This window comes from Pleurodeles waltl, chromosome 5, assembly GCF_031143425.1.
Source record: "Pleurodeles waltl isolate 20211129_DDA chromosome 5, aPleWal1.hap1.20221129, whole genome shotgun sequence".
Lineage (NCBI taxonomy): Eukaryota > Metazoa > Chordata > Amphibia > Caudata > Salamandridae > Pleurodeles > Pleurodeles waltl.
In genome coordinates, this window is record NC_090444.1 from 1407367975 (window position 1) to 1407512153 (window position 144179).

The following is a 144179-nucleotide window of genomic DNA, read 5'->3' on the forward strand; positions in this document are numbered from 1 at the left end:
AAGCATTTGTTGTACATACACATAGACAATAAATGAGGTACACACACTCAGAGACAAATCCAGCCAATAGGTTTTGTTATAGAAAAATATCTTTTCTTAGTTTATTTTAAGAACCACAGGTTCAAATTTTACATGTAATATCTCATTTGAAAGGTATTGCAGGTAAGTACTCTAGGAACTTTGAATCATTACTTTAGCATGTATACTTTTTACATAAAACACAATAAGCTGTTTTAAAAGTGGACACTGCAATTTTCACAGTTCCTGGGGGAGGTAAGTTATTGTTAATTTTCACAGGTAAGCAAGTCACTTACAGGTTTCAGTTTTTGGTCCAAGGTAGCCCACCGTTGCGGGTTCAGAGCAACCCCAAAGTTATCACACCAGCAGCTCAGGGCCGGTCAGGTGCAATGGTCAAAGAGGTGCCCAAAACACATAGGCTTCAATGGAGAGAAGGGGGTGCCCCGGTTCCAGTCTGCCAGCAGGTAAGTACCCGCGTCTTCGGAGGGCAGACCAGGGGGGTTTTGTAGGGCACCGGGGGGGACACAAATTAGCACAAAAGGTACACCCTCAGCAGCGCGGGGGCGGCCGGGTGCAGTGTGCAAACACGCGTCGGGTTTTCAATGGGAGTCAATGAGAGATCAAGGGATCTCTTCAGCGTCGCAGGCAGGCAAGGGGGGGGCTCCTCGGGGTAGCCACCACCTGGGCAAGGGAGAGGGCCTCCTGGGGGTCACTCCTGCACAGAAGTTCCGTTTCTTTAGGGGCTGGGGGCTGCGGGTGCAGGGTCTTTCCCAGCCATCGGGAAATGGAGTTCAGACAGTCGCGGTCAGGGGGAGCCTGGGGATTCCCTCTGCAGGCGTCGCTGTGGGGGCTCAGGGGGGACAACTTTGGTTACTCACAGTCGTAGAGTCGCCGGAGGGTCCTCCCTGAGTTGGTTGTTCTCCACCAGTCGAGTCGGGGGTCGCCGGGTGCAGTGTTGCAAGTCTCACGCTTCTTGCGGGGAGTTGCAGGGGTCTTTAAATCTGCTCCTTGTAACAAAGTTGCAGTTCTTTTGGAGCAGTGCCGCTGTCCTCTGGAGTTTCTTGTCTTTTTCGAAGCAGGGCAGTCCTCAGAGGATTCAGACGTCGCTGGTCCCTTGGAAAGCGTCGCTGGAGCAGGTTTCTTTGGAAGGCAGGAGACAGGCCGGTAAGTCTGGGGCCAAGGCAGTTGGTGTCTTCTGTTCTTCCTCTGCAGGGGTTTGTCAGCTCAGCAGTCCTTCTTCTTGTTAGTTGCATGAATCTAAATCTTTAGGTTCAGGGAAGCCCTTAAATACTAAATTTAAGGGCGTGTTTAGGTCTGGGGGGTAAGTAGCCAATGGCTACTAGCCCTGAGGGTGGGTACACCCTCTTTGTGCCTCCTCCCAAGGGGAGGGGGTCACATCCCTAATCCCATTGGGGGAATCCTCCATCTGCAAGATGGAGGATTTCTAAAAGTTTGAGTCACCTCAGCTCAGGACACCTTAGGGGCTGTCCTGACTGGCCAGTGACTCCTCCTTGTTATTCTCATTATTTCCTCCGGCCTTGCCGCCAAAAGTGGGGGCCGGGGCCGGAGGGGGCGGGCAACTCCACTAGCTGGAGTGTCCTGCGGTGCTGTGACAAAGGGGTGAGCCTTTGAGGCTCACCGCCAGGTGTTACAGCTTCCTGCCTGGGGGAGGTGTTAGCATCTCCACCCAGTGCAGGCTTTGTTACTGGCCTCAGAGTGACAAAGGCACTCTCCCCATGGGGCCAGCAACATGTCTCTAGTGTGGCAGGCTGCTGGAACCAGTCAGCCTACACAGATAGTCGGTTAGGTTTCAGGGGGCACCTCTAAGGTGCCCTCTGTGGTGTATTTTACAATAAAATGTACACTGGCATCAGTGTGCATTTATTGTGCTGAGAAGTTTGATACCAAACTTCCCAGTTTTCAGTGTAGCCATTATGGTGCTGTGGAGTTCGTATTTGACAGACTCCCAGACCATATACTCTTATGGCTACCCTGCACTTACAATGTCTAAGGTTTTGCTTAGACACTGTAGGGGCACAGTGCTCATGCACTGGTGCCCTCACCTATGGTATAGTGCACCCTGCCTTAGGGCTGTAAGGCCTGCTAGAGGGGTGTCTTACCTATACTGCATAGGCAGTGAGAGGCTGGCATGGCACCCTGAGGGGAGTGCCATGTCGATTTACTCATTTTGTTCTCACTAGCACACACAAGCTGGTAAGCAGTGTGTCTGTGCTGAGTGAGGGGTCTCTAGGGTGGCATAATACATGCTGCAGCCCTTAGAGACCTTCCCTGGCATCAGGGCCCTTGGTACCAGGGGTACCAGTTACAAGGGACTTATCTGGGTGCCAGGGTGTGCCAATTGTGGAATCAAAAGTACAGGTTAGGGAAAGAACACTGGTGCTGGGGCCTGGTTAGCAGGCCTCAGCACACTTTCAATTCAAAACATAGCATCAGCAAAGGCAAAAAGTCAGGGGGTAACCATGCCAAGGAGGCATTTCCTTACACATAGGTACCCAGGGTATTGGGGTTCCAGGAGATCCCTATGGGCTGCAGCATTTCTTTGCCTCCCATATGGAGCACAGACAATTCTTACACTTGACTGCCTCTGCAGCCTGAGTGAAATAATGTCCACGTTATTTCACAGCCATTTTACACTGCACTTAAGTAACTTATAAGTCACCTATATGTCTAACCCTCACTTAGTAAAGGTTAGGTGAAAAGTTACAAAGTGTGAGGGCACCCTGGCACTAGCCAAGGTGCCCCCACATTGTTCAGGGCAATTTCCCCGGACTTTGTGAGTGCGGGGGCACTATTACAAGTGTGCACTACATATAGGTCAATACCTATATGTAGCTTCACAATGGTAACTCCGAATATGGCCATGTAACATGTCTAAGACAATGGAATTGTCCCCACATGCCAAATCTGGCATTGGGGTGCCAATCCCATGCATCCCCCGGGCTCCAGCATGGACCCTGGGTACTACCAAACCAGCTCTCTGGGGTTTTCACTGCAGCTACCGCTGCTGCCAACCCACAGACAGGCTTCTGCCTTCCTAGGGTCTGGGCAGTCCAGTCCCAGGAAGGCAGAACAAAGAATTTCCTCTGAGAGAGGGTGTTACACCGTCACCCTTTGGAAATAGGTGTTAAGGGCTGGGGAGGGTTAGCCTCCCACCAGCCTCTGGAAATGCTTTGAAGGGCACAGACACCGGCTTTCACAACTGTTTCCAGGCGGTGCATGCTCTGAGGGCTGTCTGCCTTCACCCTGCACTGGAAGCCAAGAAGAAATCTCCTGTGGGTCGACGGAAACTTCCCCCTGCTAACGCAGGCACTAAACTTCTGCTTCACCGGTCCTGTGGGTCCCCTCGCATCTTGACGAGCCTGGTCCCTGGAACACAGGGGCTAGATCCAAGTGACCCCGGCAGTCCAGTGGTCCCTCTGTCCAAATTTGATGGAGGAAAGTTCTTGCCTCCCCACTCTAGACAGTAATCCTGTGTACTGCGTGAACTGCAGCTGCGAGGGCTTCTGTGCACTTTTGCAAGGAATCCTTCATGCACAGCATAGTCCAGGTCTCCAGCACTCCGTCCTGCATTGATCAACTCGCTGAGTTGACCACCGACTTCGTGTGACCCTCCTTTGTAGTGTTGAGATGACCACCATGCTCAGATTTCTTGAATGCCTATTCAAGTGCTTCTGTGGGTGCTGCCTGCTTCTGCGTGGGCTCTCTGCACTGATGGGTGCCTCCTCTGTCTCCTCCTTCAAGGGGCAACCTCCTGGTCCTTCCTGGGCCCGGGCAGCACCCATTGTCTTTATCCATTACCTTTGCAGATAGCAAGGCTTGTTTGTTGGTCTTTCTGCATGGAAAGAACTCTGCTTTCTCCAGCACACAGTGGGACATCTTCTGTGAAAAGGAGAAGTTCCTGGCATCTTCTGTTGTTGCAGAATCTTCAGCTTCTTCCACCCAGAGGCAGCCATTTTGTACCTTCATTTGGGGTTCAGTGGTCTCCTGCCCCACCTGGACAGTTCTGTGACTCTTGGACTTTGTCCCCTTCCTTTGCAGGTCCTCAGGTCCAGGAATCCATCTTCAGTGCTTTGCAGTCAGTTGTTGTCTTTGCAGAATCTCCTATCACAACTTTAGTGTGTGTCTGGGGAAGTAGGGTAACTTTACTCCTACTTTTCAGGGTCTTGGGGTGGGACACCCTTAGTGTTATCTTACACTCCTAGCGACCCTCTACACACTACACTAGGCCTGGTGTCCCTAAGTGGTTCACATTCCACTTTTTAAGTATATGGTTTGTGTTGCCCCTAGGCCTATTGCATTCTATTGTATTCTACAGTGTTTGCACTACTTTTCTAACTGTTTACTTACCTGATTTTGGTTTGTGTGTATATTTTGTTTATTTTACTTACCTCCTAAAGGAGTATATCCTCTAAGATATTTCTGACACTTTGTCACTAAAGTAAAGTACCTTTATTTTTAGTAACTCTGAGTATTGTGATTATTATGATATAGGGGGTCATTTCAACTCTGGCGGTACAGGACCGCCAGGGCTAAAATGACGGAAGCACCGCCAACAGGCTGGCGGTGCTTCCCTGGTCATTACGACCCCGCGGTCGCACCGTAATCCACCAGGGCAGCGCTGCTAGCAGCGCTGCCCAGGGGATTACGAGTCCCCCTACCGCCAGCCTTTTCCTGGTGGTTTGAACCACCAGGAAAAGGCTGGCGGTACGGGGAGTCCCAGGGCCCCTGGGGGCCCCTGCAATGCCCATGCCACTGGTATGGGCTGTGCAGGGGCCCCCTGACAGGGCCCCATGCGGCTTTTCACTGTCTGCTCTGCAGACAGTGAAAAACGCGACAGGTGCAACTGCACCCGTCGCACGGGCGCAACACCGCCGGCTCCATTTGGAGCCGGCTCCCATGTTGCGGCCCACATCCCTGCTGGGCCGGCGGGTGGAAACTCTGTTTCCGCCCACCGGCCCAGCAGGGATGTCATAATGGGCACCATGGGAGTGCGGCCGCATTGGCGGCCGCATGGCTGCCCGCCAATGTTGTAATGAGGGCCATAGTGTTATATAATGTAAGTAGTATGGTAGGAGCTTTGCATGTCTCCTGGTTCATCCTAAGCTGCTCTGCTATAGCTACCTCTATCGGCCTAAGCTGCTAGAACACTACTAATCTACTAATAAGGGATAACTGGACCTGGCACAAGGTGTAAGTACCATCAGGTACCCACTATAACCCAGGTCAGCCTCCTACAAGGCATGTCTAATTACTGTGCCTGTGGTTGTGTCATCACAACATCCCTTGAATATAGTTAAACATACTCTACCAACACAACTAGTACATCTGAGACTAGGAGGTAGGTCAATACCGTTCCTGGGGTTTCGTCATGGTGGTGTCTCTTGCAGAAACACTTCGTAACTGTCTTGTCCCATTGCCAAAACACGTGTGCTGCATCTTACAGCACACATTATAATGGCACTTTATCTAGCATTACTTAGACATGTGCAGGAAGCACCACGACCCTGCACATAAACAAAACAGCCTCATGAGGCAGCCACTTCTCCATCATACAGTAAGGATGCCTGTCTGGGTGCAGGGAAAATTTATCTGTGCAGCTGCTGGGGGAATTGCAGGGTGGTCCTGTATCACAGGAAACATGGCACTAACAAGTGTAACTAGCCTGGTGCAGTGTGGAGCCGCACATATTGACACCGATCAGAAGTGTGCCACTAGAGAAAATATGCACTACAGATTGCAATCTGTAGGTCACAACACATACAGGCTAAGCTCACAACAACTGTGACACAACCATGCGAGCCACACTGGAATGTGGAAACAATCGCGCAAACACAAAATTTGGTGTATGTCTGTGAACACCATGGTGCACAATTTCACATTGATGGGTGGGGGATGGTGCATGGGCAAGTTTGGCTTTGGCAAGACTACTAGTGCAGTTTATCCGCTGCGTTTGACAGGATGAGTAACACCTGGGATGGCGGGTAGGAATCTGTACCCTTATGTCAGCTCTGTGTAACGGTTACCACTACATTGTTGCTGAATCAAATAGAGCCAGCGCCAATCTTGGGTGCATTGGGTGTGACAGCACACGCTGCACTTATCACTGGAAAGCACAAAGGGCATGGGCATGGGGCCCCCTGCACTGCCTATGCCAGGTGCAATACTGGTCTGGTGTCACAAGACAGGTGGCATTGACAGTCTGTAAGCTGCTGGCAACGTGCCAGTGCCAGGCCATTGGCCCATGGGGCATTCCCCATGGCCAATACGTGCCACTTCCACCTGCGCGGTTGGCCGTGATCATATTGCCAATGGTAGTCTGGTGGTCATAGCACTGCCACACTTGTAATGAGGGTCCATGTATGCACCAGTACAACCACCTGCGAAATCTCCATCAAACTAGCTTGAGGCCTTGATCTAAGTTCAACATTAGTCAACTGGCTATGTCCATTATTTTGTGGCTTCTGGCACTGTCATGTAGAAAGTGATGTTCACATCAACAAATGATACCTACGCTGGCCATCCCTGGGTCCACCCCTGTGCCAGTGTCAAAATAGCTACACTGCCACAATGCTGTGTCTCTTGCCCCTTAGGGCACGGATGGCTGCATTGAGGGGGGATCATAGTTGTCTAGGAATGAGCACCTTCCAGCACAACCAGAAACTGAAATGGCAATCTGCTAGGTCCATGAGTGCTGTGCAATGTAGCACACATACACATACATCAACATGAGGAGCAATCAAAAGAAACTACAATATTGTGCCTTGGTAATGCCTTTCCTGGGGTGGTGTAAGGTTTTGGTGCCGCCCTGGTGTATAAAAAACATGTAAAACTGGGACGGGGCAAATTGCAATGTGTGTTGATGTGGCTTGACCACTGCATCAGCCTTTGCAAGGCCCTACCATGCAATGGACTGACTTTATTAAAACTTCAAAAAGTCATAACTAAAAAAGTACTTAACATATTCTAAATATTTTGGTCTTTAAATTTATATAAAAGTCTGAAGTATTTTTATAAAATCTGATCTTGAGTTATTCATTGAGTGTGTGAGGTGCCTGATTGGATTTGTGAGTAAAGCAAACACTTAGCACACCTCCTGGATTAGCCTTACTGCTCGACCAGCTACCATACAAATTGGAGTATTAGGTGGTCTAATTTTTACCTCTAGAAACCAGCGTGTGGATGCCTGGACCCTCTGCATAGTGTGCCTAGTTGTGCACACTACATACAGAGCCAGCCTCCTACAATTGGTGTATCAGTGGTGGGATAAAGACTTTGGCCCTCATTATGATATTGGTGGTAAATCCCACTTACCGCCACACTGACGGCTGCCGACTTACCGCCACGCTGGCCAATATCCGTTCACCATATTATGGCACACACACACCAATCCGACAGAATACGGCCACATACACAAATCCACCAGATCAAAGGTCAGTGAAACACTGGCAGTCCCAAAGCCCACACCGTTACGCTAACGCCCATCACATTATGACCCACGAATCACCACGACGGACATTCAACGGCGGTAAACCATTGGCTGTACACACAAGCCACACTCAGAATGGACACCCATATACAAAACAACACTACATTGGACCTGGCACACATAAACACACCACACGCACACACCCACACCACTATAAAACACATCCACATTATCCACAACCCCTTACGTACAATTGCCACCAGGAGAATGAGAAGAACAGCACAGAGACAACTAGACACACACACCACTCACACCTATACATCCCTCACACACTCAACATCACACACCCCACCACATTACACAAAACACTCTCACCAACACTTATCACACAACACCTACGGCACCACAAAGGCACCCCTGTTTCAGTAGGATTTAAGGGTCATGGTGGAGGAAATTGTCCGGGTAGAGCCACAGCTCTTTGGAGCACTGGGATAGCAATATCTATAGCACGGAAGATGGAGCTATGGCGGAAAATCGTGGACAGGGTCAATGCCGTGGGACAGCACCCAAGAACAAGGGATTACATCAGGAAGAGGTGGAACATACTACGGGAAAGTACGTTCCATTGCAGCAAGACACCAGCTCACCATACAGAGGACTGGCGGTGGACCCCCACCTCCTCCCCAACAGCTTCCAGCATGGGAGGAGAAAAGGTACATATCGTCTAAGGGCCAGGTTGTGCAACATGCAGCATGCCACTACTATCTGGCAGACCTTCTTGGGTGAGTAGCACAGGTATTCACCTGTCAGATGGAGGCACCTGAACCTGGCCTTCAGGAGGCTGAAGCTACTCTCAATAATCATTCTGGTTCGCCTATGTGCCTCATTATAATGTTCTTCTGCCCTTGTCCTGGCATTCCTCTCAAGGGTCAGCAGCCACAATAGTTTTGTGTAGCCAGAGTCACCTGCAAATATTGAGGGACAACATTTAGCCACACACTATCCTATATGGCCAACAGCACAGGCATACACCAACATAAACTGGGTGGGGACCAAGGCTCACCTATTAGCCACTACCTGTGCCTCTATAGTTGAGCCATCACATTTGGGATGCTGCTATTCCTCAGAACAAAGGCATCATGCACCGACCCAGGATACTTAGCAATGACATTGGAGATGTACTGGTCCGCCAGGCACACCATATGAAAATTCATGGAGTGGAAACTCTTACGATTCCTGAACACCTGTTCATTTTGCCGGGGGGGCAAATGCAATATGTGTTCTGTCAATCGCCCCATTTATATTGGGGATATGTCCCATTGCATAAAACCCTGCCTTCACAGTGGCCAAATCCTCCACCTGAGGGAAAGCAATGTAGCTGCACATGTGTTTTATCAGGGCAGACAAGACTCTTGCCAGCACTATTGAGAGCATTGGCTGTGACATTCCTGCTGCCAAGTCCACTGTCACTTGGAAAGAACCAGTTGCCAGGAAATGGAGCACTGATAGAACTTGCGCAAGAGTGGGGATCCCAGTGGGATGATGGATAGCTGAGATCAGGTCAGGTTCCAACTGGGCACACAGCTCTGTGATTGTTGCCCTGTCCAGTCTACAGGTGAGTATAATGTGCCTGTCTTCCAGCGTAGCCAAGTCCACCAGTGTTCTGTACAAGGGTGTATGTCTCCATCTCCTATTCATCCACAGCAGTAGGTATCTAAGGGAAACAAGAGTGAGCAGGTTGTTTCACTTTGAACAACTATAGCACAACAGTAGTCCACATCGTGCAATCATGTTTTGGGACAGTGAAATTTGAAAGTATGTGCCTATATATCCTGTGATGCAGAAATGATCGATAGGCCTGTTCACCGCCCCTGAACTGGCGACTGCCTGTCCTGTGTGGAGGGATAGGTGGAAGTGAGGTAATGCCGCTGACGTTGTGCTTCGTGGCGGTAGGCGGTCGTGTACCATCGTGCTATTCCTCATTGGTTTATGTTGGGCCCTATGGGGTACAGTGGCCAATGGGGATCTACGCCGATGGTGACTGCATGCACTGCCGTGGATGTGATTGCCATTTTATTTCACATTCCTCACTTGTTTCCTGACCTTCCATAGAAGAGGACCTACACTGCATATGCTGCTGTGGAACCTACAATGGCTAGTGGGACCGGGGAAAGGGCCCCAGCCTTCACTTCGGAGGAGTTGCAGCGACTGGTGGATGGGGTCCTAAACCAGAACGGACTGCTGTATGGGCCTCCAGACCAACAGGTGAGTACACTGTGGGCACGATGGATGTGGCATGAATACATGGAGTTGTGTGTGAAGGCATCATGTAAGGGGGATGGATGTCCTCTTGGTGGTGTACATGTTGAGCGCTGGACTCTGTGTGTGCCAATGGTGTTGCAAACGGGTATGGTGGGGCATTTTTGTGACAGGCTGATCTGTTTGTCTAATGGTGTTCTCCTGTTTGCATTGCCTCTGCAGGTCAGCACCCATCAAAAGAAGGGAATATGGTGTGCCATTGCCAAGGAGGTGCAGACCCTGGGGGTCTATGGCAGGCAGTGTCGGAAACGGTGGGAGGACCTGAGACGCTTGGCATGGAAGACCGCAGAGGCTGGGGATGGCCTCCCGATGAGGAAGGGCTGCCCGTCGGACCCTGACCCGCCTGATGGCCTGCATACTGGTGGTGGTCTACCCTGAGCTGGATGGGCGCTTGAGAGCATCACAGCAGCCACAATGGGGTGAGTACAGTGGCTATCATGACAACTTACGGCTGGTGGAGTGGTATCGGAGTGGTGGTTGTTTGTTAGTGGGCTCCCCTAGGCCAGGCCAGACATAGCAGCGTAGGTCCTCTGGAGGCTAAGGGTTGAATGGAAAATACTGGTTACCTAGCTTGTTAGCATTCACTTTCAGGCAGGGCTGCATGGGTCCCAGGTGTGCTGCAGTTGGCAGTGTGTGCACCTCCTCATGCCTTGGTGACTAGCCATTTCACTGGTAGTGAAATGTATAGTGTGTATGCCTGTTCCCTGTGTGTGAAGGTGCTGTTTACGCAACAGTGGTGTTGGTGCAGTAATTGATCCAGTGTATCCTTTGCCTCTCTCCCCTCTTTCTTGTTTTGTCATGCATTAGCATCATCTGGGGAAGGAGCAGAGGCAGCTGCGACAGAGGGAGCTGCACCCCACTGTCGCGTAGGCTCTCATTATCCTAATGAGACTACTGGTTTTTTGGGTGGCAGGATCGTTCACAGTGTGGGGGACTAAGTCTAACCCACGGCGAAGGACCCTTGTCACCCCCAATCCAGTTTTGCTCCGGCTAACTAGCAGTGCCTCATCCCTCCCAGAGGGAAGAGATAATTGGGCAGCCGAGCGCATGACATCTTAGTGCTTCCCAGGGAAGTCGTGGTCACTCAGATCCCAACCAGTTCTCTCATACACAGTGTGGTCTCATATGCAAATGACAAAGGCAGTTTGAGTTTTAAAGATTGGTTTAATAAAATGACTGCATTTTAGATAACAAGGCGTGAGCCGCAATAACCAGAACCATACAACACAGTAGGATTGAAATAGTAACGAGGAGAGTGAAACATAAGAACAACGCTATCATAGTGCTACAAGATTACGTTCTCTCTTCTAAGTTCTATTTTGAGCACAGCATGTTAAGCTCTAAGCCTGCCTTTCAGGTTCCCATGGGAGGACATCAACCCTCATACCTGAGCAAAGGCCTGTGATCTGGATCAGCATCTGCAACAGGGCAGTCAACGTCTAGTTGTGGTTCCCTGGTCGGAATCTCCCTCTTACGTGTACCAGGACTAGGAAGTGTTTTTATAATTAACACGCCGATGTTCCAGGAAACGTCCCTACGTAAGAATGTGCACTTTCTACGAACCCTAAAGACTAAACTCCTACCACGTCTATCGGCAATGTACCAGACTGTATCCTTGACTGAAGCACAGAGCGAGCAAGAATGTATTGTTTGAGAACTCCGGTGCTGAAGTAAGCTAAACAGTGTGATAGAAAAAATTAAACAAGACCGTAAAACTGGTTATTGAAAAATAACAGTGTGAGGCTGAATAAAATGCATCTAGGACAAAGTGCACAGAGGCCTAATGCTTTAAGCAAACGCGCAAAGGCTATATTAAAAATGGCTACACTACACCACAGAACTATGGAGGCAGAGTTCACTGACGCCGAGGGAACCAGTGGGAGGGTGAGAGGAGCTCCAAGGCGGAGACTGGATGGAACAACACAGACTCTGATACCTCCTCCAATCGGAGCTCCCTGGTGGTGGCGGACACATCTGTGACCACCCCAGCTGCAGGTACAGCTGCCACCCACCGTACCAGCACTGCCCCCCCAGTAGCCCCTCAGGGAGTTGCCCGTGCCCACTCACCCAGGAGGGTGGGCATCTCCTTTACCGCAGGCACCTCAGGCCCTGCCACAGTCAGCCCTGCTGCCCTGAGTGAGGAGGCTATTGATCTCCTGAGATCCATCTCTGTAGGGCAATCAACCACTGTGAATGCCACCCAGGGGCTAACATCCCAGATGCAGCAATGCAATGATTTGCTGGAGGTCATTCACGGTGGTTTGGCGGCCTAACAAAGATCGATTTATGCTCTGGCCTCCTCTCTGATGGCAGCCATTGTCCCTGTTTCAACCGCCCCCCCTCCAAATTCAAATTCCCAGTCCCATTCTCCTCAACCTCAACCAATACAAAGCACACAGGCAGACGAGCACGCACACAAGACAACACACAAGAGTGGTACAGGCAATCACAAGCACCACACTTCATCCCACAGGGACTCACACAAACACCATACAGTTGCAGACACAACAACATCCACTGCCTCCACTGTCTCCTCCTCCACCTCCCACCCAGTGACGTCCACACTCACATCTGCATGCACTACATCAATATCCACTACCAGCATCATCACCACACCAAACAGAACACACACCTCACTGGCAGACACCTCCACAACATCCATGCATGCGTCTCCTGTGTCCTCTCCCACTGTGTCTGTCACCCCTCCTAAAGTACATAAATGCAAGCGCTCAGACACCCAACAGCCATCCACCTCACAATAGCATACAGCCCATGCACCTGCACCCAAATCCAGCAGACATATACCTACAACACCACTCCCTCATCTTCCACTCCCATTACTCCTCCCTTCTCCCGACCCAAAGTCCCTAAAAAGCTTTTCCTTTCCCAGATTGACTTCTTCTCTACCCTTCCCCCCTGTCCTGCACGTATAGGCAGGGTACCAAGGACACAGCCCAGCAGCTCAACCAAACAGTCCAGGGGGACAGTGGTAGCACCACCTACTCGTGGTGGTAGGGATACCAGACCAACAACACTGAAGGGGGAGGAGGCAGCACCACCTGGGATGAAAGGGAAGAGTCCGGCACCAGCTGTGAGGAAGGGGAAGGAACCTGTACCATCAGGCAGAAAGGGGAAGAGCCCATCCACCCCTGCAGGAAGGGTAAGTGATCACCAACCCATGACCAGGAGGACAAGAAGCACTCTACACCAGCGGAAGCTGTCAGGCTAACACCGCCACCACCACCAGCTGTCACGGGGCCCCCACCGCCAGCAATGGATGTGCTGCCATCACTGAGTGCAGGGGCTGCCCAGGCACCTCCCCCAAGCACCATCAGCATGCAGCCATCACTGAGTGCAGGGGGTGCCCAGGAGCCTCCCCCAACCACCACCAGCATGCAGCCGTCACTGAGTGTAGGGGCTGCCCAGGAGCCTCCCCCAACCACCACCACCATGCAGCCATCACCGCTGGTGGAGGCCATGTAGTCCACCCTCCAGGAGCTACTGTGCGAGCAGCCCCCTCCAGAACTAGTGGACAAGACACACACTCTAGTGACTGTGGCCTTGCACTCCCCAGGAGAAAGAGCAATGGGCATGTTGCCCCCTCCAGAACTAGTGGACAAGATACCCAACTGAGAGACTGTGGCCTCTCAGTCTCCAGGACAAAGAGCAATGGGCATGTTGCGCCCTCCAGAACCATTGGGGAAGACACCCACTCCAGAGACTGTGGCCTTGCACTCCCCAGGACAAATAGCAATGGGATTGTTGCCCCCTCCAGAACCAGTGGGGAAGACACTGACTCCAGTGACTGTAGCCTTGCACTCCCCAGGACAAAGAGCAATGGGAATGTTGCCCACTCCAGAAACAGTGGGGAAGACACCCACTCCAGAGACTGTGGTCTTGCATTCCCCAGGACAAAGTGAAATGGGCATGTTGCCCCCTCTAGAACCAGTGGGAAAGACACCCACCTGAGAGACTGTGGCCTTGCACTCCTCAGGACAAAGAGCAATGGGCATGTTGCCCCCTCCAGAAGCAGTGGGCTTCTTCCCGCATCTAGCTGAAGTGCCCCCCTCCCCCTGAGGTGCCTGCCTTTTTGAAAACTGATTCCCCTGTAGTGTTCTATCCGGATGTGGTCAGGTATTGAGTTGGGCCTTAGACTGTGCCCTGTGCCCGTGGGCCATTTGAGCTTTAGACTGGGCAGTGTCCCTTTTTTATACAGGTGTACACATCTGTTTCATAGGCAAATCGGATTCTTAATTTTGGTGTTGAACTGATTACAATCACTTTCGTCAATTCCTGTTGTCCTTGCATTATTCTGCCAATTTTCGGGGTCAAAGTGTTTTTCTTGTGCAGCTGGTTGTGTGTATGGTGTGTGTGTGTGTGTCGGGTGTGTGTGGTGCATGTGTTTGGCACTGTCATTTTCCTCCCACCCTCCCTTGTGTGCTAGGTGGCTGTACTCTCCATTGTCGTCTTCGTCCGCATTGGTGTTTCAGGTGGAGCATAACGTAGAAGATCATGGGGAAAACTTGCAGTTTGGGTTCCATGGCGGTGTGGGTGTTCTCTGTGTCTCCAATGGTGGGTCCTTTCACTTCTGTGCTCTGTTTCCACCAGGCTTTTGTTGGCCTTGGTACCACCCTGGAAAAGGTGGCGGTTTGCAGGGTCTTAATATGGTGGGTGGAACTTTGACTTCCGCTTGGCTGTTGGCGACTACCACAGTGGTGGTTGTTGTTTCCGCTCTGGCAGTTGGTGTGGTACATTGGCTGTCCAGCGGAGATATCACAGCTATGGTCATAATTTGGCGGTACTTAACCCCAGCCTGCTGGTGATATTACCACCACTTTATCACCTACCGCCAGGGTCATAATGAGTGCCTTTGTGTTTGCTGATACCACTCTTACCATTATGTTAACAGACAAATAACTCCCCAAATTGTCTTTTAGTTAATTATATTTGACTTTTCCAATTGACTAACGATTTTGTACACATTTCTAAAATATCTGTCAGAACCCTAGTTAGGTCCCTACAAATTAGAAAAAGTTTTTTAAAGTCTTTGCTTTAGTTGGTGTGGGGGATTGGTGTGTGATCTGGGCTACATAGAACACAGACGCGGATTTATAACCCTTAACAGGGATTTTCTTGATTTATTTTTAAGTTCTAGGAGAGGTGGAACAAATAATAGAATGGTAGCTTTTCTTTTCCTTCTTTTGTTTCTCTTCCGCAAGTCTGTGGAACCTCCAAAGTCTTTAATGGTTTCCTTTTGTTTTCTCCCAGGTGGCGAGCTCCGGGTGTCCTCCCCTTGGTATCACGATTTCCCTCGGAAGAACAAAAGAGGATACAGCAGGTAAGTGGGATGGTATTTCTTGATCTCCTAATTTTGGGTTTAGTGCGGGGAGGGGAGGAGGTGTGAGGGGAATAGGAAGTGAACAGGCAAACAAACAACTAATACGGGTTGTGGTGTTTTTAATTTTAGTGGGGAGGTTAGGGGTTTGTGAGGGAAGGTGGTTCTGAGCTCTCTAGAGGTTAAAGGTCGAGTGGTAGGGTGCCCTGGGAGTTTCCCCAGTCCTTAACCTCCTTTATTTTACCACCCTCTCTCCCCCTCTCTCCTTCCCCTTCTCTCTCCGTATTGTGGCTGCCCTTAAAAAGGGCACGTACCTTGTGCAGCCACGACCCTCCTGGGCCGTGGCAGGCTATCTCGTGTCCTCTCCGTCTTTCTGCTCCAGCCGTCTTCTTCTGGTCGGGGTCTGTCTTCTTCTCCTGGTCTCCTCGCGCTGGGGATCTGTGGCGTTTCCCTTGCTCCGTCTTCCGCTCCTCGCTCCCGATCGCGGCGTCTTCTTTTTTTAAATCTCCGGCAACCTGGAAGTCCGGGGCCGATTGCCGTCTCCGCCCCCACGCGTCTCCATGACGACGTGGGCGGAAGCCGGGGAAGGCGTCTGGCGAACGCCAATATTGTTTATCAGTAGGCGAGGCGAGCGACGCCCGCCTACAGCTGGTTATCCAAAAAGGGGAACTCTAAATTCCAAATAGGTCCCAACTTTAGTAAGATAAAAATATCTGATTCAGAGTCCAGAAACCAGGAGCACAACCTGGAGCCTCATGAGGTATATACCCATGACCAATTAAGAGGACGCTGCAGACTATACAATATTCAAACTGCAAAAAGCCTCAAAACAGAGAAATGTAGTTTTCTGGTGGCCCAGTAAGAAAAAGATCATGCCCAGTTATTAATGATGATACATCTAAGGTGGATGAAGAACCTGTGGACAATGTGGATGGAGGTAGCTCACCCTTTCACACAAGCCCTAGAGCACCTACAGAGACAGACCTGGATATTGCCAGGCTGAGCAAAGGACTGGCTTTAGAAAGTCAGCTTTTGGAGTTACAAAAGCAAAGAAAAGAGTTGGGCTTGGCACCCGTCTCTGGTGTCAACATACAATTGTTGAAAGAAAAAGCTTTCAACATCAAACTCCCAAAAGGAGTTGTCCCTCTCTTCACTGAAGGGGATGATATAGTGAAATGGTTTTCTGCCTTTGAAAGAACATGTTGAATACTTGTTCCAGTGATAGACTACATCAACATCTGGTGGATCTGGGTCCACATTGCCCTCAAGAATTGGGGAGAAAGGCAGACCATTGGGTAAAAACAAGGGCGACCAAAACTACCACTGGTGGGGGAGAACAAAAGAAAGAGGCCAACCCCCCAAGGGAAAGATGCGAGCCAGGGTAAAAACAAAAAAGATTATTCTCAAGGCCCCCAAAAATCTGCTCATGAGGGTGGGTCCAGACACTACTCAGAGTCCAGAGGAGGGTATAAAGTGAGACACTTTGACCCCAGCAACGCTTGGTGCCAAGACTTTAAGACAAAAGGGCACCAAACTGTAGACTCCAGCTGTAAAAACAAAAAGAATGCCCCTATCAACCTGCAGTAAATACAGTTGCCAATATCCAGATGGGGTCAGAGGTGTAGCCTGACCATGTCAGTGTCCCCACAGAGGCAACAATAGTCACTGAGGGTAGGGTGGATTTATCCTGTGCTGCCTGGCCAAGTATTATGAATAAATACAGGCAGCACCCTTATGATTAATGGGGAAAACACAGAAGGATTGAGGGATACAGGGGCTAGCATCACTATGATGTGTCAGCACCTGATCCCCTCAACTCATTTCCTGGCAGGGAGGTCTCATCCTGTAACCAGTGCTGACAATGAGACCAAGGTCCACCCCAAGGCTATGATAAACTTTGAATGGGGAGGAGTAGCAGGGTGGAAGAAATGGCTGTGTCCTCATCCATCCATGTAGATTGCCTACTTGGTAGTGATCTGGAGCATTCCCCCTGGGATAAGGTAGAGCTAAAACCCCATGCAGCAATGCTTAGAATCCATGAGGGGGATATTGTCAAGACTAGGGCACAAAGCAAACTTTAGAGAGAAAAAGAAGAGCTGGATCCTGAAATAGTAGACCAGCCTTCCAAGAGAAAAAGCAAGAAGATTGGGGGGGGCAGCTTCAAAACAGATGCCATGACAGGACCCCTCTTTTCAGGAAGAGGAGTCACCCACTTTAAAGGGAACTGAGCCCGAAGAGCTTGGCTCATACCACCCAGAGCTCTTGGGCCCAGGGGGACCCTCTAGGGGAGATCTGTGCCAGGGACAAAGCAAGTGTCCCACTCTTGAAGGCCTGAGACATCAAGCTCCTCAGGAGGAGCTAGGAAATGTCAATGGTAACCACAGGGTCTACTGGGAGGAGGGGCGCCTGTTCACTGAGGCCGGAGACCTCATTTCTGGTGCAACAAGGAGGGTGGTAGTGCCACAACAGTTCAGGGACTTCCTTCTCACTTTAGCTTATGACATTCCCCCAGCACGAAATCTGAGCCATAACAAGACATGGAGTAGGTTGATTAACCACTTCTACTGGCCAGGTATGTCACAAAAAGTGATGGACTTTTGTCAGTCCTGTCCCTCTTGCCAAGCCATTGGCAAGGCAGGTGGGCCCATAAAGGTGCCCTTACTTCTACTGCCTGCGGTTGGGGTTCCCTTTGAAAGGGTAGGGGTTGACATTGTTGGCCCCCTTGCCTTTCCAAAAGCATCAGGACATAGGTACATCTTAGTGGTAGTGGATCATGCCATTAGGTACACTGAGGGTATTCCCCTTAGGACCTTTACTGCACCTGCTTGTTGTGGGTTTACGGTCGGGATATATGGGATGTAGGGGTTATGGGTGGGGACGTGTATTAATACTCAGGTATTAATTGAAGTACTTATGTTTTTTTATATCTTGTAATTTATGTTGTGGGTTTAGGGGTGGGATATATGGGATGTAGGGGTTATGGGTGGGGAAGTGCATTAATACTCAGGTATTATTTTAAGTAATTGTGTTTTTTTATATGTTGTAATTTATGTTGTAGGTTTAGGGGCGGGATATATGGGATGTAGGGGTTATGGGTGGGGAAGTGTATTAATACTGAGGTATTAATTTAAGTACTTGTGTTTTTTTATATCTTGTAATTTATGTTGTGGGTTTAGGGGCGGGATATGTGGGATGTAGGGGTTATGGGTGGGGAAGTGTATTAATACTCAGATATTAATTTAAGTACTTGTGTTTATTTATATGTTGTAATTTATGTTGTGGGTTTAGGGGTGGGATATGTGGCATGTAGGGGTTATGGGTGGGGAAGTGTCTTAATACTCAGGTTTTAATTTAGGTTATTGTATTTTATTTAAATTTGGCATTTATGTTGTGGGTTCAGGGGTGGGATATATGGGATCTAGGAGTTATGGGTGGGAAGTATATTAGTAGTGTGGTATTATTTATTGTATTTAGTTAATTGTTTATTTTTTTATTGAAAGTATATTTAGAATTAGGGGTGGGATATAGGGGATGTAGGGTTTATGGTTGGGGTTTTGTTTTTATGATTATTTTTTTTTTTCTATGTTTGAGTTTTTTTTTATTTATGTTTTTTTTGGGGGGATGGAATTTGGTTTATTGGTGGATTATGATTTTGACATGTTTATATTTTTTTATTATGGGTGAATTATTTTTTTGTGTTATATGTTTAGGTTTTGTATTTTTTTTTTCTGTTGTTATTGAAGGTGTAAAAATAATTTTGTTTAAAAATAGTTATGTTAAAGAATTTATATTTGATTTTTTAATAGTATAGTAGTTGGTATAGTAGATTTTGGAATATAATAATGTTATATTTTTTTATTTTAAATATTTATTAGATTTTTGTTTTTTTGTGATTTGTAAAATGTGTTAAACATTTGTATATATATTATTTTTGATGTGATGTAATTAATATTATTAATATTTTGTAATTATTTTTTTGGATGTATAATTTTATATATATATTAATTTGTTTTAATATTATTTCAAAAAATTAATTAATTACATAATTATTTGTAGATTATATATAGTTTTTTTTTTTTTTTTAGGTGTTAGAAATTTTTGAATGTGCAATAATGTTTTTTTTCATGCAAATTTAATTTTGTAAAAATAAAAATACCATTCATTTTTTTGTTATATTTTTTATTTTGAACATAATCAAGTTTAAAAAATGCAAAAAAATGTGTTTAATTATTATTTGATATTTACAGATTTATAGAATTTTTTTACTTATTTATTTATATTTTTTTATCTATTTTCTGTGGTATTTTCTTATTTTCCCTATTATAGTCTATGAGTGAAATAGTCCGTTTTCTATTTTTAATGCTCTTCCATGTTTACATTGTTTGACGTCTTCTGTATTCAGTCGGAGGAGCGTTGCGGTCAAGATAGGACGGAAGCGGAGACCTCGTTCAGGTAAGTGGGATTAAATTTTTTTTTACAGTATGTAGTAGGGTATTTTTATTACAGAAATAGTTGTTGGAGGTAGTTATAAGCTAGGTAGTAGATTTTCGGTGTTTGTTATGTTTCTTATGTTTAATTATTTGTTTTCGTATATTTTTGTATACGATAGTGGTTTCGTAAAAGTAAACACATTTGTTAAGCAGTGTCATATATTACAAATGATTATACTGCTTTTGTAGTAGTTGGAAAGAATTGTATATTTTTTGGATAAATTTAGTTTTGGGATTTTTGATGGAGTCAGTTGTTCGGTTTATGAAAAAAACATTTTGTTCATTGTAATAGGTTTTGTGATTATTTTTTTTTTTGTGTTAGTAGTATCCTTTATATCGTTTTCATGTCTTTTTCTTGATAGTTAATGTTTGAATTAATGATGTGGCTTTGGTTAGTATGTGATTATTTTTTTTTACTTTTTTTTGGTAAAAAAAAGTATATTTGGTATTTTACGTTTTTTAGATATTTTTTGAATTTCTGGTTTGGTAAAGTATTATATTTTATTTCTTTGATTGTTTGTATAGTATATAGAGTTGTTTTTTATCATCCATTTAATATGAATATTTTTTAATTGTTTTTGGATGATTAATGTTTTTTTTTTTTTTTCTAAGTATGAGATGCTGTTTTCTATATTAATGAAGAAGATTTATTCAGCATCATGTGTTTGGATGAAGACATGAAAACTTCAAAGGTAGGAACAATTTTTGTTGTGTACATTTAGTGTAAAAAAAAAAATGAAAAATGCCAATTTAATTGATGGTGTTTTTTTTTTTTTAGAACTGGCAAGTAATTTTTCAGTAGGTTAGTGGTTGTTAGTAATGTAGAATATATGCTAGACTGTTGAGGTAGTCTGATGGTGTTATTGTATCAAATTGTTGTATTTTTGCCAAAATTATTTTGGTCATTTCTTTGCTTTTTTTACTTGTGCGTGGGTTCAGGCTACCTGATAGTGATTGAGCAAGTCTCATTTCTTGGAAACTTTGTTCCTTTTTCAAAATTTCCATGAAATGATACAGGTTTGGGTGGGGTTTACCTATTACTTTATTGAAGGCGTTGTGCCATCCTTCTATGGCATTATTAGTCCTTGCACCACCTTCTAAACAGGTTTGGTAGCAGTTCCACCATTCTATTGGAAATCTTGGCTTTCGTCTGCGACCAGATCTGTTTAGGTGTCCAATCCAGGTTTCTTCGAAGTAATTTAGTAAGGGTTCTAATTTGTCTTCATTTTGTGTATAATAGTTATACTCTGTTATTGCGGTGTAATATTCATCTACTTTTGTAGGTGGTACAAAGCATAATGCTGTGAGATTTTTAATTCAAATTGTAGTATGCAATCTGAGAAATATTCTCTACTTAGGGATGATTTTTGTATTCTACGCCAATATGCTTGTGAAAAGTGGAAAAAGCATCCTTGAATTTGGGTTTGTGGATATATTTTTAGTATTGTATTTATCATTGATAATTCGAAATCTAGTATTACTTTTTTAGGTGTTTTATCTGATGTTTTGTTTTTGATTGTTGATAAAAATTCACTGTAAGTAGAGGAATGTTTATCAGGCAGTAATGCATACACTAGGGGGATTGTAGTGTTATTTTTTGTGGCATGTATGGTGTAAATTTGAGTGAATGGATGGGGTGTAGATTTAAAGGTTCCATCCATCATCCAAATTTCACTATTTTGTAGGATTAGTAAATTGCATGTTGTGCTGAATATTAAAATTCTTTTTTGAGGGTTTTCGTTGTCGTGAATGAGGAAAGTTTCTTTGGAGAAGGTAATTGTTATTTCTGGGGGGATGTTAATGTCTTCATAGGTTTGTGGTGTTATATGTTGGGGATTACTTGCCAGTCTTTGTCGTTGAAATTTTCTCCTAAGGTTTGGTACAGAAGGCATGCTACAGGAAATCTGTATTGGAATATTTTGTACTACCTCCCTTATAACCTGTCCGCAGGAGTCATTGGAGGTGTGTGCAATGTTTTTAATTTTTTGTATGTTTTCTCTTATCTCAATTTCTATTGCAGAGGCAGAGTGGTTGTGATCTGTTGTCTTAACAACGGTGTTTTCTAGAGTTACAGCTCTGCCTCTACAATGTGAAGAGTAGAATTGTACACACCTCCAATGGCTCCTGAGGTTGACAACCTTGTCTCTGCAATAAAGATAACCTTCATACTTTAGTAGCTGGTTTCCGGTTCTAGAGGTTATGTAACTTGCTTCTCCTTGCGATGCCATTTGTGAAATATCTGTAAATAGTATAAAAGAAATAGGTTAAAAGAAGTTTCCAGTTTTTATTATTATATTTGTGGTGGATTTAGTTTACCACTTAGTAAGTTAAAATAATATATAATGTGTCCTATTTGTAAGTGTTTGGTGTAGGTGGTTTGTTATTTTTTATATTTGGTGATTGTGTGTTATTTATTGAGGTAAGTAATTTTTGCTTTTAGATTTGAATTTGTGGGTCTATTGTGTTCCTAGTTTTTGTTATGAGGTAAGTAGTTAGTGGAGTTGTGATAGTATATTATTTGATAATTATTCTGCAGCACCTATGTTAATGTAAGTATCTAGTGAAGTTGCTTTGATTATTTTCTAATGTTTTGAGTATTTGTAATGTGATATGAGGTAAGTAGTTGGTGGAGTAGGAATAATGATTTTACTGCTATTTACTGTGTAGCAGCTGCTGTGACGTAAGTATGTGGTGGAGTTGTTATAGTAAATTTTGGGAAACATACTTTATTATGATGTTTTATTTATGAAGTTGTGGTTAATGAAAGTGTAACAATGCTTTTCTTAACCATGAATACATCATTTTGTGAATTAACTATGTATGTTCTGAATAATGAACATGTGTGGTTAAGGTATAAAGAAGGGAGTTGGTGAAGGAGGACGATGCAGCTGACAAGGGGTTTAATTAGGTTAGTGGGGGGTTTTAGGTTTTGGGGAGGGGGTGGGGGGTTAGGGTGTTTTAGGTTTGGGGGTGGGGTTGGGGGTGGGGCGTTTTTGGTTTTGGGGAGGGGGTTGGGGTTGGGGTGAGGGGGTTTTAGGTTTTGGGGTGGGTTTGGGCGGGTGGTATGTTTTTGGTTTTGGGGAGAGGGTGGAGGGTCAGGGGGTTTTATATTTTGGGGTGGGTTTGAAGGGGTGGGGCGTTTTTGGTTTTGGGGAAGTGGTGGAGTGTGAGGGGGTTTTAGGTTTTGGGGTGGGGTGTTTTTGGTTTTAGGGAAGTGGTGAAGGGTGAGGGGTATTTAGGTTTTGGGGTGGGGTTAGGGGGGTGGGGCGTTTTTGGTTTTGGGGAGTGGGTGTGGAGTCAGGGGGTTTTAGGTTTTGGGGTGGGGCGTTTTTGGTTTTGGGGAGGTGGTGGAGGGGTAGGTTTTAGGTTCTGGGGTGGGGTTGGGGGATGGGGCATTTTTGGTTTTGGGGAGGGGTTTGGGGTAAGGGAGTTTTAGGTTTTGGGGTGGGGTTGGGGGGGTGGGGCGTTTTTGGTTTTGGGGAAGGGGTGGGGGGTCAGGGGGTTTTAGGTTTTGGGGTGTGGTTGGGGGGGCGGGGTTAGGGGTGTAGGGTGAATGGTGCCTATTAGTAATGCTTTTATCAAGAATGCTTTTACAATGAAATATTGTTGTTAAGGCATTTGTGGTAAAATTATTAGTAGTAAGAACAAGGTTGGTGTTCTGTCCTTGTTGTTAAGGCACTAGTTGTTTTGGAAGTTGGTGTTTTGTTGTTAAATTTATTTATGTTTATTGTCCAGCAGCTGTTTAGAGGTAAGTGTTTGGTGGAGTTGTAATAGTTATTTTTTTTGATATAATATATGTACTGTGTTTGTGAAGTGTTTTTAATTTTATTGAATTTATGTGTGTTTGGTGTTAAGTTAAGTGGTATTTGAATAAGAATGTTTGTTTAGTTTTATTTAACTAGAAAATCTGGTTGTATGTTATAATGAAAATATTATACTTACTTTGAGTTTTTTTTTCTTATTTTAGATGTTATTTTTTTTTTTATTGATTTATTTCACTTTTTTATGTCTTCTGGTGTTTTGTTGGGTTCTTGGAGTCTGTAAGAAATAAGAAAGAGTGTATTATTTAGTTTATTCTTTTGTTTTATTAATTATTTAGTTTTTTTGATTTAGAAGTATTTTTTTTAGTAGGTTTGAAATTTGGTGAATAATATTTGTTTTTTGGTAGAATTTATTAGGTGAATTAATTTCTTTTTTTTAACTAATTTTCAGTTTTAATATTTAATATATATTTTTGAATGATATTATGGTATTCGTTATTTAACCATTTTTTTAATGCAATTGTTTATGGTTTAGTGAAATTGTTTTTGAATAATGGTAATGGTTTACCTTTGATGGTGAAGGTGTGGTGTTTATCTTTTTGGCCAGATTCTTGATTTTAATGCCTGTAACAAAATAGTACGAAAGATACTTTAATTATATATTATTTTAGCTGTGGTATAGGTTAGTATATTTTTTATATTTATTTATGGACATTTTACCTTGTTATCTCAGTAGATGGCGGTGTTGGATAAATTATATTTTAATTCTTTTCCGTAGTGATATGCTCGTCTTCTCTGTAAGTTGTTCGGTGTAGTAATGAGTAGAAAATGGAGGTCATTGGTATTTATATGTGTTTTTGTAAGTATTGTTTTATTTGTAAATTGAATGTGTTTTGGATGTGTTTTTTTATTGTGAATTTGTTTGTGATGTTAGATATATATAATTGTGGAGTGTATTTGTTTTGTAGTTTGTATTTTTTTTATGTTCGTTTTCATTTGTTCAGTAGAGGAAGTACTTCCTGGGTCATGTAGAAAGTGTTGTAGGACTATCGTTTTATATAGTTTTTTTTTTTTGTGTTGTGTTTGTTTTATAATTATTTAAGTATGATTTATTTTGATTTAAAACGGTGTTTATATGTTTTGGATTTTTGTGATGTTTTGTTTTTTGTATGTAGGAAATATATTGTTATTTTCGAAATCGTTTTTTTTTACGTAGTACTGTAGTGGTTTTAATATTTTATTCATTAATCATTACTGTTTAGTTGTGATATAAATTATTAATATTTTTCATTGTTTGGAGTTTGTTTTCAATATATTAGGTGTTTAGGCGTTTTCGGTGTTGGTTAGTATTTGTTTGGGTATTCGTTGATTGGCTAGTCGTTTGTTTGGGTAGTAGTTATTTTAGGATTCGTTGTTTAAGTATTCGTTGTTTGGGTAGTAGTTTGTTTGGGTATTAGTTATTTAGGTAATTATTTTTTTGGGTAGTCGTTGTTTAGGTAGTAGTTATTTGGGGAGTCGTTGTTTAGGTAGTCGTGGTTTACATAGTAGTCGTTTAGTGGAATATTCGTGATTTAGTGGTTTAAGTAGTCTTTAAATAGGTGTTCGTTGTTCAGGAATAATTTAGTTAATGTTTTTTTTCGTTGTTTAGACTTCGTTGTAAAATAATTCGTTTTATAGGTTTTTTCGGTGTTGGGAAGTTGTTGTTTAAGTAGTAGTTGTTTAGGTAGTAGTGGTTTAGTGTCATATTCATGTGCTTGGCCTATGTTCCAGAATGGCTGAGTACATGGAGAAAGCCAGCAAAATTCTTCAGGCCAGCCAAGAACTTCAAAAGCTTTGATATGACCAAAACATTGCTATGGTGGAGTTCCTACCAGGGCAGAAAGTTTGGGTGTTGGCGCCCGTTGCTCCAAGGGCTCTCCAGGACAAATGGTCTGGGCCCTATCCCATTCTTGAAAGGAAAGGGGAGGTTACTTATCTAGTTAACCTAGGCAGATGCGAAAACCCCCAAAAGAATCATACATGTCAACCGACTAAAACCCTTTTATGATAGAGCTGATGTGACCATACTTATGGTCACAGATGAGGAACAGGAAGATAAGAGTGAACCTCTCGCTGATCTCCTCTCCAGCAATTAACAAGATGGTTCTGTAGATGGAGTGATCTTGTCAGACACCCTCTCAGGACAACAGTAGACTGATTGCAGGAAAGTCCTCAAACAGTATGCTGGGCTTCTTTCTCTGACCCCGGGGAAGACACACTGGCATACCCATGATGTGGACACTGGTGGATGCCTGCCTGTCAAAAACAAAATTTACAGACAGTCTGACCATGTCGGAGAAAGCATAGAAGCTGAAGTCTAGAAAATGTTGGATTTGGGTGTCATTGAACCCTCAGGGAGCCCCTAGGCCAGTCCAGTAGTGTTAGTCCCCAAACCTCACTCCGAGGGTGACAAGAATGAAATGAGGTTTTGTGTGGACTACAGGGGCCTCAGCTCAGCAGCCAAGACAGATGCACACCCAATTCCAAGAGCTGATGAGCTCATTGGCAGACTAGGGGCAGCCAAGTATCTGAGTACTTTTGATTTAATATCAGGGTACTGGTAGATTGGCCTAACCCCAGGAGAAAAAGGGAGATCAGCATTTTCTACTCTTACCGGGCATTAGCAGTTCACTGTTATGTCCTTTGGACTCATAAATGCACCTGACACCTTCCAAAGGTTGGTACACCAAGGCCTTGCTGGACTGGAACCTTTTAATGCAGCTTACTTAGATGACATAGCTGTCTATAGTTCCACCTGGCAGGATCACCTGATCTACCTTGGAAAGGTCCATGGGGCCCTGCAAAAGGCAGGCCTCACTATCAAGGCTAGTAAGTGCCAGATACGGCAAGGAAAAGCTTTGTACCTGGGCCACCTAGTTGGTGGAGGCCAAGTACAACCTCTGCAACCCAAGGCATTCCTTGGCTTAACTGGATACTACAGGAGGTTTGAGAGGGGCTATGGCTCAATAGTTGTCCCCCTCACAGAACTCAACTCTAAAAAGATGCCCAGAAAATTGTCTACTGGACAGTGAGTTGTCAAAAGGCCTTTGACACTCTGAAGAAAGCAATGTGCTCTGTTCTAGTACAACAAGCACCAGACTACTCAAGGGAATTTATAGTCCAGACAGATGCTTCAGAAATGGGGACAGGAGTGGTCCTCTCCCAAAGGAATGATGATCGACATGACCAGCCAGTGCTTTTTATTAGCAAGAAGCTACTCCCTGGGGAACAAAAATGGAGTGCCATAGAGATGGAAGCCTTTGCTGTGGTTTGGGCTCTGAAAAAGTTGAGGCCATACTTGTTTGGCTCTCACTTCACTGTTCAGACTGACCACAGGCCTCTCAGGAGGCTACAACAAATGAAAGGTGAAAACCCCTAGCGGCATAAGTGGTCCATTTCTCTACAAGGAATGGACTTTGAAGTGGAACACCGACCTGGGACTACCCACACCAATGCAGATGGCCTCTCTAGGTTCTTCCACTTAGAAGATGAAGACTCACTAGGGAAAGGGTAGTTTCATCCTCTTTTGTTTGGGGGTAGTGGGAGAGGAGGCCTCTTTTTACATGGTTAGCCGCCCGTTTTGCCTGATGCTGATGTATTCTAGACTTTGGTAGAGCCCAGGGCCCATGCAAACCAGGTTGCCTGGGACAGAGCTCTTTCCCTAAATATGTTGCGATGCTTCGCACAATTGGATACACTCTTAAATATCACTGTAAGTCCCTAGTAGATGGGTACACCTGTACCCAGGGCATGGGATCTTAGGGGTAGGCACCTGAGGGCAGTAGCAGTGATTGTGCCACCGTCTAGGACCCTGCACTCAGATGCACCCAGCACTGCCAGTGTGGGCTGAGTGTACTGGGGCAAACCTAAAAAGGCACACTCAACATCGCACACTCCCTTTGTTTCCTGTCCACCCTACTCTGCATATGTTATGGATAAGTCACCCTCTAGTAGAACTCACAGCCCTAAGGCAGGCTGCACCAAACTGTATGTGAGGGCATAATTGTATGAGCAATATGCCCCCACTGTGTCCTTGCCAAACCTGGGACACAGTGAGTAAACAGAGCATGCCATTTTAAGTACATGTGCTGGACACTGGTCAAACATGAGTTCCACAGTTACATGAGGGCCACTCTGTACCCTGGGTTGTTTGGTGTCAAACAACTCAGAATATTAAATGCAAATTGGTACCAGTATTCAATTTAACTCTAAATATACCCAGGGGGCACCTTAGTAGTGCCCCTTGAAAAACCTAACCTAACCTGGCATAGTTGCTGACTGGTTCCATCCAGCCTACCACTTCCAGACAGCCAATATACAAACCCGGGGGAGAGCCTTAGCTCTGCAGTTTGTAAGACAATGCCCTTCCTGGGTGGAGGAGCTAACACCCCTACCCTGAGAAATGTGCAACACCCTGGCGGTGAGCTTCAAAGGGCTACTGCCCCTGAAACGTGAGCCTTCAGGCCTGCTGCAAGCAGCAGAGGGCTTCCCCTCTGCAAAATGCTACTTTTGGCCAGAATAAAGGCGGGAAATCAGACAAAGGATAAGCGGAGTGGCCTCACTGAGCATGCACCACTCCAGGGGCTTGCAAGCAAAGTGAACCCTCCATCTCATTTTCCTCCATGTTGGATGGTAGGTAAATATCTAAGAGGGTACAGGGAAGTGACACTTCCCACAGGAGGTGGTCACTGTAGTGGGTATAGCCACCCAAAGGTATGTGACCCATTGGACACTACTGGGTTCCTCCGAAAATGCCCACTAAATTCAATATTTAGAGGGCTCCCCTAGACCAAGATTTTAGATTCTTCTGGAAAAAAGAAGTCAGCACCATAGAACCCGCCAAGATGAGAACAGAGGATCTGTTGCATCAGAAGAGTTCCAAGACCCCTGCTGCTTGCTGCACCAGTGTCCCAACAATCGCCTGTGCGGTGGAGCTGACCACTGGACTGACCTCAAAGACCCTAAAGACTTCCAGGCCTTGCAAATAGCCCAAGATCTCTCTCCTGAGTGGAGGCACCACTCAAGAAACCAAAGGAACCCGCAAGGAACATACAAACTGGTAAGGGACACTTCACCGACCGGTGGATATCTCCACAACTGGAAGCTGCAGCCATACTCGATGACACACCAATGACAGCACGTATGAGTCCTACAAGTGTGCAAAGTTTGGTGGCACTGCTCCCTCCCGTGGCCGAGTTGGGGTAATACCCTAAGTACTGACCTATGCACGTCAGACATCACCATCAACAGCTCCTCTAGAGCTGCAACTAGACTAGGAGGAAGCCCTAATAATGGGACTTCAGTGACACGCCAGACCTCCCACCAGAACACCTGTGACATCCTGCACACCCTCAAGAAAAAGACTTACCTCCAGCTCCAAAAGGTCATTTTGCACACAGCATCCAAGGCCTCCAAAATGCCCTGCACCTGGCTGCCCTGAGCCTTGCATCACAGGATCTGCTGTGTGCTCTGGGTCACCAACCCCTTGCGACCTCAACAGCCCGAGGGGACTGCCAGGCACCAACTTTAAATTTGCAAACCAGCTCCTTTTCCAAGTGGCCCATCCATGTGGCCCTGTGCTTGTGCCAAGAGTTTTCCCAAAGCTGCTCCCTCCCGAATCGGAAGTCACCCGAGGCTCTCCATTTCGCACTCAGTGCCCACGGACTACCTCAAAACGTCATAACTACAAAATTACTTAATGTATTCTAAAGATTTTGGCCTTAAAATTTATATAAAAGTCTGAAGTATTTTTTATAAAATCTGGTCTTGAGTTATTCATTGAGTGTGTGTGGTGCCTGATTGGATTTGTGAGTACAGCAAATACTTAGCACATCTCCTGGATTAGCCTAACTGCTCGACCAGCTACCATAAAAATTGGAGCATTAGGTGGTCTCATTTTTACCTCTGGAAACCTATGTGATTGCCTGGACCCCCTGCATAGTGTGCCTAGTTGTGCACACTATATAGAGGGCCAGCCTCCTACACTGTTGTCATGACATTACAGCACTGGAGCTACCTACCCTGTGCCATGTAGTGCTACATGTGTTCAATTGCAAGCACATGGTGCTGAAGGCTACAACTTTTCTGTCACAGCTTTGTGCACTGCTACTGTATCCGGGAGCATCTCACATCATCAGCAGATGCATGTCAGATATCCTCACAGCTCCAGCTACACACACAGCATTGCCTTCTGATGCATCAGTGATGTGACCTACATCAGTCACAATTTACATTGTGGCTGCACAATATTGGTTACACTGCTAACATATGGTTATAGGAGATTAATAGACTTTTACCTGAAACATCTTGAGTGGAGTTATCTACACATTGTGTACACTGATTACAGCAATTCAGGACACAATGGCTCCTTGCTGTACCATTACCTCATCATCTCTGAGAGTACTGTGGCACCCATGGTGTCTGTATGTCTCCCACAGAATCCCCCTAGAGACTAATGGGGTTGGAACCCAAAATCTGTGCCATCTTGTCATCAAGTGTGAGCTATGTGTGGAACACATTGCGGATCATGGTGCTGTGACAAGGTTGTTAACAGGCATGCCATGTACATATACAGCTGGCCTGTGACCTTTGATGGCAGACATCCATAAATATGTGGTCAGCCATTACTAATCCTTTTATACACAATTTTATACCAGCACACGTTGCCCTTAGAACTATATGCAAACCATTCTCATTGCACAACCCCACAACATACATGATGGGAATGTGACCCAGCACCATGCTGACGGACAATTTGCAGTGCAGCACTCTGACACATTCACAATGGAGGGATGCGCTGTATTGAATAGGAGAGGGAACATCACTGTGTTGTCACCTACACCGGTGCTAATCTTGCTTACAGTACTCTACCCAGCCACCCTTACCCTAAGGTGATTAGCTGCCTGTGTTGATGGGGAGATAGTCATTGTGCATGGAGGGACACCTTCCTACACAAACAAAATCTACAAAGGTACGTTGCAATTTCGATGTGTGCTGCCAAATGCAACGCCTATTGAAAGAGCAAAGTATGTTAGCTTGTTGTTTCCTGCTAAAGCCTTGTTGTGTTTTCAGGATATGCGACAGCCTATAGTGTAAGGAAATGTGTAGGTCTGGGACACCGTCTAGTTGGTATGGGTGTTGCCATGGCACAGCCACTGCAACACCCATTGCAAGCTCCTTCCATGCAAAGTACTGCATGTGAAGGGGCCATATTGGCAAGTTAATGTGAAGCTACAAAATGTGTACTAAGCCCACCATGTATACACAGTGCAGGGCATAGCGTCCACAGAGCCTATCAAAAATAGAAGTTCTGCTGGTGCATGGGCCTCTTACAAATGACCCATGATGTCACCTTCCGTCCTTCTATGATTTCTTATGATTTGTCAAGAAAACGACATCACTCATTGTATTTCACTCTTCTGACTGACTCACACCAAGCACCCTGGAGTAGCTACCAGGAGCCACAATATGGCACTTACTGGATGCATTGAGGGGCTTCAAATCTCGCCACCTCTCTGATGGTGTAAGGGGTAGGTCTACCTGTAAGACACGAATGAAGAACATTGCTTAGTGTAAATCCTAGATAATACGAATGGACAACATAGTTCGGTGTATTAGGCGGACTCTGATACACAATCCACAGATGAAATGGAACTGCCAGTATTCTGGACTCAGTGCATGGTCAGGCTCCCTAACATGGCCTTGCATAATAACACCGGAGGCTGATAGGACTACAGTATAGCAGCACCTATTGGATCTATACGGTCCTTTTGGGCCTTAGTACACCCCTTACTCACATCCATGTGTGTTCGTGGTCATTATTAAGTCACAGCATGCTGGCAGTGTTGGCCAACATCATGTTTACATGTGAAGGTCAATGATGCACTCAGCAGGAGATGCTACAGATCACAGAAATTGATGCTGAGTACATGAGGGCCCTTCTCAAACATTTCTATGCACATATTTCACACCTTCACTCAGCCGCCCTACAGAGTGTTTTGAATTCATACTTTGGAACATTTGTTGTGACACTGAGGTCTGGATTTTGCCTTCCCTAACTTATTTTTACACAACCTTTCATGCCTGTTGAATGGCACAGGCATTATTTCTAGCTGTATAATTAGAAAGTTAAACTGTGCATGCATCATTACACTCGGGCCATAGATATGGAAGTGGCACAGCACCTAGTGCTGGGCCAGTTGAATTGAGGGCCCTAGCGCACTCCTGACACCACCATGTGTGTGCCATCTCCAATAGACTGCGCACCATGAAGTTAGTTATGGGGATTAGGGTCAAATGTTTTGGCAGTAGTCTGGTGCTTTGCAGAATTAGCATCATTATTTTATTTCCTGAGTCCTGCTAAGCTCCCAGGGGCCCATTGATCATGATGGGAGCTTAAGTTTAACAACAGCAAAGAGCAGGTTTTAGGAAATCCACCACGAGTGGGGTGCAGCAATCTTATTGACTTCTTTTTCCTAATATGGAGGATCCCTTTGCGCCAGAACGGCCCCCTTGCATATATTGTGGCTGGCACAGCTATGATGTGTGTCAAGCCTTGCAAAAGTGGCGCAATGCATACATTGTACCACTTTGTACAGACTACGCGGGGTAAATGGCAGGTTTGCGCTGCTTTACTGTCATCACGTGACACTATGGCAGCTCCAAGGTAGCGCTAGGGGCACTTACATATGTCCCTTCATTATGGTTATGCAGGGTTCATCATACATGTGTCCTATATTGTCTAAATTGTATGACATTTGATCTGCAGGCCTCAAGTAGGGCAGAGACTCCTCCTACAGGTTGCATACGACATGTTCACAACCATTACAAGCAGCACTCAGACTTATCTGCAACTGTCAGTCAAATGCTAAATGGAGCCGATTGGATGGCAATGGAAGACTTACCAACAGTTCCGCCGATTTCGATTCCCAAATGATCCAACCGATCCTGCTCCCTTGCCACCAGATCTGCCCACCGATGCTTTAGCCGGTGCTAATTGAATCTGGTCTTGAATATCCTCGCCAGATGATAAACAACCTTGCCCCAACGCAGCCGCCTTGCCTCAGTGGGGTAGCTCAGGAACACCTGGCCACCAACTTGCAGCATGATGGCTAGGTAATGGGCCACCAACCAGATGAACCCTTCCCAGTTCATCAGGAGACATTTTCCCCATCCTACCCTTCCCAGACATTACAAAAGGGTACAGGACGTCACCCAGAAAGATATAATAAAGGAAACTGAAACCCAACACCTATCCCAAACTCCCAAAACTACCCCAACAAATAAATCACCCCAGGCAGACACCCCACAATACAATGATAAAAAACAGTACACCAATAATACAAATAAGAAAGTAATAAGACAATTTATACACCAAAAATACAGGACACAGCACAAGGGACACAACAAGACCTCCAAACACACCACACATCCACCAGCATCTCCAAAACACAACCACACACAGTCACAGGGGAAAAGGCTGTGAAGTGAAAGTGAAACTACACTTACAGTACCATGCTTGCAAGCAGGATATCCTTGTACATCACTTCCTGGGGGTGTGCGTCACATTTTTTGTGCCATGCGTGTATTTTTTGACATATGAGAGTCATGCGTCAATTTTTCTTCATGGTGCAATGAGAGTAGTGGTAAAGTTGAATTGCTGCTCAGGGCCCAGGCATCATTTTCACGTTTCAGTGTGGTGTTGGTGCATTAGCAGCATTTTTTACACCTATTGAAATAGCTTAATCTTTTCAATTGAATGCATGTACATGGCCTGTTCTACTATGTGGTATATTTTTTTTTGGCTACTTGTGCAAGTCTATGCATGAATGTCATTGCGCTGTCATTGGTATGTGCAACCAATACGTGTTTTCATGAATCAGCTTAGACACTCACTCATACTTTGTGCATGTGTCCTATACCGTGTCCACATGTATTTTGGCACATGTGTGTGGAGTACATAGCTATGTTTTTGATGATCTGTCAAGATCATGTCAGTCATGAGTGTCACATACTATGCCATACCACTGTGTTGCAGTGTAGCTTAGATGGCAGGCCTACGCATCTATATCAATATGTGAGTTTGTGTGAAAAACTCAAACCCATGGTTGCAAGTGAAGGTGCAGGTTAATGGTGGTCCACTTCACTCTGTCCACTGTTCACATGCATCACGTATCTAACATTATCATAAGTTGATGTTGTCAGATCAGTGGAGCCTGTGCACATTCCCTAGTAGAAGGAGACGTGCACAAATGTGGACATAGAGACCAGGTTGTGACTAATTCCAATGCAGTACAAGATGACAGCCTTCCCCTCACAGGTACAGAGGTCGTGTGTTTACATATATAGTACATGTTTGGATATTTTGAAGTCCAAAGTTGTGTCCATGCTCAGCCTGCTTAGGGGTTGCATGACTGTTGTGACATAAAGGATGAACAAAAGAAATGGTTCAGATGGAATGGGACTGTTGCCTGTTCTGGTATCATGTGAATGGCAATTACCATGGTATGTTGGTGGCAAATATGTGTGTGTCATGTACTAACATGCTCACCCTCTCTTTGCGTCAGTTAGAGTTTGACATGTAGACATTGGTGTCTTACAGTGTCTGTTTGGGTGTTTGGTCATTATCCCTTTTATCTGCCATGACTGGTGAGGTATGTTTGTGTCCTCCATTGCTCCCAGTCTTTTGTCTGCAAGCACCTTGTACACATCTTCTACAGCAACATTGTCAGGTGATATTGGGACATAATACTACATTTGACTTGTGTAATGTGATAATATTCCCTTCTCCTACAACTGTCAACTCAGTAGTCAATGTCCCATTAGCGATATTAGTGAGATGGAATGAGTGCCAGACACACATGACATTGCACATGCCACAGCACTTGAGTAGTCTCCATGTGACATGGCATGTTGTATCAGCACAAATTTGTGGGTATCGCAGAGCTGTCCATCCACATCCACCGTTGAACATGGCAATGCAATTCTCCCAGCATGCCACGACCTAGTTGAATCTTACCATGACTGAGTGATGTTGAGATGTATAATCTCCTTAGTGCTATATTCATCCTTTGCCAGATGCTTACCATATGGCTGTGTCTACTTCCACTCAGTGTGATGTGGGTCCTTGACTGTATAGGAGAATGCTGCACATGCTCACACATGCCACACATGGTTGTGATATTGGAAGCCATTACATATATGAGCAAGTTAGTTACATTTGGTACTGTGCAATGGATCTGTCATGTAAGTGACAATGAGTGGTTTGTATTGTTATGTGCTGGGTAATGAAGTTATACAGGGGCATACTGTGTAGACATGCAGACACAGGTCAATCATTGCAGATAATGGCATGCCGTTGCTACCTAGGATTGACACTGTTGGACCTGGCCCTTTTTGCAGGGTCATACCAAACCTTTTGCCTCCTGCCTCCTATTTTCCCTGACCTGTTTTTTGTTGGCTTTTGAACTCTAAGCACTTTACCACTGCTATCCAGTGCTAAAGTGCATATGCTCTCTGTGTAAATTGTACTGTTAATTGGTTTATTCATGATTGAAATGTTTGATTACTTGTAAGTCCCTAGTAAAGTGCACTAGAGGTGCCCAGGTCCTGAAAATCAAATGCTACTAGTGAGCCTGCAGCACTGATTGTGCCACCCACATAAGTAGCACTGTAATCATGTCTCAGACCTGCCACTGCAGTGTCTGTGTGTGCAGTTTTAAACTGTAAATTCGACTTGGCAAATGTCTCCGCTTGCCAGGCCTAACCCTTCCCTTTTACTACATATAAGACACCCCTAAGGTAGGCCCTAGGTAGCCCCGTGGGCAGGGTGCAGTGTATGGTTAAGGTAGGACATTTGCTATTGTGTTTTATATGTCCTGACAGTGAAATACTGGCAAATTCAGTTTTCACTGTTGCAAGGCCTATCTCTCTCATAGGTTAACCCGGGGGCTGCCTTTAAACATGGTTAAAGCGTAGCTTCCCTTTGGGAGCAGATAGCCATATGGAGTTTGGGACCTCTGAACTCACAATTAAAAAATACATCTTTTGGAAATGTTGGTTTTAAGATTGTTTGTTTGAAAATGCCACTTTTAGAAAGTGGGCATTTTCTTGCTTGAACCATTTTTGTGACTCTGCCTGTTTGTGGATTCCCTGTCTGGGTTAGTTTGACAGTTGGGCTGTTTGCACCTCTCTGCAGACAGTGACACAAAGGGGGCTGGGGTGTAGCCTGTTTATTACAATGAGCCATCTGTGCTAGGAGGGAGGGGAGGGAGGAGTGGTCACTCGCACCTGAAAGAGCTGTGCCTGCCCTCACCCAGTGCAGACTCTATCCCCCTGGGCAAGGCAGGATTTCACAAATAAGTGAGACTTTTCCCTTGAAGTAAGCCTACTTCAAAGGCCAAAATGGTTATAAGAAGAGGACCCAAAACCACAGACTTTAGACACTTCTTGGGGTAGACACTCTACCTCACAGGCACTTCCTGGAGAAGATAACTGGAACCAGAACCTGCACCCTGCCAAGAAGAACTGCCTGGCTGCCCAAAGGACTCACCTGACTGCTTTCTGTGAAGGACTGCTGTTGGTCGGCTGCCTTGCTACTCTTTGGCTGGGGTGAAGAAGTGCTCTTCAATGGCTTGGATAGAGCTTGCCTCCTGTTCCCTGAAGTCTCAGGACCAAAAAGACTTCTCTCTTGCAACTGGACTCCTTGTGTGGCAAACATTCAATGCACAGCTTGCTAAAATCGATGCACAGCCTGTCCCCGGTGAGAAATTCACTGCACGCCGAACCGGAATGACACAGCGTGACTTCGCAAGGAGAAGATTGACGCAGCGCCTGTGACCGGAACTTCAACGCATGGCCCACTGGATCGACGCACAGCCGACCTGGGACAATGCACCCCAACTTCCAGAGGGGAAATCGACTCAGCGCCTGCCGTGCGGATGAAACTTCCACACAACGCCCACCAGAACGACACAGCGCTTGTGACTTCGCTCCACAAGACCAGGATTCCACACACAGACCCCAGGGTGTCTGAAAACCCGGCAACACAAAGGGGATTCAAGACCGAGTGCCGGAAATCAACGCACAGCCATCTCTGCGTGGAAACTAAATGACGCATCACTGTGTACGGCCCGAGAAATTGACGAACACACCTTTGTTTTCGCGCTTCTCCTCCTCTGCAGCCCCCTTGCGGAGATTTTTCATGCGAACCAGGTACTTTGTGCTTGAAAGAGACTTTGTTTGCTTTAAAAAGACTTAAGACACCTTATATCACTTTTCAGTGATATCTCTATATTTACTTATTGAATCTTTGATCGTTTTGACCTGCAAATATCCAGATAAATATTATATATTTTTCTAAACACTGTGTGGTGTATATTTTTATGTGGTGCTATATGGTGTTATGGTATGATTTATTGCACAAATATTTTACACATTGCCTTCTATGTTAAGCCTGACTGCTCAGTGTCATGCTACCAGAGGATGGGCACAGGATCATTTGAATCGTGTGTGACTTACCCTGACTAGAGTGAGGGTCCTTGCTTGGACAGGTGATAACCTGACTGCCAACTAAAGACCCCATTTCTAACAGACACCCATACATTAGTATACATGTATTTGTCATTATTAGCAGTGGGCATGTGCGAATCAAGCCTAATTGTGTGACAGGTGTGCATTCCATGTCGATGGGTGTGTCACATACTCTGCCTACATTTCAGCCAGACTATCATTTAGCAGATGCATTCTTCCATTAAAAATCATAGACCATACAATCTGTAATGTTTTTATATATGGATTCAACAACCCTATCTGCTTCATGTCACTGCAAAGCCATTGACCATTCGCCAGCCAATGTGTATGTGTCATACATGATTTACAGTCCTCCATGTGCAAGGGATTTGGCTTTTTGTAGCGCCAGTACATATTTGCATGGACATACTGTCCAGGATCAGCTTCCAACATTGACTAATTACCATGGGCAATTACTGAACAAGCAATGTTACCTATGATTCCCCCTTTGACACACATGTAAGGGGCAGGCCAAGCTACTCTCACACAGAGTTGTGACAGTGTTCAGATCTGACATTACTTAACCTCCATTTCCTGACAGCCTCTACCTTATGTGTGCCCCCATACATGTTACCTGTTAGGGATGGTGTTGTGTTGGTAAATTGACCATGAAATTGCACATTGCCACCTGATATAACTATATATGTAGTGGTTCATGGACCTTGGCCTTCAGAAGTCACATGCCAGGAATTTGGGCATCACTGATATGTGAGATGGAGTCTGTAGAACCCTCTACATCACCAAAGATGTGAGTAAAATACTTGTTTCTGTATTTCTGACACACTCCCTGAGGTTGAATTCCCATTCCAAAGGTATATGTATTGGACAATAAGTAGACCAAGTATTATGGTATTGAACAAAATTTATCTGAGGTATTTAGAGAGTAGTTGTTTGGTTCACTATGTATAAAAGTTGTAAAAAATTGTCTGTCTCCTGTGGACTCCTGTCGCTGTGTTTGGTTGGTCCCCCTCAAGGTCCTCAGCCCCATCATCCTCCTCCTCCTCATTGTGGACATCTACTTGTCCATCCCAGGGGATATTGTTTCTGACACACATGTTCTGCAAAACAGCACATACCAATATGATCTAGCATACCAGTGAGAGAGCATAGAGGAGGCTTCCTCTGGTAATGTCCAGGCACCTGCACAGGGATTTGAGATGGCCAAAGCTCCTCTCCAGTGTTTTCCGGTGTGCTTCATTGTAGGCACGCTTTTCGTTGGTATCTGGATTTGCAAATGGGGTCATGACCCACAGCTTTATGCCATAACCTTGGTCAGCTGCAAAGATAAGAGGGAGAAATTTAGTGAAGAGTTTAGAGGGACCATGAATCATCCATAGCATAGTTGATTGAAGTTTGAGTGGTGACTCAGAGGTGTTTGTGGTGTTTTATGCATGTTCCGGGTCTTGCAACATGGTTTAATTTGACTGTGTTGATGTGCATGTCATTCTTGGGTACTAACTCAAGGACCTGTATGTCACCATCTGGATTCCAACATGTGTGCTCATCACGTATGTAACATGTTTTGTGTAGTCCATTTTAGTAGCAGGGTACTCATATTAGATGGAGGCTACCACCTCCTTGCAGCACAATGGTGCCAGACGTGCGGCCAGCATAGTTGCCCTACAAAGCCATGTAGGCATGTGACATTATCAATGAAGTGCAACATTTAGTGAGACTTAGTGGCAGATGATGGTTGTGTCAACCATCTTGGCTCTTATTACAAATCTGGTGGTCTTAAGAATGCCAGACTCACAGTGGCAGTTGGACTGCTGCAATCATGGCAGTATGACCCCCACATTATGACTGTGGTGGACCCACCACAGTTGGACAGTCAACATTGCAAGGTTGCCACCAGCCAGCTGCATGGCAGTCACAGTGATCTTAATCTGCCAGAGCAGAGCTGCAAGCAGCGCAGCCCTCTGTATTTGGACTCCCAAATCTGACAGTCTTTGCATGGAGGTTCCACTGTCATGCAAGGGCTGGAGGAATGGGGAAGTCAGGTGCCCCCTGGATGCCCCTGTACTGGCCATGCACTTGACATGGCCAGTGCCAGGGACCACATGGACTGACCTGTAGCCCTTTCCAATGCACAAATTACATGCAGTAATAACTGCTACCGGGGCTGCTGCACCCAGCAAAATGCCACATTACAGCCGGATCACTTCTAAACCGGCTGCAATGTTTTGACCCTCTTACCAGCTTGGCTGGCTTATGGAAAATTACGTTTCCACTGACAGGACCAGCAGTGAATTCATAATTGGACCAGCAGGGTTTACACCACTCTAACTGTGGTGGAAGTTCACCAAGCGGCCTCTGCGGGACAACAAACTCATGATAAGTGTCTAGGGGCCAGATGCAGGAAACTATTTGCGATTTGCAAACGGCAAAAAATGCCGTTTGCGAGTCGCAAATTGCAGTTTCCGATGCAGAAATGCATATTGCGAGTCGGGACCGACTCGCAATATGCATTTCAGAATCGCAAATAGGAAGGGGTGTTCCCTTCCTATTTGCGATTCGGAGTGGTATGCAATACCATTTGCGACCACATATGCGGTCGCAAAGGGTGTCGCAGTTACCATCCACTTCAAGTGGATGGTAACCCACTTGCAAATTGGAAGGGGTCCCCATGGGACCCCTTCCACTTTGTGAATGGACCCAAAACTATTTTTTCAGGGCAGGTAGTGGTCCAAAGGACCACTACCTGCCCTGAAAAAATACCTAAACTAAAGGTTTCTTTTTTTTTTTTTAAGTGCAGCTCGTTTTCCTTTAAGGAAAACGGGCTACACTTAAAAAAAAAAAAACTGCTTTATTTAAAAGCAGTCACGAACATGGAGGTCTGCTGACTACAGCAGGCCTCCATGTTTGCGAGTGCCTAGACTCGCTATGGGGCCGCAATTTGCGACCCACCTCATTAATATTAATGAGGTGGGTCATTGCGACCCCATAGCGACTCGCAGACGGTGTCTGAGACACCGTTCTGCATACCAATTTGCGAGTTGCAAATTGCGAGTCGCAGGGACTCGCAATTTGCAAGTCGCAAATTGGCTTTTTGCTACATCTGGGCCTAGGTGTCCAAGGGTAAGTGGCATATATTAGCATGATGATCACATTTGGTACCGGTGTATGTCCTAGCTTCTTAGTAATTGGATTTTCAGCCAGATTTACTACACATGCACAGTGCAGACTTTAGGAGGGGGTCCATCTATATTTCTGAAAGGTCACTTAGTACAGTGCATATATGCACAGTCCTCCATACTCCTACAGGGGTGTATTATGGCATACATGTACATTCCAGGTTTAGCAGTGAATCAGTGCAATGGTGTACTATTGTTAGTCTACAATACAAGCATGATGGTATCATGGGGTGCTAAGTGAGACATCTGAGGTGTCAGTTGAATAGTTGTGGCACCATTTCTCAGGATTCTGCCCCATTGTCTATAATGGCAGGTAGATTAGTCTTCCTATGTGTGCAATACAATGCATTTGACAGATGTATGTGCAGTTAACAGGTATGTCAGGCATGTGTAGATGGGATGAAGTTGTGGTTGGCACCACTTGGGTGGCATTTGATGTGGACTCTGCCTGAGTCCTGCACACCATCAATGAGGTGGGAATGTGCCTAGATGTGACTTTCTTTACATGCCATAGGCCATTAACATTGCAGAGCTATTGTCGCTTTGGTCTAATGTGTCTAAGTATACTCTGTAGTCAACCAGTGGACTCTTGTAGTGGTTTGTGATCTTATTCTGTATGCAAAGAGAACATACCTCTTCCTGTCCTTCATGTGGTGTGGCTTTTAGTTTTTGGCTGTTAGTTACATGTGGGTGTCTGTGCTTGTGATGTCCAATCATTGTAGTGTACTTCGGCATGTTGCACATGTGTTGTTGCCAGTACATCTGTGGCCCTATGCCTCTTTGTTGTGGTGTATATGTTGTTTGTCCAACAGGGTTGGTGTGTTGTATGTGTATTAATTGGTTGTATGACTTACAGACAAGTAGGCCAGTGCCATATTGTCCATCCTGGAACCACTCGAATATGTAAGCATCATGGATGCTAGTAGGGTACTTGGCTTAGATGTTGGTGAAGAGCCCACGGTGGTCCACAATGGCCTACACATTTATTGAATGTGTGTGCTTGTGGTTCCTGTATAGGTGTTCTGTAGCTGCAGGGGGCACCAGTTACACACGTGTGCAGTCCATAGCACATAGCACATATGGAAACCCAGCAATCAGATAGAACCCTTGCTTGGTCTCCTGCTGCAATTTCTGGGTGCTTGGGAAGCAGATGTGGGTGGGTGTGAAGAGGATGATGGCATCTAGGACCTTAGGCTAGTAAACAGATATTGATGGCTGTGAGACACCTGCCACTAGTGCGCCTGTTTTCTGAAATGATCCAAAAGCCAATATTTGCAGAACAGTGAGGAAGTTTGTGCTGGGTGGTGGGTTGTAGGGAGTTTGCAGCCTTGCTGTAATTTCTGGTGCAATCTAGTTCAGCAGGCGTAGAATGGACTCCCGGTTGAGACGGTAAGTCCTGATGATGTCTTGCTCCCAGAGGCAAAGGAGGGTTGTCCTCAGCCAAAATATCCTCTCCTGTGTTGCCTTTGTGGGTGCCGTTGTGGTTTTTGGGGTTGCTGTTGTGGAGGTGGAGGAAGCAGCTGTTGTTGTGGATGTTGCGGTGTGTATACACAGCCGGGCTTGAGAAACAGCACAGACCCCAGGCTTGGGTCTGAGCAGCAGTGACTGCGGCTCAGAGCAATCCTGATGCTGCTTGCATGCTATGGTTAGCATGTAAGCAGTGCCAGGATTGCTGGGGCACCTGTGCTGGTGTCCCAGTGACGAATGAGACTGCGACGTCCCTGAAGGTAAGTATAACTTATGTTCTTTTCTTTTTTTTCTTTTCTCCTTTTGTGTCTGCCCCTCCGCCCTTGTGATTTGCAGCAGGCGCTGCTGTTGCTCATATAGAAAAAGGAATAGAACATAAGTACAGATGTAACATGTTTGAAGAACTTTGATGTACATATATTTAAAGATAGTTTGATATAGAAAATAGATAAAAACAGGAAGCAAACTTAAAATCTTTCAGGACAACCTGGAAAATACATATGTGAGAGTAGACAGTGACCACTAGCTGTCTGTGCCCTACTGCCATTTGAGTGGCATAGAAGACATCCATTATAGACACAAGATTTTCACAGGTGTTTTCTGAGTAAGTCCTGCACCTTTGGATTTCTGTTGCTGTGAGTGTGTCCAGCCTTATATTTCTTTTGATGAATTATTTATAAGGAGACACGTATAGGGTAGCCATCTGTTAACTTAGTGGTCAACACAAATCTTTGGGCTCTTATAGGAGTTAGATACAGTCCTAACAGTCAACATCAATAAGATCAAATCAATAAACATCACTTTTAATTTGGAGTCAGTAATTCATACGCACCATGACTTATGTGGCAATGAATCACCACTGCGGTATAATAAAGTTCAAACATGCATTACCCTTTAGATTATCAATGCTAAGATCACATAAATCAAACTCAAGACCAAATAATAAAAGTATACAAACAATACAGGCTGACCAAATCTTCGACAGAATCTTAACCTAGAGAGAATATTTATCATTAAACATTCGTGAACCACCATACAGAATAACAACAATACCACCATGAAGAATAACAACAATTACAGATGAATGAGAGAATACATTTAGTTATTGCAGATTAATTGTTTACAATCAAATTATATGAAACGATTGAATTTAGAATTTGACATCCTTAACTATTACTCTAATTCGATGCGCATGTTTAGGCTTCATGCAAAAAGACAAGAAGTCAAAAATTAATTTGGAAAAAATCTGTTTATTGCGCTAACCAAAATAGTGATTGGGTTTCTAAAAAGAGAAAACATAAAAATCTGAAAGAAAGACAAATGCACATTTGGTTATACCTCTCCTAAATAGATCAGCATGCAGCAATGTCTTCCTCAGTGGAGCATCTTCTGGTCTTCTTCATTGGGCAATGACATACTAGGGAAACATTTCAGTGAACTTTGGCTTTAATGCATCTAAACTGCCAATGGTAGAAAGCTAACGACACAGTACGTCATCACACTAGCTTATAACATAGAACTCTCAACTCACATCCCCTAGCTTGCTATATTAGATCCCTAGAAAGAAACTAACTAAATCTCTATTGGTCAGTCTATATGGTGGTTTATGTCAGAACCAATTAGCTTTTCTCCATGTTTCAGAAGTATCTTTTCTTTATTTTCTGCATTCACGATTGGCTCATCTTCTCTCACTGCAGTTACCAGTTTCTGCACAAGAATACAATTGCTGCAGGTTATACAAGAACACTGAAGACTATTGTTCCTGGGTACACATTATCTCATCCCAGGAAGACAGCCAAATGTTACAACATAAGAATATAACTTTTCCACAGTACGCAAGTCACACAGGGAATTGAAAATTGATTTCACTAAACATTTGAAATATTAAGTTAAGGCAGCAATATGTGAACAATGAACATTGAGCTTCAAGGTTCTAGACGTTGTTGAGATAAAAAAACATTGCACAAGCTTTCAAAGCATAGAATTATCTTTAGGCCTCTTTGTGTAGGCCCACATTTAATAAAACATGTAATTGACATTTTATGTCAAATAATAATTTAATTAATTTACATTAGTGTTCATAGTAATATATATTAATATATTATAGAACATTTCTACATTGATCTTTATTATTCATTGTTAAACATACACTGTTTATGGTGTTTGACACCTTTGCCACTTTACACAATGCACATTTTAAACACACATTTATTTTAAGACCGACTTTTAATACACTCTTTATTCTTTTAATTAGTAGTTTAACATTTCAAAATTGTATTAATTAACCTGCTCTCTAACAATCCCTCCTCTGACGACTATATGTGTTGTCATAAAACATACTTATTAATACTTCTATTAATACTTGTAAACCAGCTTAAAATGTGGTTTCTCTAGATTATCTATTGTTTCTCGGTTTTCTCCAGTTTTCAGTTTTTCTCATACCATGAAAATATCTGCTTTTCATCTTTTCTAGCTTAATTTCTTCCATTCTCTGTTCATTTTTCAACCTTTGTCTTTTTATCAGTGTATACAGCTTGTAAAATATGATTATACAAATGACACATGCAACCACAATTAATAATGGTTTCAATATTTTTCTAACAATACCCTGACCAAGATTATCCAGCCAATTTTTCACTTTAGTAACACGTTTGCCAATATCTTCCCGTACCCCTGGTTGTTTCAGATTTTTAAATCTGAATTTGAATCTATCAGGTTCTATCAGGTTCTTTCAAAAATGTCTAATTCCTTTAGTATTGTCAGGTATGTAGGTGCAACAATGTTTCACTTTCAGCATACAGCAGACTCTGCCTTGCTTTGCTAAAATAATATCTAACGCCAGTCTGTTCTGGAGAAACATTGAACGGACTGCATCCATTTTGGTATCCATTAAGATTAAAGTTCCAGAAAAATCAGTGAGCATGTTATCCACAGTAGACAACTTTCTAATTTTCAAAGCATTTAGAACAATACCTACAGAGGAATAATTGCTCCAAATATATCTCCATTTATTTCAGAATAAGTTTCTCTTTTTAACCTTGGTCTTTGTAATTCATTCTTGTTATGTGTGCATCTATATTGTCAATTTGGTAAATCTTCGGCAATACAACTCCCAAATAACATGTTTCATACCATCCCCTTGGGAGACAATAATAAACCTTCTTTCCACAGATGTAATATACCCCAGGAATCGCAGGATCTTGTCCATTTAACATAAAGTCCCATGTAGTCTTAAAAAGAAATACATATCTGCACTCACTCATTCCCACAAGCTTAGTATCAGTTCTGGATTGAGGTCTATATATGTCAAGGTCTCCTACATATCGAAAATCTAAAGCAAGCTTCCCTTGTGTTTTAGTTTCACCAAATGCATAGCCATTCCTAAACTGTCTTTTCACTAACCTTTTCTCTTTTTTTCCTGCAATGTTTTTCTCCTGTCATCAGTTTGATCTAGGAAAATATTTTTCTACTGGCAAAATCAACTTGGTAGCAGCAAAGTCTGCCTTGGGTGATTTTGATGTCCTGGAGTCAGGGTAGAGCAGTAGTGTTGGAAAGTACCATCTTCCTTGGCATGTTACCCCCAGATTTTACCTGTATATCAGTATGTTTTTGCCTCTCTCACTGGGATCCTGCTGGTCAGGACCCCAGTGTTCATCATTTAGGCCTAATGTGTATGCCTGTGTAGTGCCTAACTGTGCCTCTGAGGCTCTGCTAACCAGAACCTCAGTGCTTATGCTCTCTCTGCTTTTAAATTTGTCACTGTAGGCCAGTGACTTCATTTACCAATTTCAATTGGCATACTGGACCCCCCGTTATATGGTACGCAGATACCCAGGCCATTGGGGTTCCTGGGGATCCATACGGGCTGCAGCATTTCTTTTGCCACCCATAGGGAGCTCAGACAAACCCTTAAACAGGACTGCCATTGCAGCCTACGTGAAATAACGCAAACATTATTTTGCAGTCATTTTTACTGCACTTAAGTAACTTATACGTCACCTATACGTCTAACCTTCACTTGCTGAAGGTTAGGTGCAAAGTTACTAAGTGTGAGGGCACCCTTGCACTAGCAAAGGTGCCCCCACAAAGTTCAGGGCCATTTCTCCAGACTTTGTGAGTGTGGGGACGCCATTACACACATGCACTACATATAGGTCAATACCTATATGTAGCTTCACAATGGTAACTCTGAATATGGCAATGAAACATGTCTAAGATCATGGAATTGTCCACCATTCCAAATCTGGTATTAGGGAGCCAATTCCATGCATCCCCGGGGCTCAACCATGGACCCCCAGTACTGCCAAACCAGCTCTCTGAGGCTTGAACTGCAGCTACAGCTGCTGCCACCTCACAGACAGGGTTCTGCCCCCCTGGGTCTGGGCAGCCCAGTCCCAGGAAGGCAGAACAAAGCATTTCCCCTGAGAGCAGGATGTTACACCCGCTCCCTTTGGAAATAGGTGTTACAGGCTGGGGAGGGGTAGCTTCCACCAGCCTCTGGAAATGCTTTCAAGGGAACAGGTGGTGCCCTCCTTGCATAAGCCAGTCTACACCAGTTCAGGGATCCCTTGTCCCCTACTCTGGCATGCAACCGGACAAAGGAAAGGGGAGTGACCACTCCCCTGTCCATCACCACCCTAGGAGTGGTGACCAGAGCTCCTCCAGTGTGTCCCAGACTTCAGCCATCTTGCTTTGCAAGATGTGGGGGCACTCTGGAGGCCTCTGACTGGCCAGTGCCAGCAGGTGACATCAGAGACCCCTTCCTGATAGGTCCTTAGCTGATAAGGTAGCCAATCCCCCTCTCAGGGCTATTTAGGGTCTCTCCTGTGGGCTCTCTTCAAGTTTCCTTCAGGAATCCTCTGCAACAACTTCAGACTCCTCTGACCTCGGATCAACCACAACCTGCTCCAAGAAACACTGTAACTGCAACAAAGTGTCTACAAGAGACACTTTTCTTCAGAAACCTCAGCTCCAAGTCAGTAACTGCAACAGGTTCCATGGTGTGCATACTCTGGGGACTCCCTTTCTTCATCCTGCACCAGAATGACCAAAGAAATCTCCTGTGGAGAGACAGAGTCACTCCCCTGCTTCAGGCAGGCACCTTCCAAGACAACCACCGGTACCCTGGGACTCCTCTCACAGTGACGAGCATGTTCCTAAGGACACAGAGGGTGGACATCATTGACATAGACTGCCCTGAGGTCCTGCTGTCGCAATTTGGAGGGGGAAGGACCTTGCCTTCCCTGAGAGCGATGGTACCCCAGTGTATTGTGTCTTTTTCACCTCCTGAGGCCACTGTGCACTATTTGCAAAATTCATTCATGCCCAGGTCCCCAGCACTCCACCCTGCGATGCTCAACTCACTGAGTTGTTCTCCAGCAGCGTGGGACCTTCTTTTGTTGTGCGGCATCAACAGTGTTTTGCACCTCATTTGTCCCCATGTCCTGAGACCTTTGGGGGTGCTGGCTGGCATCCTGAGGGCTCTCTAAAGTGCTGAGAGTTCCCTCTTCCTCCTCACACAGAGTTGAGGCCCCCAGGTCCCTCCTGGGTACATCCAGTGTCACTTTGATGCAAATTGCACTTTTGCTGTAGCCAAGGCTTTTTGGTGACTTCCAACATGAAATCACATCTGAAACAATATTCAGGCTCTGGGACATCTTTTGCGTCCATGCAGTAACCCACTGGCATCTTCCTAGGGTGCATTCTTGCAGTCTTTGACTAACTGGGGACTCTTCTTTTGCACCCTCTTCTGGGTTGGCAGGGGCTCCTGTCCTTCCTGGAACTACTTTCAACTCTGGACTTGGTCCCCTTCATTTGCAGGTCTTCAGGTCCAGGAATCCAGCAGCTGTTCTTTGCAGACTTGGTTGGCTGCTGCAAAATCCCATTCACGAGGTTCAGTGTGTCCTAAGGAAACTTGCAGTACTCTACTACTGCTTTTCTGCGCTCTGGGGTGAGGTAATTTACTTACTGTTACTGTATTCTTACTCTCCCAGCGATTCTGCACACACTACACTTGTCTGGGGGGAATTTGTGATTCGCATTCCACTTTCTTAGTATATGGTTTGTGTTCCCCTAGACCTATTTTCTCCCATTGCATTCTATAGCATTTCCTATTGTTTGCTTTGTTCTATGACTACTTTCTGGTGCCTAGTGTATATATTATGTTTAATACTTATCTCCAGAAGGAGTATTGTCTCTAAGATATTTTTGGTACTGTGTCACCCCAATAAATACCTTCATTTTTGGTAACACTGAGTATTGTCTTTACTTGTGTATAAGTACTGTGTAACTAGAAGTGGTATTGCATGAGCTTTGTATGTCTCCTAGTTCAGCCTAGGATGCTCTGCTATAGCTATCTCTATCAGACTAAGCTGCTAGAACACTGCTACTTCACTAATAAGGGATAACTGGACCTGGTGTTAGGTGTAAGTACCCAAGGTGCCCACTACAAACCAGGCCGCCTCCTACAAGTAGTCACCAGGAACTTGCTGGAGGTCAGGACTACATTTCCCACAATGCACTAGACCATTTCCTTTTGGGTGATCCCTCGATGAGCCCAATGGCCAGTAATTCTTTGGTTCCCAGAGTGCTAGTCACCTGTGAGCTGGTGGGGTAGTACCAAGGGTGCTTTGGTGCTGCCTTTGGTGTGCAGAGAGGTTCCTTTTTCCTTTGGAACTGTTCTCTGGTCCTGGATAAATTGCAGTCTTGCAGATGCAGGTTGTTAGCCACAAGAGCAGTCACAGACTCAGGTCTCTTCTTTGTCCTTTGCTGCAGGTCACTCACATCTGAGGTTCTGGTGCCAAGGCAGTCCCTTAAATCATAGATTTGGGGTTGTTAGGGGTGTGGGTGCTGGTAGCCAATGGGCTACTAGCCCCAGTGACTAATCCACCCCGAGGTGACCAATTCTGGAAGAGTCTGGCACCTTTGCTACCCAGAAGCCTCCATTCTTCCAGTTTATAATATTACAGAATCCATCTTTGGCTTTACACCCTGGGGGAGCTAGCCTTCTGGGGATGTATGTTGCTTGACTATCTAATATTCCTGCCTGCCTGGGTAAAAATGTTCCTGGGGTAGAGTAGTGGTTTTGGCCTCCTATGTAAGGCCACCTGCGTGCATATCAGAAATGGTGGTGTCTTTGAAGCGCACTGCCTTGATGTGCCACTTCACTAGCCATCTTGCTAGGGAGGGAGGTGACACCTGCCACCCAGACTAGCCTTTGTTTCTGACTCCTGGCAGTGTTCACATCTCTTAGTAGGAATCAGGTTACTGTCTTGGTGGCAGCAGCTGCAGGTTTTCAACCAGGGCACATGAAAGGCTGGGGTAAGGAGGTGGGCAACCTCTAAGGGAGACACCTGAGTCCATGTCACGTTCAATCTAAATTGGGTAACAAGTTGAGTTTGATGAGACAACTTGTTTTATACCAAACATGACTTCTAGTGTGAGCTTAATAGAGTTGGCAACCTCAGGATTCCCAGGTGCCAGTCCAAATCATCATATGGCCATCTGAACACTTATAGTAGGCCTAAGTGGAAAGAGGCTACTACTGGGACATATAGGCTTGCATTTATATGTCCAAACCTTTAATATAATGCACCTGGGCTAAGAAGGCCTACCGTAGAGGTGACTGGCATATATTAAAGATAGTGTTGTGACCTTTCAACTCATAGTGAGGGTCATGTTTGAGCAGTTTGCACTGCTCATGTAGTTTGCAATGGTAGGGCTGTTAACACTCATTTACTTGGGTCACTCAAGGTGGCATAATCAGTGTAGAAGGCCCTGGTGCTCCCTTTCATTCCCATGCCCTGGGTACCACTGGTACCACTTACTAGGGGCTTATAAGGGGGTTAATTCCTTGCCAATTGGAGTTAACAATTACCATTAGCACTGGGGTCTGGTTGGCAGGCTCCGGTGCACTGGCAAACCAAAAAAAACAGCACCTAGTAGTCCAAATGGGAAGAAAGTTGGGGAAAACCTGCAAATACTCTGTTTCCTTGCAGATTCTCCTTTTCGATCCAAAGCAGGAGGTAGTATCTCCTACCAAGATTTGTCCCTAGAGGAAATAGCAGATAGAGAAGCTGATATGGAGTTTAGACTGAAGATGGCCAAACTTGAGATGAAGGAAAGAAAAAACATGTGATTTCATGAACTGAGTCTTAAACAGCTGGACATGAAGGCCAAATAGCTGTTAGAGTCTAGCAGGAATACTACACTTTGAAACAGAAGGCAACACTCATAGAAAGAGGAAAAACAAGGAGAAATGACAATATTTCCTCTTGTGCACCCCCCACCCTCCACCCCCATCCATGGGAGGGATAAAGTTTTGGCACATCCCTAGGTGTACAAGGTATTGTAAATCTGGTGATGCGTGAAAATCCCTGGGTGTTTCATGGGAACACCCACTGCAACTCCTATGGAAGGCCTACCTTGTGCAGAGTAATGCAATGCAGAGTAAGGTAAAGCAGCAATTTGTGCTGGCTTGCCTTACTTGAATCTGTGAGGCCATTCAAAGTCACGCAAAGTGGCTTTGCATGGCCTCATAGATATGAGTTCAGGGTTTGCGCTGGTTGCATCGCAAAAAGTGATGTAACAGGGGCACAAGGGGCTCATAAATATGCCCCTAGGTGTGTTATTCCAATTAATTTACCAACTCATGGAGAAGATATGTTGAGACTAACAAACATTAAAGTCTGCTGAAGGAAACAAAGGCCCATATTTATAATTTTTTAGCGCCACATTTGCAACATTATTTTTACGCAAAAGCAGCACAAAGTTATAAAATACAATTGTATTTTGTAAGTTTGCACCAATTTTGTGTCAAAAAACGACACAAATGGAGCGCTAAAAAAGTATAAATGTGGACCAAAGAATCTCCAAAATATGATTTTTCCTAATGTGTTTGAATATATGGAATATACAAAACTTTGCAGCTTTTGGTTGTTGTACTCGCTGGTAACTAGGTGAACCAAGATTAAAACCAATATAAAGAAAGATTATTTTCTTTCTAGGAAAGAAGGGATTTGAGGTTTGCATAACCTTAGAGCAGTGGTTACCAACCTGTGGGCCGGGGACCCCTGGGGGTCCGCGAAGCCTCCTCAGGAGGTCTGTGACTGCCTAAAAAATTTAACAATATTAGGTCCCATCTATCAATAATGACTCAGTGGGGGTCCCCGGGTTCCAATAATGATTCAGTGGGGGTTCCCAGGCTCCAGTATTGATAAAATGGGGGTCCACAGAAGTCAAAGGGTTGGGAACCACTGCCTTAGTCCATTGTTGCCCTTATATTTACTATTTGCAATAATTTGTTGTTTGCAACATTTAAGTTGAGAAGTGGAAATTCAATATGATCACAATTGGCAAGAATATGGGATTTAGTGGCATATTTATACTTTGTGTTAGACCCGTCTAGCGCCGAATTTATTGAGTTGAACTCATTTTTTGGACTTGGAAACCTACTTTGCCTCATTGAGACGCAAAGTAGGCATTCCCATGCAAAAAATTACTCTATAGCCTTAGCGCCATATAAATCCACTCTGCTAAAATCACGCATGGGGTGAGGAGGGGTCAAATAATGGTGCAAAGCTTGCTTTGCATCATCATTTAACGCATGGGTCACGGCAGGGGTTAGGGGACCTGTGGGCCTATTTCCATGGTGGAACACCATGGAATGAGCCCACAGGTGCCCTCCCCAGGCCCCAGGGACCACCCAACCACACCAGAGGGACAGCAGAGGATGGGGGACTCCATCCCAGGTAAGTACAGGTCAGTATTTTTTTTATTCTTTTAAAGTGTCATTGGGGTCCCTGAAGTGGACCCCCCTATATGGCACTGGGTGCAATGGCCATGCCCAGGGGATGCTGGTCCCCTGTGCTGGCCACTGGAGTGGTGGGTATGACTCATGTCTTTTCTAAGACAGGAGTCATGTGGTATGGATGGTTGTGCGTCAGAAAATGACGCTAGCCTGGTTAGAGTAATTTTTATTTTCTCTAACCTGCGTAACGTCATTTTTTGGTGCAAAACCCCCCTCTTCCATACCGCCAGCCCCACCCGGCTAATGCCATTTTTTTTTTACGCTACCCTACCCTTTGCACCGGCTTGCACCATTCCATAAATATGGTGCCCAGCTGGTGCTCAGAAATGGTGCAAGCCGGTGCTAAACTTTTTGGTGCAAAACTGCATTGGTGCAGTTTTGAACCAAAAAGTATAAATCAGGGCCTTAGTTTTTCAGTCAATACGTAGTCCATGAGCTATACCTACATACAACTGTATTTGTTAGAAAAGAGTTACTTTCATCTCTCTAGAATTTCATGATGGAGAAAGTATGTTTTGGAGGGGTGCCAGGTGTTAAACTTGATGAGGACACTTATTTTCCTATTTTTATATTCAGCTAAATAGTATCATCCACTGTATTCTAGAACATACAGGAAATTACACTTGCACTTAATGTTGGTTTAACAGACTGTTCAGTCGTACTTACTAGTAGTTGCTGGAGTGATCTGTGGTTCACTTAAGCTAACGAAAAAGCCACGAACATGAGAGGAAGGGTGCAGCAGGAGGTTCATGTGCTGAACAGACACAGCATCCAGACAGTCCAATTATAAGATACTTGTAGGGACGAAGCCTTTGATCACAACAAGAAATAGTAGTCAATCATGTCATTATTTTCCTCATATTATGTGTGAAAGCAGATGTTGAACATTATAGTGGCTTTTCTCCAGGAATCAGCGCACAATCACGAATATGACTCTAATTCACTTTCTCCATGTCTTTAATTAGTTTAGCCTCGTTACAAAACTACTTCTTTCAATGTATTCACTTCAGAGTATCAAAGCATACACTTCTGAGTTATGGATCTGTGTAGAATGCATGTTATTTTGAAGTGGCTGTATAAAAACCTGCCTCTAATTTCTTTGTTATGTATGTCTCTGGTAGAGAGCCACGAGAATTAATTTCAGTTTCTAAATGCCAACATTCACTGCTTCGAGATAGCAATAGTTGATTACAAAACGTGTTTCCCAATGTTTCTATAACATAAGGGCCCTCCAGGCCAGGCTGACAGGCTGAAAGCCTGTCTGCACAGTGCTGTTTGTGTGCTTTCACTGAAAGCAGAAAACAGAGCTGCAGGATGAAGAAAAATGACAAGGAGGGCGTTAAAGGCTGCTTAAGGTTGGCAGAAAACTTTTTTTTTACATTAAGGACTTGGAGGTGAGACCATGTCATGTATGGGTCTCCATTACTCCTCTGTCCTTGCGTAGCAATTGAAATCAGGGGTAGATTATTTTGGGGGGTGCCATACATAACATAAAATAATAGATCAGTAAAAAGCGGATTATGGGGAGGTTTTTCACCTCAGGATTCAGAGCGACATCATAGAAATCTGCTTTGCGCCTATCTGATGTCACTTAGAACCCCTCGTGCAAAAACATCCCTGTAATTCATATATAATTCTATGTTATGTGTAGCTCTCGCTGAGAGCCAGTAGCATAAATATCACATTCTAAATGAGATCATTCTCTGCTTTGCCTTAGCAACTGTGAGGCATATTTACAAACCCCGTATGCTGTTGGTGCTTCACTTTTTGTGATGCACCGGTAGTGCATGGTGCAGGCCCATATCCACAGGGCCACAGAAAGCCACTTTGTGTGGCTTTTCATGGCCTGGTAGATATGGTGTTAGGCAGCGCAAGCAAGTTTCTGCATTACCTTACACTGTGTCACAAAGGGATTTCATGGGCGTTCTAATGTAACACTCATCGGTTTTGACACATTCCCAGATTTAAGTCAGGAAATGCGTAAAAAAACGTACAAAAAAGGGCAGGCGCAAAGAGGAGAAATATGTTTGTTTGTTTCTGTAGCACACAGAGAAAGAGGGAAATGCCTCTCAGGATTGTTTTTGTGATTCCTGCATCAAAAACAATCCTACTGATGCACCATGCACCATGGTGCAAGGGTGCCTGCATTGGTGCAAAATGCAAAAAGAACAGTTGACGGGTGGATTGTAGACCAAATCAAACATTCCCCCCCCCTGTCACAGATCTGGGTTTAATCCATTATTTTCTTTCCTCACCATGCCATTCCAGTTTGGACCCAGCCATATGCAAATCAGTCTTGACCCTGTTTCCCATGGGAACCGTTGAGCCGGAACTGCCAGGCCAGGCCCCCCCTGGACCAGAAACAAGCATCCTGGGACCAGTTTCCAGGTATCACCTCTCTTCAGCCAATGTAGCTTGAATCTGGTGGCTTAGGGAGCACAGGACGCACGTCTGGGCATACCTTGCCACTTGGGGCGACAAATGCAAAAAGAACAGTTGATGGACGGAATGTAGACCAAATCAAACATTCACCCCCAGTCACAAATTTGGGTTTAATTTGTTCAGTTTTTTTGCTAAGCATGTCATTCAAGTTGGGGCCCAGCCATATGCAAATCAGTCTTGACCCTGTTCCCCATGACAACAGTCCAGCCCAAACTGCCAGGCCAGGTCCTCCCTTGGCCTGAATCAAGCATCCTGGGACCGGGTTCGGGATATCACCCCTCTTCAGCCAGGCTAGCTTGCATTGGCGCTAGGCCACAATTTGTGTTCTAGTGCGGGGGGAAAGGACTGAAAAGCACTGTATCTTGTATCAGTGCATTTCTGCCCTTTCAATGTGGGGCAGGGCAGCGCAGCAAGGTCATTGCCCTGAACCACGGGGCTTGACTTATAAATATGCCCCTGAGTGTCACAAAGGTATTCCAGGCTGATCTGGCTGGGCTGTGTGAGAGCCTGTCAGAGCAGCGCTTGAATGCAGAGAGCACAGCTTCTGAAGGAGAGCGAAGGAAAGCACAGGGAACTATATGGATGGGAGACTGGAGGTGAAGTTTTTTTTTTCCCAGTTTGGAACAGAAAGAAGTGGCTACGTTATGTACAATCCCTCATTACTTCCATGCCCTTCTGTTAGACCTGACAGCCTTAGGGTGGTCACTCCTAACTTTTTGCCTGCCTCCCTCCACTTTTTACATACTGTTTTTGCTGGTTTAAAGACTCTGCAAACTTTACCACTGCTAACCAGTGCTAAAGTGCATATTCTCTCTCCCTTTAAACATGAGAACATTGGATCATATCCAATTGGATTATTTAATTTATTTAAAAGTCCCTAGTAAAGTGCACTATATTTGCCCTGGGCCTGTAGATTAAATGGTAATAGTGGGCCTGCAGCACTGATTGTGCCACCAACGTAAGTAGCCCCTTAACCATGTCTCAGGTCTGCCATTGCAAGGCCTGTGTATGCAATTGCTCTGCCAATTCGACTTGGCATTTAAAAGTACTAGCCAAGCCTAAAACTCCCATTTTTCTGCATATACATCACCCCAAAGGTAGGCCGCAGGTAATCCATAGGGCAGGGTGCTGTGTAGGCAAAAGGCAGGACATGTACCTGTGTAGTTTACAAGTGCTGGTAGTGTTAGAACTCCTAAATTCGTTTTTGTACTGCTGTGAGGCCTGCTCCTTCATATGCTAACATTAGGGCTACCCTCACATCCTGTTTGAGTGGTAGCTGCTGATCCGAAAGGAGTAGGAAGGTCATATTTAGTATGGCCACATTGGTGATACAAAATCTTGCTGACTGTTGAAGGTGGGTTTAAAATTAATATTTTAGAAATTACACTTTTAGGAAGTGAGCCTTTCTTTGCACATAAATTCTTTTGTGTCTTACAAGCCACATCTGGCTAGGTTCAGTTAACACTCCCTTCGGCATTCACTCAGACAAACTCAAACACAGGATGCTCAGCCTCACTTGCATACATCTGCATTTTGAATGGGCTGGGAGGGTGGAGGGCCTGACACTTACATGTCAAAGGACAGTAGCCTGCCCTCACACAATGGATTGTCACACCCCCTACTGGGACCCTGGCAGACAGGATTGAACTGAAAGGGGACCTTGTGCACCTCTAAGCCACTCTTAGTAGTCTCCCCCACTTCAAAGGCACATTTGGGTATTTAAACAGGGCCTCTGCACTTACCAAGAGAGTCACTTCCTGGAGAAGAGAACCTGAACCAGAATGTGCATCCTGCCAATAAGAACTGCCTGGCTGCCCAAAGGACTCACCTGACTGCTTTCTGTGAAGGACAGCTGCCTTGCTGTTGCCCTGCTGCCTTGCTGCTCTCTGGTTGTGTTGAAAAGGCTCTCCAAGGGCATGGATAGAGCTTGCCTCCTGTTCCCTGGAGTCTCAGGAACAAAAAGACTTCATTCCTGCAAGAAGAATTCCTTGTGCGGTGAAAACCGATGCACAGCCTGCCAGAAATGATGCACAGCCTGCATTGCAGTGAAAAATTCACTGCACGCTGAATCGGAACAACGCAGCCTGACTTTGCAATGAGAAGATCGACGCAGCGCCAGCGTAGGGCCCAGAAATTCGACGCATAGCCCACTGGATTGATGCACAGCCAAGCCGGTATGATGCAGCCCAACTTCCGGAGAGGAATCAACGCAGCACCGGCCGTGCGGTAGAAATTTCCATGCAAAGCCCACCGGATCAATACAGCCCCTGTGACTTCGAGCTATCAGAGGATTTCAATGCATCATCACGGGGTGTCCGAAAACCCCTCAACCCAAAGAAGATCCACGACCGAGCTCCAGAAATTGACGCACAGCCATCCCTGTGTAGAAAATAAATGACTTATCGCTCTGTGTGGCCCGAGAAATCGATGCACACCACCCTGTTTTCCACACATCTCCTCCTCTGTGGTCCTTTGTGGAGATTTTAAAAACAAACCAGGTACTTTTTGCTTGCAAGAGACATTTATTGCTTTTAAGAGACTAACAACACTTTATATCATTTCTACAGTGATATTTTCAACATATACTTATTGCATTTTAATCGTTTTGACCTGCATCTTATCAGTTAAATATTATATATTTTTCTAAACACTGTGTGGCGTATTTTTGTGGTGTTCTACTGTGTTATTGCATGACTTATTGCACAAATACTTTACACATTGCCTTCTAAGTTAAACCTGACAGTTCAGTGCCAAGCTACCAGAGGGTTGGCACATGATAATTTGGATTGTGTGTGACTTGAGTGAGGGTCCTTGCTTGGACAGGGGATAACCTGACTGCCAACCAAACACCCCATTTCTAACACCTTCTGTAACTGTTGAAAGCAGGAGTACATGATTTGGGGGGGTCGTACATAACATAAAATTATAGAGGCGTAAAAATCAAATTATGGTAATGTCTTTGAATGGGAGGTTCTGAGTAACATCATAGACACCTCAAGCTTAACTCTTGTTGTCTATTTCATGCCACTCAAAAGCCCTCTGTGACAAACATCTCCATAATTCAATGTTTCCCATTTATAATTCCATAGATAATCTGTGCCTTGTGATGCACCCAGTCGCCAATTATATAAGGCATAAACTACTCCCTGCAGCACATTGTAAGGATATTGCAAGTCACTGAGAAGTTTCAAACCATATAGAGGAATAAGGTTGAAGGCCAAGTCCCTTTATAAGGTTAGGGAATTCCGAGGTGACTTGTAATATCCTTATTCTCTAAGTAGGGGGTATTTTATTCCATATAATACATAGTCACATCATAACTTTCCGACAAACCACTTATAACCTTGTTGTACGCTCTGTCATATGAACAAACATGCATGTTTGCAAACATGAAGAATAAAAATAAAGCTTTTAGTGAAAATGTAACCACATTAAAAACTTGTTAGTTATTTGTTGCAAACAGATATTAGAAACTGTGCAATATAAATCGGTTTTCAATTAGGAATGTGTAGAAACATGCAGAAATATTTTAGTTTTTCTCTAGTTTTTAATGAGTGCAGAAAATAAGCATGTTCTCTTTGCTTGACATTGCAATTAAAAAAATAGAGCAGAAGACAGTAAAGCAATGTCCAGTTTTCATTGCTTTAGCAGCTGCTCCAGTAATGACTGGACCTGCTTTTCATCTCCATTGTTAGCTCTTGCAGCAGTTTTTTTCAGAACTCTAATGTAATAACTTATAATAGTTGAGTTTTGATGTCTTTTCTTTATAATTGGCGATTGGGTCCATCACAAGTTACCGATATAAAGAAATAAGAGGCTGCACTTTATACAGGGATTTCAGAATCCCATTTGTTATAAAAAATGACATCAGAACTCAAATGTTATAAATAATTACATTTGAGTTCTGATGTCACAATGCCTGCTGCCAGAGCCAGCTGCTAAGGGAAAAGGCAGACCAGGTAATGGATTGTAATTAAAGTAGCTGTTTATAGCATGAAACAAAACATGGCTTTTTTTTTCATCTGCTCTGTTTTTTCTAGCTGTAGAGTGATAACCAGAAAGGAGGCATTTTAGGGCAACATATTTTTTTTTTGCAGTCCTTAGATAATTTTTGCTCATGTTTCTATACAGGTCGCCTATTTGTAAAAAACAAATGACCTGTATTAAACTGATTCTAATATCTTGAAACAAATATCTCACAGTTTTTGATGATGTGTTTAATTTTGCATTATATCCTACGCTTTATTTATGTCAGCAAAACTGCATTATTTTTATTACCTTTTATATTAAAGAACTATGGCCCTCATTACAACTCTGGCGGTAAATCCCACTTTCTGCCGTGCTGAAGGCTGCCAACATACTGTGGCGGCGGTGGAATTCCGCTACAGGTATTACGACCCACATCTCGGAATCCACCACAATACAGACACTCACACAAGTCCACCACACCAAAGGTCAGTGATAAACTGGCTATACCAAAACCTACACTGTCACGCCAACAAGAATACGCCCACACTATTACGACCCACGAATCAACGAGGCGGTCTTTCAACCAACCGCGGTAATCCATTGGCGGTACACACCGCCACGCTCAAAATACACACACATTTACAAAACACACCCACGTTGGACAATTCAAAATACACACACCTGATACACCTACACACACCACACACTCACACCACCATAAAACACACACCCATGTTACCCACAAACCCATACAATTAAATTTTTTTGAAAAATCTGAGAGCGAGAAAATAGAAAACACAACACCAGCATCCACAGTCACACAACACCATCACTCATACAACATCCACGCACCTCAGAGAACACACACCAACACAACACATCACACAGCACAATAAACAGCACCTCACACATCACCCACACGACATCATGGCACGTCAAAGACACCCCAGGTTTTCCGAGGAGGAGCTCAGGGTCATGGTGGAGGAAATCATCCGGGTACAGCCACAGCTTTTCGGATCACAGGTGCAGCACACCTCCATTGCTAGGAAGATGGAGCTATGGCAGAAAATCGTCGACAGGGTCAACACAGTGGGACAGCATCCAAGAACACGGGGTGACATCAGGAAGAGGTGTAACGACCTATGGGGGAAGGTGCGTTCCGTGGTATCCAGACACCAGATTGCTGTACAGAGGACTGGCGGTGGACCCCCACCATCTCCCCCACAACTAACATGGGCGGAGCAAGTCTTGGCAATACTCCATCCTGAGGGCCTGGCAGGAGTAGCAGGAGGACTGGACTCTGGTAAGTCATATCTTATTTACCATATCCCCCCACCCCACCTGCATGCCATCACATACCCCCACCCTCACCCTCACCCCATCAATCCTACACCTCACATATGCCCCACTATCACAACCCTCACATCCCAATACCAAGGCCCTGCATGCAACACCTATGCATTGACCCCCATCACCAAAGCACGTCCAGTACAGATACTGACAGAAACAACTAACACAAAAGGACAAGCACAATAATGCAAGCACAGGAGTAGAGGGTACCTCACCCAATGCACAAGATGGCATTCACAGGTACTAAAACTATGCATTTATACCCCAACAGGACCCATACCCAACGTCACCGGACAGGAGGTGCCAGACATATCCAGTCCCCCCACAGAAGAGGCCCACAGTGATGACAGCAGCTCTGCACGCCTGGATCAAGATGACCAGCCTGGCCCATCAGTTACCTCTAGACAGTCAGTTCCCCTGCCACTGTCACAAGCCACCACAGACCCTCCCCCCTCAGGAAACACCACCAAAGCACCCACCCAGCGGACCCATCCCTCTGTTCCAAGGACACATCAATCAGCAGTGTCCACCACTACAGGGACCCCAGGCAAACCCACCAACCCAAGAAAATCAGGGATCTGGGGTCAGTGGCAGTGGGCACACGGTTCAGGGGACAGAGGCACAGGATAACAAGGAAGTTGGGAGGACTGCTGTGCGACAGGGGGAGGACAGGCCCAGGGAACGGACCCTCCACGAGGCATTCTCCAACATCATGGGAGCATTCCACCATTCCCAGGAGACCATGGGCACGGTACTGGCCAAGTTTCAGGAGACCCAGCGGCTGCAGGAGGAATACTACCTTGGGATCAGGGAGGACTTGAAGTCCATTAACACCACCCTGGTCACCATTGCAGGGTTGCTGGCAGACCTTGTCAACACCATGAGGGACATAGTGGCACACAAACGGGCCCCTGACACTAGCCTGGAAGATGAACAGCCCTCCACCTCCACCGGTGCTAGTGGACAGGAGGCACTTCCACATGAACAACAGGCCACCAGCACCCCACCCCCTGCAGAAGGAGAACCACCCCGCAAACGGTCCCTGGAATCCAGGAACAAGACAGAGACCATTGCCAAGACCCCCACCAGGAAATTCTGAATGTCACCCTTCTGTCCCACTTTGTCACCCTGTCCACCTCTAACTGCCATTGATCCCCTTCCTATGTCCCATTGGACAATGCACCTGTGAGACCAAGAAACTGGACTCAACCCTGGACATTCCTCCACCATCACCCCAGCCCATTGCACACCCCACTCCACTTATTAGCACAGAAATAAACACCCTTGAATCACAAATCAATCTGGAGTCAGTCAGTGTTTTCACAAATGTGCAATTGCAACCTCTCTGAAATATAGTATTGTCAATGAACTTATTCACATACCAATGTTACACAGTTGTTGGCCAGCAGTAAATATAGCAGAGGGCACAAAGTGGGACCTAGATCTGTGAAATGGAAAGCCAAAGTGACAAGTCAGGGTCCATACACAGAGGTAAAAAGGTACATTTATGCTAGGTCCTACAATAGTATGAGATGTGGGAAGCAGTGCCATCCTCTTCCCTGTGTCTCACTGGAAGTATTGCACGATGACGTTGTTACGGTTGTTTACATCTTCTTCTTCTGCCTCCTCTTCTTCACTGTCCACAGGCTCCACCGCTGCCACAAGACCACCATCAGGCCCATCCTCCTGCAGAAAAGGCACCTGGCGTCACAAAGCCAGGTTGTGCAACATACAGCATGCCACGATGATCTGGCACACCTTCTTCGATGAGTAGTATAGGAATCCACCTGTCAGATGGAGGCACCGGAATCTGGCCTTCAGGAGGCCGAAGGTGCGCTCTATTATCCTCCTGGTTCGCCCATGTGCCTCATTGTAGCGTTCCTCAGCCCTTGATCTGGGATTCCTCACTGGGATCAGTAGCCATGAAAGGTTGGGGTAACCAGAGTCACCTGCAAATATCAAGGGACAACTGTCAGACATCCTCCAAACATTAGGGAATCTCCCATACCCAGACACCAAATTGAACTGTGTGGGGACCTTCGGCTCACATATTAGCCACACACGGTGCCTCTGGAGTTGCCCTATCACATAAGGGATGCTGCTATTCCTCAAAATGTAAGCATCATGCACAGAGCCTGCATACCTGGCATTCACAAGGGAGATGTTCTGGTCTGCCAAACACACCATCTGCACATTAATTGAATGGTAACTTTTCCGGTTTCTGTACACCTGTTCATTCCTGCAGGGGGGGGACAAATGCCACATATGTACCATCAATGGCACCAATTATGTTGGGTATATGTCACAGGGCATAAAAGTCACTTTTCACTGTGAGCAGATCCTCCACCCGAGGAAAACGATGTAGCTGCGCATGTGTTTCAGAAGGGCAGATGACACTCTGGACAACACGTTAGAGAATATTGGCTATGACATCCCTGATGCCATGGCTACTGTTGTTTGAAAAGACGCACTTGCCAGGAAATGGAGCACTGACAGTACCTGCAGTAGAAGGGGGGGATTCCTGTGGGATGGCGGATAGCTGACATCAGGTCTGGCTCCAACTGGGCACACAGTTCCTGGATTGTTGCACGATCAAGTCTGTAAGTGATAATGATGTGTCTGTCTTCTATTGTCGACAGCTTCACCAGGGGTCTGTACACCGCAGGATGCCACCATCTCATCACCTGCCCCAGCGGACGTGCCCACATTGGTTTCACAAGGCTGTTTAGCACAATCGTTAAATTTTCTCTATGTGCCTTTGTCTGTCCGTATTCCTGGCCTAAATAGGTGTGACGTAGTTAGTTGGTCTGCCATATGGCCCCCTGAAATGGCAGCTGTCTGACCTGTAAGGTGGGACAAGGGGAAATGAGGTAACTGCGCTGGCATTGTGCAGCGTCGCTGTAGGTGGTCAAAGACCGCTGCGCAATTCAGCATTGGTTATCATTGGGCCCTATGGGTTCCAGGAGCCAATGACGATGTACGCCGGCGGTGACAGTACGCACTGCTGTGGACGTGACCGCCATTTCCTATCTGTTCCCTCAATTGATACCTGACCTTCAACAGGAGAGGGCCGACACTGCAAGTGCTGCTGTGACCTGCGACTGGAAGCGACAATGGCTACAGTGTCTGGGGAAAGGGCCCCTGCCTTCACTGCGGAGGAGTTGGAGAAACTGATGGATGGGGTCCTCCCCAGTACACACAACTCTACAGTCCTCCAGACAAACAGGTGAGTAAACTGTGTGCATGGTGGATCGTACATGATTGTATGGAGTGTCGTGGATGGAAGTAACGGGGGGACAGGCCAGCATGTGAGGATGGTGTGTGTATGTTTTTCTGGGCCAGGGTGGGAGGTTTGTGGGCAATGTGTGAGAACTGTACGGGAGAGTAAAATCAATTTTTACTTCACTATTCCTCTGGATCAGCACCCACCAGAAGAAAGGTATTTGACGTGCCATCGCCAAGGAAGTGCGGACCCTGGGGGTCTACCATAGACGGAGCACCCACTGCCAGAAAAGATAGGAGGTTCTGCGCCACTGGAGCAAGAAGACAGCGGAAGCCCATCTGGGGATGGCCTCCCAACATGGAAGGGGTGCCCGTTGCACCATGGCCCCCTGATGTACCAGATCCTGGCGGTGGCATATCCTGAGTTGAATGGGTGCTTGAGGGCATCACAGCAGCCACAAGGGGGTGAGTACACTCTCATTCAGCTGACTCTGCGCGCTTGACGAGGTGCCTGGGTGGGGGAGGTGGGCTGTGGGTTCCCCTAGGCCAGGGAAGATGCGCAAAGGTAGATCCATTGATTTGCAGGCTCTGTCCCACTCCAACCCCAAAGGTGCTATTTGCCCTCTACACCTAGTCAGGTTCTTATGGGTTCCAGCTGTGCATGAAATGGGTCTAGACAGAATCCCCCATTGGCATGTGCTTTTCCTCTGCCCTGTTAGTGCATGGCTTAGTTCATAGGGCTGCTCTCTGTGCATTGTGTCTGCCCACGGTAGTGGTGTTGCAGGCATTGACCATGTGTCTCCTCTGTCTTTCCCCCCCTTTTAATTTTGTCACCCTGTCCTTGTGTGCATTAGCATCATCTGCCGGAGGAGCAGTGGCACTGGAGCAGGAGGGAGCTGCATCCCACATGGCCCTGGAGGGAGTAGTAACAGAGTCCGAAGGCACCAGTGGGACAGAGGGCGAGGGGAGATTTTACGGGAACAGGAGGAGACAGCAGCGACAGCTACTCCTCCTCTGATGGGAGCTCCCTTGCGGTGGCGGGCACCTCTGTGCCCACCGCATCAACAGAGACAGATGCCACCCCCCTACCAGCACCGCCCTCCCAGCAGCCCCTCATCGAGTTTCCCGTGCCCGCTCACCCAGGAGGGTGGGCATCTCCTTTGCCCCAGGCAACTCAGGCCCTGCCCCAGTCAGCCCTGCTGCCCTCAGTGAGGAGGCTATTGACCTCCTGAGATCCCTCACTGTTGGGCAATCAACCATATTGAATGCCATCCAGGGTGTTGAGAGGCATTTGCAGCAATCAAATTCATACCTGGAGGGCAATCATTTTGGCGTGGTGGCCCAACAGAGAGCATTTCAGGCTCTGACCTCAGCACTGATGGCAGCCATTGTCCCTGTGTCCAGCCTCCCCCCTCCAACTTCCTCTACCCAGACCCAATCCCCTGTACCTCAGCCTATCCCAAGCACACCATCAGACCAGCATGCACACTCCTCAACACACAAGAGTGGACATGGCAAACATAAGCACCACACATCCCACAGGCACTCACACAAGCACTATCTCCATGCAGACACAACAACATACCCTGCCTCCACTGTGTCCCCCTCCTCCACGTCCTCCTCCTCGCTCCCTGTCTCGTTTACACTCACTCCTGCATGCACTACATCTTCATGCACTACCTCCATCACCAGCAAGCCCATCACCACACACCGCTCACGTGCAATTACCACCCCCACTACCATGCACACATCCCCTGTGTCCTCTCCCAGTGTGTCTGTGAGCCCTCCTCCCAAAATACACAAACGCAGGCACACACCCACCCAACAGCCATCCACCTCACAACAGCCTCCGGCCCATGCACCTTCACCTAAATTCAGCAGACGTACACCTCCTACAACCACTACCTCTACCTCCACTCCCAAACCCCCTCCATCTACCCGTCCCAGTTTGTCTAAGAAACTCTTCCTGGCTAACATTGACCTCTTCCTTACACCTCCCCCACCGTCCTTCCTCTAGGGCCAGGCTGTCCAGGGACCAGCCCAGCACCTCAGCCATCAAATCATCCAGCACATTGGTCTCAGCAAGTCCGGTCACATCGCGGGTGGTACCCATCAGAGCTGCCAGTGTGTCACCTAGCGAGGCCAAAGAGCAGGCCATTCTGCCACCTGCCAAGGTGAAGAAGGTGCCCACATGCCGGAGGGAGAAGCCGCAACAACCACCAAACAAGGGCTCCTCCAAGCTAAAAGGGGACAGTGCCAAGGGACCAGCAGCGACATCAAAGGTGGGGAAGGGACACAAGGCGAAGAGCAAGTCAGGACAAGGCACGGAGGCTCCGGCTGAGGGACCAGAATCACCCCTTCTGTCAACCAGAACATCAACCTGTATGGCGGTGGACACTGCCACCTGCGGCGCCACCTGCACATCTGCTGCCTCAGCAACAGTTCCCAGCATCATCCCCAGTGGGCAGCCGTCCAAGTCTGCAGGAGATGTCCTGCTGTGTCCCTCCAGAGGTGCTGACACATGCACCACCGCCAGCACCTCCGCCACAGACACCACCGCAACCACTGCTACCAGCCCCGCGACGTGCTCAGACAGTGCCACCACAGCTGACATGGCTATCATCCCCAGTGGGCAGCCGTCCGAGGCTGCAGGAGACGTACTGGACCCTGCACAGCGTACATGAGGCACAACACCCAGCACTTTTCGTACCTGGCGAAGTTGCAGCAGGGTGGAGTGTGTCTCTGCCTGCATGGAGTATCATGCTACCTGTTCCAAGGCAATCTTGTGGCACACACACCCAGGTGAGGGAATGAGACCTGCCACACTGCATGTGAGGCACTCTGGGCACAATGCCCCCTCCAGAACCAATGGAGAATTACATCCACTACCTCTGTCCTTGGCAGGATTAAGCACTCTGGGCAAAATGCCCCCTCCAGAACCAGTGGACAATCACATCCACTCACCTAATCCTTGGCAGGATGAAGCACTCTGGGCACAATGCCCCTCCAGAACCAGTGGACAATCACATCCACTCACCTAATCCTTGGCAGGATGAAGCAGTCTAGGCACAATGCCCCCTCCAGAACCAGTGGAGAATCACATCCACTTGAGAGACTGTGGCTTTGCACTCCCCAGGATAAAGCAGTGGGCAACCCACCCACCGGAGAGACTTAAGAGACTGTGGCTTTGCACTCCCCGAGATAAAGCCTTGGGCAACCCACCCACTGGAGAGACTTGAGTGACTGTGGCTATGCACTCCCCAGGACCAAACTGTGGGCATGGAGCCCCCTCGTGGAGCAGTGACAGTGTCCGTTCATCCGGCTGAGGTGCCCCCATTCCCCCTCCCCCTGAGGTGACTGTTTATTTTCCATCTGATGCCCCTGCAGTGTTCTCTCCGTTTCGAGTCAGGTATCTTGTGTGGGCTTCACCATGGGACAAAGATCCACTGACAATTATGTCATTCATATCCGGACTTGTGTAGTTGGTGTATATATTTGTATATACTGATATTTTAATTTGGCCTATCTGATTTTTCAATGATTACACTCGTTACAATCATTTCCTTTTGTCCTTGCGTTCTTCCAGGGGGTGGCGGGGTCTATATGTAATGTTGCTGCATGTATTTGTGTGTATGGTGTTGTGGGTGAGGGTGTTGCATATTGCGTGTGTGTGTCACTCTCTTTTCCCTCCCCACCTCCCCTGTGTGCTAGGTGCAGTACTCACTGTGGTCGTCGCCGGCGTCTTTGTTGCTCCTGATACAAGAGGAGGTAAAGCAATGTGGGCAGTACCTGTAACTCGGGATCCATGGCGTCCTGGGTCCTTGTTGGGTGTTGAAAGGTGAGTGGTTTCTGTTCCACAGACTGTTTCCGCCGTTCTTTTGATGTCGTTGGTACCGCCCCGGAAAAGGTGGCGAATAGGCCTCTTGTAATACAGTGGGCGGAACCTTGTCTTCCGCCTGTCTGTTGGCAGTTACCGCTGGGGTGTTTGTTTCTACCGCCGTAATATTTTACCCCTTGCGTACATGACAAGGAATTTGCAAGCCACATTCCACTATTTGTTCATGTAACTCCTCAGTGATTTGCAATATCCTTACAATGAATGCCAGGCAGTACTTTCTTCCACATTTAGCACATCAACAGGCATCCAAGAGGAACAATAATTTGATATAACCATTCTCAATAAAATAGCACAATTATTAAACATTTCCTGATGAACAAGCCTGCATTGTCTTACGTTACCTGGTACGTTTTCAAAGAGAAGGAATTTGTATTTCACTTTGACACCGATCATACAATCTTTTATTTTTTGTTCCCTTAAATTTTTCGCCATCTGCCACACTATTCCCTTATATGTTGTTTAAAAAGAATCACGCACTCCTGTCTATTACAACACCTGAAACTCTGCCCGAGTATATAGTTCAGCAGGAATATTTTTGGTCTTTTACATTGTGAAAGCTAGTTCTGCCTCCTATTGTCAGAGGAAATGCTGGTGCATTCTGAGTTTTTTACCACGGTGACAACGTTTTGCCTATGAAAGTGGCTGCCTCCATCTAGAGGCATTTTTAATGTAAATATTATGCTGAAATTACACCATTGCTGATGTTCAATAGTAACCACTGCAAACGTACTTATGAATTAGGGATACATTATCAATGCCTACATATCTTACATTACTACTGAAGGATGAGGATGTCTCAGCATTTAAGGATACTATAATAACCTTTGGCAGAAAGTCTATCATCCTTTCCGTGTCAGTCTTTTTAGTGAGTTATCTTATTTTTGATAGACATGATAGCATAACACTTAACTAAGTTGTATGGCTGATCCACCACACTCAAAGTAAACTTTGAACAACGGTGAAGTCTCTGGTGATATCTACCACAAAGCGTACTCCGAATAGGTTAATACAATCACTGGAAATACAAGGAGCAAGGAGAAAATTTGTCACTTTGTGGTTGTACCCTTGCATTCTAGATGCTGCATTGGATACCAATGTTAGCTTTTCGTTGTCTTTTGTGACAGCAGTGACCATTCCTAACATGAGTCTAACGATTATATGTTCACAACTGTAAACCAGCTAGAAAAGGAGTCTGTTGTCATTTATTATTATTAATTTTGTAGGTTATGGTATAGCAGTAGTAGCCCCTAGAAGGGTGACAGCATGCACCACAGTAAAGGTTCACAGGTCAAGATTAGTATGGTGAATTAGTAGATAAGAGAAGAGGCTATGATCAAAGATCTGACGAATTAGGCAAGGGCAAATCTATCTATCTATCTCTCTATCTAACTATCTATCTATCTATCTATCTATCTATCTATCTATCTATCTATCTTTCTATCTACACATACTCACATTTACATAGATATACGCACACATGATATCAGGTTAAGTAAATTGCCTTTCCAACAATTGCACAACACAGATGAACACAAACAAATTGTCACACAAAACAACATATTTGGCGAGGCTGCTCGATTGTCACATGCCATATATATGGTGAGCTATTTTAGCAGCATGTGGATGCTAAATAGATTTAAACGAATGCACTCTTGGAATGGGTACATTGAGGCCCATATTAATACTTCGTATTTATTGAATGACGTCTGGTGTGCGTTAAAAAAAAAGGCGTACACCAGGCAGCGCCGGCGTAGGGGGAAAATGGCGTATGGGCATCCAGAAATGGTGCAAGTCAGGCTGAGGCAAAAAAATTGCCACAATCCGATTTGCGCCATTTTTTTACGACGCCCATCCCCCATTGAAATGACTCCTGTCTTAGCAAAGACAGGAGTCATGCCCCCTTGCCCAATGGCCATGCCCAGGGGACTTCTGTCCCCTGGGCATGGTCATTGGGCATAGTGGCATGTAGGGGGGCACAAATCAGGCCCCCCTATGCCACAAAAATAAATTTTAAAAAAAACTTACCTGGACTTACCTTAATGTCCCTGGGGTGGGTCCCTCCATCCTTGGGTGTCCTCCTGGGGTGGGCAAGGGTGGCAGGGGGTGTCCCTGGGGGCAGGGGAGGGCACCTCTGGGCTCATTCTGAGCCCACAGGTCCCTTAACGCCTGCCCTGACCCAGGCGCTAAAATCCGGCGCAAATGCGGGTTTTTTAGTCCCGCCCACTCCCGGGCGTCATTTTTGCCCGGGAGTATAAATACGACGCATATGCATCGCAGTCATTTTTTAAGGCAGGGAACGCCTACCTTGCATATCATTAACGCAAGGAAGGTGTTCACGCAAAATAATGACGCTAACTCCATGAACTTTGGCGCTAGACGCGTCTAACGCCAAAGTATAAATATGGAGTTAGTTTTGCGTCGAATTTGCGTCGAAAAAAACGACGCAAATTCGACGCAAACAGAGTATAAATATGCCCCTGAATATTTAATTTATCACAACTGTTGGAGGAATAGATTAGTGGTCATGCTCATTAACAAAATTATTTAAGTATTTTCCACCTACTAGCACTCAGACAGATTCCTGCGGTCCTTGGCACACTTTAAGAACCTAAAACAAAACTGAAATATACTAATGAACCAGCTTTCTTCAACGATTTAGAAACAAAATAGTTATGCAGACACATAAACTAAACCGGATTTTGGGAGTGCTGATTGCGTTTTTGTAAATCTGGGGACCATCTGATGTGAATGTTGACTCGATAGCTACAAATGTTAGCTGACAACCTAAGCTAAGTTACTTTGGCATAATACCCACAAACCTCAGTGGTGTGTATTGTTTTCCATAAATTGAAAATGAAAATCAGAAAGAATCATGGATGAGTGTAATCGCCTTACGTTAAATTCGATGATTCACACTCTCTCAGACTGTTGCCTTCTGTGCAAAAATAGGGTACTCTTTAATGATATGCTTTGTGTCAAACTCATCAGAGTAACATTTCAAGTATTCGTTTTCACACCTGATGTCTGATTTTAAATAAACACTTTGCCTCCTCTCAGAAGAAATTGCATTGCTGGCATTCCCCAATGTGATGAATTCTATTCACATGAGCATTTGTTTCTATATGTATATATATCTTTAGTAATGAAGTATTTATTGACATTATAGTTTTGTTTCTATATTTCGTAGCACTCACTATCTTTTATATTGGTATTTCTGTATTTGGTGCTCATATTTTCAAATTAATTTATTTTGCATCCTGGACTAAAACGTTGGGTTCATTTTGAACCTTTAATTCAGTTGCGTAGATAAGTCATTTTTTTAGTATCTTCATGCACTGATCTTTATCCCCCTCTTTGTGAGTTTTTTTTCAAAATGTTGCCATGGTAATTCATTTGGTTGTGATCGTTTTGGAATAAGAAAGACATTTCTAAACACACGTCTCTATTGTTAGAGTATTCTGAATATTATATCTTAATCCATAGCCTACCCTAGGACAATCTTCTTTTGTTATATTATAGTATTCAAGAATAGGTGAAGGACTTTGTGCAGACATTTTCCCTAGCGTAAAACTGCCTTTGCCATTTACGGAATCTCGAACGTGGAACCATATTTTCGAACTGGACACTTATGTTTACTAAGTCTATGAAGCTGAACATAGCGTAAGGAAGACAAAATAATATACAACGTGGCATATTCACAGAGTCATTTTAAATTAGATAAAGTATGCATTTTATGGTACTAATTTATGTACTCTTTGTCAATTGGTCTCATAACATCTAGGCCCGTATTTATACTTTTTTTAGCGCCGCATTTGCGCTGCTTTTTGACGCAAAACGGCGCAAAACTACAAAATACAATGGCATTTTGCAAGTTTGCGCCGTTTTTGCGTCAAAAAACGACGCAAATGCGGCGCAAAAAAAGTATAAATACGGGCCCTAATGTCTGAGGAAATGGGAATATCCAGGGTACATTCATATACAGTTAGTAGAAATGTAAAGGGCTAGATTTATTGAAAAGTGGCGCAGCTTGGTTCTGTGCCAAAATTGTCAGCGCTGCGTCACTTTAGAAACGCAGAGATGCGCCGTATTTAAGTGAATACGGCACACCCCTGCGTTTCCCCCCACGCTGGTGCAAAATTTAGCTGCCAACGCAGGAATCCTTGTACCATCGTGCAAGGATGTCTGTGTTGAGGGGAGTGATTGTTTATGTGCTGGAAGGTGCCCCTTCCTGCACATAAACAATCACTTATGGCGCTTTGACACTTCTGTGTGTGCTGCACAATGCAGTATACACAGAAGTGCCAAACCGTCATGTCCAAATGATCGTTTATGTGCAAGAAGGGACACCTTGCCGTACATAAACAATCATTTCTGGTATTTTGCTTTTTCTATGCATGCAGCAGAATGCAGCACAAATAGAAAAAGCAAAAAACGAGGAGGAATAAAAGTATTCCTCCTTGTTGCGCCCTGTTAATGCCACCCCTGGTGGTGACATTAGATTTTGGTGCTGCCTCAGGTTTACGTGATTTCATAAATCTGAGGCAGCATCAACATGCAATGGGTGTTGCTGTGGCACATCCACAGCAACACCCATTGAACGCCCCTTCCACTAACAGTGCTGTGTGGGAAGGGGCCGTATTTACAGGGTGGGGTTAAGCCACAAAAAGTGGCTTAACGCCACCTTGTAAATACGGTGCTGTGCTTAGCGCCACAGGAGAGTCACAAAAAGTATAAATATGGCCCAAAGTTCTTTGCTCTCGGCCGATTGTCAAAGGCAGGTTAGTATGGGTAAAGCAGTACTCATGTTGTAATACTTCCTGTATCCATGAATGTTTTTTTGACTCTGCCCGAATGTATTCTATTTTCAAAAAATAACTGCATGCGCATTTATGTTAAAAAATATAGATGAGCATTGACATTTTAATGGTTGATTTCACATCTTATCGAAAATAGTGGTATGCACATATCTTAAGTGTTTTGTGAGTTAATCTCTTTTTTCATCAAATGTCCATTATAGTATATTTATGATTCGGAAAAATGCAATAGGAAACTCGCTTAAGAAGCAGACGTATTATGAAATCCGAAAAGCAGATGAAGCTCAGATTGTTAAAAGTTAAAAGTACATGCATCATTAACAGTGAATATTTTGCAATGCCGTATTCCTTTTAACAGCACAGCTATGTCTTTATAAATAGCTTTGCTCTGATGCAAAACAGATCCACGGCTAAAACAGCTACTATTGAAACAGATCACTTATAGTTTGTTCCAGACATGAGACAAATGTCAGTAAATCACAGTTACTCTACGTGGCTTTTCCTCCTTGACGTGAAATAAAAACGTGGAAAGCTTAGCATGTTTTTCCTTGAGACTGACATTGTGAAATGTTTTTCCTTACCAAAGAAAGCTCTTCAGTTTAGCGGTTTTCATCAACAATAAGCGGATCGATTCAAAATAAATTACACATTATGTCTATACTTATCAAAGTGAAATCAGCACATACTGTTCTTAACGCTACTATTGTTCATTTCCAATTGTCCTACTTCAAGCCTGTCTCTGTCCATTATTGATAGTTTTGAAAAGTATTGACACTCAATGCTTCCTAGTGTCAATGAATTCAAATATTCCATGGGGCAAAGGAGAACAGGATGTAGAGGTTCAGCTCATAAATAAATTGTAGTATGCTCTGACATCTTCGTATATAAAATAAAGCGTCTCACATTCAGCAAATGTCTTTGCTATTTAAACGTGTCTATAATCATTTAATTCAACACATACAAAGCAGTGGTTAATTTGAGCCGGTTGTTTCCGGTGCGGCGCACTGGCACTTATTTTTGAGGGCTGGCACTTAATTTTCTGCCTCAAGCATTTGCTGCGAGCGAAAGACACATAAGGGAAAGATGGAAAAAGAGAAAAAAGGTAGAGAGTCATAAAGGGCGAAAGCAGAAAGCGCCAAGAGTGAGCTGACGGCGGAGGGGGTATTTGTAAATTGATTAAAGAGACCCAAAATGGCTTCAGGATTAGGCTGCCAAGTATTCCGTGCTCGCACATTTAATTGCAACAGTTGCGTGTTTTAGACGAGAGCTTTGGGTGCCTGCACGTTTTTATTGACAAGTTAAGGCACTGGTACAAAGTAGGTGCTGGGCTCTACTTCTGAGTAGTTGGTGATTCCCTCATTGCTCTAGGCACATGAAGATGAACTCTTGCAACTTTATCATTCTGGAAGGGAATTATTTGGGAATTTTCATTAGGATTTGCTAAAGCGTTGCTTTTCTGCTGAAGGAATGCAATGAAAAAACATTTCTACTAATTGGTGACTTTGGAAATTAGATGCAGTGAAAATTGGCTCGGCTACAACAAAGTATCAACATGGACAGTCAAAATCCATGAGCCTCAACTGCAGTGCATTGATATGTCATTTTCCTTGCATTATGTCATGGTTGCTGTTGCTCTTCGGGGCATATACATGTAACAGTACACAAGGCATAACCCTTATGCGTGGTAATGGAACCAGGGTAAGAAATGAAAACAAACAAAATGGCTCCTTGGGACTCTTTTCTTATTCCATTAAAATAATTCTCTCTCTTGACACAGGAGACATTTTCCTCAGTTTATTCTCCAGTGCTGGAGTCATGGCTGAAAGGTATGACGTTGTACAGGAGGCAGTCTAGCCTTACAGCTGCATGGTGTTTGTCCGAGGCCATGATCTGACGCAGAAGTCCACAAACTTGATGGTCAGGGTGTTGGAATGCAGCAAGAATAAAACGGCATCCTGAGACCAAGCAATTGCCTGCTATTGTAATATACTTACACATGTACACTTACCATGCTGATGCCTGTTTGCAAACTTTACATTTTACTCCCACCTCTCTGCTGCTCAACCTGACCAGGAGCCTTGGTGCCTGCTTGTCTTCCTGATGCCTGCTTGTATTCATGCCATGAAGCACTGGTACTTGCTTCATCATCTTGATGGCATCTTTGCTTCTCAATAGCACTCTCAGGGACCTGTAAGAGAAATATAAAGCACTTCTCAGCAGAAATCTGCTGCTAAAAAATTGGTATGATGCAAAGTGTAAAATGTAGGATGAGAATTACTTTCCAAAATGGCCATCTGTTCTTGGTTATCACTTCTGCTGGATTTCAAAGTTCCTCAAAATAGAAAGACACTGTATAACATTTTAAAAAGTACTTTTTTCACATGACTGATATTTTATAGTTCAAAATGTTTTTATTAGGATTTGAAAAAAAAAACATACACACACTCACCTACGGCTGAAGGCCAGTGGTGAGGTAAACTAGGAAGCGCAGGGTTTTCAATGAAGGAAGGGGGTGAAGGGCAGCAGTGGGGAGTAGGGAGGGATGGGAAGAAGTGAGAGGGAGGGGACAGAGAGCACACTCATGGGCTGGTATCTGGTACCAGTGTCTCTAGTTTACAATCAGCACTATTGTGCTGCTCCAGGTCAGGTTGTCACTGCTCCAGGGCCTGATATGCCATTCGCTTTGGCACACTCGGAGTGCTGGGGCAGTGACTCTTTGCACTCAGGGTAAGCTGGGCATGTGAGTTCCTTGAATTCCTGTGCGAGTAATGCTGTGCATGGGCCCCACATCTGGGATAGTGAGGTTCGATATCTGAGATTTTTATAGGTTGATTTTGATCCGAGATGCCTTCCTGAATGCCTCCATCTCAGTCAACAGGGCTGAGAGTAAATGGTGGGGCTCAGAAATGGTCAGGAAGATGTCGTTGGCATGAAGCTCAATCTTATGCTCTTGATTATCCATGGTAATACCCAAAGTCCCCACACTCCACCTAACATGCTCTGCCAGGGGCCCCATGTAAAGCGCAAACAGGAGTAGGGACAGAGAGCAGCCCTATCTGGTGCCCCTGGCTATACTAAAGGGGCATGCAAGTTCACTTAGCCATTGTTAATCAATCATTGAGGATGAAGTCTGAAACCCATGCCTTCTAGTAGTGCCTGCAAGTACCCAAAGTGGACCCAATCAAAGTTCTTCTCTGCATCAATGAAGAGAAGGTGGATTGAGTTATGGGCTTGTGAGGCCTTATCTATCAGATGAAGGATCCATTTTGTGTTGCTGCTGAACCCTTTTTTCGGGGTGAACCCTGATTAATCTGCATCCACCATCCCTGCACGCACTGCTTAAGGCATCTTACCAGTATGCCAGTGAAAATGTTCATGTCTAATTTGAGTAGGGAAATGAGTTAGTAGGATGCAGAGAGAGAGGGACCCGGATGACTGTTATTACCGCCTCAGAAATAGTAGGGGTAAGAACTCCTGATTTGCTAAACTAGTTGAAGAGGTGCTGGAAGAGTAATGCCAAGATCAGACTGGGGTGAACTTGTCACATCTGGGGGCTTTCTGGGTCTGTAATTTAGCTATGGTGGAAAAGACCTCCTTGATTCAGATATCTGTCTCTAAGGCGTTCACATCTCCGGGAGGTAGGAAAACCATCTTGTCTTGGTCTGCCTTATCAGCCGTATACAGGTCAGCATAGAATTTCATAAAGGAATGAGATATGTCAGCATTGGACGGTCACTCCGTGCCACCAGGCATGGTGATATGCAATACCCTTTCCATCTATTGCTTGGTTTCTCACCTTAGGAGCCAAGAGACACCATTTTGTTACCTCCTGCTTAGTATTTCTGCTTGGTTTGGAGTAAGACATACTTCGCCGTGTCATAGTCTAATGTTTTAAGCTGTTATTACTTGTTAATTCATTGTTTAATTGGATTTTAAATATGTAGGTAGTGAAATATTTATTTGAAATATATTTAAGTTGGGGGTTGCTGGTTTTCTAGGGGATAGGGTGGGAAGTTAATCAAGTAATAATTAACAATTCATTATTTATTGTTAGTTAATATATAATTGATTTTAAATATATACATTTTAGAATACTTTTTTTGTTATATTTTATATGCAGGCTGCTGGATTTGAAAGGATATAGGGTGGTAAGGTAATTAATAATTGAATAACCATTATTTGTTAATTGAGAATTATTGAATAGTAATTATGTAAATTGATTATTTTTAGTTTTTCTAACATATATATCTTCTTGTTTATTCATATTTTTTATATTAAGAGTTAATGTTTTCCTTGTTCATGGGGTTACTCATAGATGTAATGTGTATGAAGTGAAGTACTTTCCCAACTCTTGCTTAGACTGCAGTAGGAATTGCAAAATTACACCTACCTAAGTCCAGCACTTTACTTACTGTTGTGCTGTTTGGAGTAGGAATGTTAAATGTAAACCATTTGAATTTGAGTGCTTTTCCTGCTGTTGCAAAGATTGGAGTGATAATAATATATTTTACCCCTCCAAAATCCAACATATTCCCTGCTATTGAGTTGCTTGGAGTGGGAATAGTCACTTTTACGCCTTCAAAACCCAACACTTTCCCTATTGTTTGAATGTTCGGAGTGGAAATAGTAAATTTAACCCCTCTGAAATCCAACACTTTCCCTACTGTTGGTTAGGCTGGAGTGGGAATAGTAAATTCACCCCTCTTGAGATCAACACTTTCCATATTGTTGCTGAGATTGGAGTCAGAATAGTTAGTGCTATCTCTCTGAAGTCCAACACTTCCCTATTGTTGCACTGACTGGAGTAACAATAGAAAATCCAACCCCTCCAAGTCCAACATTGTCCCTACTACTGTGATGACTGAATTAGGAGTAGTAAATCCAAGCCCTTGGAAGTCCAACACTTTCCCTACTGTTGCATGAACTAAAGTGGAAATCATATATTTAATACTCTTAGGCTCCAAAAGTTTGCATAACATGGGTTTGTTAGATTTCACAGCATTAATTGCTTTTTTTGTGTATCTTTTATATTTTTATTTTACATGTATTTTAATATTTACATTGTTTTTAGTAAATGTGTCTATTTCTGGTTTAAAAGTTTAATATTTTAGTAATTGTCTATATTAATTAATATATTTTTCTTATATTTTTAAAATATATATTTAAAGTCTCTTTAACTAATCCTGTACATCAATTTTAATATATATGTTATTACCGAAAATATTTTTGACTTTAATTGAGAATTTATTTTTGAAGTTAAACTACATAAAAACAATTGTATTTAATTAAAAAATGTACGTTAGTTAAAGATACGATTTAAAAAATAAGTTAATAGTGCTGTAGCATTTGCTTTATTCATTTCTACATTTACAATAAATATGTAAAATTGATTTACATTGTTATTTAATGGGGAATTGTTTCTACGAATTTATTATAATGAATAATGAACTTTTTTCAATTATTTTTATATGTTACTATAGGGAGATCTGCAAGCTGACTGTGGAGTCTCTCTAGGGTAAACTATAGGCAAAAGTAAAAATGCTTATTTAACTTGAAAACAATTTGTAAAAATGTTTTTATGTTACATAATAATGTAAATTGCTGAGACAAATTGTTAATGTAGAACAATAAATGGTGTTACCAGGGGACCCAAATATAGAAATTAAAGAAAAAAATCAAAGCAATTAGCAAGAGAGGAGTAGGAGTTTATATGGATCTCACAGAAATAATTTGAGATCCTTAATAGGAAAAGTGAAAGAGTACCTGTGTTTGTTATACTCCCTAAGCTATACAAAATTCAAGAACAACCTTTGGCAAGACAAACAGATTCAGGAAATGAATCTTTACTGGAACCACTTTCACAGTATACATATTATTTTCTTAAACTCTTTGTGAAAAATATTAAATCGTATGTGAAAGACTCAAGGCACTTCTTAAAAATCATATAAATTTACCTTTCAGCCATGAGACTGACTTTTAGGTCAGTTTCTATATCAAATCATTTTTCACAAATATCCCAAAGTATATCCCAAATTATACAAGACATATTGATCAATAGACCTCTGACAAATATTGAACCCACTGACTTTATCATTAAAGGAGTCTAAATTGTGTCAAACTGTTAGAAATGGGGTATTTGGCTAGCAGTCAGGTTACCCCCTGTCCAAGCAAGGACAGTCACTCTAGACAGGGTAAGTCACACACAATCTAAATTATGCTGTGCCCACCCTCTGGGAGCTTGGCACTGAGCAGTCAGGCTTAACTTAGAAGGCAATGTGTAAAGTATTTGTGCAATAAATCATGCAATCACACACTACAACACCAGAAAAATACACCACACAGTGTTTAGAAAAATATAGAATATTTATCTGGTTAAATGCAGGTCAAAACGATCAAGATTCAATAAGTACACGTTGAAATATCACTTAGAAAAGGATATAAAGAGTCTTTAGTTCTTAGAAAGCAACAAATGTCTCTTGCAAGCACAAACTACCTGGATTGCATTAAAATTCTCTGAAAGTGACCTCAGAGGAGGATATGCGTGGAAAATGGGAAGGCTCACACAGACGATGCGTTGTTGAGTTTTCATGCAGGGAAGGCTTTACATTGATGTCCGGTGCACTGACCTGGATCCACTTCAGGTTGCAGGGTTTTCGGACACCCAGGGGACAGTGCGTTGAAATCCTGGGCGTGCAGGATGAAGTCACAGGAGCTGCATCGATCCAGTGGGTGATGCATGGAAATTTCTGCCACACAGTTGCCACTTGCGTTGATTCCTCTAAGGAAGTCTGGCTGCGTCGTTCCTACTCTGCTTTGCATCAATTACATCGGTCGTGCGCTGAAGTTCTGGTCACAACGCTGGTGCTGCGTCAATCTCCACTACGGGGAGCCAGGCTGCATCATTCTGGTTCGGCATGCAGTGATTTTTCCACCACGATGCAGGCTGTGCGTTGTTTCTTGCAGGCTGTGTGTCAAATTTTCACCGCACAAGGAGTTCCTTTGCAGGATAAAGTCTTTTTGGTCATGAGACTTCAAGAAACAGGAAGCAAGCTCTAGCCAAGTCGTTTGAGAGCTCTTCTCAGCAGAGCCAGAGGGCAGGAGGCAGCAGGGCAACAGCATGGCAGCAGTCCTTTGCAGATAAGCAGTCAGGTGAGTTCCTTGGGCAGCCAGGCAGTTCGTCTGGGCAGGTTTCAGGGATTCTTCTGCAGTCAATCAATCAATCAATCAATCAGAACATTAATAGAGCGCGCTACTCACCCAAGAGGGTCTCAAGGCACTGGAAAGGGTGGGGGAGTTACTGCTGCTTGAAAAGCCATGTCTTGAGGAGTTTCCTGAAGGCAAGATGGTCCTGGGTAGTTCTTAGGTGTGCGGGGAGGGAGTTCCATGCTTTAGCTGCCAGGTAGGTGAATGATCTTCCTCCAGTGGTGGTTCTGCAGATCTGTGGGACGGTGGCGAGGGCGAGGCTGGCTGAGCAGAGCTGACGGGAAGGCGTGTAGAACAAGAGGCGGCTGTTGAGGTATTTGGGGCCGATGTTGTGGAGTGCTTTGTGTGCGTGGGTGAGGAGCCTGAAGGTGATCCTCTTGTTGACTGGGAGCCAGTGCAAGTGTTTCAGGTGGGTGGATATGTGGCTGTGGCGAGGAATGTCGAGGATGAGGCGTGCAGAGGCATTCTGTATGCTTTGTAGACGTTTCTGAAGCTTGGCGGTGGTTCCTGCATATAGGGTGTTTCCGTAGTCCAGACGGCATGTGACGAGGGCCTGGGTAACTGTCTTTCTGGTTTTGACGGGGATCCATCAGAAGATTTTTCGGAGCATGCGTAGGGTGTTGAAGCATGATGACGAGACAGCATTGACTTGCTTGGTCATTGTGAGGAGGGGGTCTAGGATTAATCCGAGGTTGCGTGCGTGGTCCGAGGGGGTTGGTGCGGTGCCCAGCGCCGTGGGCCACCAGGAGTCGTCCCAGGCGGATGGGGATTGTCCGAGGATGAGGACCTCCGTCTTGTCTGAGTTCAGTTTTAGGCGGCTGAGCTTCATCCATTCCGCGACGTCTTTCATTCCTTCCTGTAGGTTGGTTTTGGCGGTGGTTGGGTCTTTGGTGAGGGAGAGTATCAGCTGGGTGTCGTCAGCATAGAAGATGATGTTGATGTTGTGTTTGCATGCGATGGTGGCGAGGGGGCTCATGTAGACATTGAAGAGGGTTGGGCTGAGCGAGGATCCTTGGGGTACGCCGCAGATGATCTCGGTGGGTTCTGAGCGGAAGGGAGGGAGGTGGACTCTCTGGGTTCTGTCGGAGAGGAACAAGATGATCCAGTCTAGGGTATGTCCTAGGATTCCAGTTTTGCTTAGGCGGCTTATTAGGGTGCGATGGCACATGGTGTCGAAGGCAGCCGAGAGGTCCAGGAGGATGAGGGCGGTTGTTTCTCCGTTGTCCATCAGAGTCCTGATGTCGTCGGTGACTGCGATGAGGGAAGGGTCGAGCGAGTTGTTAGCCTCGAGAAAAGCGGTCAGCTGCTTATTGATGGTCTTCTCGTTGACCTTGGCCGGCAAGGGGAGAAGAGAGATGGGGAGGAAGTTCTTCAGGTCATTGGGGTCAGCCGTGGGTTTTTTCAGGAGGGCGTTGACTTCCACGTGTTTCCAGCTCTCGGGGAAGGTGGCTGATGCGAACGAGCTGTTGATGATGTTCCGGTGATGGGGTGCGATGACGGAGTCGTCTTTGTTGAAGATGTGATGGGGCCAAGGGTCCGAGGGGGAGGCGGAGTGGATGGTGTTCATGATGCTTATTGTCTCTTCTGAGCTGAGAGGGGTCCAGTGGCTGAGTGTAGTGGTGGGGGCTGCTGGTTCGGTGGTAGGGGGCGAGGTCTGGGGTCCGAAGCTGTCATGTAGATCTGCGATCTTTCGGTGGAAGAACGTAGCTAGGGAGTTGCAGAGTTCTTGTGATGGTGTGATGTCGTTGGAGCTGGCGCTGGGGTTGGAGAGCTGTTGAAGAGTTCATTGCTGTTGTGGGTGTTGTTGTCTAGTCGCTCTTTGAATTAAGTCCTTTGGGTGGAGCGGATCAGTTGGTGGTGTTCACGGGTGGCGATCTTGAGGGCTGTCATGTTTTCTGTGGTTCGTTCCCTGCGCCAGGTTTTTTCAATGGTTTGGCTGGATTTCTTAGATTCTTTGAGGGCGTCCGTGAACCATGGGGGTTTCTTGATGATGGTCTTGCATGGGGGACTTTTAAGTGGTGCGAGGTTTTCGGCACAATTGGTGATCCACTGTGTGAGGCTATGGGCTGCGTTGTTGGTGTCCGTGATGTTGGCTGGTGGGTTTTGGCTCAGTGTTGAGAGGAGCTGCTCTGTGGAGATTTTGCTCCAGCGTCTGCGGGGGATTTGTTGTGTGCGATGGTGGTGGGTCTCCCTTTTGAAGGTGAAGTGGACGCATCTGTGGTCGGTCCAGTGTAGTTCGGAGGAGTGGCTGAAGGAGATGTGGTTGCTGGCGGAGAAGATGGGGTCGACTGTGTGGCCAGCGGTGTGGGTGGGGGTGCTCACCAGTTGCTTGAGTCCAAGGTTGGCGAGCAGGGTGGCGGTGTTGTTGTCGTTGTTTTTCTCCAGGTGGAAGTTCAGGTCCCTGAGGAGGATGTATTCTGGTGAGGCAAGGGCGTGCAGGCTGATGAAGTCTGTGATGGTTTCGATGAATTGGGCGCGTGGCCCCGGGGGTCTGTAGACGAGTGTTCCTCTGAGGGTGGTTCTGGGGTCGGTGTGGATCTGGAAGTGTAGGTGTTCGGCAGCGAGGGGGGTGTCTTCGGTGGTAGTCGTGATGTTAATGGTGTTCCTGTAGATGATGGCGATTCCTCCTCCGGTTTGGTTTGACGCGGTCCTTCCGGGCGATTGTGTAGCCGTCGGGATGGCTATGGCGATGTCTGTGTCCGAGGAGGCGTTCATCCAGGTTTCTGTGATGAAGGCGACGTCTTGTGCTGTTGTGTCCAGGAGGTCCCATAGTTTGATGGCGTGCTTGTGGACGGAGCGTGTGTTGAGGAGGATGCACTTGAGGTGGTTGTTGTTGCGAGGGCCAGTGGGTGGTCTGCAGGTTCGGCGGAATGTGTATTTGCAGGCTTGGCAGGTGAAGGGTCTATGGGTTCATTTAGGGCTGGCTTTGTAGCAGGTGGCTGTTCGTCCGGTGTTGAGGGCATAGAGGGAGGTGGCATTGTATCTTAGTCGGGTGCTTTGAGTGCGGTGGGGGCCAGGGTTTCTGGCACTGGGCATAGTCCAGGCACGGACAGGCGCAGACGGGCTTGCCTTTGGCGCGCCAGCGGCGCGCCCGCTGCGCGCGGCCGCACAGCGGCTGCCATAAGGAGGGAGGGGGAGGAGGGGTCAGCTGGGAGGCGGGATGGAAGGAGAGCAAATGGGAGCAGGGGGGGCGGGGCCGCAAGGGTGGCAGCGGTGGGAAACAAAAGCTCTAAGGAGAGAAAGGAAAGAAATAAAAACAAAGAAAGGACCGACAAAAGGAGGAAAGTAAAAGCAAGAACTACCTGGCAGGGGCCTGGGCAGGCGGAGCTGCAGCGGCCGAGAAGCGACCTACCCGAGGGCCAAGGGTCACTGTCTCAGCCGTGCAGCAGGCGCCATAAGAAGGGAGGGGGGGAGGAGGGGTCAGCTGGGAGGCGGGAGGGAAGGAGAGCAAATGGGAGCGGGGGCGGGGCCGCAAGGGTGGCAGCGGCGAGAAACAAAAGCGCTAAGGAGAGAAACGAACGAAATAAAAACAAAGAAAGGACCGACAAAAGGAGGAAAGTAAAAGCAAGAACTACCTGGCAGGGGCCTGGGCAGGCGGAGCTGCAGCGGCGGGGAAGCGACCCACCCGAGGGTCAAGGGTCGCTCCAGTGGTATCTTGTCCAGAAGTGTCTGAGTTGGTAGTGTCAGAGGCCCTGTTTAAATACCCAAATGTGCCTTTAAAGCGGGGGAGACTTCAAAAAGTGCCTTAGAAGTGCACCAGGTCCCCTTTCCGTTCCATATTGTCTGCCAGGGTCCCAGTAGGGGGTTTGGCAGTCCATTGTGTGAGGGTAGGCTACTGTCCTTTCAAATGTAAGTGTCAGGCCCTCCACCGTCCCAGCCCAGGAAGACCCATTCAGTGAGCAGATGTGTGAAGGTGTGACTGAACATCCTGTGTTTGGGTAATCTGAGTGAAATGCACAAGTGAGTTGTCAAGTAACCTAGCCAGACGTGGATTGTAAGGCACAGAAGGAATTGAGTGCATAGAAATGCTCGCTTTCTAAAAGTGGCATTTCTAAAATAGTAATATTAAATCCAACTTCACCAGTCAGCAGGCTTTTGTATTACCATTCGGAACATAGTAAAAATTACCTTGTTACTCCTTTCAGATCAGAATCTATTACTCAAACAGTATATGAGGGTAGCCCTAATGGTAGCCTATGAAAGGAGCATTCCTCACAGCAGTGTAAAAACAAATTGAGGAGTTTTACACTACCAGGACATATAAACTGCACACGTATATGTCCTGCCTTTTATATACATACCACCCTGCCCTATGGGTTACCGAGGGCCTACCTTAGGGGTGACTTATATGTAGAAAAAGGGGAGTTTAAGGCTTGGCAAGTATTTTTAAATGCCAAGTCGTAGTTGCAGTGAAACTGCACACACAGGCCTTGCAATGGCAAGCCTGAAGCATGGTTAAGTGGCACAGTGCTGCAGGCCTACTAGTAGCATTTAATCTACAGGCCCTGGGCACATGTAGTGCACTTTACTGGGGTCTTACAAGTAGATTTAATAAGCCAATTGGGTATGAACCAATGTCACCATGTTTTAAGGGAGAGAGCATATGCACTTTAGCACTAGTTAGCAGTGGTAAAGTGCACAAAGTTCTAAAACCAGCAGAAACAGTGTCTAAAAAGTGAAGGGAGGCAGGCAAAAAAGTTAGGGGTGACCAACTTAAGGCTGTCAGGTCGAACACAAACAAATCTTTTTTCTGTTTAATGAAGACTATTGCCAGCAAAGTAAAAGGGTCACAATGGTCTGCTCTTTTGTCCCAGAAGAAGCTAATGAATATAAAATAATTTGGCCCTCATTATGGCCCTGTCGGTCGGCAGTAATTTGAGGAAAGGTACTGCCAACAGGCTGGCAGTACCTTTTCCCAAATTGTGACATTGGCGATTTGGCTCAAGCCAAACTGCCAATGTACCACTCTGTCTGCCAGGGTGGTAACAGCCGCTGGGCTGTAGACTTCGGTCTCCAGTCAGGCAGCTGTCACAATCCCACCCTCTGGATTATGACCCCGCCTACAGCCATGGTTTTCGTGGCAAGCGTACTGCCACAAAAACCATGGCGGTAGGCACTATAAGTGCCAGGGAATTCCTTCCCTGGCACTGATAGGGGTCTCTCCCACCCTTTTCCCCCTCCCCAGAGTCCTCCCCTACCCTCCCCCTCCCTCTCCTGCCCCGCACATTTTCACACCCACATGCGCACACACATACACCAACGCATACCCACATCCACCCACGCATGCACACATACATACCCGCACACTGCAACACACACCAACATACTCTGCTGCACACATGCATTCACAACACACAATATACACGTACACTCACATTCAGGCATTCACACACTCATTCAAAGTGACCCAGACCTGCATGCACGCAGTCATAAATAGACCCCCCCACACAACACCCCGACACACACACACAACGCCCCCCACCTCCTCCCTCCTGTCGGAGCACTCGACTTACCTGTGTGCAGGGTGTCCTCCAGCTGGAGACAGGACACAGCGCTGCTGTCAGCAGCAGCTTCCACCAGCTAAACACCGCCAGGCCATCTCATTGCTCATGATACGGTAGGCAGTGTTTTGTTGGCCTGGTGCTGCTGCTGACAGCTGCCATGACCGTTGACGGTATTCCGCCAGCCTTCTGGCGGAATTCTGTCAAGGGTCGTAATGCGGGTGGGCGGCTGGTAGCCACGGTGACGGAATGTTGGTGGTCGTCGCCGTGGCGGTAGGCGACAGTTACCGCCAATGTCCTAATGAGGGCCTTTATGCCTACAAAGCACCAATATATAAATTATATTTTCCTGATATGCTGTGGCTGTGAGGAAAAATTAAACTCATTTCCTGTTTGGTTAAATAATAGGATAACAGATCTTAAATGTACTACATTGAAAAACAGAAAGCAAATCAACTTCCTTGACTTACTAATATTCAAAGAAAATGACAAGATAATTATTAAACTGCACACAAAGCCTACTTACCTATACTATTGCATTTCATAAGAATTCCACCAAACACATTGTCAGAAAATTGTGACTTAGTTTCTCAGGAAAACGAATAAGAAATCAGATTATTTAAAAAATACAGAAATTTGTTTGAATCTAATGCATAGAGGATACCCTAAGAAGATAGTATAACAAGCCCTGAAAAGGGCATGGTATACCCATAACAAAACGTTACTAACCTCAAAGTCTAGAACAAAAGAGATATTTTTTAACATCTGTTAGTGGCATTCAGGCCAGTGACAAATCATATTCACAACTCAATGTAAAAATTGCCTATTCTACCACAAATAGGACATCCAGAAACACTATTCTCATTCCAAAGAGAAATAAACTGGAGATAATAATTAATTAAAGCCAATCTCTCAACCAATAACAAATAGTCACACAAAGTATACTGTGGAACTTACCTGGGGTGACAGGGCATTTCAAATGTACAAATTTTTCGCTTGTCAGTTCACAAGTGAAAGAAAAGAGATTATCGTCAATGGCATTACACATATACAGAAGTCCTTTACCAACTCTTTGAAGGAATTTGTTGCATATGCAATAACATGTCCTTGTGAAAAAATATATTCAGATATGACCGCTCAACAAGTTTAAAAATGTATATGGGAACACAGATCTATTATAACTTGTAATGAGTCTACAGCGCCACTGATGAAATATTATAACACAATAGGCCACATATCAACACAAATACATTCTAGAGTGATCACAAAGGTTCTTAGTAATGACCCTTTCTGCAGGGCCATCTGTAGTATCCTAGGTTTATGTATATTTCCTTGGGCAGAACACAAGCCATGTGTTCTGTTCTAGAATGTATCTCGGTGATAGAGGAATGTTGAGGGTGAAGAGTCAAAGAGGTTGGGTGACAGTTGAAGAGTGGATAGGACCTTTACATATACAATAAACTTAACCTCGTGCTATACATCTGTCTCATGGACTCATTGGACTTTGTTATACTGGCGACGAGGATGGGATGCAGAGGATTCAAGATGATCAACAAGAGGTTAAGGATCACTTTGCTGCAAAGGTCCTAACACTGGACACAACTGTAAGGATCACAGTGCGGTGTCTCCTGCTTGAGTCAAGCAGTGTACAACACCCAATCAAGGAGAGAGAGAAAAATGTATTCCAAGGGAAGTGTTTCAGTGTGGCAAACAAGTTGCCCAGCGAAGAAAAAAACACGTAGTCTTTGTAAAAAAAAAAAAGGGTCATTTTGCTGTTGTGTGTAGAGCTAAAGGTAGCAACGGTAGACTGTATGAGGTGATGGATAAGTCAACTTCGGAGGATGCTTGCGTTGCTGATTTTGAATGTGGTTAATTTATTTTTCATGTTGAAGGAGGGAAAAGGAAAATTCCTCTGGATGAAATAATGGTGGATGGTGAGAGAACAAAGGACTTATTTGACTCTGGAGTGAAGATAACTATTGTATCAAATGAGTTTTATCTACAGAAACTCAAAAATAAGGACAAATTATTCAAACCTGACATCAGTTTGTGTGCTTATGGAGGTGAGCCTATTAAGTTAAATGGATATTTTTGGGGCCTACTTGAATTCAAGTGTAAGTACGCCAACGCAAACATTTATGTTCCACAGAAAGGTGACAGTAAGCTGGTTTCATCAGAAGGACTTAGGAATGATTCTTGATCCCAATAGTGATCCACCTGTAAAGTTGAGGGAAGAATTTCTGGTGAATACAGTACAGAATGGAGAGTGTGCGAAACATGGGATGGTCGTGGATGATTATATAGAAAATTAGAAAATCAATTTTCCAGAGATTTTCATGGCACAGTTAGGGTGTCTCCAGCATTACTCACATCACATTCGTTTAATCCAAGGAGCAAAACCTGTGTGTAGCAATGTTCGTGGCATTCCAGTGACAGTACATGAGGAAATGAAAGTGTAATTGGAAAAACTAATGAGGGAAGGTATAATTGAGGAAGTGGAAGGAACCGAATGGCTCACCCCCGTGGTTGCTGCCAGAAAGGTCAGTGGTAGTCTTCGTCTGTACATTGACCTGAGGGAGCTTAATAAGAATGTGATTGTGGACAGATATCCCTTACCCAATATTTCTGACATGTTGATGTTACTTCATGGAGCCAAGGTATTTTCAACCATAGACTTAGCATCTACCTACCATCAGATTAGTTTAGATAAAGACTCAAGAAATCTCACTGCTTTTATCACGCCTTTGACACATTTAGGTATGTTAATCTGCCTTTCGGTTTAATTTCTGCAGCTTCTGTGCTGAAGAATCTGGATAGGATAAAGATATATCAGGATGATGTTCTTGTGTTTGGGAACAATTACTCTGAGCATGATGAGAGGTTGCGAAGCTTCTTGGGGAGACTGAAAGAGTTTGGTTTGACAGTCAAACTAGAAAAATGCAAGTTCAGGCGGAATTCTATAGAATATTTGGGTCATACTATCACGATTGAAGGTATCACCCCACAAAAAGGATTTAGTCAGCACTATTTTAAAATTGGAGTCACCTTCTAACAAGGAGGAGTTAATAAAGATTAATTGGTATGGCAGAATATTATAGCAAATTCATGAAGGGGTTTGCTGAAATGTGTGTGAACATGAGGAAGTTACTGCGTAAGCATGAGGAATTTGTTTGGAATTCTGAATGTGAAAGAGAATTCACTGAAATTAAGGAAAAGTTGGGAAAGGCCCCGGAATGAAAGAGGTTTGAACCTAATGGCAATTCTGTGTTAATCACTGATGCTAGTATTGAGGGTTTGAGTCCTGTTTTACAATAAGAGAAAGGCAGTTCTAAATGGGTTGTGCTGTTTTTGTCTTGGGCTTTAAAAGGTGCGGAGTTGAATTATTCTGTGATAGAGAGGCAGGTCCTTTCAGTTCAATTGGTCATTAAGAAGTTGAGAAATTACTGTGGGGTGCTAAGTTTGAAGTGAGGACATGTCATAAGCCTCCCTGTGAAATCTTTTCAAAAAAAGGTTTTGATGCCAGTTTGGGCAGAATCACCAAGTGGGTGGAATCCCTACAAGATTATGACTTTGTGGTTAAGTACATTCCTGGAGCACAGAATGTGGTTGCTGACACTTTGTCGAGGTTGGTGCGCATTGGTGATGGAAACCAGAGAGGAGAGTGTGAGTGTGAGAGTCAAGACTTGTTCCTGCACACTGTGGTCATCAGGGCATTTAAAAAACCAAGGGGAGGCTACTGTTAACATACTGGTGGCCAGGTATGTATGGTCAAGTAGAGAGAGCAGTGAGGGAATGTATGCAGTGTGCATTCAGTGAGAAGTCTGCCAAACCAAAGGTTCAACCCATGGTTCTTAGGGGTCTTCCTACACATCTGTGGGAAGAGATAGCCCTTGATATCTTAGGCTCAGTTCGTGGGGACGGATGTGACACATATCTCATTGTTATGGTTGATTTTATTTGTTTTCAAGGTGGCCAGAAGTGGTGTTCACCAGGAGAATTGAGACAAAGCATGAGATTTATTTTCTAAGAGAGATATTTGGGAGAGGGGGTGTTCCTAAATCTATTCTTACAGATAATGGGGTACAATTAGTCTCCAAAGAGATGGAGATGTTTTGAAGAGGTCTTGCTATTCAGCACAAGAAGTGCTCACTATCCCATCCTGACACCAGTGCTATGGTGGAATGCTTTAATAGGGTGCTTAAAGAGACTATAGCTATAGCCAAAGACTGTGGGCTAGATTGGAAGAAGGAAGCAGTCAAAAGAATAGAGGCATACAGAGTTTCGCCTCACTCTGTGACTGGAAAAACTCCTTTTGAATTGTTTAAAGGGAGGCACCCCAACACTCGTGAAGCACCTGGTTGGGTGAATGATATGGAGCTTAGAACGGGGAAGGTTGTATCAGACCCTGATTGGAGAGTGAGTGAAGAAGAGAAAATAATGGCTCACAAAGACAATTTTGATGTAAGAAAATCAGCACGCATAACAAAGGTTCGTGTGGGAGATTGGGTGTTGATTAGAAAGCCTGTTGGGAAAGGAGGATTTCCAGGCAGGTCTAAACCAGTGAAAGTGGTAAAGGTATTCACCAATGCTGTGAAGACAGAGGACTCTGGGATTTGGAATCTTAATAGAGTGGTGGTAATCAATAAAGACGTTGTTGGGGATGAATAAGAATCTATCAAGCATGACTCAATAATTGTAGTTAAAAAATCTGAAAGGAAAGTTATAACTCCAAAATACTTAGAGGAGTATGTTACATAAATATTGTGGTATCTGCTATATTGTATAATATTAATGTATCATATTTGTTGTATTTATGTTAACTATGTTTATATAAGGAAGGGAGGTATGTAGTATCCTAGGTTTATGTATATTTCCTTGGGCAGAACAGAGGCCATGTTCTCTGTTCTAGAATGTATCTGGGTCATAGAGGAATGTTGAGGGTGAAGAGTCAAAGAGGCTGAGCGACAGTTGAAGAGTGGATGGGACCAAACTTAACCTTCTGCCATACCTCTGTCTCATGAACTCATTGGACTTCGTTACATCATCCTCAGACTTTTTGCCTCCTCCTCCTCCAGTTCTTCTGACGTAGTTTTCTTGGATTTGGGACTCTGTGCACTTCACCACTGCTAACCAGTGCTAATGTGCTTATGTTTGCTCCTTAAAACATGATTATATTGGGACATACCAATTGACACATTTAATTTATTTATAAGTTCCTTGTAAAGTGCACTACCTGTGCCCAGGGACTGTAAATTAAGGGACATATTTATACTCTGTTTGTGACGGATTAGCTGCATTTTTTTATGCAAATCCAGCGCAAACTTAACTCCTTATTTATATTTTGACACTAGACCCGTCTAGCGTCCAAATATCAGAGTTTGCATAATTTTGAGGATCCCTGATTCTTCCTTGCGTCAATGAGATGCAAGGTAGGCGTTCCCGTCCAAAAAATAACTCAAACACCTGCCCGCCATATTTATCCAACAGGGCAAAAATGACGCACAGGTGAGATGCGGACTAGAAACATGACACAAAGCCCAATTTGTGTCAAATTGTAACGCATGGGTCAAGGCAGGTGTTAAAATGGGGCAAATACACCACTACTTAAGGAAAACACACACAAGCAACATCATTGATCAGGAAGGACAACATGGAGGGCTACTCATGCAGCACGCCAGAAGACACAGAGCACAGGTTCAGACTTAACTGGCAAGCCATACAGCAGCTGCTGTGCCAAATTGAATAACAGATAACAGCCAGCCTTCAGACCCCACACAATATTCCACCTGTGACCAAGCTGCTAGCAGTCCTGCACATGTTGGCAAGTGGCCCATTCCAATTGCCCTGGTTGATGGGATATCACAGCCCTCATTCTCTGCCTTCCTTCCCAAGGTCTTTGATGGCATCATCTCCCTCACACCCCACCACATCACCTTCCCCAACACATAGCAGAAGTAGCAGGAGACCAAACAGGGGTTTTACAAAATACATGGCTTCCGCATGTGCTTGGTGTTATTGACTGCACCCATGTCCGGATTGTACCACCTGCTGCAAACGAGCATCTATACCAGAATAGAGAGCACACCCACTCCATAAATGTGCACGCCATAGTTGACCATCAGGTTTGTTTACCAACATCTTGGCCAAGTATCCTGGGAGTGTACATGATTCCTTCATATTCGCCACAGCACCATCAATCTGCACTTCCAGGACGGTTGATATCGCAATGGCATTCTTGTGGGTAAGTCCATAAACCAAGCAATATATACACGGAACAACAACCTTGTAGGACACACAATACATGCACTACTACATTGGCATGTGGGCAGGAAGACACTGAGCTGTGACACAGGTAATTATGTTGTACACCCTGACACAATGGGATACACACCTATGGACAAATGAGGCTGCCAATAACAATAGATGCCACTCTAGAGCTACAAGGGACCAATGTCAAAGCACACAGTGACAATGACATGGCCTGCCCTGGAAGTACAACTTGGTAGATGAACAATATACTATTACATTGGCCACATAGTCAATCCCACACCCTCCCAAGCAATAAGTACTGTGGAAGGGGTGTGCAATGTGTGTTGCTGCAGGTCAAACACCATGAGACACATAGCATGATGTTGCTGACTCACATGTAGGTGACATGGAAATATTGAGGCAGTCCCAACATCACACATCACTCCTGGGGTGACGTTGCCAGCTAGCAATAAGGAAGAGGTTTGTGCTATGAACACACACTGATGTGCCACTAATGCAAACTGCACACTGCTGCACACACTGAAAGAGCCAATTGTCCATCAAAATAACAGATGTATAGGGAGATGGCCCTTCCTGCATAGATACATCCACCTCCACAAGGCAGTTAGCCAGGTTACCTGGAGCAAGTTCGGTAGTGTAGGTGCACGGTTGCACATGAGCCACTGGCAGAGGGAACCACAAAAGTCTACATAGAACCAAGTCACACATTGGACAATTGTGCATTGTCAATACTGAACACCTCTGTGCTGACAACTTGGATTGGGCATTGTCACTAAGCCTAATCAAAGGGCGTCACTTCTGGATTTCATCTGCAATTACATATGTCTAAGTGGATGGGATGTCCACGCCATGTAGTGCAAACATGTTACCACTACATTGGAATCTATTGTGTGTGTTGAAGTATCATGTCCCCTTCAGCACTTAAATATATCCTACCAAGGGTCTGAAGATTAAAATACCTCAATTTTACTAAGAAATCACTTTATTAGTGGTAAAAGTGGGTATAGGTTAAAAGGAAATAGTGGTCAACTAGGATATTATGTTTCTAAGACCCTCACATAAGCCATCTACATGTTTAAGCTCCTACAAGTGGCATGCAAGGTCCCAGGCTTTGAAAATGAAATAAGCTATAGTTAGTTTGAAAATGAATCAAAGTCTTACACTGCTTATATATACAGTGTACACATCAGACACAAGACATACACATATCGCAAAGACAGGTACAAAGATTCCAGCCAAAAAGACCTATTCATAAACACAGGATACAGACTTATAGCAGTATAGACTCATAGCAGTTCATGCCAATATGGATGTATTAGTTTATTCCTTTGAGATCTAGATCCGCCCCAAGGTAGTCCCATAGACCAGCATCACGTGAAAACTGTCCCAATGTATTGGCTGGTGTTGGGCTGGTCACATAGGTATTTATATGTTTGTTTCTTATTCCTTTTTAGTGGACTCCTTGTTAAAAAGTGCCTCCTCGGGACAATACAAGAAAGTGGGAACCTAATAGTCTTATTGTAGAGGTGAAAACAAGAACCCTTGTTAGCCCACATTACTAGGCTTATTATGGTGCCCCAGTTGGCAGGAGTGTGCTATTTTGAGACTCCTTGCTTAACCAAATCATAGGGGTAGGAATGTGAATTCCTATGTGCCATCCTCCTCCTGATAGTTGAAATCTGTCATCAGAGCTAGGATCGAGAGCATCAATCTCGTGAGGATGCATGCTCAAGGTTGTGTAACGATCCATGAAGGAAACTCATCAAGTCATGTTCTGAGACCTCATCTCACTGAAGTGGGCTCACATCCTTATGCGCAAAGATGGGAATGTTCATGGATCATCGCAAGCCAGCAGAACCAGAATTACATGTCAGCTCTTGTGCCATTAGCATTAGGGAATTGTGTGATACTCAGTCTCACCAGACACCAGACAAAGCAGGCGGTCTTACGCGGATTAAGTCAGGTATTAAATAATTAAATACATGCAGGACGCATAATAACTCACCTTCATTTAGTATGGAACAAGATTGTGGAGCCTGCGAAAGAGGAGAAAAAATAGGCACAGAGAACCCAATGTGTATCATATCTTTCAAAACATCACACAATCTGATAGTTCATGAGAGAATCCAGAGAATAAGGCTGTGGATCCCAGTTGGGGCCCGTGGATCTAAAACTCTCATGAGCTCAATGTAGCATGCGCCAATCACACTCAGGTGTTTACATGCACTATGTGGGTGTTAGAAATGGGGTGTTTGGTTGACAGTCAGGTTAACCCCTTTCCAATCAAGGACCCTCCCTCTAGTCAGGGTAAAGGAGAATCACACTCAGTTAACCCCGCTCACCTCCTTGGTTGCTTTGCAGGAGCAGGCAGGCTTAACTTCAGAAGCAATATGTAAAGTATTTGTACCAACACACACAGTAAAACAATACAAAATGGACACCACATCAGTTTATTAAAATAGGTAATATTTATCTAAATCAAACAAGACCAAAACGACAAAACTCCAACATACACAAGTCAAGATATGAACTTTCAAAAGAATACGAGTCTTAGGGCCATATGTACGAACAGATTTTCCCATAGACACAGAATGGGTAAAACCCTTTGCTACATCTAATCCTTAGAAAACAGGGAGAATGCTGTTGTTACACAAAGTACCTGGTTAGCGTAAAAAATAAATGGTGAGCGTGTGTTGGAAAAGGGTAGAGATGCATCGATCCCTTACTCAAAAATGCGTCTGTGCATCATTTTCTTCTCCGGTCGGGTCGGTGATGCTTCATTTTTCTCCCTTGCAAGAGAGCACTGCGTCGATTTCCAGACATTGTACCTCATATCTGCGAATAGTCGAGTTGACTTGGATGCCCAGGGACGATGCGTGTAAAACCTGGTCGCACAGTGGTAGAAAATAGCGCTGCATGGGGTTTACGTCATAATCAGCCTCCGTAAGCGGGTGTTGCATGTCGTTTCTCCAGCCGTGATGTGTTGATCTCCCAGCCAGATTCAGGTGGAGCATCGATTTCAGCCACGAAGCCGGTGGCCTGCCATTTATCAGCCGCGCTCCAGAAGGTGCATCGTAAATTTCCCTGCACGGCATTCTGTGCATAGATTTTCAGGTCTTGTCTGCCAGCTTCACCTTTCAGGGGCCGAGGGACTGGATAGGGAACCACTTGGCAGGGCAGGAGTCTCAGCAGAGAGTCTAGGTGCTGGCAGGGGGAAGTCCTTGATGGCCCTGACACTTCAACAACAGAAGGGAAGTTCAGTTCAAGCCCCTGGAGATTCTTCTCAAGCAGGAATGCACAGAAAAGTCCAGTCTTCCCTTTTCACAGGCAGAAGCAGCAACTGCAGGATACCCCAACACAGCACAGTCACAGGCAGGGGAAGCACTTCTCCTCAGCTCTTCAGCTCTTTTCCTTGGTAGAGGTTCCTCTTGATTCTAGAAATGATCTAATGTTCAGGGGTTTGGGTCCATTACTTATAACCCTTTCTACCTTTGAAGCAGGCCAATCTCAAATGAAAGTCTCTCTTGTTTGTAAGATCCTGCCTTGGCCAGGCCAGGCCCCAGACACATAAGAGGGGGGTGGAGACTGCATTGTATGAGGGCAGACACAGCCCTTTCAGGTGTGAGTGACCACTCCTCTCCCCCCTCCCAGCACAGAAGGCTTATCAGGATATGCAGGCTATACCCCAGCTCCGTTTGTGTCACTGTCTAGAGGAGAGGTGCAAACAGCCCAACTGTCAAACTGACCCAAACAAAGAATCCACAAACAGGCAGAGTCACAGAAGGGTTTAAGCAATACAATTCCTACTTTCTAAAAGTTGCATTTTTAAACCCACAATCTAGGAACAAACTTTATTAAAAGATGTATTTTTAAATCATAAGTTCAAAGACCCTAAACTCCAGGCTTCTACCTGCTCCCAAACGGAATCTGCACTGTAGTAATATTTAAAGGCAGCCCCCATGTATTCCTTCGAGAGAGATAACCTTGCACAATGAAAACCGAATTTGGCAGTATTTCGCTGTCGGGACAGAAAAACACATTAGCATATGTCCTACCTTAAACATAAATTGCACCCTGCCCTTGGGGCTCCCTATGGCCTACCTCGGGGTGCCTTACATGTAAGAAAAGGGAAGGTTTAGGCCTGGCAAGTGGGTACACTTGCCAAGTTGAATTGGTGGTTTAAAACTGCAGACATAGACACTGCAGTGGCAGGTCTGAGCTATGTTTACAGGGCTACTCATGTGGGTGGCACAACCAGTGCTGCAGGCCCACCAGTAGCATTTGATTTACAGGTCCTGGGCACCTCTAGTGCACAGTACTAGGGACTTACTAGTAAATCAAATATGCCAATCATGGAAATCCAATTACACATCCATTTTACAGAGGAACACTTGCACTTTAGCACTGGATAGCAGTGGTAAACTGCCCAGACTATCAAAAACAGGAAAAAACAGAGCCCATCACATATCTGCAACCTGGGGAACAGAGGCAAAAAGTTAGGGGAGACCACACCAAGGATGCCAAGTCTAAGACGTGTCGCCCCAGCTGAAAGTGGGGAAGAGGTACTCAACCTCAAGGGAGTTCTCATCACCAAGGCGGAAGAATATGGACAGACCATCAGCATTGGCGTGCTGTGTACCAGGTCGGTATTCCAATGTAAAGTCCATCCCTTGTAGGGTATTGGATCACCTTAACAGTTTTGGAATCTCACCCCTCATTTGCATTAACCATCTGCGAGGCCTGTGGTCGGTCTGAACCTGCAAACAAATAGGGTTTTAGCTTCTTCAGCGCCCAGACAACAGCAAATGCTTCATGCTCCATTCCACTCCACCTACGTTCCCTGGGAAGTAACCTCCTGCTAATTAAGGCAACAGGTTGGTCTATACCCTCTTCATTAAGCTGTGAGAGTACTGCTCCTCTACCATGCTCTGAGACATCTGTTTGCACAACAAACTCATTGGAGTAGTCAGGTGCCTTCAGCACAGTTGCTGTGCACATGGCAGCCTTCAGGGTATCAAAAGCGGTCTGGCAAGCCTCTGTCCAGATCACCTTCTTTGGTTGCTTCTTGGAAGTCAACTCATTCAAGGGGCAACAATGGTGCCATAACCTTTGAAAAACCTCCTGTAATAACCAGTGACGCCTAAAAAGGACCTCACCTCAGTCTGGGTCTTGGGAGGCTGGCAAGCCAGAATGGTGTCCATTTTTGGCTGTAATTATGTCACCTGGCCACTCCCTACGTGTTGCACTTACTGGCCTTAATAGTGAGGCCTGCCTTCTGCAGGGCCTCTAACACTCTCCAGAGGTGTTGCAGGTGTTCCTCCCATGTGGAACTAAACACAGCAATGTCATCCAGGTAGGCGGCACTGAACTCACCTAGCCCAGCCAACACCTAGTTGACCAAACTCTGGAATGTTGCAGGGGCATTTTTCATCCCAAATGGCATCACTTTAAACTGGAAGTGTCCATCTGGTGTAGAAAATGTTGACCTCTCCTTGACCCCCTCAGTCAGGGCAATCTGCCAATACCCAGACGTCAAATCAAACATGCTGAGGTATTGGGCAGCTTCCAACTGATCGATGAGCTCATCAGACTGGGGATGGGGTGCACGTCAGTTTTTGTGACCACATTGTGACCCCGGTAGTCCACACAGAACCAGAGTTCTGGGTTGGTACCAGGAGAAGAGCCTTTGGGTCCAAGACCATAGGGCTGGCCCAAGGATTGCTAGCAAACTTAACTACCCCTAGGGATAACATCTTAGACATCTTGATGCTAGCCCTGACCTTATCAGTTACCATGTAAACCTTCTGTTTAGTGGGTGGACTGTCACCAGTGTTCACATCGTATGTACACAAGGGTGTGACCCCTGGGTTCAAGGAGAACAGGGAGGCAAACTGACCTAATACCTGGCGGCAGGCCCTCTGTTGTTCTGGGGTCAGGGAGGGGGAGAGGTTAACTCCCTCCACAGACCCATCTTTCTCTCCAGCAGACAGGAGGTCAGAAAGAGGTTCAATCTCTTCCTCGACCCCATCATCTGTCGCTAGGATCATGGACAATTCAGTCCGCTCAAAGTGTGGCTTGAAGCGGTTCACATGCTGGACCCTTAAGAGGTTCCTGGGAGTCCGCAAGTCCACCAGATATGTGACTTCGCTCTTGTGCTCCACCACCTCAAATGGCCCAGTCCACTTGTCCTGGAGCACCCTAGGCTCCACTGGCACCATTACCCACACTTTGTTCCCAGGCTGAAACTCGACCAGAGTGGCATTCTGCTCATTCCACTCTTTCATGTCTTCCTGGCTTGCTTCTAGGTTCTCTTGGACGAGAGCTCTGAAGCAGGCGGTCTAGTTTCTGAAGGCCATCATGTAGTTAAATACATCCTGGTGGGGTTTACTGGGGGCTTTCTCTAAGCCCTCCTTCACTAGACCCAAAGGTCCCCTAACAGGGTGGCCATACAGTAAATCAAAAGGACTAAATCCAAGCCCTTTTTGAGGCACTTCCCTGTAGGTGAACAGAAGGCATGGCAAGAGGATGTCCCACTTCTGCCTCAAGGCCTCTGACAGGCCCTTGATCATGCATTTTAAAGTACGGTTGAATCTCTCAACCAGACAATTACTTTTAGGGTGGTAAGAAGTGGTGAACGTATACGTTACCCCACACTCCTTCCACGGAGACTTCATATAAGTGGATATGAATTTTGTACCTCTGTCAGATACCACTTCCTTGGGGAACCCCATGAGGGTAAAAACCCCTATCAACGCACAACCCACCACAGGGTAAGTGATTGATCTCAGAGAAATGGCTTCTGGGTACTGGGTGGCATTGTCCACGAAGACCAGGATGAACCTGTTGCCCATGGCTGACTTGAGATCCAGAGGCCCCACAAAGTCAATACCGACCCTTTCAAAGGGGGTACTAACCACTAGAAAAGGTTGGAGGAGAGCCTTGCATTTCTCCCCACTCTTACTACCTGCATGACAATTTGGGTATGACCTACAATGAGCATCCGAGTGCCTGCACATCAGGGGCCAGTAAAAGTGGGTTACATGCCGTTCAAAGGTCTTGTCCTGCCCCAAATGTCCAGCTAAAAGCAAATTAGGAGCCAGACTCTGAAGCACTGGGGTACCACAGGCACACAGGCTGACCCAGGCTCAACAACCTTAGAATGTACAGGAGGCCATCCTCCCAATATATCACTTGAGATCCTTGCTCCTTGCCAGCCACCTGGTCTGCAGCCTGCTGCCACACAGAATGCCTCCTTGGTGTGTCCCTCACCTGCTGCAACTTTGACAGCTCAGAGACCCCCCCCCCCCAGCTCAGCCACCTGTTCCCCTGTAGATTCTGGCATGTCACCCTAGGGCTCCACCTCCTCCTCTCCTGGGTACACTTGCCAAGTCGAATTGGCAGTTTAAAACTACACACATAGACACTGCAGTGGCAGGTCTGAGTCATGTTTACAGGCTACTTATGCGGGTGGCACAACCAGTGCTGCAGGCCCACTAGTAGCATTTGATTTACAGGTCCTGGGCACCTCTAGTTCACGGTACTAGGGACTTACTAGTAACTCAAATATGCCAATCATGGAAATCCAATTATACCGCCATTTTATAGAGGAACACTTGCACTTCAGAACTGGATAGCATTGGTAAAGTGCCAAGAGTATCAAAAACAGCAAAAACAGAGCCCAGCACACATCAGCAACCTGGGGAACAGAGGCAAAAAGTTAGGGGAGACCACACCAAGGATGCCAAGTCTAACATTGGGTATGCGAGATCCAACTTGCTCCACACAGTGTGGATATTCAAGGCACCAGCACAAATGGATATGGTCAATAAAAACGTACTGTCACTGAACACAAGTGAGACAAAATACACACATACGCATTCATAATAATGGAGGCTCATATATGACAATGACCATCACACCTATGCGTTTTGGTTAACCACGAAGTTTCTCAGGGGATGGGAGGCGTACTCCTGTAGTCATACGTTGTATCCAAACATAATAATAATGTATTGGAACACAAAGCATGTATCACCTGTGAAGTGAAGAGAACCCTCCACTTAGTCAGCTAAGAGGAAATATGGCACAAAATCAGTTGTGTGGGAGGGCAAACACAGAAAGAATATAAGATAGATACAGACCCATTTTAAGTTTTTAATTGTAGTTAGTATTTCTGATTGGGGAGTTACCATTTCGGACATGTACTAAACAGCAAGGTCTTTGAGGCAGTTCTGAGAAGGTTTTTAAATAAAGTGAAGAGTCACAAATGTGCCAACAGATAAGAAATACTTTTTATCCATGTAAAAACTACAAACTTAAGAGCTTGACCTACAGAGGACTTATGAGAAAATCAGAGCAAAGAACAGGGTTACTCCCTCAAAGACAGTTATAGAAGGTTCAGATATTTGAACTTTTGCTTCCATTTAAAAGTGTGAGTCACACTTTAAATATTGAGACTCAATGACTAATGAAATACTGAACAGAAATTATGCAAAGTAATAAGGACATGCATTGTATTCAATCATGACTCATAAATGTGCAAACTTGATAATAAATCAAATGTGTGGTAGTCAATGTGTGATTATGGTGTATACAGTCAAAAGATACCCACAAGGGGTCATACGTTTTCTCATTAATGAAAACTAAATTTCAGAGGATTCTGAAATCAAACACAGTGTATTGATAAAGAATATATTCCTTACCCTGGGTACCTCAACAAAATATAAAGCTATCCATTAGAGAGTAACTATAGAATAGGTGTCACTGTGAAAGTCCTACACTTTGGGCCTGATTACGATGGTGGCGGTCTGACCATCGGACTGCCACTATGACAGTCAAAAGGCAGCACCCAAGCCAGTGGCCTTTCGTACTCCAATTGACAATGTTCATGCGAGGCCGGAGAGCGCAAACAGTAAAGCTGCAGTAGATTCAGTGCTCAGGGAGAGCTGAGGCCAATGCAGTCACACTGTCTGTTCAGGCCGCACAGTCAGAATGAACACTGCTGCAATTGCAGACAGTGCGCATTCCGATTGTGCTGACGGGGGGTCCCTGCACTGCCTATGAAATGGGCAGTGCAGATGCCCCTCTGTGGCCCCTCATATGCCTTTCTGACAGATTTTTTATGGTGGTGACCCTGCCATGAAAAGCCTCGTAGAAAAGAAAACAGTGATCAGCACAGTGGTGCCAACATCAATACCGCCATGCTTGACCACGACTTGCACTGCTACAAACCTGTCAGGATCCATGACCTGGCAGTGGTGGTGGTCCTCTGGCGGTCTGAGCACCAGCATCGTAATCTGTCGGTTGGACCCCCAAGATTGCAGTCGTTGGACCGCCACCATGGCTACGGTGGTCTTAGGACCACCGTCCTTCTTATGAGGCCCTTAGTAAGTATTTACTCACAGTAAAAGACCAACAACCAGATGTCCAAAGGTGACAAATCTAGAGAGCTTAAATGGGTAGAGCCGAACTGTTGGACTTGACCTTCTCTGCAAGGTCCCCCTCAAACATTTTTGCATCCACTCCTTCTGTTTTCTGAATGTTGTTTTTGTTGGCATTAGGACTCTGTGCACTTTACCATTGCTGACCAGTGCTAACCTTCTTGTGCTCTCTCTTTTAAACACAGTAAAACTGGATTAAACCAAATTGGCAAAATTACTTTACCTATAAGTTGCCAGTTGAGTGGTACTACATGTACCTGTGGCTTGTAAAATAAATGCTAGTAGTGGGCCTACAGCACTTATTGTGCTACCCACTTAAGTGGCCCTTTGAAATATGTCTCAGGCCTACCAGTGCGGCCTGTGTACAGTTTTAAACTGGCAAATTAGCCTGGCAAAAAATCCTTTTGCCAGGACTAAAACTCTCTTTTTAGAACATTTAAGTCACCCCTAAGGTTGGTTCTAAACAGCTTTAAGGACAGCGAGCATTATATTTAAAAAGCCAGGCATGCACTTTTAAGTTTAGTGTGCCCTAGTAGTGAAACATTCATAACATTGTTTTTACTACCTCGAGGCCTATCTCTCCCATGAGATGACAGTTGATTATCCTATTATATTTAATAAATTATAGTGTCTGTTTGGGAACAGGTAGGACTCTCATGTTTGGTCTCTAAAGAATTGTAATTTAAAATTCCCTGTAATGGTAAAGACAGTTTTAAATCACTATTATGAAAATGCCACTTTTAGAAAGTTGGCATTTTCTTGTGCCAACCATTTGATGTCTGCAGTATGTGTCCTGGGTCACATGACTGTTGTTAGATTGGCAACTGGCCTTTGTGTTGGTTTTGAAACATCCATGGTTTTGTTGGAAGGCTCTGCACTGTTTTTCTTTCTCAGAACACAATCACACTGTTGTACAAGACCTTTCTTTTTTCAGATTTTCTTTCAAAACAGCAGTGATTCAGTTTGACCTTCAAGTGAACATATTCAATACAGTCATCTGGATAGTCAAGGATTTGGGACAGAAGATTTTTTAGTGCATCCTTGAGTCCTCAGTAAAATAGGAAAATATGGATACCCTCTTGTCTTGAAGCCAATTTGTTTTGACTACTAACTGATCAAAGGTTGAAATATAATGAAGTAAATCAGAAAACCAATGTTTAAGATTCACTAATTAGTTATCCAACGCTTGTACAAAGGCATGACAAGCAAATAATTTCCTCATCTCCTGCATAATGTTTGTAAAATTATAGAGTAGCTGATCATTGTGTACCACCAAAGGAATATACTAAAAACCTGCAACACTACCCAGATATGATGGAATAAAACCCACCTTCATGGCATCCTCAGGAAAGTACTTGCCATTAAGTGCAAATGGTATTGGCTTATGAAAATTCCAAATTTACTGCTTTCCCCGTGAAACCTTTCAGGTGGGGCTAGAGCAATTGACACCAGGGTTACCACTTGTATTTGAGTTGACGTTACCTGTGTGGCAATAGTCAGACTAGCTGTTGCCTCTCAAGGGCTTGGAATCACAGCCTGTTTTAAGATAGATTTGTCCTTAACTACCATAGGATGTGGTTGACCCTGTGGATTCTTAGATCTTGTTACTAATTTTGACTGTAAAGTTGTTAAATCTTATCTAAGAGCACAATTCTCTGCCTGAATTGTAAATAACATTTCAGCAATATTATGTAGGGTAATTGTCTATGTCTCTATATCACCTGGATGAAGCGATTCTCATGATCTTTGTTTAGAGCAATCAACAAGGACCCTTACCTTGAAGTCTGAATCTTGGCTTTGCAGAGAAGATAAGGAGCCAACTCAAGATGTCCAATCTTTCTTACTCAGGAATTACACTGCACCAAGGAAGATCGAGTAGACCTAGAAAGAAGGTCTGGCAGGGCTCACACAGCTCACATTCCAAGGGGATGCCGTTGAAACCTTAAACAAAGAATACTGAGTAAATTCTATTACCCACTTGAGTTTAGGGTGTCTTTCCTAAAGGGCCTTTAAGGAATTGTCTCTTATTATCTGTGATCACCTTGACCTTGAATGCAATTTGTTCAGGGGAAAGGTTTTCTGGGCAGCATTTTAAGGATTGTTTTTTATCACTAGAGTCTTCCCTTGTTGTGTGGATGCCTCTCTCTAAGGAAGAAAGGTTCTTTGTTCTGTTGCAGGTGTTGTTCTTCACACCGCAGTGGCACAGAAGTGAATTGTTAGTCTTTTTTATGTACTGAACATTCTGATAGTTCTCAAGTTGTATCCACAAATGACATTTTTTGGGGGAACTAGTTCTTTTTTACACATGCATAGCTTTGCTTTTAAATAGTTTACCTTAAATTTGTAGTCGTAGGCTAAGATGTGGTATGCTCTTTAATACATTTTATCTTGTTTCTCTAGGAATTGTGTAAGAGAGGCTGATGAAGCTGGAATGAGATAGCATCACATGTCCAAAGGGAACTGCAAGGTAAAAAGTCTTTGGTAGTGAGTTCCTTAAGGCAAAGTGTGTCCTGGAACTTGGGCACAGTTTAAATAGGGCCGCCCCTAAGATTGCAGATGAGATTATCCAAAGACTCAAAGGAAACACCAGCAAGATGAAATGTAGGGAATAAACATATCCAGGCAAGGATAATCTTCATCACTCTGCACAACAAGGGGATTGGTGCACACACATTCCACTTCTGAAATACAATGATGCATTAAATAGTGAAGGACTCATTCAGATGCTTTGCGAATTTGTGAGAAACATTCAGATGCATAGTGAAAGTTGGGCTCCCCTGAAATGTGAATGCAGGCATTAGGGTGTGGGCATGATAATAATGAACCATCAGAAGGGTCCCAAGGCTCGAAGCCTAAGCACAGGAGAGTGGGCTGTTGGCAGTGATGGACCATGACACTGCCTTGCTGCTTGAACCAGGCCTATCAGCATGACTCCAGGGTCTAGTTAAGTTGGTTGACCTCCTATTCTGAGCCACTGGGATACTACAAACTCCAACAACTTGAACCTTGCACCTGAATCCTCCCTGAAGTGAGTACTGCCTCCAAGTGGTGCCCAACCAGTCCTGGGTGCTTGGATGTAGTGTTAAAGGTGCCCATCCAGCCAAAAACCAAAACTGGGAACTCAAAAGATGTACTGCCAAACATTCCCTGAGAACCAAGAGCAGTCTAGGACCTGAATACACACGATCCTGCCATGGTACATCACAAGTCAGCCTGACTTTGTGGTAGCTGCTGCTATGTTTTTCTCTGCAGCAGCAAATCCTGTTCAGCAGCTCCTCACAAAACATAGATATCTTCCCATGACTTTGTCCAGCTGCTTTCCAATGGCAACACCTCCTCCTCAGACAACAGCAGCTGCCCTGCCCCACTAAGCCTTACCTTCTCAGGAATTGTTCTTCAAAAATTCTTCTAAGTCCGAAGTTAAGCAGAGACTTGGCTGAATACACCACATGTATTCAAACCATGCTCCATCATGGTCGGTCATAACTTTCGACCTTGCCCCAGTTGGAGCTTTTATCTTTTAGGAACTACATTTTACTAAAAGCTTTACAAACTCACAAATCTGGTTCTGCCAATTGGATTTTTGTTGTTTTGGTGTCAAATACTGTATTTAATTGTAGTCTATTTTCTTAAGTAGGTGTGGGATTTTGTGTAATTTTTGTGTCAAATAATCCATGAAAATCTAATCTTTATTGGAATGGGATTTTTCTTACATGGTGTCTTCAGTTTATCACTGTTTAAATGCTGCATATATACTTTACAAAGTGCCTGTTAGTTAAGCCTGACTGCTTTGTGACAATCTACTAGTGGGTTAAGCAAAAGTTTATTTCGTGACTTTTAGTGTTCACTCTGACAGGGATTGTGGTATCTGCTTGAGAAGGATTCTCATCCTTTCAACCTCATCTGAAAACCCAGTTTCTTACACTAATGTGCTACAGTAAACATATGAGTTTACCCATGCAAAATGTACACTTACTACATTTACACATGTAAATCTACTTTCAAATGAATGCAACCTGTGAATTCCAAAAATAAAGAGATTTACTTCAAACCAAGAGAGCAAAATTCAAACTCCTTTGAGGCTCTGGCCAGTGTGCCCTTTGGCTCCATTACATAAAGTGTGCACTGGAAATTATTTTTCCCCGGCACTATTTCAGGTCCTCAATAGTAAGTTAGGGCAATGCTGGTTGCGAACATCTTACCACAGAAATATGAACACAGGTTGCTGGAGGTGGTAATGTGTGATAAGAATATCTGTGCACATGTGTTTTGTGTTTTTTTGTGTTGGTGGTGAAGTGTTCAATTGGCTTTCTGCTGCTTTGTTTTTCTGGTTGTTTTGTTGTGTTCTGTTGGGACCTCTTGTAAGAAATCGGGTTACTAGTTGTGCAGGGTGAAAGGCCTGTGCAAGTAAAAGGTCCACAATCTCCCCTTACAGTGAACCAACTACCTCATTGTAGCACTTGACTCTCTCAGGGTAGCAAAGCCGGGCAGTCCAAGGCCTACTCAATGGAAGTGGCTTGGGCTAGTAGTCATCATTCATCAGTGAACAATATTAACACTTAATGGCTGATTATCCAGTCAGTGCTTTTTCCTTGAAAAAGGAAAATAAAATACACATTAATTTACACATCTATACATCAGAAAAATAGAAATACCTTGGTGACACCTTCAAATCACATTTGACCCCTAAAGAGTTATGACCCTCAAAATCTCAGTACTCACCCACCTACATCAGATTGAACATCACAATACAAGTGAAGTATGACTTTAAATAAAGAAGGGCTATTGGCTTTGTCAAGGGGTCATCACAGCAACATATAAGTTAAGTATATTGGCTTTGTCAGGGTCACTACATTAATACACAAAGCAAGTCTATTAGCTTTTAATGAGTGGAACCAATTTCACAACCGCTTGTGTATGTTATTCTGTTCTGTTTTGTTGTTACTTTTGCTATTTTAAGAAATGATGCTACATTAAAAGCAACACATACCAGTCTGTAACTATAAATTGAAGAGATGGGGCACTGCTATTTCACCACCTTATACAGTGGTAAATGATTGCCTATCCGTGGAACTTTAAAGGCATGTTCTGCTTGTGGCTGTAGTCTATGAGCAGTTGTTGACACATCTGAAGTGCATACCAGAACACAACAAAACAACATACAATAAGCAGAAAACAGCACAACTAAAGCATATCAAGGCACAGTACAGAAAACTAGTCAAAAGTAGAAAGCAGCATAATAACCATAGTACAATATAACAACATTGTAATATTACAGCATAAATACTGCAGCACTAAAGACAACAGAACAGATCAACACCACAACAAAACACCACTCAATAGATATCCAAAATCATTCTTGCCATATATTACCTTTACAGAAACCATCTTCTGTGATGCAGTGGAAAAACATGTTTACACCAAGCACTGCCTTACTAAGGATATGAAATAGCACCAAATGTTTTGTGTTCCCCTCCCTTGTCGAATTTTTAAGAGATTCTTCTAGCAGATGTTTGTCATGATTCAGTGGGATACTAGGCTAAAGGACAGATGTGCTATGCCATTTTATCATCGCATACCCTGTGATTCACAAGCCATAAACCAATAATAACAAATAATAGATGTTTGGCATTCACTAAACTCTTTTTGCTATTCTGTAAAGGTTCAATAAATCATAAAATTGGCTTAGAAATGGATACTGAATCCCTGTTTGGAAAGAGGCGTTGAAGGTGTCCCCTTAAAATTGCAAATTGGTATGTAACACATCAATGTTTTGCAGTCTACATCCAATTACAAAACGTTGCAAAATTGTTTCCTGTAAAGAAAATGAGCTGCGTTAAAAAAAATAAAAAAACTTTACTGAGATGTTATTAAGGACATGAAGGTCTGCTGCCCATAAAATGCTACTAGCCCTGTGACTTTCTCCAGTTCGAGTGAAATAATAACAAAGTAGGTCTACGTCGGACTACAAGTCCAACCCATTCCAAATACTTTTTTTAGGGGTTGGACCTATTCGCACATAGCTCAGTTTGCAAAACACTTTCTTGGTTGAAAAGGTACTGTTCGCAAATTGTGAGTAAGGTTTCAAACAGAAAGTAAGTACATCTGACCTACAATTCCCTTGCATGTGCAATCTCACAAATGGGCACTAAATTACCAGATTTTAGATGGCAAATATTTGTTTGTGTGGGTGAGGTGAAGAGAAATTCTTGATGCTTGATTTTAGACGACCATTTTTGCACATTTAGAAATTGACTAATTAACTACCTTACCTTTAGTTTCCTTAGGCCATGGAGTGCAAATGTATTTATAGTTCAATTCTGACCTCCATTTTAGGTGCAGCTCAACCTTGAAAAGGAACTTGACTGATCTAGTTTTTCCTATTCTTGATGAGTCTAACTGCCTATATATTTAGGACCAATGCTGGGACACCTGCATTGGTTCTGCTGCAGGCACTCTCATGGAAGGCCCATCTGTGTCCATCCATGCCCTTACAAATCTGGCACCCAGCAGTACAGCTCATATGATTCCAGATATTGCTTCTAAATGTAAGGGTCTAAAATAGCTTACTCAAATACTGAGTTGTTCGAACTGTATGGCCCAAATGTGCCTCACAAACTGGGTACATTGGAAATCCTGAAATTCAAGAGACTTCAAATACTGTATATAGCTAGAAATCTTGCTAAGCATCAAATGAAGCATACTCTTATGTGATGTTATGCAGTTCCCGCTCTGCCATTGCCAAACGGCCTGGACTTCATGAGTCACAAACCTCAATAGGGTAGGCACGAAGTTTATTACTAAGACCTATTTCACACCTCAAACAGTTCCTTTATTAAAATGACCTCATGTAGACCAACTTTAGCATCCTACTCATCAACCAGGATAGCAAAATGGGTTGTGGGGTGACAGACATTTATAAATGTCTTTGCTGATCAAAATGGACCACTATAATCTAAAAAACTCCTGTAGAATATATCATAATTTCTCTGTATTATCAAAAAGTTCATTACCATTTTTATTAGTGTGTCTGTAGCCTGTTCATATTCACAGGGTTCCAAACTTATAACTGAAGAAAAGGGTGCTCAATTTGTGTCTAAATCAAATGCAACTATTTTAGCAATTTTAATCTATGATTTGAAACATATTTGACTGTGCCTAATATTGTCATGGTAGGACTAGAGATCTTTGGATTAACACTTTAGTGAACAAGCTCAAATACATGTAAGCCAAATAGTCTCTTATATCAAAGGGAATTGTTTAAATATTATCTTTTCATCTTATAAGGATCTGATTATAGGGGAACCCACACATTTCATATGGAATATCTACTTTGTAATTTCTATTCATATTTCTGTTGCTGCCAGGTATAATCAATACAAACCAACAACTGAAATAAATAGACTCTGGGATTGGATTACTTCTGACACATTTGACAACTTTTGAAGAGATACTTGCCATGACTTCAAGTCTGATCTCACAATATAACAGAATTCTAATGAACTACTAACCACCTGGAATCAATTTAGACTAAATAGCCTGGACTCTGATTCTGATGAAAAAAACATTGTGCGGTATATGTATTGGATGACCTCAGTCTGATTGGAATGCTCACTAGCCTTGCCTTGGGCTGAGGTCATCCATGACTTAATAGTAGAATGTGGAATGTTGGGGTGAGAGAAGAAGATCAGAGGGAAGGAAGCCGTTGTACTTGTTTGATGGTGGATGGGATGTTCTAATAAAAGGACCTGCATTATACCTTGGAGACTAATGGGACCTTCTTTACCACACATTCAAATTCACAACACCAGATAAACCCTACGATTTCTAGTGGGTATCTAAAGTTAAAGGTAGAAACCAGATGGGTATGGTGCCCCTGGTGTAAAGCGTGTCCCTGTTGCAAAACGATTGACAATGTTGATAAAATAAGTATCTGGAACTGAACAAGTATTAGAAGATCCAAATCAAAGATGAAATAAAGCATAATTTAGTGAACAAATTACTGAGGCACCAAATCTGGCAAAGGAGATGTACTTATTAACTGATTAATTTCAATCTCTGAGCTCATTAGAAAACAACATTCCCCTATGTGATACATTTTGTGAAGACCAAACCTTAATTCTATGTAAAAACAATTACTAATATGACAACCTCAATATTGTGGTTTAAAACCTTGAGCTGTGGTGTTCCTCAAAGTTCCAACTTGTCCTCATTGCTATTTAGCATATGCATGCATATTTTAAAGTATTTCAAGATTAACTCTAAATTGACGATACCCAAATTATTTTTGGGTTAGCTCGAAATTGTGTGGACATATATGCTTCGTCACTTAATTTATCATGGATTTCTGCCAACCTTATACGACTGAAATCAGCAAAAACAGGTTTGTGCACTATAGCATTAGGTGGAATACTTTCTAAATTGTTAGACTTACCTGAGGTTACAGGACCCTATTCTGTTCCCTGATCTATTGTACAAAATATGGGTATTTAGATTAATTCCAAATTATTGTTGGAATCTCAAGTGACAAAGGTAGATGCCACATTTTGTTTTTTTCCGAATTGAAAACCTTAAGCCAATTAACCTTAATATCCCTTTGATAGACAAGGATATGCATATTTCCATAGTCAATCCACTATTTCTATGACAGCTTGCTATAGAAATTCGCAGGCTCAGATTTACAAGAAAATGACTGAGAGAGAATGTTTATTTTATTAGTTAATTAAAACCATAAAAGTAATCCTTCAACATAAAATTTGACAGACCCCAGTTAGTACACTGAAACATATGAATTACATACATTTTTAAAACTGGGAAGAGCTAAATACATTCTACAAATTTAAAATACTCCTACTTGACTCCGGTTACTGGTGCAAGACTTCATAGTGGTCTAACTGTGTGGCGATGTTACCAAATTGCCTTTCTTTATTTGATGTGTTTACTCAGAGTCGATAGATTATGTCTCTAGGGATTTGCACCCTCCCTATCACAGGCTTGTTTCAGCAGACATTAGATTTCCAAAAATGTAACCAATCTAACATTCAATATGGTGTTTTGTGGGTTGAATGCTTCAATTAGTGCTTGTCTACAGGATGTAATCCCTAGGCCGTTTATTTCTTTTTTCAGTAAGCATTTTCTTTCTACAGCCAGTGCCGGGCAAATGCAGACCACATGCACCAAGTTTTCTACCGCCAGATGACAAAGGCGGCACTCATGTATGCCCGCTCGTGGCCCCTTCTTCCAATTTGGCCGGTGGTCTGGCGTTGGAACATCACACAGCCTGAGCCTTAGAAAGCATTGCTTAATTTTCCGTGAGTAGGGGGTGGCCATAAGTGAAGATTCTTTAAGAGTTTTATACGAATTGAGGGTCAGCCAGCCATGCGACCTTTTGGTCAGAGCCTCTCTGTCTTTTAACCAGCTAAGTAGTTTACTTGACTTATTGACTGCTTTGTTAAAAGCCGTCGTGGTAAGCGACTGATCCCATACCTCACCTAGATTCAAGAGGCTTATACTCTTTTCCATATACCTTTTGTAGTTTCCATTCCCTCTTTCTAGGGTGATTTCCTGCCAGACTAGGTTGGCTAAAGGCTCTTTTTGGGCGTGACTCAGTTTGTAACAACATTTGATGAATGCTGCCGGGCGAGCCAGCGACTGCTTAACCAACATGAATTCTAGTCTGACCTTGGCTGCGGGGGCATGCCTTGGTGACCGAAAGACACGCTTGTACGTCTTTATCAAAATCTTCTCCAAAAGAGCTACCTCCATACCCCTCATTATTTCTGCCCCATATGAGAAGGTTGGCAATAATTTTGCTCTCATTATGACTGTAAAGGGGTTCAAGGCATGGCCACAGATTGAATTAGAGAGTTTGCAAAAGGCATAAGCAAGAGTCTGCGTCTTGTTTTTATTGCTTCTTTTTGTGACGCAAAGTTGCACCTGGCATCGACCACGACTCCTAGGTATCTGTAGGAGCTTTCTTCCTCCAAGGTCTTTTCATTTAGGAACCATTTACGCTGGCCAGTGGGGCTGCGATTTATGGTAATCTTTTTATATTTGTTGTGGTTGATTTCTAATTAATTTAACCTTGCAAACTCTTCTAATTTGTTTAGCACTTTCTACATGCCTATTCTGGTGTTGCTCATTAGTAATAGGCATATGCATATAACATATTAGATAGTTGCTGGCCACCCACTGAGGGGGAATGGGACGTTTAACTTTGCAGACAGATCCGCTATATACAGGTTAAAGAGTGTTGGGGCCAATATGCAGCCTTGTGAAACACCAACTGTTGTTTTAACCGCCCTGGATAGATGTGAGACACCCCCTAGTTTTACCTTCACCCATGTATCAGAATAAATCATTTTGATGGCTTTTAAAATAGTAGCTGGAAGCCCCCAAAGCTGTAGTTTAACCCACAGTTTACCACGGGGACGCAATCAAAGGCAGCTTTAAAGTCAACAAAACGCAGATAGGTGGGAGTCATGGTTGCTTTTGCTCTGTTGGTAATGAGTCCCAGTGCCATTAGGTTTGTTAGTGTTCCTTGATGTTTGGTAAAACCACTTTGATTCAACAGCAGAATGTTGTTGTCTGTAATCCAAGTCTCTAGGTGGTTTAACACACAAGGTGAAAAATACTTAAGGTCGACATCTAGGAGAGGTATGAGTCTGTATTTACTTGGAGAAGCCGCGTTCCCTCCTTTGTAGATGGGGTGAATTTTTGAGCCTCTCTAGGTTGCCGGGACAATTCCCGTTGTGAGCACACAGTTGAACATCGCTGCCAGGAATTTGGCCCATCTTTTTGTTTCCTATTTAAACAGTACCTGTGGTAAACGGTTAGGTCCTGGAGCGCAATCAGTTCTCGACTTCCCAATGATGTTTATTAATTCTGATGCTGAGCTCTTTAGGCTTTCTACAACCTCGGGTTCCTGGCTTTCCAAAAACCCCTGGGTTTGCAGCACGATTTCAGTGTCCAACTCCTTTAGATGCGACTTTAAATGGCAAACCCATGCTTCCTCTGATATGTTTGCGTTATTAGCTGCCATTGGACCCTTGTCCATTGTATTAATGATTTTCCAGAATCTTCTGGGGTCAGATGATTTAGATGCATAGTGTAGTTTGGCCCAAAGCATCTCCTGCTGCAGTTTTTTAAAGAACCATCATTTGCTTTTTAAAAGTTTCCTTTGCTCTCGCAGGGCAGCCAATAAAGGTCCATTGTCTGGTAATTTTCGCATTAGCCTTAGTAGTTTAGCTATGATTGCTTTCCTTCTCCGTACAGGCTGTGGTAGATGTAAACGCTTATGGTGGATCAATTGCGCTCCCTTTCTCGCGCTTCCTGCGTAGACTTTATTAATAAGGTCAGAGGCAACGTTCTCCCAGACCATTGTCAAATTCGCCCTCCCAGTGACCATTGATTCTAGCCTTAGTAGAGCCCCTTCTGCTTGGCTTTCAATTGTATCGGATAACCATTTAAGTAGTTTTAGGTTTTCGGTGCCAATTGCTCCTTCCAGGGCTACTGCTTTTTCTGGCTTGTGTGGTGATGAGCAGATCCCGATTACCTGTGGCTTGTGATCACTTTCCACTCGGTCCAAAATGCTGAAATTACTCATTAATGTATACAGGGAGGGGGTTACCAGTGTATAGTCTAGGTGGGAGACTGTTTTCCCAGAGGATCTTGTCCATGCTGGTGGGATGTCAGGCAGCTTTCTCCCATTTAATGCGAAAAGGCCTACACCTTCACAGGTGCTTATAAATCTCTCACCTAATTTGTCTTTCCTGTTTTTTGCTGGAAGGGTTTGGGCGGGCATTGTTGCCACTGTTTGGATGTAATGTTCGCCAGGAATGTGGAAAAGGTTGAGGTTGAAATCACCCGATATTAGCCAAAATGCTGATTGTACCGTACTTTTCATCCTTATCAGCTCAGGTAATAACTTATTTGCTTCAATTGTTTTGGTTTTTGGGTTAATGTAGATGTTGACTAAGATCAGTGGTTCCTGTATATTCTTTCCCCATCCATCAAGCCTGATTAGTTGAAAGGGTAGGTCTTCCTCCTTGTACTCTGAGATCTTTGCTAGGATGATCGTGCTAATATATGTCACTAGGTCTCCCTTTGGCCGGCCCGGCCTGTTCATTTTTGTGGCTGGACTGAGATATTCTGTAAATCCTACTAACAGTATTGATTCCATCAACCAGTATTCCTGTAGGAGTATGATATCAAAGGTGCTAAAAAACTTTGTTACCTCTGGGTCCTACATTTTTGCCCGGAGGCTACCTATGTTCCACGAGCAGAAATTCAATACGCCTTTTGGGAATGATTCTCCAGCAGTTTAGCTGTTACCCATCGCTCCTGGGGGAGGAGCCGGCGCTACCCATTCCCTTCCGTGGAGGGGCCTCTGACCTCGAACCAGTCTTTTCCTGCCTTCTTCCTTCCATATTTCGACTTTCAACAGGTATTTGGGAAGCCTTTTCTTGAAAATTGTTTCTGCAGAGGCTCTGCTGTCAGGGGTGTCTGCGCATGCTCCATGCAGGACGAACCGCATGCCTTTTGACGTTTCCAGATGTTGAGAGTCTAATAGTGGGGGTAGATATCATTCACCTTTGTAGATGACCACCTCAATACCCCAGGCTTTCAATAGGTCCCTTCTTTCCATGATCTGCTTGGGTCGGACCGGCTCTGCAAAGATACCAAGCGTTGGGTCCGTGTGTTGGCTACCTTTGGCTTGGATAAATTTAACTGCAGCAATGTCATCCGAGGCCACGTGCTGTAGATCTGGGAGTGCCTTTATGAGTCTTAGAATAGTAGAGCGATTGAGAACATCTGTGGGAGATCTTGAGGTGAATTCCGGAACCCAGAGCAGCTGAAGGTTTAGTTTGTCATTTTGGGTACCTGCGTGTGATGCCTGGATTTGCTCTGCGTGCTCGATATGTTCCATGTAGACCAATTCACTCAGCCTTGTGCCATGGACATTCCTCTTGCCGCTTGAATTTGCCTGTGGTGGCTGTCTGAATTGTCCGAGCATATTGTTTTTTTGATTTTGTGCTCTGCTGGTCTCTTTGGGGACTTGTACAATTGTCCGTAGATTTGCCAAGCACAGCAGGGGGCCTCAACGGGGGCTTTGTTAGCTGGACAACCCCTATTGGGGCAGAAGTGGTCTTTGCTCCAGCTTTTGTGACGGTGCTAGTACTTGCTGGAACGTGGATATCGCCATTTTGCCTACCACTTGCAGCAATATACTCCTGACTTTGTTCATATGAAATAATTTCGGAGGTTTTTGAGATGGATAGTTGAAGTGACCTTGCAGATCTCCTTCCTTTTCTTGCCCGTTCGCATTCTCTTTTTGATAGAACCCATGTTGAGGGTTTCTCAGAGTTCCCGGGTTTGGAGGTAGCTTGCCATGAAAAGTGATTCTCCATGTTTTCCATTGTGAAGCATTACTTTCTGCCTGAGTTCTTTTCTCTCTTATGTTCAACGGTGAGGTTGTTTGAGTGGAGTGGGGCCTCTCCTCTTGTTTTTGCACAAACGGGGCAGATGTTAGCATGGTAGCGAGGGGAGTTGTATGCGTGTGTTCATCATTCCAGGCGGAGCCGATTTCTTTAAGTATTCCTTCTAGGGTTTGCGGCAGTTGAGACAATTTATCTACCACCTCCTTGCAGGAGCAGATGGTAAAGTCATTGGCTTGTTTAGCTTGTGCCCTTGTGATTAAGGTGTTTAACTCTTCCAGCTTGTTGTCAATACCGGAGACAAATACTGCCATTGTATTTAACAAGTCTACTTGAATATCCATTTTATTTGAGTGGAACTGAAAAGCCATAACCGTTGCTTGCATTGAGTTTAGGATTGCAGCCCACATGTCATCTGCCCTTATAACATCTGGGGGCCGTAGTTGTGATTCTGGTTGCAAGTTGGATTGGTAGTCCCCGCTTGGGGTACTTTCAGTTTTAGTTGCTTTTTGGGCATGGTTCTGAGCGACTGTCTCAGTTTCTTCTTTAGGTGATCTAGATGGACAACCCTGATCCGTATTCCAGAGCTCTAATTCCTCACTTTCACATCCAAATGCTGGGAAGAAATGGAGTTTGAGGCTTTGGCGCAGGGGGTCTCCTTGCCGGGGGTCTTGTTCTAGGATTTCCGCAGTTGCTACCATCTCCAAATCCAGAATCAATTGGTTTGCTGAGCTGGATATTCGACGGAGTTTTGTGGGATCTGCACTGATGATCCTTATGGTTCTCTTTTGCCCGAGAGTGGGGGGGTGCTCCTGGTGTCACAGTGCGGGGCTCCTGCGCTGTTTCCGGGTCGTCTAATTTCAGAAGCTGCTTCCTCATGATCACTATTGCTGGCGAAAGAGGGACGGGGACAGGTGAGTTCACTCTGGGACTCTCTCTGAGGATTCTTTGTGTTTGCAAATCGGAAATAGGTGATAGGCCACCCCCTATGGATTGATAGCTTGGTGCCGGTGATCTGGTCCTTTTTCTGGCAACAGAAGTTGTTACAGCAGTGAAGTACTCAGTTATCTTGCGGTGATTGGGCGGTGGGCTTCCCTCTTCCAGAGCGTCAGGTTTTCCCTATTTTGATTCTTCCGTGCTAGAGAATTGTTCAACCTGCCCCCTGCCTGGACCGTTGCCTGGGGAGTGTCTCCTGCACTAAATGGGGTGATCCAAGTCTAAGTCACTGCTTGCTCTCATTTTTACTGCTACTCCGTCCGTAGTCGGTTCTCTTTTCCTTTTCCTCCTCGTTTGATTTGTGGGTTGACTGGTGGCATTACTTCGTGCTTTCCCTGATCTCATGCTCCTACCCCTGGATGGTCAATCTGTTTGCTAGTTTGCTGGTGGCAGGGTGGTCTACTCGAAGAGACCTTCAGAAAGCTTTCAGTTGAGAGTGGTTGTTGAGAGGCAATGGGAGTGTTCACTCACTCCTTTTCTCGCTGATTGCGCAACCTCCTATTGGAATTGGGATTGTGGGTGATATGCCACTTTGTTTGGTTTCTCCTTGTGTTGTCAATGGGTGGGCAGGTGAGGAACTGCTAGCCTGTGATGCCGCAGTGTGGGTGTGGTGATTCTGATACTAAAGCTCTCAGGGTTTGCTGGGCCGCAGGGCCGCCGGGCCTCCTCTCATCGCTTTCTGTTCCTGGTGAGGTTGAGTTGGGTTGAGCTGCGATCGTGGTTTGTGGTTAGTACGCGGACTGTCAGTGGGCTCGAATGTCTAGGTTAAGCTCCTGCTCCACTGCTCACTGCTGCTGTTGGCAAACACTGAGCAGGTGCACTTCTACACACCTCTGCGTGCACTTACATGCTCTGCTCTGTGATTGTAATGCTTCGGTCGTCGACCAGTGAAGTCCAGGGTTGCTGTGCCTGTACTTGCCTAGCGGGCATGGTCCGGGACCTGGCTAGGTTGGGCTGCGCAAGGTTGGGGCTGGGGCTGGGGCAGGTGTTGCAGGAGCTGCAGGAGGTTTCGGGGGGTTGCAGGTAAATAGACAGCGTTTTTACATTTCTGGAGCCCAGTGTCGCTCCCCCCCCCGCCGCCTACTTCCAAAGGTACTTGCGGTGCTGGGGGACCCACTGGGGCAGGCGGGATGGGATGGATCAGAGCTTTGAACTTTGAACTTGAGTTTTTGAACTTTTTTTTTATTTTTTTTTATTCTTTTATTGGTAATTATACAGTGTGGTACAAGGTCAATTGGGATCGAGGTCCCGGCATTTAGAAATAGTTACACATCAAAAATATTAGAAAATTAAAGAAATTGAGAAGCGTATAAGACACTAAAATATTGTTGGCTGTACTTCGAAAAACCTGAGGTACTGTTCGATTGCAACTTATAATAGGAGAAGGGGGGTTAAAAGAGATGGAGAAAAGGGTAGAGGGTGGGTTATAACTGTTCAAGCGGGAAGACGGGTAATCACGTCATTGATAGCCCAGGTAATAGGTGAGAAAGAGTAGGAGAGGAAATCAGATAAGTTAGTTGGTCGAACAGCAAGGATTTTGGGCACGGGTCATCTGAGTCCCTGAGGGCACAACGTAAGGTTCACACTGCTTCGGTGTCCGAATTAGGACCAGGTCAGAAAGAGGTTGTCTAGTGAGCTTTCGGACAGGGTTTTTCACCTTGGGAAGAACGCGGCGTCACAATATTAATGTGTCCCAAGGTTGTAGGTTGCCAAGGGGGGGGGTTGCAGCACGAGTAGTGGGGCTTGCAGCTCTTGTCTACACTGTAGCCAAATCAGGCTGAAACTAGGTGTCTTACTCACGACGCGGAGATAAGGGTCTGTGGCGAAGGTCTTCTTGGGGTGTTATTGAAGGACATATGTAGTCTCTAGTGAATTTAGGAGGGGATACAGAAGAAAAAGGAAGAAAGGGTGAGAGAAGGGGAGAAAAGAGAAAAAAGGACAAAAGAAAAGGGGGAGAAAAGAAGGAAAGGAAGAGAAGAAAAAAGGGAGAGAGAGAGAAAGGGAGAAAGAGGGGGAAAGGGAGTAAGGGAAAAGAGAAATACAAGAGCAAGGGTAGGGAAGGGGGGGTGGGTGAGGGGGATGGTGGGGGGGAGAGTAAGGAAGCTGTGGTTCTGGGTGGGGTGCTATCGTCCCCTTGTAAGGAAGGGAGCCCATACCTGCGTGAATATTTGAGCTTGATCTTGTAAGTTATAGATGATTCTTTCATGTGCTGCAATGCGGGTCATGGCTATGATCCACTCCTCCGGGGTTGGAAGGGTCTCTGACCGCCAGTGGCAGAGTTTGCAAACTTTTGCAGTGGCTAGTGCTGTATGCAACAGTCTTTTAAGTGGCCTGGAGAGATCTGTTAGGGAGGTCGTATCTTGTAAATGTATGAGGGTGGGGGTGAGTGGTGACGGAAGTGACATTGATTCGGCCAGTGAGTGGAGCACACAACATCCAAAAGTGGTCGAACTGTTGGGCAGTCTATCAGGATATGTTTTAAGTCACAAGATGTCTCTGGACAGCACCAGCAGTTCACGTGTGGGAGGAGTCCTGTCCTATGCAATTTCGCTGGGGACCAATACCAGTCGTGTAAGACTTTAAAAAGGCAGAATTTCAAGCGTGCCTCCCAGTTGCCTCTGTCTAGTGTCTCTAGAATGGCTTCCCAGTCATCTGAATCTAGGTCCTGTTGCAGTCGGGTTTTCCACTGTAAGCGCAGTTTGTCCGAGAGAGGCTGGGAGTAGAGTCGTCGGATAATTAGATCGTAGAGACCCGACATTACTCCCTTGTGCTGCCCCCATTGCTGCAAGTAAGTCACTATAGGTTAGGGCAGGGACCCCCGGAGGGAAGTTATATTCCCCCGGGAGATGCAATGCTTAAGTTGTAGATATCTCCATTCCTGGTTCGGGTGAAGGCCGAACTCCTCCCATAGCTTGGGGAAGGGTTTGAGCACGTCATTTTCCAGGACATGAGAGAGTGTAAGTATACCTGCCTGCCTCCACTGCGGCCAATTGAGTACCTCGCCACCTATTCGAAGTCCACTGTTGCGCCATAAGGGCGCTTGAGCGTGTATGAGGGGGTGGACCCCAACCAGTCGCTGGGCCCTTCGCCAGGCCGCCCTGGTCGCCTTCAAAATAGGGTTCACCGAGTTGGTGGATGGGAAGTCTTCCCGGTAGGGTCCCCCGAGTCCTTCGTTCGCAGACAGAAGTCGTCTTTCCACTGCTATCCACAAGGGAGGGTCTGGTATGTTCGATAGTGTATTGGACAGTTGGGACATTTGGAGGGCTAAAGAGTAGTGCTCCACCGATGGGAGTCCCATGCCCTCGTATGAGCGTTGGGCTAGAAGTTTAGCTGGTGATAGCCGTGGTCGCATGGTGCCCCACACAAATGATCTGATTAGTGCATCAATGCCTCGTAGTGTGGAGAGGGGCACTTGTAGGGGAAGAAGGCCCAGGATATAGATGAAGTGGGGCACCGTCACCATTGCGTTTCGGTGTCCAGCGGAATGGATAGCCTAGGAGTGCTGCCTTTGTGGTTACTCCTGATAGTGGGAGTGCCTCGCTTTTGTCCCAATTAATGCGGTACCCCGAGAGGGCTGCAAAGTCCTTGATTATCTCTAGCAAGGCCGGGATGGATTGTTCTAAGTCCGTGAGTGTTAAGAGGACGTCGTCAGCGTATAAGTATATTTTAGAGGTACCTTCGGGAAATGGAAGGCCGGTTATGGAGGAGGAGGACCGAATGACTGCAGCCAAGGGCTCCATTGCCAGCAAGAACAGGAGAGGCGAGAGGGGGCATCCCTGTCGTGTGCCCCTCCGGATAGGAAAATGGTCCGAGAGGAAACCCCCACAGTTAACTCTAGCTGCGGGCTGGTCGTAGAGAAGTCACACCATAGAGATAAATTTGGTGCCCAACCAAATCTCTCCAGGTCTGCAAATAGGTAGGGCCATTCTATGTGGTCAAACACCTTTTCGGCGTCTAAGGACAGGGCCAGCGCCGTCTCCGGTGAGTCCCTGGTAGCCCATAAGGTGTGACATAGGGTACGTAAGTGGTTCCTAGAGGTGCGGCCCGGCACAAACCCCACCTGTGTATAGTGTATTAAGGATGGGATTACTTTGCGTAGCCTGTTTGCCAGGACACTTGCAAGGATTTTGATATCCCCGTTTAGGAGAGAGATGGGTCGGTAGCTGCCACATAGTAAGGCTTCGGTATGACAGCTATTGTAGCATTATTGGATATGGCCCCTAGTGTCTGCGTTTCGCAGGCTTCATTTAGGGCTTCGCATAGGATATCGATCGCCTCTTTCCATACCCATTTGTAAAATTCTGCTGGGTATCCGTCCTCCCCAGGTGATTTATGATAAGGAAGGTCAGAGATTACTTTATCTATCTCCTGCCTACTTATTTCCCCTTCTAGTAGGCTATGGCCCTCGTCTGTTAGGGAGGGAAGGTCAAGCTTCTCGAAGAAGGTGGCAGTCTGCGCCGGGTTGGTTGTTGTTTCTGGCGTGTAGAGGCGCCTGTAGAACAGGGCAAATTCATTTGCAATTACCTGTGGGTGAGTCAGTATGTCCCTGGAGGAGGAGTGAATAGCCGGGATGGCTAAAGCTGCTGTTCTTTTGCGGAGTTGGGCTGCCAGCAGTCGTCCCACTTTCTCGCCCTGTTTGTAGTGTCTCCATTGGAGCCTCTGCAGCGTGTATTCGGCCTGAGTGGTGTACAGCTCATTAAGGGCCATTTGAGCGCGCTCTAGGTTTCGGCGGCCTAGGAGGGAGGGGTGTGTCGTGTATTGCCTGGTTAATCGGCATATGTCGAGTTCCAGTGCCGCCTGCTGCTCTTTTCTTTCTTTGTTCGCTATTGCAGTGTCCCGCATGAGCTGTCCCCGTATTGAGGCCTTGGCTGAGGCCCACATGATTCGACTTGAATCAACAGTGCCTAGGTTGTCTTGGACGAAGGTGGTTGCATGATCTTGCAACTGTAACTTACCTTGGGGGGGATCGGTAGCGATGGATCGTTAATCTCCAGGGTTTGCGGCCCGGAGATACCAGGCCTAACTGGATGGCTACAGTGATTGGAGAGTGGTCTGAAAGGACTCCCTCAAGGATATCGTCCTAAAGGGTATGGGCCACAAGATTGTGGGATAGAAGGAAGTAATCACTCCGGGATTGGGTACCATGCACCGGCGAGAGAAAGGTAAATTCTCTGTCCGCCGGGTGGGTCAGCCTCCAATGGTCGACTAGGCCATTATCCGTGAGTATGTCAGTCTGTAAGGCTCTATCTGCATTATTGCTTGTGTCCAGGGGCCCTGTTCTGTCCAGTGCTGCGTCTCTAGCTAGGTTCCAATCTCCTCCTATAACGTAACGAGATGCCCCTATCTCGGTCAGGAGCCGGTTAAGCTGTAGGAAAAAGAGGCGTTTGGGAACTGTTGGTGCATAGACGGATCCCACACACAGTGTTGATTCTCCGATCTTCAGTTTGGCAAATGCGTAGCGCCCCTCAGGGTCAGTCCACGATCTGACAACCGTAAAAGGGAGGGTTTAACGTAGGAGGATCGCCACCCCGCATTTTCTTGGGGCATTCTCCGTACTGGATGAGGATGGATTGCAACTAAACAGGACGGTACCCACCCAGTCATGCCGCAGTTTATCGGATTCAAGACTATCTAGATGTGTCTCTTATAATATGGCGATGTCCGTCTGTTTAGAATTAAGGTAGGATAGGACTTTTTTCCTGTTGATGAAGTGGGTGAGGCTGTTTACATTCCATGAGGTGACCCGAAGAGGTACTACCGATGATCCAGTCGGGTTGGGCATCCTTGCTTCCTGTATCAACCCACCCGGAGGTATGGGCACGGGGAGGGTGGGATAGGCTCTATAAACTGGGGAGGATGCTGGAAGAAGAAGAAGAGGGGAAGCAACAGATATGCAGAATAATAAGGGGAATTGAAAGAAAGGAAAAAAGAGCTAATAAGTTAGTGGAGAGGAGAGAGGTTAGAGTAAGAAAAATAAAGGAAAGAGAACGGGACTCGGGTCCCGGTACACGCAAACGTTAACCAGCGGGACTGAAACCTAGGCCGAATGGGCATCGATGCCCGCCCAGGCCCCCCGCGTGGACATCTCCAGTCTTACCCGGGGAGGGTATGTTTGTGCCCCGAGGGAGGGGGAGAGAGAGAGAGAGGGGCAGGCGGGGGAGGGGGTAAAGGGCAGGACCACACTGAGGGTACACGCTGCTCTCATGACAGTGTAAATGTAGATCTGGGGTGGAGTAATGTTGCACCTACGAAGGGTGGGGGTGGGGGCAACGAAGGGAATGTAGGGCAGAAAAGGTGCATGCCAGGTGTCTGTGCAAGTTTTTTTTGCTTTTTTCCTCTTCCCCAGTTTTTTTTTGTTATTGTTTTTTTTTTTTTTTTTTTTTTTTTTTATCGAGAGAGAGAGAGAGAGAGAAAAGGAGCAAGGGCCGCATTTTAGCTGTATCCAGAGGAGGGGGGAGGGAGGGCAGGGGAAGATGCTGCTATCACAAGGATCTCACACCCTAGGTTGTTCTGGAGGGTTGCGGCATACCCTGGTTCTTAGCACCTGTGGTCTACTCTGCTCTACACCAACTATTGACAGGCCAAGACCCAGAGCCCAAACCCAGTTCAAAACCTTTGAGCCCCACTCCAGCAAGGTCAAGCCAGTTATGTATGGGAGTATTGTGGCAATTCCCATGTTTCCTAGTGGGTATACTAGGCCGAGCTTCCAGGTGGGGTGAGTGATATGGGATAAGGTTGGTGTTACCAGAAAAGAGAAGTGGGGGGGAAAGCAAGAGCGGTCGGGAGCAATCAAAAATATGCACACAATCCAGTCTAGGTTGGTCGAGGCCTACTAGAGGCAATGATTCTCTACGTTATAATGCCTTAAGGGTGTATGTGAAAACGGGTGCTCATCTCTTCTCTTCATCTGGTCTCCTTCGCCATAAGGTTCCTGCAACGCCTCTATGACAGTCTGTGGTTCCTGACATCGAGGAGTTATAGGGGAGCAGTGTCCGTCTTGGTTTCAGATGGTGGGCACCTAGGGTTTTTAGAGGAGATCTGGATTTATCTCTGTCTGACAGCTGTGTGTGCATCGCCACCGCCTGTAGTACTTGGCCCCTGTCGTCGAGGCTTTTTGTTAGTCTTTCCAAGTCTCTGCCCCTGGCTTGTGGGTCTATGGTTGATCTTCCATCGGTGTCCAGAACAGTTTCCGGTAGGCCCACTCCCCGGGTTTGGCTCTGTGTGTCTTGGGGGGATTGGACTGCTGATTCCATGGGTTGTGTTGGGTCATGTAGGCCCTCTAGGAATGTTTCAGGTCCTCTGGGTCATAGAAGGTTTGTGACTCTCTGTTCTTGGTAATCCAATCCTGGCTGGCTCGAATAGGCCATCTGGCGAAGGCGAGGGCGGAGGGAAAGAAAGGCTCTTCTTCGGTCTCCTGTTTCTTTGGAGAAGTCAGCCGAGAGGCGGATTTCGATGGAGCCTAACCGGAGTGGACCTTGCTTACTAGATGTCTGTAACAGTTGGCTGGCCTGCCCGTGTCACAAGAAGCAGGCTATGATTGGGCGGGGGTGGTCCTTTCCGCTTTGCCTCGTGAGACCAAGTCTATGCGCTCTTTGAAATTCCAAAGGGGGATCAAATGTTTTGTCGGCTAGTTTGGGGAGCGTGTCCCGCAGGTAAGAGAGAATGTCTGTACCCTCAATGCCTTCTGGAAATCCGAGGAAGCAGATGTTATTTCTGCGGCTTCTGTCCTCTTGGTCGGTTAGCTTGCTGAGAAGGTGGAGGAGTTCCTGATCTCTGTCAGTCTGTAAGGCCACTTGGCTTTCCACTGCCGCTACTCGATGGTCCAGTTCGGAGATTTGTGACTGGAAGCCCGCTATTTCCAGGCGTATAGATCTCGTCTCCGCTGTTAGCGCCACCATAGCATTGTCCATACCTTCCAGTTTGTGACCTACTGCCAATATCTCCTGCAGTATGCGATCCATTGACACTCCTTGTGCATCTTTCTGACATGATGGCTTGCGGGGGAGGTGAAGGGTTCACGGTGGGAGATAGTTTCTGTTGGCACAGGGCTTTGGAAAAGAGTAGTTGGCGGGCTGACTTGCCTGATGCTTTACCCGCCGTCTTGCCTCTGGGCATTGCAGGTTTCCCCGTGCTGATGAGGGTCTGAGAGTACCCGTCTGTGTCCCAGTTAGGGCGACTAGCATGGATGTGAGGGCAGCAGAGGAGGGAAGGTGGTGGGGTGGGGAAAGGGAAAAGACTGTGAATAATCTGTAGATTCAAGCGGGTATCAATTGACCTCTTAGAGCGATCTCAGGGAGCAGGCGTATCAAAGTGTGAGCAGGGGAGGATCTTGATACTGACTCTGTGACGGGCGGTGTCCCACTTGGCTATGTCAGGACCGTGTAAGGATGGGGCTTCTTGCTGCTCTCTAGCCCCCATGCTGGCTTGGGGGTCCGTAGATCCATGGAGAGATAGGAGGAGTAAGGGGGGGGAGAGGACGGGGTGCGCCCTCCCAGCCTGGCTTCCCGGTCTGTTGAAGGCACTGATGTAGGTATCTCCGGGCGTCCTCTCCTCTCTCCCACTCCCCCACTGTCTATCACCCCCCTCTCCCTCTTATGGTTTTATTGCGTTGTTCCTGTGGCACTACTATTGTCCTTGGTTGCTCCCCACCTGTCTTGCGTTGTTACCTGAGTCCGTTGCAACTCTTAGACCTCTTTGCGCTCTGTGCCTTAATGGTTCTAACTCTGTTGGGGTTAGTGATGTCCTTCCGCTTTGGTTTTTAATGTATTATTGTTTTACTTATTTTTTTTTGTGTCCTCTTTTGTTTGTCTCTCTTCCCATTCAGTGTTGTTTTCTTTTTTGTTTTTTGTCTTTTGCCTTTTCTTCCTCTGATCCTGCTGTTTTCCCTCCTTCACTGTTCATTACTGTGCTTCTCTTCTTCTCCTCCCCCTTGTCCTCCTCCTCGTTCATGCATCTCCCCCATCTCCCTGTGCTCCCCCTCCTCACCGGTTCTGACTCCGTTGTCCTCGTGCCTCTGCCTTCCGTGGGGCTTCTGCCATTCCCGGGGGCCTCCTGTGCTGGGTTTACGGCTAGGAGGTGGGGGCAGCTGTCCACGGGGCTCTGATGGTGGGGCCTCCAGTCTCCAGCCCGGCAGGGGAAGGGAGTCAGGGGGCCCCCGCGTTCCGTCACCCCCAAGGGGGAAGGGGGGAGGTACCGGAAGATGTGTCACCAGTGCTGGGCCTACGCTTGATTTAGGCTGCGGCGCTGGTTGGTCCCGTTCTCCCTCTCCGGCACCGATCTGCAAAGAAGGAAGGGTGGGCGGGGCCCCGGCCGCTCGTCGGCTTCGGGGGCCGCATCAGTGCTGTTGTAGAGGTGCAAACGTGAATGGAGGGGCACGTCTCTCACCCGCGGTCCTATCCGGGGACGCGCCTCTCCACGCCGGGGTATCTCTGCACTTGAGGCCGCGGCTTAAGATCCTGCCGCAGGCCTAAGTCTCGTCCTCCTAGCTCCGCTCGGTGTCCTTGGGGTGGGCACACCTCCCGTGCCGCGAGCGCCGGCCTCCCGCCGTCCTGACCCCCTCACGGATACCAGCTGTGTTCGGGGGCCCTCTGGTGCGCCCCCAGCGCCTCCGCCCCCACCGCGCGGCCCGCCGCCTCATGGAGCTCGGCTTCTAGGCGCCCATCATGGATCGCGGCCAGACCACACCCCGAGTTTTTGAACTTTAGTAGCGGGGGCTTAGCGCTTGGCTTCGGCCCCTTCATGCTGCCCCCAGTCTGATGAGGATCTAAGGATAAGGCCCCTCGCCCCACCACAAGCCACACCAGCGTTTGGGCCGCTTCTGCAGGGGTATTAACTTCAATATGGCACACTCCTGTGTTTCCCCCTGCACCAGCTCTAAATTTTCTGCCAAGCGCAACACAGCCACCCTTACACCATGGTGCAAGGATGCCTGTGCTGCAGGGTAGAATGTTTTTGTGCAGGAAGGCACTCCTTCCTGCTCAAAAACAATCTTCAAAGGCCTTTTGCTCTTTCTATGTGTGCTGCAGAAAAAACAGAAAATGAGGAGACAATGAAAGCATTTCTCCTCGTTGTGCCATGCTAATGCCATACCTGCGGTGGAGTTAGATGTTGGCGCTGCCTAAGATTTATGAAAACTTGTAAATCTGGGGCAGCATAAAAATGCAATGGGTGTTGCTGTGACAAGCTCACAGCAGCACCCATTGCACTCCCCTTCCACACAAAGTGCTGCACGTGGAGGGGCTGCATTTACAAGGTGGCGCAAGTGATGCTCTGGTGGCGACAGGGCCTTGTAAATCTGGCCGTAATTGTCTTTAATCATCAGGAAACATTTTTCTGACTTTTAATTCAGAATGCAGGAACATGCCTGATTACTGGGGTTTCAAAATGGCTGCATATCACATGTTTACTGGAATGATAACATGTTATTTTAATTCAATGGGTTATTGTGTATAAAACAATGCATTCATGTTCTCTAGATGTCACTGCCTCAAAATGTCAGCAGTACTATTCTTCATGTTCTTTGAGGTCAAGCTTCTTGTCTTTGTTACAGGTCACCATGGTCAAACAATACACTGTGATGACCAGGTTTTCTACATTTTTGAAGAAATGGTCTGGAACTCCCTCCCTATATAATTAAGACAAGAATCAACTTTAAGTCTCTTTAAGAAACGTTTAAACCCTCTCCCCTTCAGTAAATAATGTAAGGCAGCACCATGCAGATTCCGTGTGCGTGAGCTAAAGAAAAAGTTAGAAATGACGGATATTTACCACTCAGACACATTACAGCTACGCCACAGTTGTTTGAGAAAACACTGATTTGGTTCTCTGCAAACAACCTTAATTTCTCCCATGGTTTAATACTTCCCTTTAGCAAATACTGGTTATGTTTTTTTCAGTCTTCTCAGCCACTAAGGCCCTCATTATGAACTTGGCAGTAATCACCGCCGACTGCAGTGCTGATGGTGAACAAAAGACCGCCAATGGCGGGGAACTGCACACTGCCAAATAATGATGCCAAAAAGACACACCTTCAAAAATCCTGCAACCTCCACCCACCACAAGGGACAACGGTGGCAGAAAGGCAGTACACCCCACCCGCCCACCGCCATGCAGACAAATCCTCTGCCTACCAAATAATGATGCCCAAATCAGCTTGGTGGACAGTGAATGTTGAACGACCATTGGCGGTACGGACCCCCACGGCCACCAATGGGACCCACCAACAACAAATGCACACATTGGCAAGTTTGAAACCCACACACCTGACACACATCCACGACACTATAAAACACACACATACACACCCCACAATCCTTTGCAGTGCCAATGGCAGGACAGATATTGACAACACAACACGCATGCACTGAACTCAACATCACACAAGTCACACACATAAATACACCACCAAAACCCATACATACTCCAAACACCATCACAAGCCACACACCCAACCACACAACAGAACCCGCACCAATACACCTAAAACATAACACACACCATGGCACCCCCCAAGCACCCCCCCTTCACAGACAGGGAGCTAAGGACCATGGTGGACAAAATACTCAGTTTCGAGCCACAACTATTTGGGCACTGGTGTGGCAGACACCTGTGACCAGGAGGATGGCGATATGGCCGAGGATAGTCAACAAGGTCAATGCTATAGGAAACCATCCACGCACAAGGGAGGACATCAGGAAGAGGTGGAATGACCTGCGTGTGAAGGTGTGGTCCATGGCATCCAGGCACAACAGGAAAACGGGCTGCAATTTTTTTTAAAAACCTGCTTTATTTTAAAAGCAGTCACAGACATGGAGATCTGCTGACTTCAACAGGCCACAATCCCTGTGAGTGCAGGGACTCGCTATGGGGTCGCAAAATGCAACCCAACTCATGAATTTTGATGAGGTGGGTCTTTGCGACCCCATAGCGAGTCGCAGACGGTGTCTGAGACACCGTTCTGCATCTGAGATTGCGACTCGGAAATTGCGAGTCGGACAGACTCGCAAGTTCCGAGTCTCAATCTCGGTGTTTGCTACATTTGGCCCTAAGACAGGTGTGTCCCTGCAGTCCTGCCACCCTCCACGTCATTAGGATAGTGTCATAAATAGTTTTGGCAGGGTCTGTAGGCCTATGAGGGGTCCCCTTTTTGTCATCTGGTATTCATTGTGGGCTTATGAACTTGTAATTGCATTGGCTTGGCATGGTCTTTCATGGGTGTACTTCACACAGTGCATCAGAGTCGTGTTTCATGAAGGTTATATGGTATATGCTGGGGTCATGCCTACTAGTCAGGGGCACATTCATAACATATGTTGTGTCTGCTGAGGGTTCGGGCCTGACCTGGGTGGGAGTCTCTGTGACCCAAAATCTACATATTTACAGGATTTGATATACTTCTTTCCTGTTTTGTTTCCCTACCCCTGTGCTCTCGTGTCCCTGTGTACATTAGCATCATCTGGCAAGGGAGCTGAGGCATCGGTGAGTGGGGATGCAGCAGCCTACGGTTCCACGGAGGCAGAATCTACTGATGCCAAGGGGACCAGTGGGTTGGAGGGAGAGGGGAGTACCATGGGGGAGGCAACTATCACTGGAGGTAGTGACTCTGACACCTCCTCCGATGACAGCTCCCTGGTGGTGGCGGAACCTACTGGCCCCCCCATTCTTTGCCATCTTCCGCCACCCAATTCCATCACCCCCTCCCAGTTGCTCCCTTCCATGTTGTCTGTTCCCGTTGACCCAGGAGGGTGGGCGTCTCCTTCGCCCCAGGCACCTCATCCCCTGCCCCAGTCAGCCCTGCTGCCCTCACAGGGGAGGCTATTGACCTCCTGAGAACCATCTCTGTAGGGCAGACAACCATCATGAATGCCATCCAGGGGCTAGCATCCCAGATGCAGCAATGCATTGCCTACCTGGAAGGCAGTCACGGTGCCATGTCTGGCCTACAGAGACCTTTTCAGGCTCTAGCCTCCTCTTTGATGGCAACCGTCCTCGTTTTCCCTGGTTTTTCCCTTGTCACTGGTTTTTCCGACCCCCTCCCACCACATCTACCTCTTCCAGTACCCCACTCCCTTCACCCATCCCAAGCACACATACAGACAGCCATGCACACAGATCAACACACAAGAAGCACACAGACAAACACAAGCACCACACTTCCCACCATAGGTAGGCACACACCCCACATAGCAAAGCACACACAACAAAATCCACCACGCCCAGTGTGTAAACCTCCCTGCCACACTGTCTGTCACCTCACCATGCACACCCACACGCACTGCACTCTCAGTCACTGCTGCTGCCCCCATTCATGCAGTCACCACAACAGCTAACATCCAGACATGCACCCCAGATACCACACCTGCACTCACCATGACTACATTCACAGACACTTGCAGCACACTCACCAGACCTGCAGACACCAAGACAACATCCATCTACACTGGCAGCCTGTCTTCTCCCACTATGTCCACCCCCTCCTCCCACAACACTCAAAAGTTCACACACATCCACCCCACACACATCCAATACACATAAGCATACTATACAGGCACCTGCATCCACGCCCAGCACACCTACCTCTGGTGCAAGCACTCCCTCAACCTCCATACCCAGACCTGGCTCCAGATCCCCTCCAACTGAACCTAAGAAGCTTTTCCTATCCCGTGTTGACCTGTTTGAACCCACTGGCCCACCCCGTCTTGTTCCTAAACGTTCCCATGCCCTTGCCCAGTCCACTCCTTCATCGTCTAAGTCCACCCTAGTCTGCCCTTCCAATTCCCGTGACCCTTTCCCAGGGAGGAAGAAGCCCTGTGTTGCCCCAGGTCCCTCTGACACCCCCTGGTCCAGGCCAACTCCCCCTCCTTCCAAGGGCAAGCCCAAACCCCCTCCACCTCCCAAACCTAAGTCCAAGACCCCCCCTTCCAGACCTGAGTCCCCACCACCGCCACCGCCTGCCCCTGTTCTCTGAGGTGCCTGGCTGCCCCATTGATGCCCATTTCCAGTAGAGTTCCCTTTGCACACGTGGGGGTCAGGTTTGGGCTATTTGTGCCTTTCAGGGGCTTTTGCAATGGACTGGCCAATGGCCTTATTTGGAAATTAGTTTTGTGATTAGTAATAAAAATCGAGTGCCCAGCAGTGCTGTTGGCACAATATAGTGACATTGTTCAGTGTTTCACTGTGGAGGTGTGGTATGCACAGGTTTATACATTTATGCAGATATTTGTTGGCCTGTGTCTGGTAAGTACATTTTGTTATGGTTTGTATGGCTTGGAATGGTGGGAGGGGATGGTAGTGCATTGCGGGGTCGGTGGGGTGGGTGTGTACCTGTGCCCTTTCCTCCCATGTGTACTAGGCTGTGGTTCTTACCGACGTCGTCGATCACGGCCATAGAGGAATATAGCAGGGGGAAGCACTGACATTATTTCCAACTCTCGCTCTATGTCTGCATCAGCATGTTCTGTATACATTCGGTGAGTGTTTCCTTTTACATTGTTCGTTTCTGCCACTCTTTGCCTGCCAGTAGTTCCCGGTCCAGAACTGATGGCAGTGTGGTGTTTCATTATTTGGTGGGGTGGAAGGGCCTTTCCACCGGCCTGCGGACGGCCTCCTCCATTGTCGTCAAGACTACAAAAATGGTGCTGTGTGGATGGACCGCTACTTGTTTCTCATTGGCTTCATTATTTGGCGGTCCTTTCATAATGACCACCTAAGTGTTGACCGCAAGACCGACTAAAATACACTATTTGCTCTCCTCTTGGTCTTTCCACAACACATTTGCACATTAACATGGTCCTGTTTGCAAGCTTATCAGCTGCACTGAAATTTTGTGGCATTAAGCAATTACGGCATTGTTATAAATACAACATATCTAATTGGTTCTAGTCAATGCAATAGGTCAACATATCCATAGAGATGAGAAGTCTGCACAGTAGCTGCTGTACAGTTGTGTAAATCATATGTGTTTTGCTTCTATCTTATGTTAAACCATAATCAAAATTATTTCATAATATGCTAAGATGGTCAGCAGCAAATATTCTTAGCGAGGACTTTACCAACCTACATGTTGACCATAATAACATGATCCCCAGTTAGTTTGAGGCATTGAAGCAATCCTGTCAGATGCACAATTACAAATTCACCACATGGGGTGACTGGAGTATTGTGTGGATCGAGTTCTTTACTAGAGGCTACAGAACTATTTCAGTGCACACATGCTTAAATTATTGTCCATCACAACCTTATATTTGCTGAGGGTCTTTGTAAATCTGGGGTGTTGAAGTAAGGGTGAGTATGGCAAAATGTGGCCATTTTGCTTAGTAGTGAGAGATGAACATTGATAGATGATAACGTGAAAGCTGAATTAATTACTAATAAATTTGCATTAGATTAATGGCTAAGGATTTACATGAATTAGGCTAACGTAGTGTAGGAAAGTGCCACTGTTGGCATGGTTACCCCCACTTTTTGCCTAATGTTAATGCCAACTTCGATTGAAAGTGTGCTGGGACCCTGCTAACCAGGCCCCAGCACCAGTGTCCTTTCCTTGAAATCGTACCTTTGTTTCCACAATAGGCACAGCCCTGGCACACAGTTAAGTCCCTTGTAAAAGATACCCATGGTACTAAGGGCCATGTGGCCAGGGAAGGCCTCTTAGGGCTGCAGCATGCATTATGTCACCCTAGGAGAACCCCTCACTCAGCCCATGCCCATTGCCTTGCAGCTGGTGTGTGCTGGTGGGGAGAAAAAGGCAAAATCGACATGGCACCCTCTCGGGTGCCTGTGGCATGGGTTAGTCACCCCTGTGGCATGGGTAATCACTGCCTGTGGCATGTGTAAGTCACAGGTCTAGCAGACCTTTCAGCCCAAAGGCAGGGTGCACTATACCAGAGGTGAGGGCAAAGATGCATGAGCAATATGCCCCTCCAGTGTCTAAGTCCATTCCTAGACACTGTAGGTGCACTGTAGCCATATTAAGTATATTGTCTGGGAGTTTGTCATTACAAACTCCACACCACCATAATCGCTGTATACTGGGAAGTTTGGTATCCAACTTCTCAGCACAATAAACCCACACTGATGCCAGTGTGGGATTTATTGAAAAATGCACACAGAGGGCATCTTAGAGATGCCCCCTGTATGTTAGCCCAACGGCTAGTGTAGGACTGACTGGTCTGTGCCAGACTGCCACTTCCAGACGAGTTTCTGATTACATGGGGTGAGTGCCTTTGTACACTCTGTGGTCAGAAACAAAGCCTGTGCTGGATGGCTCAAGCCTCGGATTACAGTGCCTCAGGGCACTCTAGCTAGTGGAGATGCCTACCCCCCGGACAAAGCCCAACTTTTGGCTGCAAGTCCAGCGGGAAAATTAAGGGAAACAGGGAGGAGTGACCACCCCAGCCAGGACCACCCCTAAGCTATCCAGAGCTGAGGTGAACCCCTCCCGGCTGAATCCTCCATCTTGGTTTGGAGGTCAGGGACCACTAGGGATAGGAATGTGCCCCCCTTCCCAAAGGGAGTGGGCACAAGGAGGATGTAGCCAACCTCAGGGACATTGGTTACTGCCTTCTGACCCCTATCACGCCCCTAAATCTAGGATTTAAGGGCCTCCCTGAACCCAGCTCACCAGATTCCTGGTGACCTACAAGAAGAAGAAGGACTGCTAAGCTGAAAACCTCAGCAGAGAAGAAGGAAGATGACAACTGCTTTGTCCCCAGCCCTACCGGCCTGACTCCTGTTTCAAAGAACCTGCAAGAAGACCAGCGACGTCTCTAGTGGGCCCAGTGACCTCTGCCAACTCCAGAGGACTGCCCTGCACCCAAAAGGAGCAAGAACTCCAGAGGACAGTGGCTCTGTCCCAAAGAAACCTACAGCTAAGGACTCCCACCTGTCTCTAGATGCGTGAGTCCTGACCCCTGGGCACCCGACGCCCACGGCCGGTGACCTGGTGGTCCACCCAGCAAGAAAGGGTTTCCAGGCATTTGGGAGCAAGAGCCCAACCTGGGCTCACCCCTCGAACCCTCCACAACGATGCCTGCAGAGGGAATCCAGAGGACACCCCTGACCCTGAGCTCGGGACAAAGATATCCGATGCCTAAAGAACACACTGCACTCGCAGCCCCCCAGCCTTGGAGAACCTGCCCCCCAGTGCAGCATCGACCAGCAGGCGGCCCTCTTCCCTGTCCAGCTGGTGGTTTGCCTGAGAAGCCTCCCTGGACCCTGTCTGCAGCCTCAGAGTGACCCCTGGGGTCTCCTCATAGAGTTGCATTGAAAACCCAACGCCCAGTTTGCACCCTGCACCCTGCACCCGGCCACCCTAGTGCCACTGAGCGTGCAGGTTTGGTGCTTACTAGGGGCCTCTCCAGTGCCCTCTTGAACACCCCTGGTCTGCATATACTTACCTGCTGGCTGACCAGATTCCGAGGACCCCCTGTCTCCATAGGAGCCCACGTTAATTTGATTCCTCTTTGACTTCTGCACCCGACTGGCTCCGTGTTGCTGGTGGTGGGTGTTTGGGTTAACTTGAACCCCCAACAACAGAGTACCTTATACCCAGAATAGGAATTGTAAGTTGAATGCTTACCTGTAAAACTGTTCAATCTTTTCTTCCCCCAGGAACTATTGAAAATTGCAGTATCCACTTTTAAAATAGCTTTTTGCCATTTTAAAGAAAACTTTATACATTGTTGATTCCATTCAAAGTTCTGATTATAACTATGCCAAGTACCTTACATTGTATGTACTTACCTGCAAACTGAATCTTGTGGTTCTAGAAATAAATTAACAAAATATACTTTTCTATATAAATCCCTGTTGTTCTAGAGTTATGTCTTTGAGTGTGTAATTCTTCTATTGTCTATGTGTGTACAACAAATGCTTAACTCTACCCTCTGATAAGCCTAACTGCTCGACCACAAATAGAGCATTAGTATTATCTATTTTTGCCTCTGTCAAGCCTCTGGGAACCCATGGCCTGTGCACTCTGTGGCCCTCATTACAACTCTGGAGGTCGGTGTTAAAGCGGCGGTAATACCGCCAACAGGCCGGTGGAAAAAAAATGAAATCACGACCGTGGCAGTAACCGCCAACATAGACAGCCACTTTAATACTCCGACCGCCACGGCGGTACAAACAAACAGCACTGCGGTCACTGCCAGAAGACAGGCGGAATATAATGTACCGCCCACACTATTATGAGAGGCCAATCCACCACCTTTTCCGGGGTGGAACCAACGCGAACAAAACACGGCGGAAACAGGAGTTGGAAGGGAAAACACTCAACGCTCCACACCCCACGAGGAACCAGGATGCCATGGAGCCAGAACTCCAAATACTCCCTGCGATGGTATTCCTGCTCCTCTATCAGGAGCTCCAAAGACGGCGGCGATGACCACTGTGAGTACTGCACCTACAACACAGGGGAGGGGGGAGGGAAAAGAGATTGACACACACACGCAACACGCAAAAGCCCCACTGTTGGTGGGCTCAGTGACTGCGGTGCTGGTGGTGGCCTCAGTGACAGAGGTGCAGGTGGGGGTGCAGGTGCCGGTGAAGGTGGCGGTCTACTCCGCCGTACAGGTTGGCGTAGGCGTGGACTGAAGGAGGGAGATTTGTGCCCAGAGTGCTTCATCCTGCCAAGGACTGAGGTAGTGGATGCATTTCTCCACTGGTCCTGGAGGGGGCTTTGTGCCCAGAGTGCTTCATCCTGCCAAGGACTGAGGTAGTGGATGTGATACTCCACTGGTTCTGGGGGGGGGCTTGGTGCCCAGAGTGCTTCATCCTGCCAAGGACAGAGGTAGTGGATGCCTTTCTCCACAGAAAGTCGTGCATCATGGAAGCTGCCCAGGCTCCTGGAACTGACCACCAGCCTCGGACGACTGACCACTGGGGATGGCAGCCATGTCTGCGGTGGTGCCACAGGCTCAGGATGTTGCGGAGCTGCTGGCGGTGCTTGCCGCGGGGTCCTTCGCAGTGGTGCTGGCGGCGGGCTCTGTGGCATCGGTGCTGGCGGTGGGCTCTGTGGCGGCGGTGCTTGCGGCGGCCTCTGTGGCATCAGTGCTGGCGGCAGCTTTTGTGGTGGCAGTGCTTGCGGCGGCCTCTCTGACATCGGTGCTGGCGGCAGCCTCTGTGGCATCGGTGCTGGCGGCAGGCTCTGTGGCGGCGGTGCTGGCGATGGGCTCTGTGGCATCGGTGCTGGCGGCGGGCTCTGTGGCATCGGTGCTGGTGGCGGGCTCAGTGACTGCGGTGCTGGTGGTCACTGGTGGTGGGCTCAGTGACTGCGATGGTGGTGGTGGCCTCAATGACAGAGGTGCAGGTGGCGGTGCAGGTGGCGGTGAAGGTGGCGGTCTTCTACGCCATACAGGTTGGCGTTGGCGTGGTCTGAAGGTGTGACACTGGTCCAATTGTCGGTGCCACCATGCCCTCTCCTGAGCTGCCCTTTATTTTCTGGCCCTTCCCCACCTTGGATGGTGGCGCAGCTGTCTTGGCACCATCCCCTTTCGTTTTCCCTGAGCCCTTGGTGGAAGCTGTTTTCTGCTTCTCCCTCTGGGATGTGGGCAACCTTTTGACTTTTGCAGGTGGTGGAATGTCCTTGCCCTCGCTCCGTGGCACTCTGGCAGCCCTGTTGGTTGGCGCGCTCCAAAAGTCCGCAGTTGCTGGCCCCACTGTGCCTGGTGATGTGGTGGCTGAGGTGCTGGGTTGAGACCTGGAAAGCCTGGCCCTAGGGGAAGGACCGAGGGGGAGGTGCCGGAAAGAGGTCAATATTAGCCAGGATGGGTAGATGGAAGGGGTTTGGAAGTGGAGGAAGAGGTAGTGGTTGTAGGAGGTGTACGTTTGCTGAATTTGGGTGAAGGTGCATGGGATGGAGGATGTTGTGAGGTGGATGGCTGTTGGGTGGGTGTATGCCTGCGTTTGTGTACTTTGGGAGGAGGGCTCACAGACACACTGGGAGAGGACACAGGGGATGTGTGAATGGTAGTGGGGGTCGTGAGTGCACGTGAGCGGGGTGTGGTGATGAGCATGCTGGTGATGGAGGTAGTGGCTGAAGATGAAGTGCATGCAGGTATGAGTGGAGACGAGACAGGGAGGGAGGAGGATGACGTGGAGGAGGGGGACACAGTGGAGGCAGTGGATGTTGGTATGTCTTCATGGGTATGATGCTTGTGTGAGTGCCTGTGGGATGTGTGGTGCTCATGTTTGCCTGAGCCACTTTTGTGTGTTGAGGTGTGTGCATGCTGGTCTGATGGTGTGCTTGGGATAGGCTGAGGTACAGGGGATTGGATCTGGGTGGAGGAGGTTGGAGGGGGGAGGCTGGACACAGGGACAATGGCAGCCATCAATGCTGACGCCAGAGCCTGAAATGCTCTCTGTGGGGCTGCCAAGCCAGAATGAATGCCTTCCAGGTATGCATTTGTTTATTGCAAATGCCTCTCAACACCCTGGATGGCCTTCAGAATGGTTGATTGCCCAACAGTGAGGGATCTCAGGAGGTCAATAGCCTCCTCACTGAGGGCACCAGGGCTGACTGGGGCAGGACCTGAGGTGCTTGGGGCGAAGGAGATGCCCACCCTCCTGGGTGAGCGGCCATGGGAAACATGCTGAGGGGCTGCTGGGAGGGCGGTGCTGGTAGGGGGTGTGGCAGCTGTACCTGTTGATGTGGGGGGCACAGAGGGGCCTGCCACCACCAGGGAGCTCCCATCAGAGGAGGAGTCGCTTTCGCTGCTGTCACCTCCTATCCCCGCTGTGGAGCTCCCCTCCGTCCCACTGGTGGCTTCAGACTCCGTTGTCTCGCACTCCAGGCCCCTCCAGGGCCAGGTGGGATGCAGCCCTCTCCTGCTCCGGTGCCACTGCTCCTCCTCCTGATGATGCTATTGCACACAATAACAGGGAGACCACAAAAAGGGGGGGAAGACAGAAGGACATGTTCAGTGCATGCAATACCACTACCATTGGCAGACACTACAGATACAGCAGCCCTCTCCACTACGCCATGCACTTACAGTTCACAGCAGCCCTCTCCACTACGCCATGCACTTAGAGTTCCTATATTTTTCACAGGGCCTATGCCTGATTGCTGCACACATGGAAGTCACAGGAGCCTGACTAGGTATAGATGGCTCTTACCACTGGTGGGGTTGTGGTGCCACATAGCCTGCCTCACAAAGGGACCTTGCCTACAAAGCTCGCCCTGGCCTAGGGGAACCCACTGCCCAACTCCCCCACCCAGACACCTCGTAATGAGTGCAGAGTCAGATGGATGTGACTGCACTCATCCCCTTGTAGGTGCTGTGATGCCCTCGAGCTCCCATCCAACTCCAGATACGCCACTTCCAGGATCCAGAACATCAGGGGGGTCATGGTGCGACGGCTACCCCTCCCACATTGGGAGGCCATCCCCAGCTGGGCCTCCGCTGTCTTCGTGCTCCAGCGGCGAATGCCCTCCCATCTTTTCTGGCAGTGGGTGCTCCGTCTGTGGTGGACCCCCAGGGTCTGGATGTCCTTGGCGATGGCATGCCAAATGTCCTTCTTCTGGTGGGCGCTGAACTACAGGAATAGTACAGGGGAAAAGGAAAATCTTTAACCGTCCGGACCGTCACAGTCATTGATCCACGTTCCCACCTTTGCCCTGACGCACATACACTCACCGTCCGCTGATGCAGGGCTCAGTCCCCCCCTCTATCTTCCATCCACACCACTCCAAACAGGCATTGCCCATACATCATGCTCAAAGTGTACTCACCTGTTTGTCTGGAGGACCGTAGAGTAGCGTGTACTGGGGGAGGACCCCATCCACTAACTTATACAACTCCTCCGAAGTGAAGGCAGGGACCCTTTCCCCAGACACATGAGCCATCGTCGCTTCCAGACACAGGTCACAGCAGCACCTGCAGTGTAGGTCCTCTCCTGTCGAAGGTCAGGTATCAAGTGAGTGAACAGACAGAAAATGGCGGTCACTTCCGCGGCGGTGCGTATCGTCACCACTGGCGTACATTGTCATTGGCTCCTGGGACCCATAGGGTCCAATGTTAACCAATGCAGGATTGCGCCGCGGTCTTCGACCGCCTACTGCAAAGGTGTACAATGCCAGCGCAGTTACCTCATATCCCCTTGTCCCACTTTACAGGTCTGGCAGCCAGCATTTTAGGGGGCCACATGGCATTAATAATAACCTATCTAGGCCTTGCATACAAACAGTGACAGGCACATTGCAAGTTAACAAATCTGTGCAAATAAACAAATTGCAATATGTCAGTGTTGCCTGACTCTCTGCTCGCTGTTCTCGTCCATAGGGCACGTCCGCTGGGGCAGGTGAGGAGATGGCGGCATCCTCCGGTGTACAGACCGCTGGTGGACATGTCGACAATGGAAGAGAGACACGTAATAGTCACCTACAGACTTGATCGTGCAACAATCCTGTAACTGTGTGCCCAGTTGGAGCCAGACCTGATGTCAGGAATCCGCCATCCCACAGGGATCCCCCCTCTAGTGCTGGTCCTGTCAGTACTCCATTTCCTGGAAAGTGGGTATTTTCAAACTAAAGTGGCCATTGCATCAGGGATGTCCCAGCCTATGTTCTCAAACGACTGTACGATGAAACAATGACTTCAAAAACAACTACTGCCTTAACAACGAGGTCGGAACACCGACCTCGTTGCTACTACTAATGATTTTACCACGAATGCCTTAACAACGATATTTCATTGTAAAGGCATTCCTGATAAAATCATTAGCAATAGGCACCATTCACCCTACATCCCTCACCCCACCCCCCCAACCCCACCCCAAAACCTAAAACCCTCTGACCCCCCACCCACTCCCCAAAACCAAAAACGCCCCACCCCCCCAACCCCACCCCAAAATCTAAAACCCCCTGACCCCCACCCACTCCCCAAAACCAAAAACGCCCCACCCCCCCAACCCCACCCCAAAACCTAAAACCCCCTGACCCCCCACCCACTCCCCAAAACCAAAAGCGCCCCACCCCCCAACCCCACCCTCAAACCTAAAACCCCCTGAGCCCCCACCCACTCCCCAAAACCAAAAACACCCCACCCTAAAACCTAAAACCCCTTGACCCCCCACCCACTCCCCAAAACCAAAAACGCCCCACCCCCCCAACCTCACCCCAAAACCTAAAACCCCCTGACCCCCCACGCCCTGCCCAAAACCTAAACCCACCACTTACCTTCGCCAACTCACTTCTTTGTACCTTAACCACGCATGTTCGTTGTTCAGAACATACGTAGTTAAGGCACAAAAAAACGGAGTCGTGGTTAAAAAAAACGTTGTTGCGCTTTCGTTTACCACGACTTTCGGAAAAAAAAGTCGGAAAAAAGGATGTTCCCCTTCTCAAACATGTTGTCCAGAGTGTTACCTGCCCTGCTGAAACACATGCGCAGCTACATCGTGTTCCCTCAGGTGGAGGATTTGCCTACAGTGAGAGATGACTTTTATGCCCTGGGACATATCCCCAACATCACTGGTGCCATTGATGGGACAAATGTGGCCTTGGTACCCCCTGCAGGAGTGAACAGGTGTACAGAAACCGGAAGAGCTACAATTCTATGAATGTGCAGTGTGTGTCTAACACTTGTCCCTCGACAATTGCAGGTGACTCTGGGTACCCCAACCTGTCATGGATACTGACCCCAGTGAGGAATCCCAGGACAAGGTCAGAGTAACGCTACAATGAGGCACATGGGCGAACTAGGAGGATAATAGAATGCACCTTCAGCCTGCTGAAGGCCAGATTCCGGTCCCTCCATCTGACAGGTGGCTTCCTATAATACCTACCAAAGAAGGTCTGCCAGATCATCATGGCCTGCTGTATGCTGCACAACCTGGCTTTGCAACGCCAGGTGCCTTTTCTGCAGGAGGATGGTCCAGAAGGATATCTTGTGGCAGCTGTGGAGACTGTGGACAGTGAAGAAGAGGCAGAAGAAGAGGATTTCGACAACAGAAACAACGTTATCCTGCAATACTTCCAGTGAGACACAGGTAAGAAGATGTCACTGCCTCACAGATCTCATACAATTGTTAGACCTATTATATGTCTGTCACTTTCACCCACTGTATGGACCCTGACTTGACACTTTGCCTTTCCATTTCACAGATGTGGGTCCCACTGTGTGGCTTCTGCTATATTACCTCATGGACCAGAGCTGTGTTACATCGGTATGTTTACAATGCAATCGACATTGCTATATTCCATAGTTATTGCAAATACACATTTGTGAAAGCACAGACTGACTCCAGATTGTTTTGTGATTCAAGGGTGTTTATTTCAGTGCAAATTAGTGGAGGGGGTTGTAAAATGGGCAGGGGTGATGGTGGAGGATTGTTCATGGCAGAGTCCAGTCTATTTGTTTCACAGGTGCATTGTCCAAAGGGGCATGGGAAGTGGAGCTAGGGCAGTTGATGGATGGACAGGGTGACGAAGTGGGACAGAAGGATGACATTCATGGGGGTCTCATTTCCTGGCAGGCGTCTTGGCATTGTTCTCTGGATTTCAGGGACCGGTTGTGGGGTGGTTCTCCATCTGCAGGGGGTGGGGTGCTGGTGTCGTGGACCTGTGGTGGTGCCTCCTGTCCACTAGCGCCCGTGGAGGTGGTGGGCTGTTCATCATCCAGGCTAGTGTCAGGGGCCCCTTGTTGTGCCACCGTGTCCCTCCTGGTGTTGACAAGGTCCTTCAGCACCCCTACAATGGTGACCAGGGTGGTGTTCATGGACTTGAATTCCTCCCTGGTCCCCAGATACTATTCCTCCTGCAGCCGCTGCGTCTCCTGAAACTTGGCCAGTACTGTTGCCATTGTCTCCTGGGAATGATGGTACGCTCCCATGATGTTGGACAGGGCCTTGTTGAGAGTGGGTTCCCTGGGCCTTTCCTCCCCCTGTCGCACAGCAGTCCTCCCAGTTTCCCTGTTTTCCTGTGCCTCTGTCCCCTGAACCGTGTGCCCACTGCCACTGCCCCTAGGTCCCTGATTTTCTTGGGGTGGTGGGTTTGCCTGGGTTCCCTGTAGTGGTGGACACACTGCTGCTTGACGTGTCCTGGGGACTGAGGGATGGGCCCACTGGGTGGGTGCTGTGCTGGTGTTTCCTGAGGGGGGAGGCTCTGTGGTGGCATGTGCCAGTGTCATGGGAACCGACTGTCCCGAGGTCCCAGATGGGCCGGGCTGGTCATCTTGATCCAGTTGGTTAGAGCTGCTGTCATCACTGTGGACCTGTTCTGTGGGGGGAGTGGACATGTCTGAAACCTCCTGTCCGGTGATGTTGGGTAGGGGTCATGCAGGGGTGTAAAGGCATAATTGTTGCATCTGTGTGTGCCATCGTGTGCAATGGGTGGGTGACCCTGTACTCCAGTGCTTGCATTCTTGTCTAGGACCTTGTGTGATAATTAGTTTGGGGTCTGTGTGGGTATCTGTAGTGGACATGCTTTGGTGATGGGTGTCCATGCTTTGGTGTTGCATGCAGGGCTTAGAGCTGGGATGGGTGGGTTGTGATAGCGGGACATTTGTGATGTGTTGGAGTGATAGGGGTGAGGGTGAGGGTGGGGTATGTGATAGCATGCAGGTAGGGTGGGGGATGTAATAGTTAAGATTTGACTTACCAGAGTCCATTCCTCCTGATACTCCTGCAAGGCCCTCAGGATGCAGTATAGCCAAGACTTGCTCCTGCCATGTTGTTAGTTGTGGGGGAGGAGGTGGGGGTCCGCCTCCAGTCCTCTCTACTGCAATCTGGTGTTTTGAGACCACGGAACACACCTTCCCCCGTAGGTCGTTCCACCTCTTCCTGATGTCATCCTGTGTTCTTGGATGCTGTCCCACTGCATTGACCATGTCTACGATTCTGCGCCATAGCTCCATCTTCCTCGCTATGGAGGTGTGCTGCATCTGTGATCCGAATAGCTGTGGCTCTACCCAGACATTTTCCTCCACCATGACCCTGAGCTCCTCTTCAGAGAACCTGGGGTGTCGTTGAGGTGCCACGATGTGGTGTGGGTGATGTGTGAGGTGGTGTCGGTTGTGATGTGTGAGGGGATGTGTTTGTGTGTGTTGTCTGAGGTGCGTGGATGTTGTGTGAGTGATGGTGTTGTGTGCCTGTGGATGCTAGTGTTGTCTCTGGTGGTGTCTCTCTTCTTTCTCAATTTTGGTCTTAAGGGTTTATGGGTGATGTGGGTGTGTGTTTTATATTGGATTGGGTGGGTGGGAGTGGTGTGTGTGTGTGTATCAGGTGTGTGTATTTCAAATTGTCCAATGTGGTTGTGTTTTGTAAATGTATGTGTATTTTGAGTGCGGCGGTGTGTACTGCCAATGGTTTACCGTGGTTGAAACACCGCCGCGTGGATTTGTGGGTCCTGATAGTGTGGGCGTATTCCTGTTGACGTGACGATGGAGGTTTTGTTATCGCCAGTTTATCACTGACCTTTGGTGTGGCAGACTGTGTGGGTGTCTGGATTTTGGCAGATTTCGGGCTGTGGGTCGTAATAGCTGTAGCGGTGTTCTGCCGCGCAGCAGTGTGTTGGCGGTTTTCTGCACAGCGGTAAGCGGGATTTACCACCAATATTGAAATGAGGGCCTATATCTCATTTTGATATAGTATATACAGAGCCAGCTTCCTACACATAGAAAATAGTGTGCCTTGGAAAATGTGCCCACTTGGGTGGCCAGCATCACACGTATGACAATTCACAAAGAATTCACACCTAGAGTTTAAATAATGTGCACAAGTAGAATAAAATATATTAGTGGATCATAAAGTAATAATATTATGTATTTGTCTAGAATATATGAGCATTAATTAACTGTGGAGTTCTGGGCCTAGTCGACTAGGACTCATGTTAAGTTGCATGGCATAAATAGATGTTCATAAATGTTTTGTGAAAGCAGAAAATTAATGTTGTCCATTGTTCACACAGCAATGACCAAGCGATTTGTAAATGTCTTACATTTTCTCATGAGAACTGCTTGCTGTAATGTCCTGTACTAGATGTTGATACATTGTAATTTTGATGTGTGAGAAGCAAAGGTTCCCAGGCTCTGACAATGGCTGCACTGACTTCAGCAGTGATGTGCAACAAAAGTTACCTGAAGGAAACTGGTGACAGGAACTGGAGAAGAGGAGCCAATCAACGACGTGTGACAGACTGTCTAGTTATACTTTAGATTTAGAATTTAGAAACAATGAGTTTTACTGTGAACAAGCGATTTCCTGACCAATGATGGTGTGAGAAAATGTTTTATGGATTTTTAGTATATCTGAACTACACTTGGCAGAAGAGAGGCAGTCGCTTTTCCAGTGCACTCGCTTTTCCATTGCAGTCGTTTTTCTATTCTGGTCCATTCCCTGTCTTTTGTCAGTCAGTTTAGTAGTTCTATCACATCCTCTACCCTTTAGTGGTCCCGTTCGAGGAGCTGACCAGTTCCTGATGTCCTTCCCTCATAACCATCCATGAAGAGTAATTTTGTTAATGCTAATTCTTGAGCTTGATGCAGTTAAGTTGGTTCGGTTAACTTTGAACCCAACCGTGGCTGAGCCATTTCCTTTACTGTCCCATTGCTGACACTGACCAGCTGGATGTCTAACTGAAAAAGAAATCGCATCTCGCTGATCCATTCAGGAGAGGTACAACAGAATGTTATTGTTTCTGTTATAGAATTATTTTTTGTTCTCTTCTTTTAGGTACCAACCAGATGCTTTCCAAATCAACTTTTGAGTAAAATGACTTTTTCTCAAACATGCCATTCAAATTGGGGGGTAAGTTAGAATGTCATGTGTTTACAAATGTTATTAACAAGGAATTGATTTCGTTCACCTGTTGAGTCTCGATGTATGCTGTCTTGTGGTTCAGTTATTAATGCTAATAATTTGTACTGTGACTCTTGAATGTTTAATTGTGAATGTATTAGTTAAATTGAGATTAGTTCACTGTTTTAGTCAGCCTGTGTTGTTTGTACATGCGTATCATTTGGTTTTAAGATTAATTTAAGTGATATTAGCATTTTTAATATAAGGAAATAAGCTTTCTAATTTTACGAAAGGGCATGGTTATTCATGGCTACATGGGTCATGGTGCATAGAGATTTCTGATTTAAGCTTTGAAAATTGATTTGTTGTTCATGTTATATTGTTGCTGATTAACTTATGGGTAAAGATTGTGGACATGGTGGAATCACTCTAAACATAGTCAAGAGGTCCATCAAACCTTTAACACGTCTCCTTATAAATAATTTACTAACGACCAAATAAGGCCAGATGCTCTCACAATAGTCACCAAATTTTATTTCGGGCAATTAGAGCAATCCTCCTTTGAAGATTGTTGGAAATAACCACCTTTAGCATGGCACTTTCCCCAAACTTTGCCTTCCTCTGTTTGTTTTGGTTTTATGATTCTGCACACACTGCTCTTGCTAACCAATGATAAAGTGCTTGTTTTCTCCCTTCAAAACATGGTAAAATAGGTACACATCTAGTTTCTGCATTTAATTTAGTCATAAGTCCCTATTAATGATACTACTTGTACCCACAACTGGCAAATTAAATGCTACTAGTGGGTTGCAGCACTCATTGAGCCACCCACTAAAGAGGCACTTCCAAAGACTGCCACTTCAGCCGGAGTGTGCAGTTTTAATACTGTCATTTTGACCTGCCAAAATAAACATTTTGCCAGTCCTATCCCTTCCGTTTTAATACTTATGAATCACTCCTAAAGAAGGTCCTAAAGACTCATAAGGCAGGGTGCACAGAATTTAAAAAGTAGGATATGTGTACTTTAGTCTTATACGTCCTGATGGTGAAAAACAAACAGTAATTTTTCCCTGTAGGAAGGCTAGGCTCTATTTGACCAAAGGCCTCATTTCGACTTTGCAGGTTCCACCACGGGATTGCCAAAGCCGTGGGGAGGATGCCACTGCCATGGCGGTGGCTTCCCCCGGGCCTATTACAATGTTCCCATCGGTTTGACCGGCCATGGGCATGGGTAGTGCAGGCCTCCCATGGCCCCTAGCACACCCTCACTGCCAGCCTTGGAAAGTGAAACTGCCACGGAAAGGCTGCCCGGGCAGAATATATATCTCTTTTAGAGAGATTATGCTGTTTAAATTATGCAGCCCACTAAGCACACACACATGCTTCTGCTGATAGAGCTGGCAAACTGTTAGCCTGGCTGATCCGACAAGACCATGACCGCAGTCCTATCACAGAACTCAGCTCAGCAACTTGGAATATACTCCACACCCCCCAAGAAATTTACTCTGAGCTCATGCAACACTACGAGTCACTTTACTGCTCCACTGCAACAATAGACCAGATGGAATACAATTTATTTTTTCCTTGATCACTTTGAACCAATTGATAGTCCACCAGCGAGGAGAACTGGAGGCACCCCTGACACTTTCTGAGGTTCAGGATACTATCCATGCATTGTCTGCAGGTAAAACTCCAGGCCCAGATGGTCTTCTTTCTGAGTTTTACAAATCCTTCTCTGTAACTCTCATGCCTTGCCTTCTCTGTCTCTATGAGAAGGTGCTACAGACACCATACCTGCCAACATCGCAAAGAGAGGCACTACTGGTGTCGCTCCCCAAACTCGGCAAGGACCCGTTAGAACTCAGCTCTTACAGACCCGATGGCGATGCTCAATACTGATTATAAAATCCTCTCCAAGGCTTTGGCGACACGGTTGGCACCCATGGGGCACACAAGTGGTTTATTCAGATCAGAACGGTTTTGCACCTGCACGGGACACTTCACACAACATCAGACGTCTATTTGGAGTCATGAGATACTCAACGCGAAACTGTCCTCCAGCAGGATGTCTGGTACTTAACTTGGAGAAAGCCTTTGATTCCTTATAATGGCCTTATCTGCTTGAGTCACTGCAAGGATTTGGCCTGGCTCTTATTTACTATGTATGATGAGACTTTTGTACACTTGACCTTGATTCAGGGTCAAGGGAGGTAAGATCATATCTGACCCAATTGAAGTGGGCAGGGGCACACAACAAGGCTGCCCCCTCTCTCCATTACTGTTTTCCCTAGCGATGGAGCCACTGGCTGCAGAGCTCCGCAGGAGAGGAGAGGACTGGAGCATCCTACTAGGTGACGGCCTGTTGTATTTCAGAGACATCCCTAAATTGCCATCATTCTGCAATGATTCGCCAACCTTTCTAGTCTGCGAGTAAACTGGGGAAATCATGCCTTTTCCCCTTCGATCCACAACTACCGGATACAGACCTGCACCTTTTAGGAGTTAGCGTTCCTTGG